The sequence below is a fragment of the Hermetia illucens genome, chromosome 4 (genome assembly GCF_905115235.1).
Source record: "Hermetia illucens chromosome 4, iHerIll2.2.curated.20191125, whole genome shotgun sequence".
NCBI lineage: Eukaryota > Metazoa > Arthropoda > Insecta > Diptera > Stratiomyidae > Hermetia > Hermetia illucens.
This window is the reverse complement of record NC_051852.1, coordinates 164,746,087-164,890,265: the sequence shown is the minus strand read 5'-3', so window position 1 is coordinate 164,890,265 and position 144,179 is coordinate 164,746,087. Positions and strand designations below refer to the sequence as shown.

The following is a 144,179-nucleotide window of genomic DNA, read 5'->3' as shown; positions in this document are numbered from 1 at the left end:
AAAGGATTTCACCCCCCCCCCCTTTGGTTTGAAGTAGCTGACTCGATTCTTATTGAAGGTATTCCCAATCTCGTTATCTTACCGTCTCGAGTCGCGTCCCTATCCAACCTTTTAATCAAAAACGTGACGACTTACTGATAACTATTGTCCATGCAACTTTGTTGCAGGCAGAAAAGGATTCTAGCCAGGACTCGAGATGTACGACGGAAATACTAAAGATGACACTAAAAATTGTGTCTGGTGAAGTTCACCCCAGCAATGAGACAGCATCTGACTTTGGTATGCAACCAAGGAGCAGCGGGAGCTCGCGGATCCAAAACAAATGTACATTTCGTTGCCAGAAGCCAGCACGCTCCTTCGTGGAGTCAAAGAAGTTAAAACTTGTCGGAGGAGCAGTACGTAGTTGAATTAAAATGGAAATAGATCTCCAGAGGCGGTTGTAGCCTTATTTGTGCACTTATAACAATTGAAGTGTTCGCCTGCAAGTGAATCGCATGTAGCGCCTTACTGGCAGCCGAGCATCCTGCGAGGACGATAAGGGACCGGATGTAGACACGTATTTATGCAAGGAAAGTTGTTCTTGGGCTTTGCCGCTCTCCGAGAAAATGTCTCCTCAACCAGCTTATTTAATGCAAACACTTTACTCGGCTGGAAAATTAGATTTTCACAAAAAAAAGGACTTGGCATCCGAAAATTAGTCTCGCTCGAGTTGTTGGATTCCACATTGTGTTGGAAGCTCACATGGTTTAAGAGGAATGTGTCGAAATGGAATTTCGAAAGGATGAAAGGAAAATGCAGAAATCCTGCAGGCTTGCATACTTTGGTGAAAGACTTGAAAACAACGTAAGCTAACTGAAATAAATGATTAAGATTAAAAAGTGGCTTTCCCTCGTGGGAGCACAACCATGTGAATCTAGGTTTTGTTGGGAATTGGATTACGGTCTGAAAATGGAAGTGAAGCTGGCAAAAAATCATATATTGTCCGGAAAGACTGGCCGACCTACCGTAAAACACATTTGAATAGTTTCCTTTAGGATTTCATCCCTATCTGCTCCTGCAAAAGGTAGAGATCACTACTCGTCCAGAGAAGGTTTCCGACTGGAAGACAGTATCAAAATGCCAATAAAGTAGTAAAAACCTGAGACCCCAGACAAATCTATTTCTGTCCCCTAACATTCAAATGCTCCTCGAGAGGATGGAGAACTATCCGGACAATCCGTCTTGTAGCAACTGTTTGACATGCTCATTGCGGGGGATCTCAATGGTTATGTCTTTAATGGGTGGCCTTTCCACAACTCCATCATGTCATATATATAGAATGTTGGTCCCAAGTCCAAGATAAAGGAGGAGGGTTTGAGGTAGTTCGTTAGTTTAGTTTATAGGGGGAACCGTGGCTCCCAGCACTCACACCTTTGCTAGGCCCATTGTACTATCACCGGAGATCGCCTATTCATCGGCCTCTCCCCGACGGCGTTCACAGGCTTTCACCAATCTGAGAACATTCTTCAGAGACAGAGAATGCGCAAACTCTTCGTTGAAGAAACCTTCCCAAGGTATCTTCGTCTGAGGTCTAAGTAGGCCGGGCGGCTGCATACGAAGTGCAGGGCCGTCTCTTCTTCCTCCTCGTATTGGCTGCATATGGCCGAGACCTCCACTACCATTTTTTCCATGTCGTAACTTAAGGAGCAGTGTCCCATGCCCCACTTCATAAGGGACAACAAAAATGCCGCTCTGGCAAGCCCGGGTTCCTGTACAAAGATTTTCTCCTGCCGGGAGAAGTTCAGATTTCTCCATTTGGGTGTGTAAATCCTTGCAATTTCCCTCTCAGAGCTGACTTGACAGTTGACGGCCGGATGGCAAAAACTGTTCTGCTAGACTTCTTATTACCAGCGATGTTTGAGTGCCTGGCACCCACATCAGGAATGTTTCGTTCACCCAGCCAAGTTTCAGCAGCACCTGATGACAGCTTTACACCAACTGGATTAATATGTCTTTGCTCTTTAGTGCCTATAATGCTGCCCGGCTGTTGGAACAGTTAAGTCCTTGGGTTTTTACGTAGGTACCTGTCGTGGAGACTTAATCCTATGGTCTTCTTAAGACACGGATAGATTTTGGGACCAGAATCAGAGCCCCGCTGTGACAAGCAACAACAGTACCAGTCTATGCATGTACATGGCTTAACAGTCATACTGGTGGATGCAAGACCTACCTAAATATCTACCGAACTAAGGAGTACGGCACCCGTGTTGAAACGCAACACCACGCCGAGGCCCGAAGGTCTCTTCTCGCTTGAGCATCACCAACAGCCCCCATGAAGCTCCCACTAGGGGGCCAACCGCAAACAACCGAGCTGTACTCATGTACGACAGGAATTCTCCCGAAGTATAAGAGTCCAGGGGCTACCCCGGATCCCATGGTACCAGTATACCCCTGGTAAGGTTTCGTGACCGAAGCCACTTCAGATGAGTCCCCGTGCACACTCGGCTCTGATTGTCCTAATTAGGCCTTGGAACATTCGTCTACTGCATCACGGCCGGCAAGCCAATGCGATACAGCGTTTCCCGGTGCCACTACGTGGAGGTTCTCCTCGGCCACTTGGTTTTAGTTCAGCCGACAAGGTTGCCGCCGACATTCTTCTATTGCCAATAAAATGACATATCTCTCTCATCTGAAATATGGCCGTCATTTTACCGAAAGGTCGAGCCACCTCCATAATCGGATTTCCCGAGAACACCCCCAAAATGAATTGGTTGTAAATTTAGAATAGCTTCGAGTGCCATTGTCGATATACTATTCATTGCTCTAGTAATACTTAGGTAACCGAACCTCCAAATTTGCGTCCCAGGTCTTACCTATCGCAGTCCTACCGCACCAGAGCAATCTGCAGAATTTTTGGTATTTATCCTGGATATGGTGCTTCTACGTTAACTCTGAGCAGAGATGTACTCTTAAATATTTAACTGTTGGTACCAGATGGATTTCCGCCCTTGCTAAGGTGGTTAACAAGTAGCTGCCTCACCCGATGTTCCTAGTCTAGTCTTCCTAGCGTTCACCGTGAGTCTATTATGGAGGCACCAATAGTGGATTATATGCAGTGTACCCGCAAACTTGCAGATAATTATTGGGCTGTATGCTGCGACCATAGCCAGCAAAACATCCGAAAAACGGCTCCACGTGTCCAACCCCAACACGAAGATACGGTTCCTAGTCGACTCAGGCTCTGCTTTCTCTATCGTCCCGAAACGGTACGCAGCCAAACACCTTACAAAGCAGACCCTGACATTGCAAGCTGCCAAAGGGACACATTTTGACCTTCGACACCAAGCATTTCACCCTGGATATTTGGCTATGCTGGCCCACCAGCTTTCCCACGGCTTGCACTATCGGCCCGCTTCCGTAGCCACACCATTGCTCCCCAACGGCTCCCTTGGTGATGCATATTCCGATATTCTCTCCAAATTCATCAAGGCTACTATCCTATCTGGGAAGCTGGCCTCGAACGCTGACCTGCCGATCCATCATCAGATTGTCCCCACGGGACCACCGGCATTTTCACGACCGCCCCGCTTCGCTGGAGAACGCCTTAAAGCTGGAAAGAAGGGGTTCGACCTCCTTCTTGGGCGCGCCGTCATCCAACCATCGTTAAGTCCATAGACCAGCCCCTTTCATCTAGGACCCAAGGGCCCCGGCACGTAGCTGCACGCAGGTAACTACCGTCAACTCAACCCGCATAGTCAACCCAATCGTTACCCGCTGCCCATCACCGAAGACCTCCTCCATGACGTCAGTGGTTCGGTTTTCACGTTTATCGACCTGGGAAAGCTTTTCATCAGATCCCGATGACCCCGGACAACATCTGCAAGACCACAGCAATTATGCTCTTCGGCCCTTTTGAGTCGTTTGGCCTGAAGAACGCCGCATAGACTATGCAACGCACCATGAGCCACCTCCTCAGAAAGCTCCCTTGCGTTCTGGCCTACCGAGCACCAACATGAACATCACCTGGGTCAGCTCTTCGGAATGCTACGCCAAGCCAAGCTACGGATCAAATGGAGTAAGTGCCAAGTCGGTCTCCCAGAGGTCCTTCTCGCTGCTGGTAACAGCAGCAAACCGAGTAGCAAGACTCAATGTACGACCGTGAGCTTTTAACAGTCTTCATGACTTACTTGGGTACTTCGAGCGCATTCTTGAAGGACGGAATTTCGTCATTCACATCGATCACCGTCACCTCACCTTCGCACCAGCGCAACGTTTTGACAAGACTTCGCCCAGGTAAAACGGGCAGCTGGATTTCATCAGCCAGTTCGACGCGTGCCTGCAATACACGCCAGGCGCGAACGAGACCGTATCTATGGCCACAGCGATATCTGCGAAGAACACCAATGAGACCCAGGCCAAGGACATTCAGCTTCCTCACCTCCTGGTCAGTCCTCGTCTCAAATTGCACCAGCTTGATCTCGACGGAGTTCAATGGGAACATCAAACTGTACCTGCCGCCTTCCCTTCGTCGTCAAGCTTTCGATACGACAGAACAATTTTCCCACCCGAGTGGACCCGCCAATGCCAAGAGGGAAGCGCTTAAGGTCCTCTGGCCCAGTCTCCATAAGGACGTCTTCCGCTGGGCCGAACAATGCTTTCCGTGTCAGCTCTCGAAGGAGGTTCATCGCTTGCAACCGCGCCGAGTTGGGTAATTTTTGAATTCCAGAAGGGCGCTTTGACCACATCCATCTAGACCTGATTAAGATGCCACTTTTTGAAGGCTACGAGAATCCCCTCACGATCATCGACTGCTACACTCGTTGACCTCAAGCGGTTCCGGTACGAGACGCTAAGGCCCCCACGGTCACCAGAGCCCTCTTCAATCACTGGACTTCTATCTTTGGTACACCACTGGAGATTACAGCGGATCAAGGCTGTCAACAAACAACGCCATACCATCCACAGGCATGGTCGAGCGGATGCATAGAACACTCAAAGCGGCCCTGAAGTGCACACCATAGGCGCCTTGGCTTCGCGCTTCCGACAGTACTTCTGGGTGTCCGCACAACCTATAAGGAAGACTTGCAATCATCACCAGTCGAGATGGTGTTCGGCACATTGCCATGAATACGGGGCAAGTTCAACGCGCCACAGAGTTCCACCAAGCCTATCCCACACTGCTTCGCCTCGGAACTCCGGTGGCTCTTCAACGCCATCCGTCTACTACCCCCGGCTAGACAGACATCTCTTTCATGGTTTGAATTATGAGGTAATTTGTTAGCCGAAGTCTTAAAATGAAGGTTGCCTTCGAAGATATTTCCCCTACTCGGGTCGGACGCAGAACATCAAAAGGTGACTACATAAAGGTATTATATATTTCGGGTCACCTCGACCAACAGACGATACCTACTTAGGACCCGGTTACAATCAGTCAATGATACAAAGGGGTGTACGGAAAAAAGGGGCAGTCTGTGACAAAATTTACGTAGGGCAAACAAAACGGCTAGTCCCCACTAGGCTGTTAGAACATATAAAGGAGGCCGAATCCGCTAAAAATAAAAAAAAAACCCACACATAAACTCCGCGCTTGCCAGACATATAATAGTGTAGGGATACCATTTATCGTTGGACAACGCCAATATTTTGAAGGAAGTGAATGACGTTGGGAAACTAGACTCCTATGAGAGTCTCCACATCTCGAAAATTCGCCACCTGCGAATACATCTTCCGCTGCATCGATGCTTTCAAGAAACTGTTGGAACAGCCTTATACAGGCCAGCATCGGATGGTCCGAAGATTCAACGACCGAACCTTCCTCATGGATGTTAACGCTGTCGAGAAAATACACTAGACAGACCAGAGGCGCAAGAGCCATCCACGACGTCGAACCGGGAACCTCCGAAGACTACGGCGCCTTCTAAACCGCCGGACCCGTCTCGGTTTATTTCATCAGCCCAGTGGTCGTCACTTTGGCAGCGCCACCAGCCTTTCATCAACACCAGGCAGAGGGTTACTTTTTCACTCCCTTTACACAACGCGAGGGTCATGGGGGAGAAAGTGACTGTGGTACCTCGACTGCTTCCGGCGTCCTCATGGCATGCTTGGTGCAAACAAACATGGCTTCCAACGATGTGCTGGTCCCGCGAATTATAATGATTGTCCTAAGAAAACCAGCAGGACTTCCTAGCAGGCATACAAGGATTTCTCAAGGAAAGAAACAACCATTAAATAGTCCTTAAAACCATATATTGCCATCAAAAATTTGCCCCAGAGGCGACGCCACCAACTTTACATGATGAAAGGTCCTCATTAGACGTTGGACGCTTGCTTTTTCTTGTCATTCTTTAATGACCACGACCGTTAAAATTTACATCGGATTTTTCTATTGTCAACCACGAAGGCAGATTATCAAACCAACCAGAAAAGGAGCGAGTTTAACAGTTAAAATCAGCCAACAATTAAGTGCAGCCACACTGTAACGTTTCGTGCTTCCATGCACTTCAATGAATCTAATTCTTAAACCGGAAGCGTGCAGGGTATGTGGCTCCATCTATACTATAGCATTTAAGTTTTCAATAGGGTCCAGAATTTTTTCATTTTATATCGCATTTTCAGGTTCTGGCACTTCCCTTGCAAAGAGCAAATACTTTCATCTCAACCCTTAATTTTCAGCGAACTACCTCCAACTTTTCATTCAAAACTTTCACCTTTTCCTCTGCCACGCATTGACAGCGCATCCACACTTCATGCGCTTCAGGTGCCGCGTAGCCAAAAATTTCGCGAAGCAGAGAAAGTCTCGCCGTCAACACACGTCAACTGACAGGTGTCAGACGTTTGCTTTCGTCGACGTTTCTTGAGCTCGCGCGGAGCGTTCGAGACGAGTGTGTCGTGTCGTAGGTGCGGGAAGTATTTCGCTTCTTTCACTAGTTGCGGTTCTTAATCCGGTCGCTGGCCGAGAAAGTTGTTACGGTCACCAGTCGGTGAATGAAAGTGCAATCGAGCCCATTTGGAGGTGTTGAGCGTGGAACTGAAAGTAGCGGAATCGCAAGGAAGTCGGTGGTCGCGAGCAGGTTTCTCGTATTTTAGTTTCGTTTCGTTGGAAATTTGAGGAGTTTCCAGGCAGGATGGCAATCAAACCAGGAATCGGACGCAAGTCCAACAAAAACCCACCGATTTTAAGTCACGAATTCGTGATACAGAATCATGCCGACATCGTATCCTGTGTGGCGATGGTTTTTGTTGTCGGCTTGATGTTGCAGGTGAGTCCTTGACCCTGAGACCCTGCAGGTGCTAAGAAACCACCCGCAGATCGCTTATTTACATAACTTCATACATAGGCACGTAGGCACCATCGCCGGTAATCCGTGCGATTAGCTTGTGAGCTGCCACGTATAGACCCCTTAACCTCAACCCTGACCTGCTCCAGATCGAATTTCAGCTTTAAAGTGCTTCCATACTAACATTCAACATCTGCCTCCTCTTTCAGGCCACGAGTTCAATTGCCAGCGTTTTCATTTCCCTCCACCACAACGTCAGTGGGGCTGACCCCAGTCATGAAAACCCCAGGTAAGGTGCCCTAACTTTCACATATCACGGCTCAGATTCACACATTTTTCTCTGTTCCCTTTCAGAGGGGAGCCCTACTTCTACCAGCAAGGCATCAAGGACTATTGTGCAATTTTCTTCTACACGCTCATCTGCATTATTATGCATGCCATATTGCAGGAGTACGTTTTGGACGTAAGTAAATGTTCCTAGTTTGATAAGACAGTAACGATGCATCTAGCCTTCCTCAGTTTCTCAAACATTGGAACTGACCAAAAGCTTTGATTATGATATAGCTACAATCTGGACAAATATGCAGGTTATGTAGGCTCTCTTACGGCTTTGGATGAGATTTTATCGCGATTCCAGCAACGTTTCTTCGTCGGTTTGAAGATTTTTGAGATTATTGCGGTACCGGTTAATGAATTCTTCATCCATCTAATTCCGATTTAAAATGTGAAATGGAATCGTGACCGTTTACTTGCAAATTTGGAGTTAATTTTCATTCGGATCAAGTGCTTTAGGGTTTATTCAAGGCAAGCTACAGCTTGCTAGAAGCTTAGATGCAGTATGATGGACTCTGCGGTGACTTTCGAAAATTATAATTGAATTGTCTAAGTAGGGAACATCTTTCCTTGACCCTCCGTGCGGGGATTGAAGCAGCGATAAAGGGGGAAAAGTCAACAAGGCATCGTGAGTCGACGACATACCTCGCGGAGCTATTGTAGGAGAACTATAATGCTTTATAACGACCATCTACATACCTATCCAGCAAATGTGGAATGAGAACGAAACCCCCACATCCCACAAAGACATAAAAACGCCAGCTTTCCAAGTAATAAGAACAGCAACAAGTTGTCCTGCCAGAAGACAATTACAGAGACAGAAAGGAACCTACATTCCTTGAAAAAGATTTCCAATCGGCCTCGTGGTAAGTTGCCCTCCGTATCGCTCCGCCACAGCATTCCAGCCCAAGCTGAAACCTAGAGATTTCGGCGAGAGAACCCGGGGCGAGGCTACTCAACCACGGTCGACCGGTGGACTTCAAAACGAAAGCAGCGCTATGTTTCCAGCGCATTCTGGAAGAAAGGCTTTAGCCTGTCCAAAACTATCGTCCAGACTAAACAAGTGCTTTCCACGCTCGAGGATCTTATAGGGGCCCTAGTATGGTGGTAGCAGCGGGTTCCGGAGTCCTCACCAAAACATGGGTGCAAACTTCAATTTCTTCAGGGGCATGGACCGCCGGCTGGGTGTAACGAGATAGTGGATGTGGCTTTAATTTAGGAACGGGCTATCATAGTTAGCACAATAATCCCGTCTCTCCAAGGCCATCTCTCCGTGGAGTCGAAGGTTCTCCCAAACTCTTCGCGGACGGCTGTACGCAAAGAAGCAAGACATGCGGGCTAGACGACTCGCCGCGCCCCATAATGGCTAGCATCCCATGAGACTGCTGATATGCAGTTGTCCGCTGACGTTTAAATCCCAGAAACTTTTCGAGCTCCGAGAAGAGAGTAGATTTAAATTGCATCCCCTGGTCTGTGGTAATGACGGCGGGAAAACCAAATCGCGGAATCCACTCTCCACAAAGAACCTCTATTGTTATATCCTTCGAAGGTATTGTCTCACGCCACCGCGTAAACCGATCAATGATCGTGAAGCAATACTTGTAGTGCGAGCCTCGCAAAGAGCCTATAAAGTCGAAGTGTATAGTGTGGAAGCGCCTTGTCCTAGCGTGTCTAGTGACTTTAAAGCTTTGGCATGCGATGCACTCACTGGCCCAAGACTTCACGTCCTTGTTCATAGAAGGCCAGAAATACTTGCTGGAGACTAGTCGATTTGTTATCCGAATGCCAAGATGCGCGAGATCGTGCACGGAACGAAACACTTACTTACGAAAAGCGGCCGGAATATATGGCCTGGGTCCCACATCAGAGATCTCGCAGTGAATAAAGGAATGTGAGCCGAAGATAGGGAGCTCCTTGAACTTGTATTTGAAGTCCTATTGCAAGCTCTGAAAAATTGCGTGATTCTTCTGGGCTACAGCGGTTACCGAAAAATCAAGCGATGTTGATCTCGGAAATCCGGGACAAAGCGTCATCGGCTAAGTTGTCGTTACCGGACACATGTTGAATGTCCGATGTGAACTAGCTTATGTAGGCTAAGTTTTTAAAGGGAGGGAGGGGATATGGTAAGTGAAAAAGCCGGCTTGCCTTCAACGGAATATCGAAAATGCCTGTTACTCAGGTACGCGACTAATAATTCACGATTATAGGCGCTGTAATTCGTCGTGCTATCTCCGGACGCCTGGTAGCACTCCACCCCCTGCTGAAACCTAGAGATTTTGGCGAAAGAGGCTACTCGGCTACGGACGTCAAAGCGAACGCGGCGCTCTTGCTAGCTTCCAGTGCCAACTACTTCCTAAAAGAAAGACATCAGACTGTCCAAGGAGATCCTCTTGGGCTTGCCACCAACGTCCAGATTGAACTAGTGTTCCCCACGCTCGAAGACCTTATAGGGACCCTCATATAGTGGCGGCAGCTATTCTCAGATGGCACCAGTCCACACCAGAACGCGGGTACAAAATTCCGAGTTTCCTAGGTTTGTGTTGCGTGTGACGAGATGGCGGAAATGGCTTTAGTCTGGAAACGTCTTCTCGTAGTAGACACAACAATTCGCTCTCTCCACGGGTATCTCTCTTATCGAGGACCAGGTCGCCAGGGAGAGAAGAATGTGAGCCAAAGACAGTGAGCTCCTTGAACTTGTATTTGGAGTCCGAATGCAGGCTATGATGAACTATGTCATTCTTCTAGGCCACAGCAATTGCCGAAAATTGATTGCGAGCGGGATGATGATCTCGGAGATCCGGGATAAAACATCGGCGACTAAGTTGTCTTTACAGGACACCTGTTGTGTCAGAGGCTTATGGGCCGTGAATATCGGAAGTTCTTAATACTCAGATACGCGGCTAATAATTCACAATTATTTTTTTTTTTTTTTCTTCAGCCATTGTCCCGTTCACAAGCGGGGTCGGCTCGTCGTGATCGGCTTCGCCATTTGGCTCTATCGGATGCCTGATCTGGGTGCAATCTCGAGGCTTTCAAATCTCCATCCAGCGTATCAAGCCACCGTTGCTTAGGTCTGCCTTTTGGTCGTTTACCATCGACTTCGATGTTCAGACCAATCTTGGCAAGTGAATTCTCGTTTGCACGAATTGCGTGACCATACCATCGAAGACGCCTCTCTCGCAACTTTTCCACGATCGGTGCAACCCCATAACGATCGCGGATATCCTCATTTCGGATGTGATCTAAACGTGTGACGCCACTAGTCCAACGTAGCATCTTCGTCTCCATTACCGCAAGACGCCGTTCATTGTCTTTTATGGTCGGCCAACACTCAGAACCATAGAGAGCGACTGGACGGACGACATTGCGGTAAATTTTAGATTTGAGACGTTCGTTGATACGTCGATCACAAAGGACACCAGTTGTGGAACGCCACTTCATCCAGGTTGCGTTAATGCGTGAAGCTATTTCATAACGCAGCTCTCCATTGGCTGATAGCGTTGACCCGAGGTATTTAAATCGCTCAGTTCTGGGCAGATCACTGAGCGAAATTCAAGTGTTTTGAGAAAAAAACCCAACGTTTGTCAGCTTTTGTGGGCTCATTGGTGAAGAGTAGCGCCTATTGCGGTGTCTGAAGCATCTACGAACACGACTAGAGGGGCATTTTGTCGAGGGAATGCCAAAGGAGTAGCGTCTACCAACTGTTGCTTGGCGGTTCTAAACGCTTGGATGATTTCTAGAGGCCACACCTCCCGCGAATCTTAGGACCAAACAGGAAGGCATTAAGTAAAGCCTGATGATGAGCAATTTTGGGCAGGAAATGACGATGGAAGTCTGCCATGACCAAGACCGTTCTAAGGTCTTGGACCGCCTTTCGCATCGGAAAGCTCGCGATAGCTTGGACCTTATTTGGGCCGGGTTTAATGCCGTCCGAAATAGAAATCCAGGTCATCTGTGTGAACTTAAAGAGTCCAAAAGGTATGTAAATTGCTGTCTTTGAAATATTCTCGAAAGCTACAGGGATTCGATGGCAGACCTTGGCGAGATCTAAGGTCGAGAAAACACGATAATCTTCTAAATAACGTGGATAGTCTAGAATGAGTGGAATGGGATACCGGTCCTAAAATCTTCACAAGGTCGCCATTGGGCTTTGGGATCAAATGGAGTGGAGATGACTAACTACTGTCTGGAGGTCTGCATATAATCTCTTTAAGTAGCTATTCAAACTCCGCGTAACAGTGAGCTTCTGGTGTTGTCGGAGGGCGCACCTTTGAGAAGATTGGGGGACAGGCAGTGTTGATGTGGTGCTGCAAATTATGGTTAACCGGCTAAGAGAGACTACATTTGGTAATAATGATGCAGTAGCGTCCTCAAAAATGGAAGAAAGGGTATTGTTGCTAAAACAGGTTAAATTTCCCTGACGACCGAGATAGGTTGTAGGGTCTATAAGGGACCTATGCTGCATATCTACCAACAGCCCAAAGTGACACAAGAAGTCTGCGCCTAATTTGGGGACGATGATGTCAGTCAAACTGAAGCGCCACGAAAAGGTGCAACGCGAGTCTGTGTTTGCCAGATAATTGCGCCTACTAAGGCAGTAGAGTAAGTTTTTTTGCAATATAAAGTGCGGAATTAGGTTGGTAGATTTCTTTTGCCTTTTTTTCGTTAACAAAACACAGCTAACTTTGTCGAGTTTTTGACCATTTCCCGACAACTTACATATTATATTTCAGGGGATGTATTTATTTATTTTGGTACACTTATAAATATCGCCATTTTCAAAACTAGTTGTTTTGTCTTTTAAAATTAGAATTTTCAAATCGATGACCCCTCAATTTAGCGCAATTCACACTTTGGTAAAGAGCAGCGCCTTCTGCTCTGTCTTAGGCATCGGCGAACACGGCTAGAAACACATCTTGTTGAGGGAGTACCAAAAGAGTAGCGTCTACCAGTTGTTGTTTGGAAGTTTCAAACACTTGGACGGTTTCTGGAGACCACACAACCACTAGCAAATCCTTGGTCTTCAGACTAGACAGAAAGCCGCTAAGTAATATCTAGTAGTGACCGGCTTTTGGCAAGAAACAACGGTAGAAGTTTACCATGTTCAAAAACCTTCTAGGGTCTTTGGCCGTCTTTCGCGATCGCTTACACCCTGTCTGGGTCGAGTTGAATCCCGTCAGGGGTGATGAAATTGCCTAGAAATTTCACCTGTAGTTGGAGAAATTTGCATTTGTCAATGTTGAGAGTTAGGCCATTCTCAAGGAGACGTTGGAAAATGCACTCGAGTTGTGCCAAATGTTCGGACTCAGTGGAAGATGCGACCAGAACGTCATTAAAGTAGACAAAACAGAAATCCAAGTTTTGTGAAAAAGTCATCTGTGAGTCCAAAAGTTGTGCGAATTGCTGTTTTTGGAATATCTTATTTTTTTTTTAAGAAAAAATAGCTTTAATTAATTCGTGTTCTGTTTCATGTCCCAGTCAAAGGTATATTGTATGCGCAATTCCAACTCTAGCCAAACGTTTCCTCCATTTCCCTCTTTGTCTGTTTATTTAAAATTAATTTTTGTTTTAGAGGTAAAACTTCCCAATTAAATTCGCAACTTTGTGGTGATCAAAGAGCTATCCATTTACCTTCGGATTAACGTTGTTCTCGAGGACTCATGCCTTGACAACCACCTCACTTGATCAATTTTTCTCCGTCTTTGCGACGCCCCAAAATCTGAAATACTTACAGTTTGCTTGCCCGACTTGTTTTACGTAAATTCAACTGAACGGCGCCCGGCAGATAAATTCCAAAAACCCCAAGTTGCCTCTCATTGCGCAGAGTTGAACTTCAAATTGTCGCTGATATTGTTTTCTGAATCGATACCACCAACCAATGACTGGATAAATTGGAATCCTTGTAGATAATCACAGGATCTGCATCCACTATAGAATCAACTAATTCAGCACCTTCTGTGTCGTGTCCTTTGTTCCAGTTATTACTAGCGCCGGATTGCAGAAATACGAAATTATCTGGTTGGAATATTTGATCGAATGGTCCGTTATATCGGTTTCGAAATCACCCAATACGGCACCTAGCCCATATTTACCGCCGGATGCCTCATTATAATAGACATTGATGCGTTTCATCCTTTGACTCACGGATTTATTTTCACCTTACTCTTTTTTTACAAATTACCACTATTTAACCCGCACACTCTTCCTTTAAGAACACATCTTCACTATTTGAGACTCGCTTAAAACGTGAAAATTACCGGTCCAGCTGTGAATCGATCAACCAGTTTTGGTCCCACTCATTTCGTTCCAAATGCATTTTTAATCGCCTCAACCAGAACAACCGTTAGGCATGCATTTCACAATGTCACACAACACACACAACGTCCAGCGGCAGATACGGACAACTATGTCCAAATTCCGAATGCATCATCCAAACTCTGCCGGGGAGTGGATGAACCTGCCTCGTGACATCGGAGGTAGGGGCATGGTTGACGTGACAGCACAACATCATCGCCAAGTCGACTCGCTGCGTGCTTATTTTTACAGCAAAGAGCAGGCGAGTCCCTTGCATGCGGCTATCTGTAAGGCAGATTGTGGACTGACTCCACTTAACTTGAAGGATCGATCTTACAATCCTCTGAGTGAGGTGAAATCGGACCAAGAGCGGATCGATGAATGGAAGTCGAAGGCAATGCACGGTAAACACGTGAATTGTCTTTGGCAGGAGGAGTTCATGTGTGCCATTCAGCAAAAAGCTCATAATGAAAAAACGGGTGGAGAACGACCAGTGCAGAATGTCTGGTTCGGCGTTAGAGACCATCTCATTTTTGGCTACACTGTAATGGCACCGGTACAATACACCACCAGGCATAATGCTATACGTAAGTTAATCCACCGAAAACTTGCATACAAGCATGGGCTGATCACGGGAACATTTCCGGTTTACCGATATGAGCTGCAAGCTATACTTGATAGTTCTGCTTGCAGCATGTATTGGGACCGGCAAGTTCTAACTGATCGGCACATTCCACACAACAAGCCTGATGTGCTATTAGTTGGCAAGATGGGTCGCTTCGTGCGCTTCCGTTCGATGTCGCTGTTATGGGGAATAACAGCAACATCGAACGGAAACACGTGGAGAAGAAGGTGAACTATGAGCCACTGGCTCGGGAAATCAAAGAAATTTGACATCTCGAACAGGTGGTTGTGGTTCCCATAATATTGTCAGCTACAGGTATTGTACGTAAATCCCTCACAGCTTCCCTTGATGTCTTGGGACTCTCACGCAGTCTGGCTCAAACCATGCAGACGTACATAATTCTGTATACGTGCTGGATGTTGCGGGGAGGTCTCGACGGATTCTCCCATTGATCTACCACCGGCCACCACCATCAGCGTCCCTTTATAATTTAAGTGGGTAGGATCGTCTGAGCCTAAATGCTTGGCACATAGTGCTAGTATTAGGTAAAATCCGACATCTCATTCCTAAGAATATTTGAATTATTGAAGATGTAATACTTTAAAATTAAAACCAGTCCGTATTGACCAAGGTGATCTTCAAAATTAATTATTTTTCACGTTTTTTCTTTCATTACAGAAAATCTCCAAAAAGCTCCACCTCTCCAAATTCAAGCTGAATCGTTTCAACGAATCCGGACAACTGGTCGTCTTCTACGCCATGTCATTCTTGTGGGGCATTCAAGTGATCATCCGTGAAGCGTACATTCCTCACTATTCCAGTCTTTGGGAAGGATTCCCCGACCATCCGATGAGCTTCCTGCACAAAATGTTCTACATTGTCCAGCTCTCCTACTATCTGCACATGCTTCCCGAGTTGTATTTCCAGAGGGTGAAACAGGAAGATCAACAGCCAAAGATCATCCATGCTATCGTCGGTTTCTCCCTTGTTGCGGCTGCCTATTTCTTGAGGTATTTATGAAAATTCCCAACTTAGTTAAGATAAAGACTAACCAGTCATGTATGATTGCAGCTTCCAACGCATCGCTCTCATCCTCCTCACCGTGCACTACTTGGGTGAATTTATCTCGCACACCTTCCAATTGATTGGAATCTTCGACAAGGACGAGAAATACTCAAAATTGAACTTGCTCAACAGCGCAGTGTTCATCTCTGTGCGCGGCGCATCTGTGGCTCTTGCCGTTTTCACCCTCTACTATGGCCTAACCATTTCTGCAAAATCCGCTCGGGGACTCATTGCTCTCGCTGGTTTCGGTGCCGTGCAAGCTGCCTTGGTGTTTGCATTCTTCGCAGAGGCCATCCGTGCCCGACGTGAACGTGCGCCTGAAACCAAGCAACCAAGTCAGAAGAAGGTGAAACCTGCAAAGTCGGAAAAGCCGAAGAAGAAGAAGGAAAGCGACTTACCCGAAGCTGACCAGTCCCCCAAGCCAGTCCAAGGAAAATTGAAATCGAAATAGGTCACACGAAAAATGTTGATGTTGGTTTCATAATGTATTGATGTTTTTAATTTTTGTATAAGTTTATCGAAACGACTCGATTTAGGTGTTCCGGTTCTGATTTGACTTCACGATTTGTGTTTGTCGAGAAGTTACACAAAATACTAAGACTGAAGTGGCATAGAATTCTCTTTTAACTTTCGAAAGTAAACCAAGAAAACCATATCCGTTCCAGCATCAATTTAGGTGTAATCCGCATAAAACAAAACATGGAACCAAATCAGTTCGCATCTATCCAACATTCAGGAATAATGATGAGAAGGTGTAAGGTAGGGTAAAGAAATTTACACTCACAAACAGTTAGTTATTGTACACCTCGTTGACGGACTCTTCTCAATCGCAATTCATGATTTCAATTTTGTCCATCAAATGGACGCCGCAATGCAACTACTATTCATTAAGCTGCCTTGTTTTTACATGTAGAAAGTGACAGATATATTTTTTTATGCAAACAATACTTTATTTTCGTTTTCAAGGGCTTGGGTTATATTTAGACTCGCCCCAAGCCTCGAAAAGAGGATTTTCATTTGATGGTGATTGACGACATTATCCCAGGCGTCTTTTTTGTTTTTATCTGATTGCAACTAAGTTTTCCGTTCTGCAACTGTATGAGAGGAACGTAAAGTTTAAAATTATATAATTCACGAATTTTTGTACAAATAAGAGCTTTTTGTAAAATATATACTAAAAGATTATAAAGTTGAATTCTAAGTGTTGTGTCTGGATGATTTTTAGGGTCCCAAGTACCATGTAAACGCAGAATTGCTGGGATCGGATTGGAATAATTTTCGCTACATCAAAAGGTCTATCCCTACCACGCAAACTTGTAGGTAGTTGACGATGTGCTCTGATTAATTCATTAATTCTCTCCATAGCTGTTTGAGTGCGTTCTTCATGTAAACAGCACTCCACCCCCTGCAGCGCATAGCGAATTCGACGAGGAAACAGGCGTATAGTTTGCTCAACTCGGCTGCCGCAAGTGAAAATGGATGCGTTGCACCCCTCTTGAGCGTGGCTCCGACTCTGAGGCTGAAATAATGTGGGCCGCGCTCGAGAACCTCGTAACATGGCTGCAGCGGTGTCCGAGAAGTATGGAAGAGTCGACATCTCTAGGTAGGTCGATCACGTTTTTCGCGTGGTTGGCCGGTTTTTTCGGGAGTAGAGAGAGAGTATTGCGCTCCCGCGAAAAAACGTCGTCGGACTATCAACAAAACGCCTCCCTTTCATCAGAAAGGCTGAAGCCTGAAACCGTTTGATACATTACTTTGAGCTAGCTCTCCCGATTTTGGGAACTTTCAAGTCCGGACATTCCTTTCAAAAACAAGAGAAGGAGAGGGGAGGAAGGTAGTTGTTAGTTTAGGGAACTCCTTGCTATCCGGTCCCTCGACCGGTCGAGTTTAATCTTCCTCGCAATAAGAAGAGCCTAAACATAAGGTGCAATACGACTAAAGCTGCTCACTCCCGCGATCACCACCACGGCCGGTTCTGAGGTAGTGCGATAAACAGACGCCACTCGCAATGCTTCCCTCTGCACTTGGGCAAGGCATTTCTCCGGACTGTGTTGCTCCCATAAGAAGGTGTTTTCCAGTAGATATAGATTCCCCAACATTCGCCATTACCTGATTCAAGGTCGAGACACTAGCTGCAGGACTGTCCGCTGGTGCTTTAAATTGCTTGCCGATCGATATGGAACGCAAGATTGGGATTCTCTTTTGTGGCTAAGATAATACTTTGGTCTTTTTTCCAGCGCAGAGCTAAAACTTTGAGCAGCCATCCATCCGCAACAATATGCCAAGTCTGCTTTGCACCTGTTCAACACTTTCCCGGGCGTGTCAAGCATACACAGCGGTCGGTATGCAGACGGTAGCTCCGGGTCTCCTTTTACCTTGCTGATCAGCGCGAGTTTCACTACCTTCCACCGACAAGCAAGTCTGGCCGTTAGTAGAACACCAGTTTATAGACTTCTTGTTTTTCATGGTGAAAAGGGCTTCTTCGAGCTCTCTCATTGTGAGAGGAAATCCTCCATGCTTTTTGCGCTATTGACATCAACCCATACGAGATGTCTGAGGAATAACGCCCGCACAATGCGGTCCACATCGTCGGTAGTTAGTATGCAGGGCTTCTGAAAAGCTCCGATTTTCCGGGTGACAGGCTTCTAGTCCCCACGGATCCTCATTCACCTCGCTGACCAGGTTCTGTCAACTGCGAAATTTGCTTTTATTTATCGCACTGCGGAGTCTTTTTGCTGATCTATACTCTGCCTTTATGGCGCATGCCTCCTTGCTAGCGTGTAAATGTTGCATCAACCCCTTCAAACGCGATGTACTGGTGATTACTTGCCGAGGAGTTTTTCAGGACCACCCGTCCACCGATGATGCCAGATATTCCAATGCAAAAGTAATGTCGGAGATGCTTCCTTTACAGCCTGAACGTCTAAACGTTGGCATGGATCCGGTATTTCAAAGTAAGAGCCCGGTTCCCGCCGCCATTTCCAGGATCCGTTTTCCTCTGAAATCTGGCTGATAAGGACGCATCCATGTGCCCTAGCATTAAAATCACTGTCTACCAGGATTCACGCCTCCGTGCATGAAACGGCGTCCTCTGGAGCATCAAGCCGGCGCCGAAAGTCTGGCATCGTTTCATTCGGCGCCAGGCAAACGCTAAAAACGTTATCCCGAAACACCGAATTCAGACAAACCTATTCCATCGGCCTTGGGCAAGAACACGAAGTCGAAGTCGTCCTGAGCCCAGATGGCAGCGGTACTCGTTAAGTTGAGATGCTATGAAGTTGGGTCCTTGTTTTGGTATTGCTCGCTGGTTAGCACTAGAGTAGTTTTTACCTCCGCAGCGAACTGCGCTAGCAGATGGTGAGGGGTTGCACTCCGGTACATGTTCCTTTATAGAATGTGGATCATGCTATTCGCATCCTAGCCAGTTCTAGTAGATAAAGTCCCCTTCAGGCATGTCGTCCTCTTTCCGCTTTTTCCCCAGTTCGTTTTTCAGTGGACTATTTGCCATTCGTTTGGCGCTAGCAGTATTCTCAACGGGATATGCGGCTGTTCCTGCCCTGTCCTGCGGTCCAGTGGTTACTCCAGTTCCATCAACTCGTTTTTGACGCGTTTGCCGACGTCCCTTTGGAGGAACGTTACCAGCCGAATACGATTCACCACTGTCACGCATTTCCCGATGAGCCTTTCCTTTTCGGCTCTAGCTAGGACTGCACTTCGACTGCACTTCTATTTGGTTCGTGTCTGAATTCACTTGCTCAGGACTAGCGATTCTGACTAGGCTTTTTTCCGGAACAGGGACACTACAAGGTATTGGAGTTGCCGTCCTCGTACCGTCAATCAGGCCACTTGGTAAGGCTTCCTCTTTATTTCGGCGCCTCGGTATTGTATCGGGTATTTCAGCCCTCCCTGCCTCATTCGCTGGCCACTGCGGTGAGCGATGCATTTTTGTGCTGCGCCCAAACGCAGTTATCTCTTCCTCCTTCCAGCTACTTCGTCGATTTTTTTCTGTATAATTAGATTTATTCTCGGTGGAAATTTCACCAGCCCATCGTGTGCAACGGAGTGGGTCGCAATAGTCAGGAACGGGTGGACACAGCCTCTATCACAGCTCCCTGAATCTTGACCTACGACTAGCTGATCCCGGAACTCACGGACGGATTAGCGCTTGCTTGGGGCAACCCGGTCTACTAACAACGGTTCAATGCACACTACCTGCCAGGGTCCCGAAGGGGCTGGCTCCTGATACACGTTACAATTATCACCTTGACAGAATTAGGCTTACATCACTCCATCGACGTCGACAGAACGCTCTGGGGACTCCCACTGTGTCCCGATGTGTACCGGTTACTCGCGGTTCGCTCTTCATCGAAAGGCTTTCTCAAAACTATTACCTAGGACGCAGGTATACAGGCAGGTAGGAAATCAGAACTACTTGCTCGAGCACCTCGGGGACGTCACACCCTGTATCGTAAGCGAACCCTTAAAAGTCGCTGACGACCCCTGAGAATTGGGGGTTACCCGCCCCTCAGCATGCTGAGTGGATCATCGCCAAAGTCACTCACCATGCCAATATGCCTGGCATGAATTTTGCGGATGTTACCAAGAAGTTCGACGAGCCATAAACAGCTCGAAGAACTGGAGGGGCCCAGGTCTAGATCAGGTGTAGAACTTCTGGTACACACAACATAAATCAGCTCATTAGTCGGCTAGAGGAAGTTCCACCCTTGTTACTATGGGGATTACCTACCTTATCCCGAAGAAGGACGCGAAAGCGCCCCGCATACCTGGCTGAAGTTTTTGGCGACAGTCATAGAAGGGTGGCATACCACCTTATCAGTACGTACATCTGAGGGTGCTTATACCTGCCTTTCGCCCTTTTGAGTGACATATTCATGGAAAAGATTGAGAATGATCTGCATTCCAAAACCTGCTCCCAAAAATCTGGTCAAGGTATGTTGATGACATTTTCACGATTGTCCACGAAGACAGAGTGGAGGAGATGCTGGAGGTCCTGAATAAAGTACATCGAAACCTTTGATTCACAATAGGGGTCGAGAGCTAACCGGCAAGAAATAGGGGCATTGACACTCATCGTTAATAACTTCGGTTTGGTAATGAGCGTGTTAAGCGCACGAACCGAAACGGGTTTGAGGGCTTTGTGAGCGCTTAACAGTTAAAACGGAATTTTGAGGGGGTAATTATTTAGGAAATACATTTGTATCTATTTTGTATGTCATTTAATGTCATGTAATTTAAATGTTACGACAATCTCAACAATCTCGCCCTTTTGGGTATCGAAAGAATTAATTCCTAGTTTGACATTTCGTCTCAATGTTTTTGAACTAATGAGCCACCAACGGACATGGGTCGTCGCGAGCGAAAATCGACGTTTGCGAATAATGCTCGCGGTTTGCCGTAAACCTCAAACATTACGATTTGCGAGGCTTGCGAGCATTGTGAACTCCAAACGGCACTCAGCTATAGAACAAACTAAAAGATTGGTTTCGGTACGCCGGCGAGAGCTCGAGAGAGAAGCGGAAATGGGCAGGAGAGAGAATAAGAAGAGCACAACGCTGAAATTAACGATAGCACAGCACATGATTGAAGAGAGACTTAGTATCACATGGGGCAGCGTAGAAATCATCAAGGAATGCGGTAACATGAGGAAGTTGGCCGCGCAAGAGAGCTTGGCGATTTTAAGGGAACCAAGTGAGGCAAATCTCTGGTTCAACAAGGGACGGTAAGATGCTGTACCCACCCCCGCCGTTATTTTGAAGTAGGAGTGGATGATGAAGAGATCCATTTCTTAAGTCCACTTCATCCGCTGCCTACGCGAACCTCCTGAAATGGTCAGGTTGTGGCGACACAACTGTAGCAGGCAGAGCAACGCTCCTGGTCACTACTAGCGGTTTCGACGCCGTGCTGTCCATTTAGGGAGCCCGACCCAGTCACCAAGTCAGACAGCTCCCTCCGGTTATCCGTAACGGACCTCAAATTTCTCCTTCTTTTTATTAGATGGATTTGCATTTTACACCTAACTGCAAGGTGTGGGGATAACTTCCTTCGTGAGTAATCTGCAAGACTGCAAATTTCCTGCACTTTCTCCACCAATCCCCTGAGACGTGGCGGTGGCGTACAGCTATTCAGACTGAAGCTATTCATCCCAATAACCATCTGAGGCAGGAGAAGCAAGGATCGAGACCGTGATCCGTCGTGGATCTTTCTTCTCGATCGCGGCGCTTGGGTCGGGAGAATTACGGCCCCAAACGGGCGGTCGAGTAATTTTTTTTTTATTTTCCAGGTTTAGCTCGCATTCTCATCTATTTCGTTAAGCCGTTGCGAATTTCTTTGTTCGTTGTCTCATTTTTAGATCCGGTGCGGACCCACGCATCATTATATACAGTTAAGTTCTTGAAGGTTTTACGTGAGCACCTGTCTTGCAACTTAATCCCCTCCTTAATTTTGTGACCACAATCAGAGCACCGCTGAGACAAGCAACAATGGCTTAGCATTCATACTGGTGGATGCAAGACATACCTAAATCTCTACCGAACTAAGGAGTACGGCATCCGTGTTGAAACGCAACACCACGCCGGGGCCCGAAGGTCTCTTCTCGCTTGAGCATAACCACAACCCCCATGAAACTCCCACAAGGGGTCTACCGCAAATAACCGAGCTGTACTCACATACAACCGGAGTTCACCCGAAGTATGAGAGTCCAGGAGCTATCCCAGTTCCCATGGTATCAGTATACCCCTGATAAGGTTTCGTGGCCAATTACCACTTCAGATGAGTCCCCGTGCAGACTCGGGTCTGATCGCCCTAATTAGGCCTTTGGAGCATTCGCCTACTGCATCACGGCCGGCAAACCAAAGTGAGTACAGCGTCTCCCGGTACCACCACTATGGAGGTTCTCCTCGGCCACTTAGTTTTGGTTTGGCCAACAGGGTGGCCGCCCCGTCTTCCTCACCGCCACCTCTGAGCACCGCATCAGTGTAGACACGTTAATTAATTAATAAATAAATGACACGTGAGGGATCAAAGCGCTCAAAGGACCAAAGGGACAAGTAAAGGGGGGGGGGGGGGGAGGTCGTTAATAAAAAATAAAAATAACAAAGGACTCAGAATAGATCCCTGTGGGACGCCAGAGGAGTGTGAGAAGGAGCGGGAAGTACAGCCGTCAAAAGAGACGCGGCAGGATCGTTTGGAAAGGTACGAGGCAAGCCATAAAACAAGTGGCATGGGAACGTTTAGAGACGAGAGTTTGGATAAAAATATCTTGTCATTTACTGCGCCGAAGGCTTTAGCGAAGTCAGTGTAAATGGTTTGCACTTCTTGCCGTGAATTTAGATATTTGGCGACAAAGTTGGTAAAGTCAAGCAGGTTGGAGGCAGTGGACCTACGTTTAACGAAGTCGTGTTGCTCTTCCACTATGTGGTAGCCAAAGTGGACGGACAACCAGTCGCTGACATATCTTTCCAGGATTTTGGAGAGGAGGGAAATGGGATGGTAATTCTCGGCAAGCGTAAGATCGCCACTTTTGCGTATGGGGATGATGAGAACCTCTTTCCACAAGCCGGGAAAATGATTCTCTTCAAGCCTTTTGTTGAAAATAAGAGATAGGGGATGATGGACTTACCAGTTTTGAGCAAAAAGAGGTTTGGAAGACCATGGTAGCCAAGTCCGTCATTGGCATCAAGTTTGCCAATGAGATATTTGACAAGGATAGGGGTAAGTAGGGGAATGGTAGGCAATGCGGGGCAGGCTACATCCACTATCGGGAGGAATTCGGAGGAAGGAGGGCATAGGACGCCGTATGCCGCTGGAATGGCCTAAGACCACCCTTCTTGATTGCAGATCCTGCCCCTCGTTCTACTTGGCCTCCGAACAGCCAATCGCAAAGAATTTACTTCAAATTCCGCGGAGTTGGTATGCGGAGAAACCCTGAGACTACTCATTGATACTGTACTCGACATTTGATCGCGACTCAACACCCGCGGTTGATTGCGTCTGCTTAAGGACGCAATGCTGACACTGAAGCCGCCACCACCCGGCAACTATGCAAAACCTGTGGCTGACGTGCCCGGGGATCTCGAACTGTACGCGCATGTCCTAATTAGGGCGGACACCTCCTGGAAGTAGCTGCATTCCACCTTACAAGGGTCCTTTCAAAGTTCTCGAGCGAGGGTCACACCATCATAGCTTGAAAGATGATGATATAAAAAGAACCCACTTTGAGAGGTCATAACTTTTTAAGGGGGTGATTAACACGAGTTTTCATCGAGGTTGAACAGAGCGGTGCAGAATCACACCTACCCCTTCCGTAGACTTCCCACTCGCTACGGGGCTGGGGTTGAAAATTCAACTTTTACGGAGAGACCGGACGTGAGCACCTCCTTGTAACTTGTTCGTTTAAGTAGCACGATTTTAACCATGGCTTACTTGAGCCCAATTTAGTATTTGAAGACTCATTTTGAAAGAAAATTCCTCGCTGGAGAGTGTAATGCAATATACAAAGGTCAAAGGTTTCGATCAGGTTAAGAATTTATTCCAATTGCTTGCATTGCTCATTACCCTGCCGTCCAATAATATTCGACCGGCTTATTACAATGAAGACATTCAAAGGTAACAAGGGGAAAGTTTGCATATTCCATTAACTCTTTTTTGCGGAAAACTGGACAGCGTACGTGCAAAATATAAGTGGCAAAGTTGATCTTTATTGTAAACTACTTCACTACTGAAATTAACATTTATTTTAACCTTCTTTTTAGCCATATCTCTCAACCAGTTTCACAATGCCTGCATATACTCGTCTGAAACTATGTTACTCATTTGAATCGAACAAAAAAACAAATCTGTATCTGTATCTTCTCCTGCGGGAGTTCTATCTGCTCTTGTGATATAGAAAGCTCGAAGATGACGGGAGTCTTGTGGTAATTCTTGGGAAAGATCAAACCGAAGAAGTCACTGAAGAAAGAAGCAAAAAACAACAGGAACATTGGAGTATCATTAGCAGCAACAACAAAGTTGCTACTAGTACTCACTGAATCCAACTTGACCAAAAGCTAAAGTTAGTTTGGAGGTGGGAGGCGTCCATCTGGCTCCATCTTCTTCCCAGGTACATTGTCTATTGTATAAAAGCTTAAAATATTTATAGAAGAGAACATTTGCCAGTTGAACGCGAATAAATACGCAACACGGACAGGTTTTCATACAATTGTTGTGCGTGGTCAATACGAAAGTATCTTTTATCTTTTCTTGGATTCTCCGTGGAAAGTGGTCATTACCAAGCAGTTTTCCAGTAAAATTTTTGATTTTCGGTTACAATGAAAGTTATTTGTGTCGCCGTTTTCGTGGCTCTTGCCGTAGCTGAAATCTCAGCAGGTAATTAGCGTGTATACAATTTTTGGTGATAATTAGATTGGTACATAGTACGTAAGAAGATTCGCCATCGCCTAGTGGGGATTAGTCACTAACACGCAATAGTGTTTTTGGGCAGATCTCGGTTTCCCAAAATGCAACCTTCACTGTAGACTTGGACGCTAGATTTAAGTATGCGGCACTTGTAGATAGCTAGCAACCGACTCATGACCAATATCCATAAATATCTTAAATCACCATAAAAATTGATTAGAATCAGAGGAGTGACATCAGCACTTTCTCAGGAATTCATATTCTAACGTCTAACGCTATAAATATCTGAGCACCGCAACGCTTGTTTTCTCATTTCGCCGGCAGTCAATGCACTTTTTGCACTCGTGCTGGAACGTTACCCAAGCAACGCAACAATGCAGTTCTACATTCAGATACAACTAACGATATTCCAAGCGGACCTGAAGTAGTTATGCAACAATTTTTCAAGTCCGAGATCATGGTAAAACCCTGACTTACTCGCCTCCGCTTCACCTCAATGGCCAAGTCTAGCGCCAGGTCAGTGCGTACTAATGCGCATCAAGATAGTGTTAATCTCAGCACCATTAGATGGATATCTTGAGATTGAGGCTTTTTTCTTCGTTTGTGGTCACTATGAGGAGTTTGATGGCACGATAGATGGTGGCTTTTGTTCTTTTGTAGGATAAAGGGGTTCGGAAGTGCTCTTCAGTAAGTTTTGTGATAAAAGATGTTTGTGTCACTGGAAGATACTCAACCCTTCAAAGCACATACCTCTTTAGTCCGAACCCTGATTTTAAGGATCTTGGAAGAGCCTTATTTATTATCCAACGTGGAAAACCCTCAGCTCGAGCGCAACACAGACTATCGACCTCATCGCCCCTCGCTTTTTGTCCTGGTAAGATACCTCCGACACCTAGACCAGGACCCCTGTTAATCCAGGTCATGCAAGTCCACAGTTTCGAGGGCGATAACCGTCAGCCTCCAAACAATTACAATCAGAATTTTCACGATCAAAATTACTCCATGTATGACCCTCTCCTAGCATAAAATCTTTTATAAAATTTCTGAACAAAACACAGGAACGTGTTGAATTTTTCTCCGCTTCAAGACTCAATTATTGTTAATTTCATTCCCACAACCACAAACCAGTTCTTGTTGATGATGATGCTGTGACTCTGACTACGTAGACGAATATAGACGTTTGATGAAATCTTTTATATAAAAAAAATATCTCTCATCATCAGCATTAGCGGCTAAACTAAATTTGACCCGTAGATTCACGTTCCCATTTTAAAGATACTTCCAAGATGATCTGCCAGATTCATTTTAATATTCAATGCAAAATTAGGGGATTTTCTGGTTTAAATTAAATTTGTCGATATTTTCTTGTGTATCTTAGATTGTTTTCTGCTAATCAAATTCTAGATTCCGCTTCGTACCGTTTTCATGGATGTTACGGTTCTCTTTCATAAAAGGCGTCTTCTTAGAATATCTTCAATGAAGTGGGTTTTATTTTTATGATGGAAATACTGTTCAGAATGACTTTGCAAATACAGAACGGCTAAATAGTACTAATCGAAGTACACAGAAACGTGATTGAGGGGAACTTCTCGGGGTATTGACGTGGAAGTTAATGGATCGAATCGGTAGTTCTTAGAAAGATAGGGGATTAGCTTCGCTAAATTATACAGTCTTACGGATGTAAAGTAGCCGCGGATTCAAATAATAAATACAAATCATATTTGCTTTTCATTAGCGTGGGGTCTTACAGCTTGAGTAGGCTTCCTGGTCAGTTTCATAGCTAGCGCAGTTCCATTGAAGCACTCTTAGGTTGTATGCTTTCCGCTTCCCCCGCTTTTTTATCTAATTAAACACTTCCTTTTGTATAAATTTAATGGTCCACTCTTAGTTCCAAGCCAAATTTAAATCCATAAATCATTCCTTTTCCGTTGGGTAGTCAAGAGAAAATTTGGATGCGGGCTCTCTGTTACCCTTATCACTTATGCGTCTCTATACTGGACCCACCAAAAAACTCGGTACCCAGAAGTGACCCACCTTCTACAGTCCTTTTCTTGGGCCTCAAAGCTCACCTCCTACGCTCCCCTCATCCTTACCTGGGTCCTAAGTTCGCTGAATATTTTGTAAAAAGTCTTTCCTCCAAGTATGTTATCACCATCATCATCGTCAACGGCGCAACAACCGGTATCCGGTCGAGGCCTGCTTTAATAAGGAACTCCTGACATCCCGCTTTTCCCCCAAGGTCCACCAATTCGATATCCCTAAAAGCTGCTTAGCGTCCTGGCCTATACCATCGTATCATCTCAGGCAGGGTCTGCCTCATTTCCCTTTTCCACCATAGACATTGTCCTTATGGACTTTTCCGGCTGGATCATCCTCATCCAACCTATTGAGTCGAATTCTATCCAGAACCTGACGGTCGTGGTATCGCTCATAGATTTCGTCGTTGTGTAGACTACGGAATTGTCCACCCTTGTGTAGGGTGCCAAACATTTTTCGGAAGATTCTTCTCCCGAACGCTAAGAACCCAGGCCTCCGAGGAATATACAAGGACTGGTAAAATCCTTGTCTTGTACAGTAAGAGCTTTGCCCTTGAGCTTAGTATTCACTTCCATCCGATTGTCAAAGAGGATTGTAGGTGGTGCCACCGAGATAGTGATCCGAGTTTATATTGACCCCCAATATGTTCTGACATTCATCAAGGCTGAGAGGTGGCGGCATTCGATCAACACGTGGTCAATTTGGTTGAAAGTGGTCCCATCTGGAGAAGCCCACGTATGTTTGTGGACCGCTTTTCGCCCAATGCAGATACTTCCAACAACCGAGTAATCCGCAGTCCGTTATCATTTGTCCGTTGTAAGTAACGGAAGCAGGTTTCATTTTTTGGCTGACTAAGAAACCTACTCCGAACACATAGTTTACTGGATGGCCGCTATAATATATGGTGTACTGACTCTTCTCTAGAAAACCGGTCCCTGTGCAACGCATCTCCTGTAACGCTGCTACATCAGCCCTATATTGGGACAGGGTATCGGCTAGCTGCTCAGCGGCTTCTTCTCTGTACAGCGAGCGCACATTCCATGAGAAAATGCGCAAATCGTTATTCCTTTGTCCTTACCGGGTTCGCCGTTGTGTAATCCGTCCAGTCCGAGGCTCCTGTTGTGGCTTCATAACTTCAGTTTTCCGTATAGGGTTGTCAGCCCTACTCAACCCCCAACCTGGAGGACCAGTTGATACACTTTGTACCGTTTTTAGGCGCGGGAGACTCACCTTCATTCTTCTCCGTCTGCAGCTTTCTGTTAAGAAAGAGCTCCCAGCGGTCACCACGTGGAGGTGGAGTTAGGGTTTGGTAGTAGACCTGTTGGTGTTGGTTCAGCAGGTGTTTCCCAGGTTTTAGGCTCCACGTTTCGCCCTGGAACCTATACTACCCTTTGACCACTAGTAGTTTGCATGCTTTCCGCCAAATATTTTTTACCTAAGTAACAATTTCCTTTTGTATAAATTTAATTGTCCCCTCTTAATTCGAATTACTTCGTGGGAAAGTTTTTACGAATCTAAATTACGACCTAAGTTGCCATCCACTGGAGCCAAAGGAAACAGTCCAGTGTCCGCAGATATTGCCAGTTTCCCCAGGTGATAATTTAGTCTGCAATGACCAGTGAGTATTCCTATTATGATGCCATGCCTCTCCTTGCTAACATTTAAACAATCCTTTGAGCGCTGAAGGTCATTTCCCTCACCCTGAATTGGTACCCTGGATTGTTGCATTCCTGTTAAGTTCACCCAATAGCCTGAGCAGTTTCCCTTCGTTTTTCAGCGTCGTAGCCATGGACAGATTTTCTATTCCAAAGAAGGTTTTTTCTGGTCCGTGTAGTAGCGTCCTTGCTTCATTGCTGACCAGCTCATCCGTTGCCTTATTGCCTTCTAACCCAATCGCTTGGAATCGACGGTGTTTAAACTTAAATAGATTTTATTGTACGAGCCGAGGCTATTCAATTTGTTAAGGCATTCTAATACCAGTTTAAGGTTCACCTGGTTACACTTAAGTGGCTCAATAGTCGCTTGGTTGGCGGTCATAGTATCAGTTTTCTATCCTCTGTAGCTCCTTTTACGGTTGAAGGAAACACATTTATCTAAGGCATATGTTTCCGTCTGAAATATACTCATGTGCTTACTCATTGGTCCAAAGGAAGAATGTCTGTCGTGTGCCTGTTGCCTCTATTGTGTTGGATCCGTCAGTGCACTCAGTTGCTTTTTTAGAACGTGGACCACCGCCATGCTATCCCATAGTATCAGAAATGCAGGATATTGTCTGGAAAGAATGGTATTCTTCCTATGATTTAGGCTGCTCTCCGTCTCGCCAATACTACCGGATATTCCCTTCATTATCTGCTGGCTCGTATGTCAAGGTCGAAAGGAGTCAATTCCAGAAGGATCTCAAGGGATGCCGTTGCACTTGTCTCTATGGCCCAAGTGATACACACGGAAGCTAGTCTTCAAAGTTTGTATAACTAGCTGGCTGTTGTACTGCCACTAGGCCCCATTGACCTTGTTATTGCTGAGTTGTTATATATAAAGTAAAGTGGTGCAGCACCTGTGTTTAGGGGTAACGTTTTTCAGTGTCGACCTTACGCCGAATGAGACAGTCTTGGACTTTCGACGCAGATTTGATACTCTGGAGGACGATATCTTGGATACACAGGTATGCGGATCCTAGTCGAGGGTGCCTTCAATGCCAGGGCACTTGAATAGGGCATGCCTTACCCAGACTCTAGAGGGAAACGAATTCTCGAAATGGCATCGAGAAAAGGACTGGCAGTTTTAAAACTCTTGGAACAGGTTAGGCCGCGCTGGAGGGTACTCCTGGGGGTGGTGGCGCTGCAGCGGACACTATCCTAAAACCAGTTATGAACCTGATAACGATGGCCTGCGGAGCTTCCATGCCAGGACATTGAAACGTGGCACACCTTCTATATATTGGTGCACGGCGGAAATTGCAGAACTCTGGAGAGAGTGTCACAGGCTCCGCCGCTTCACACCACGTCTAAACGGCCGGGAGGGGGCATGTACCATACTGACAGAGTACAGATCAGCCAAACGCAGACTTCGCAGCGCAATAGATAAGTGAGGACTCGGTTACAAACTGGTAACTCGAAAAATCGCATCCCGTACGGGATGATGATGTCGGCGCGGAGAACGCCGAGGGCTGTCCACTTTTTCTAAAAAAGAGTTGGAAGAGAGGACTGCCTGCTCTATGAAAAGCGAGAAGGCGTCAGTTTCCGATGGAATTCTAGCAGAGGTATACAAACTGGTATTCCAACATCGGCCAGACTTACTGCTCGGCGCATTCAATGCTTGCCCGAAAGAGGGCATTTACCCTGCTCGTTGAAAGGTGACGAGGTTTCGCTGATCAGCGAAGAGAAAGGCGACCCCAGGGAGCCATCTTCATACCGCCCATTTAGCATGCTTGACACTGCTGGAAAAGTGCTCGCAAAGCTCATCAGAGATAGACTCGCTGAATCGATATGCGTTGCCGGAGACTTATCTCCACGGCACCTTGATTTTAGAGTAGGGAGATCCACAATTGATGCTGTCATGCAAGTTATGGATACCATTCGTTGAGCCGCCGCATTCGACGGGTAGTGCTCCTCGTAACAGCCTGTTGCTGGACGCACTGTCGGTGGCGTCTGCGACATTTGAGTGATCCCCGTAGCCTGAAGAACAGCAACGCACCCTAGATGAATGGCAACTCTCTTGGCAAAATGAGACTAGAGGGCGATGGATTGCACGGCTCGTTGGCAACTTAGGTGCGTGACTGATTCGGAAAGATAGTAAGACTGATTATTTCCTTACGCAGTTCTCAAGTGAACATGGAGGTTTCCAGTCTTACCTGCATACGATTGGAACGGCACGATCTCCGAATTTTGTGTTTTGCAATAGAGTTGTGAACGACGCCCAGCACACATCTTTTTCTTCAGAAGCTAATAAATACAAATACAATGGGTCTTATAGCTTGAATAAGCTTCCTGCTCAGTTTCATAGTTAGCGCAGTTCCATTGGAGCACTCTTAGTTTGTATGCTTTCCGACGAAATTTTTTTTATCTAATTAGACACTTCCTTTTGTATAAATTTAATTGTCGACTCTTAATTCAAAGCCAAATTTAAAACCATAAATCATTCCTTTTCCTTTGGGTAGTCAAGAGAAAATTTGGGTGCGGGCTCTCTGTTACCCGTATCACTTATGCGTCTCCAAACTGGACCCACCAGAAAACTCGGTACCCAGAAGTGACCCACCTTCTAAATTCCTTTTCTTGTGCCTCAACGCTCACCTCTTATGCTTGGCGTCGCCCTTACTTGGGCCATAAGTCCGCTGAATGTTTAGTAGATAGTCTTTCCTGGAGGTATGTTAGCTGCCGAATAAAACAAAGGGATAACTGCATCTAGTTGACCGAATTTTATATATTAATCACAGCCAAACCTGCATCGAATTTTATGGTTTCCATAATGAGACCATAATGAAAGCATGACCAAACTTTATCACTTTTCTCATAGCTGATCGGACAGCAGGTACCTAGAGTAACCCGCCTGAAAATATCGAAACATGCTCTTTTCTAGGATGTTAGGCAGGTGGTCGAGCACGTCCCGAAGGGTCTCCTTGCAGAGCCTTTGACGGTTTCTGCTGATCTACTACCTCCATTTATATGCAAATGCGAGTCCTTTTCCAGAGAGTGGAAAAAGTGGACGATCCTTAAGATTCCAAAAAAGAGCACCCGCCTTGTATCTCTCAGGTGTATCCTGGAACCCATCAAGGGATATCTCTGAAGTTTGATCGACAGAAAAAACGGGCATTTTCGTTCTGAATCCTTCTGAATCTTGGCGCAATAGCTTTGGATAACAATAAAATCAAGGTTCCCAAACTTCAGGGATATTCATTGATGGACTGATCATCGAAGGCTTTGATCAATTTGCGGGGTTTTCGCCGACTGTGGCGTCGAACTGAGTATCGCTGGAAGGATTAATCGCATTTGATCCGCTTTCACTGTCTTGCCTAAAATTTAGATATACACTTATCTCAACACTGAGATCAACTTTAGAATGTTCTGTGCTAATGCTCTTTCTGTGCTGCTATATCGGAGAAGGTCATTGATAGTGACCCAATTTGTTACTCGACAGCTTCAAGTTTTTGTAAACATTTGTCTGCGATATGTCATTAGCGTACGCTGGTCTGGTTGGTCGTCACACAGGTCAGTTACCTGTGGACGAGTTGAGCAGAATGCGGAAGTGGCAATGGATAGTTCGTCCATTGAGAAGTGGTGAGAATCGCATTTTCGACTACGTCATACTGTGATACCCACTCTTTGACGATAACCGGCTAATGAATCGCCTCAAGAGTACTGGGGGCAGAACAGTGGAGGAGGAGTATAGGTATCTCGGAAGGTCCTGAAAGGAGTTACAGCACATTTTAACGAGCCGTAGAACAAATTCAACTGTTTGTCTACCTTCGAGTACTTTGAAGCCAAACCTCTATTTCAGGGTTGATGTAACGTACATGGTTTTCGATCTAAGGAAAATCAGCAGGTTGGTGGAAGCACGTTTTAAGTACTCTAGGTTGATTCGCACTACCTTGAATATTGTCCGTCGTTGTGGAAGCGGGCGGGACCATCTCGAATGTTACAGCGTATTTTATAGTTGGGCTTTTTCAATGACTTCAAGCATTTCCTATTTATGAATATCCATCCATCCATCCATAGCATCAGATCTTCCATAAGGATCCTGAAAGCGTAGATTTTGAACATATTTGCTCCGGTCAACGCGGAACGTTACTAATAATAATCAAATAGCTGAGCTCATTAGAATCTCAACAGCTGAGGTTAGCTGGATCACTGGTCGTAGTGATGCCTAAGCTGACAATCGTGGTGAATTGGTCCTTGTATGTCCGCCGTGGTACCTGCGAACCACATGAGGGGCCTAAAAACATAGGTTAAGGATTTCCTGGTCCAAAGTCTAACTTTTCGGTTGAGATTTTTGAGAGAAACCGAAGAAAACTGCACACTTAGCCCTACCCTATGTTGTTTCATCTCGACATATGGTTCTGTTAGAACTTTTTACCGTGCAGGCAGAACAAATCTGTTCGACTTGGCCATAACCAATAATCACATGAATTTTTGCCTACTTGACGGGAGCTTTCCAAGCCTGGTTCAATACATTTCTAGATCGTTTGAAACGCCTGGGAAACAATTATGATGAACTTTCCGGTTTAGTATACATAACGTGAGGGGTCAAGCAGTGCCCTTCTTCCCCCCTCCGTTTATACACGGTGGTGTGAAAATATTAAAGTACTAGAGTCACCCCCCCCCCTCTGGCCACCCAAGTATCTCTTATTCCAGCCCTCCGGCACCATTATTTTTTCTTATGGCTGGAGATGGAAATCTTAATAAGACACCAGGTTGCAGCAGTATGTGGGATTCTCACCTACTAAAACCACTCCCACTTCTTTGCTCATGTCCCCGCGGGACCACCGTGAAGTATTACTTCGCGAGGAAGGCTCTGGTTGACACCAGCACAACTAAGTCATGCGTTCGTCGCGCTTTCTGGGCTGCAGTTCCTGTAACTTTCCCTGTAACGCAGTTACTGTTGCGTTTATCGCACTCCAATTTGCTGCGGACCTCAGCATCTCTTCTACAATTTGTGGGGTCCGATAGCTGCATTGAGTGCATCGTTTAACCTCCTTCTTTCATTGGTGAATCTCGGACAGTGGAGCATAACATGCCCCGAGTCCTCGGGTGTAGCGCGGTACATTCGGAACAATCTGCAGACTCATCCAATTCGAAGCGCGGAACTGCGTAAGGTGGTACCAGGTGGACCCATCTCTCAATACACCGGATCTGTGTATGGTTCAAGCCCCCTTTTTCGGAATTATCCCACCGTTGGGAAGCCAACAGTCACTTCGGCCGTATTTGCCCTCCTTCTCCGATAGAGAGAGAGAGAGTGTGTGCCTCATTCGCTAGAAGATCTAAGGGAATCATCTCCGCGATGACACACACTGCCTCACCAGATACCGTCCTACGTGCGCAGTGTGCAGTGGACGCACTCAGCACAATTGGCCGGTATGCCGAACTTACCTTTCCCAGTGTTATCCAGTGCGCACGCCTATACAGGAGCCGCGTATAGCAGGATGGATTTCACCACCCCTGCGAGAAGCAGCCGGCGACTAGATTTTGGTCCTCCAATATTAGGCATCATCTAGGTACCCCTTGAAGCTCTGAAGCTCAATTTGGCATCGATCATTATCCCCAGATATCTAATGATCGATTTTGAAACGACGTCGTGATTACCAACTCGGATTTTGACAGTGTTGTTTTTCCTGCGATTGGTAATAAGGACCGCTTCCGTCTTACCTTCCGCGAGCTCCAAATTCACAATTTTTCACTTGCATACAGTTCCACGTCCTCGTGCTGCTGCGCAACTACTACCACTGCCAGATTGTCTGCAAAACCAATCAATGTTGCTTCCTTTAGCATGCGAAAGTCGAGCACTCTGTTATACATTATGTTCCACAGCAGGGGCCCAGTACGGAGCCTTGGGAAACACCTGCTGTCATAACATATTCCTTCGGTCCTTCCTTCGACAGTTTGTTCTGTAATTTTATCTTTGCGGAGAAAATCATAAGAGAGATTTCCTTCGACCTCAGCATCGCAACTATAATCTCCGGTCGTACGCTCTTTCACAGAGCTTTATTGAGGGTCCTTCTCTCCATCGCGAACCTCTTGGGCAGTGAAAGCTCACATGCCCTAGATACTCAGCATTCAGGACAATTCAGCGAGTTGTCCAATCCAAAGCAATATAAATACCGCCCGTAGGAACTAGGTAATGCGGCAGTTGGTCTTCCCGGGTTTCTGCTCGGCAGAGCAGCCGCTATAACTCGGCGTTACCATGCTTATTGCAACCACCACAAACTTCGCGCGTCAGAACTCATTCTGGCGGCCCGATCAACCAATTGCTACTTTCGACGATGAGTGGACGACTGTCTGCTTCATCTTCCCCATTGCATCCAACATGCCCGCGGACGGTATGATGCTGGATCTCTAGGGGGATCCAACACCAACTTTTACTTGTTCCTCTGAGCAGGAAATATTCTTTCTTTTAGGCACGCCTTGAAGGTGTTAGCGAAAAAGTCCAAACTAGTCTTCATTGCCAGTTTCAAGACTCTATTATGTTGTCCAATTTTTTTTTTTAAATTATATAAATATTTCCTGCAGCTCCTCCAGTTACTGAAAGTATTATGCACTCGTTGAGCGATACCACCGTTTACGTTCAGCTGTTTTGATGGTAAGGAAACTGAGTGGAAACAATCTCTTTCAGAAGGTGCGGGTGTTTATATCGTCATAGTCGCACAGCTGTTTGAAGCAGCTCTTTCTAGTCCTGCAAATTGCCTATGTTAAGCTGCCCCGTAGTTGTGCGTCTTCTCCCGATCAACGTCACTGAGTTTCCCTCCAAGCCTCTAATAAAGCCCCCTTGCAAGGAAATATGCGGCTCGAAAAGTTGCTATTTCGTTATTCGCCTTCTCGGCATAGTAGCATCGCATCAGTTGATTTGGGTGATTTTTTCCCTGATCGTAATATCCAGAGATATGTCGAGCTTAAGTACTGCTCAAAACGTGTCCCTCTCGAAAGATATCTCCATTTCCCTAGGCAAACCACTCAACATTCAACGAGAACTCTTTTTCGAGCTCCATTGCCTAGTGATCACTATGAGTATAGTCCTCACCGCCTTATCAAGCAAGTGTACTGACAAAAGCGGCAACCACGTATGACGTCTATTTCTCTGAAAGTGTATGAAGTCCCGAAATTCACGAGCATTACGTCTAGCTCCGCGAATACTTCGAGCAACATTCGTGACCCGGTTCTGGCATTAAAATCCCCTGCTCAATATCTCCTCATATTCAACAAGTGTAGGACTGGGTGGAGCATAACAGCTAAATATTATCCCTTTCACTTTTGCTGTGAAGAATCCATTCTTCCATGCCCCATTATTTCTTGGAAGGCCTGTTCTCCGCAATCTCATTGCACTGCTTGTGCCGTTTTGCCTTTGACCCCCAAAGTGCAGATATCAATGCGCCTTTTCCGAAGGACTCTTGCGAGTTCCTCGGTCTTTCCAGTTAGGGTGCCTATATTTAGCGTGCAAGGCACGTATTTGCTTTGCTCGGACTAACTCACTTACGTCCTGATGCCATTCACGAACCAAGAAACCTTGTCCATTTCTCGACAGGACCGGGGGCTGTCCTACCGGATTGACTGAGGTGGACGCCCTAGCATTTTTCCGAGGCTTATTACTCGATCCGATCATCTTGTTTCTAACGACATTGAGTACGTTTTCTTGGCCGGCCTGTCGCGGGATCTGTCACCAAGAGAGATCAGGTAGAATTTACCATAATAAAATAACTCAGACTATATTTTATTTATCTCTTTTCCTGATCTCAGCATTTTATTTCTTAACTTGATATATGAAGAGTTCGTTGCTGTGATTACTGCGCTGTCTTTTTTCGAGATATTTAAAAGGCATTTGATTCTGGACATGGAGGGGTTTAGTTCTGACAATTTTCAGAGAGGGAGAGAATCCTTCGAAGCGTTCTTTTCTGATTTCATATAGCTCACCCTCCTCTAACTCCTTTTTAACTTGATTATCGTATTCTTCATTTTTCATGGACAATTTTCTGCTATTTTTTATGGGGACTAATTGCTTGGGTCCTCGAAATGTTTTAATGTATCTTGAAAATGGTCAGGCCAACTTCTTTCCCCTTTGTTTGATGTCATATTTTACTATATTACCTTCGGTGAGTATCCGAATAATGACAATATAGTTGGACGACAGACTCCAAAGTTAAGGTTTTTGGTTTTTTCACGAGATTAGTTTGAAGTTTGGGAAGATCGAGTATTGGTGCTTTCTGTCTTGAATATTAAGGGGGCCGCTCGATTAGGAACTCGAATTTTGAGCGTATTTTTAAGGATGGTTTGCAGAAAAATTAAACAAGATATTGAGATGCGGTTTTTATTATGTTCCTACAGCTTTGTTCTTCATATTTAGGAATTGAAAAATTTTTTTTTTGAAAATTGTGATCTTGAAGGGACCTTAACTGCGCCAAGGTAAAAAAGTCACACCCGACTTTTTGGCACGTTTTCTCAGGTTCTCTGTACTTCAACAAGTTCTCTCTCTCTCTACCTGCTCCTCTTTCTGCTGGATCCTCGCGTTTTTCACTGCGCCTTTAAACCCCCCGCTTCGAGCCCCCGTATACTCGAGCGGCATATTCCTCCTCCAGCTCCCCACAGTGATTCCCAAGTCGTTCATCGTCTTCAGAATTCCTGAGTATCCCTAGTTGAAAATGATGATGAGACGAGTCCCAGTTTCGATCACCTCTTTCCCCGAATGAAGGTATTTAGGCGTCAACATCCAGCTACAGCTGCTGAAGGACTCGTTACTGTTTTGGGTGCGTGCAAAGGACAGAAAGTGGCTATGAATGGCGACCCATGTCTTGTGAATGGGCATGTTTTGAATTAAATCCTTTATAGGGTACATTTCTAGCAACATATAGATTCGAAATATGTAAAAAAAAGGGATATTTTGAAAAGGCGTGACCGGACGACCCCCTTAAGAGAGGTCGGATTCAATGTATTATATATGCCACTCACCGGCTATAGGCCCATATTTTGATTGAGGATCTTAGAAACGTAAAAAGTAGCAGAGTGACTGCTCCTCTCATCCTATGAAGGAAAAAAAGACTTTTTATGACTTCATCCTAAAAAGTATATACAAAATTATAGAAATAAAACTTTAGTGTCATCTCTAATTTGTTAAGAAAAGAAATGATTGACAATGGATTATTCTGGTGTGATTAGTCATCCTATTAGCTACGCTAATAATAAGAAGGCAAGAAACCTTTGTTATTTTCATCAACCTAAATGGCAAAAGGTATTCACTTTTATATTAGACAAACGTTTTATTAATCGTTGGTTCAGATAAAAACCAAAAGAAAATAAACAAAACAATTGCCAACAAAAACCATCAACAAATGACTAACTCAAACTTCTATTAATTTTTTTCAACAACAACTTGAATTACTTGAATCATGAAAATTCCCAAAACCTCAAAGACCAAATTATACTAATTGAAATCCTTGACGAGAAATTGGGGAAGAACAAGTGCCTATTCATGAAGCACTTCCAAGACATCACACGCCTCTGACTAATAGTTCTTTGCGATCACCCGCAAATGCAAAACAAAAGAGTTAAGCCAGAAACTTGATTTTGGATAAAGATTATTGGCTTTAGCTCGGAGTTACCTAACAGATGAAAGATGTTTTTAGTAAATATAATTATTTATAAATTTTTACTGGTTATGCAAATGAATGTTGTGAACTTGTGGAAAAATTATTTTTACTTGAATTTGTTTTGGAAAAAAATTCATTGGAATCTCGCGGAAGTATTTCACGTGTTAATTCGATGGAACTGTGTAATTTCAATTTTCTGTCTTTGAAGTAATTAATTTTCTGTCTTTGAAGTAATTGTATTTGGTTTGTGGTATGCAAAATTTTATACGTGACTCGGTCAATGAATACTTTTCTAATAAATTTAGCTTGAAGGTTAGGGAAACATTTAGAAAAAAAAACAACTGAAAGTGTGAATCTCTTGCATGGTCGCCTCGCCACCGAAACAGCTGTTCGTGTCAAGGCTAGCGTACTCCACCACGCCCGACGAAATTTTGGCCTATATCAGAAGCAAAACCAACTCAACTTTGTCACCTCTTTCCTGTGTGAAGCTGACGAAGGATGGCTCTTCTGACCGAGTGATGGCTTCCTTCAAAGTGACATATCCCCATGACTTCGATGCTATCGTCCAATCTTCCTTTTGGCCACAGGGGGTCTTTGTCAAGCCTTATCAGAGGTCTAAGGTTCGTGAAAATTTCCGGCCTGCCCGCCTGCCTCGCCGAACTTGAATGATTCCAATAACTATACGCTATTTTTTCAAAATGGAAGGGGTCTAAGGACCAAACTGTCGGATTTCAAACTGTCTGCCTTAGCATTCCAACATCATGTCATCTGCATTTCTGAAACCTGGCTGGATGACAGGATTTTAGATTCTGAGCTCCTCGAAGGTTACTCTGTCTTTCGTTGTGACAGAGACTGCGTTGCGCTTGGCAAGACAACTGGCGGAGGTGCCCTAATAGCTGTTAAGTCCCCTCTCCGTGCCGAAATTATCTTTTCCTCCTCCTCCTCCTCCTACGATTCTGTTACCATACGTGTCCTTCCGCCAAATGTATGTCCCTTTATCATATCGTGTGTATATTTTCCCTGCCTAAGCCCGCCTTCTCTGTAGGATTTCTTCCACAGATTATCAGAGGCCCTAATCGTTTTGTTTCCCTCACTTCCTTTCATCCTCTGTGGCGACTTTAATCTTCCTATGCTCTCCTGGCCCATTACTCCTGGCCTTCCCTCCCTCCCTAACAACTCGACCTACCCTTCCCTTCCTCTATCCACTTTCATGTACACCTGTGGTGCCCTCCAGTTTAACCTTTCTAGAAACCACTTAGATCCCACTCTTGACCTTGTACTCTCTAACCTTCCAGTGCGTTGACTTTCCCAATCCCTTCATGCTCTGTCTTACGTTGCCCCTGACGCCCATCATCCAGCTCTCGAGTTCGATGTTCACATGTTCCGAGTCCACTCTCTTGTCGCTCGGAAGCCTACCAAGTTCAACTTTCGTAAGGCGAACTTCGAAGGTTTGAACTCAGCCCTGGAGGCAATCAACTGGGTCCCCCTCCTCTCTCCATTTACGTGTGACCAAGCACTCAACACTTTCTATACCATTTTATCTGATCTTCTTCCTTGTTACGTTCCTTCCTCTCCTAAGTGCTTACGCTCTTACCCCGTCTGGTTCTCCCCTCACAAAAAACTACTTCAAAAACAGACTGCGATAATGAAGTTCCTGTCTTCTAGAAACGATGTTGACTTAGTTTTTTTCAAATCTCTTCGTTCCTCGGTCAAATCATTAATACGTAAGTCCAGAAACGAATATTTGTCCAGCGTGGAAGACTCACTAAAACGCGGCAGCCTGAAACCTTTCTGGTCCCATATTCGCAACTCCCGCTGCCCTACCCAGTTATCTCCTCCGTCCATTAAATTCTCTGCTTTCTCAGCTAACTCCCTCCAACTATTTTGTGATTTACTCTGCCGCTACTTTTCGTCAGTCTATGTTCCCCTTCCTTCCACAAAATCCCTCCCGATAGTGGATGTAGCCTACCCCGCATCGACTACCATTCCCCTTTTTACCCCTATCCTTGTCGAATATCTCATTGACAAACTTGATCCCAATGTCGGACCTGGCTACAATGGTCTTCCAAACCTCTTTTTGCTCAAAGCTGGTAAGTCCATCTCCCTTCCCCTATCTCTTGTTTTCAATAAAAGCGGTTCTATACTACAGAGACATGGATCTTAAATGGAAGACAGTACGAATCAAGACTGAAACCCAGATTGTTACCGGACAGGACTCTTCGGACAATAGCACAGGTTGCAAGGATAACCGCTTTTTGCAACTCCATGTATAGTCTAGCCCTAAGATCGAGCGTATTCAGCGCTTTATTTAAGTTCTGTGGTACTAATCCCGTCGCTGAAATTACCACTGGGACTACTTCGATCTTTTGTAGTCTCCAAGTCTGCTTCATATTGTCTGCCAAGAGGCCGTAGTTCAGGATTTTTTTCGTGCTGTTTTTCAACAGTGTTCCGGCCCAACGGTTCGGCTATATCGATTATGAAGCAGGCTCGTTCTTCCTTCAGAAGCAGAACTAGATCAGGTCTGTTGTGATTAACACTGTGGTGGGGGCAATCGTGTGATCCCACAGTAGTTTGACTCGGTTATTTTCCAAGATTCTCTGCGGGGTATACTTATAATAAGGATGGTAGGTTGCCACTAAGTTATACTTCAACGTAAGGTTTTGATAGAGAATCTTGCAGGCAGAGTTATGACGTATAGTGTACTCGGTACTGTTCGACTGGATGGTCTCGTCTTCACAGTTGCATTTTAAGGACAAGATCCAGACGCCGTTCAAATTCCCTCAGCAACTTAGATTTAATTATTATAGACCATTGGAGAGATGGTAATTTCCAATGATGTTCGCAACGCACCTGTGCACTATTGGTGATGGATTACCAAGAAGTGTTTGCGTGACACTGCATTGAGCCGAAATACCCAGAACGGTAAAGTCCTCCTGGGTATACCCCTGTTATTCGCTCCAAGATGTTGATTATGGAGACGAATAACCGTGGCGGCTGCAACGTAGATCAGGCTGTGAAACTCTGTGGCAGTTATCTCGCTAGCCAAATGATCAGCCAAAATTCTATCAACGGCAGCAATGATGTTAGTAGTTGCCGAAGTAAACTTCAGTTTTGGGATCTTTGGCCTAGCGTCTGGGAGAATCTAAGCATACTCTGTGAATGCGACCTGGAATGGGGCCAAAGCCTCATTATAAATTGGGCGACATCCTGAGCTTCTCCTGACCACTGGGTTTATGGAATGCCTTACAGGTGGAGTACTTGTGTTGCGCCTTTGACTAGTCCGGTAATTTGATGACTCCAGACCAAGCTCAGGTGAAACCTCTTGGAAGATTTGTTGCCTAGTTGGTAGGACAACTCGGTTGGTATTCGGCACCGATTGATGACGTTCTGTTCCGGAACATGACTTAGTTCCGACAATCAGGTTATGAACGCGTCATGTAGTCGGTGTCTGTACCCTGATGGATTCCAGTCCAAATCCGTGACATGGTAATACGCGCGGACGATACATTCATTGAGTTGGTTCGTCCAAACTATACGACGCCTAGGTCTTCCGCTCCTGGTGGTTGACGGCATAACCGCCAAAACATCCAAAGAGGAAGAGCCGCTCTGATGTTGTTGAGCGACTCTTAACCGTGTTGGGTACTCTCTTCGTGTCCCTGGGGTCCCATCAAAAGAATTTGAAATTTTTTCCCCAATGTTGTTCCCACGAGTGTTGGGGAGGCAGTCAACCCTGCAACAGAGCCCCAGTGTTACCTCCAAAGGTAGGAAAGGTATTTGGAGCGGAACCGCTGAAATACAGTGTAACGTCAATGCAATTCATCCGATAGGCACGTCAATTCCTTCACCCCGGATTACGGATTTGTTAAGGAGGTTTACTCCCTCTAAAAGGGAAGAATAGGTAAGGTAAGACGAACATAAACGGAACCGTTCTGCTTGCCCGGGGTTACTTATTTACAAGATTAACTTGCGATACCTACCGGGTCAGCTACGAACCCGGTAGGCTATGTCATGATCCGCAACCTATGACACGAGCCTGGTCGCATGCAACTCTGCGTTTGCCACTCCGGTCGGGATTAACTTGGTACGCCAGGTGGTGGCCCATAGGACCCCCTCCCCCCAATATATATGTGAAAATTAAAATGCTTCCTTCATGCTTATCGTGAATCTCATCTGAATTAATATATTTAATTTCAGGTACCGGATACTATGTACCAAAGGCTTTCTACACCATTGACCAAGAAGGTCAAGCTTCACCAGTGTTCCAAATCAGTGACGCCCATGTAAGTCATTTAATTTAATTTCTACTTTTATTTTTTAATATACGTTCAATGGTTAATATCTAATGAATCCCTTTTTGCAGAACGAAGCCTTAAGACGGTTCAGAAGATCACCACAAGGGTCATCTTCTTCATCATCGTCATCAAGCTCTTCATCATACAGCAGCGATGGTGGTCCAGTGTACTTTAGTCAACATACAGCAGTTCATTCCTCAGGACCAGGAGGAGTAGGGTTAGTTAACAAATATAACTAATTTCGATAATTTAGGCTTACTTTAAAAGTAGACTGAATATCTTTTTCTTTTTTGGTAATTTTTTAAGAGAGTAGATGTAATAAGCAGAGAGGGTTCTAAAGTATTGCCTTAAAAAAAACAAGGCACTGTATATATACTTCCGTGGTTACATTGGAAGAGATAACCACTTTTCGCAAGCCTAAAAAATATTCCTTTTCCTAAAAAACACAATCACATGAAATAATACGTCGTCGTCTTCGTCGGGGCTCGAAAGTCCACGTCCGACTTTCACCTTCAGGATGCCCTTGCAACCATCTCGATTCATCGATTATATATGGCTGCCATTCACCCCTTGATGAGATATGGGGTATCACTTACTCGCCATCGCTCTCAGTTATTTGAAATGCACTTCAGCGCCCCCCACGCCTTCCCGAGATGCTGACACTCTCGCTCTACTGTTCTGTGCCAAGTGCCCATGAGGCTACACAATCGTCGGCGAGCGTGGGAGAGTGGATTCTACTGCATAGCGTAGCCCGAAATGCAATTGTCGCACTAAGATAGTGTCAGGCTAGCGCACTCCGATGACACGACGCAGACATGTATTGACGAAAGCTTGGAGCTTTTGGGTAACAGTAGAGTTCACTTTCAATGTGCTACTCCTCTATAGCATCACCGAGAGAAAGAACACTAGCACAGAACAATCTCAACTTGATCTTAGTGTTGAGATTTTAGATTTTAGACAATCAGCGAAAGCGGATCCAGCCCTGTTAATGCGTCAGGCAACATCCAGTTCGGTGTCACCGTCAGTAGAAACCATGCTTCCTTGATATACAAATTGATTGACGCTTTCGATGCTCTGCCTATTAGTGCAGATAGGGAGAGTGCGTCGATCCGTCAGACTGTGAACCTTGGTTTTGTTGGTTGTTTTGTATCTTCAGTTCAATTCTATTTACTTCTATTTCCATATCCAGAGCCATTTAGCTAAGGTCCATGGCCTGGTGACTGAGGTAAGAGAGCAAACAATGTAGTCAAAATGTTTGAGGAAAGATGTCATTGTCCATTGAATTCCTCCACATCCTCCGGACAAGGCAGGATGAAGAACATCACCGATAACAAGAAGAAATAATATTGGTGACAGGACAGCAACCTGGGCGAACTCCGGTTTGGACCTTAAAATTCTCCGAGATTTTACCTCGGTGCTGCATATGACATTTTGCGCCATCATAAGTCGCTTTGATAATAGCTATTAGTTTCTCCGGAATGTCCCTCCTCCTGAATAGATTTTATCTGCTGCTGCTATCGAAAGCTTTTCCGAAATTGATGAAGAGCAGGTGCAGCGAAGATCTAAACTCCACGCCCTATTCCAAAATTATCCGTAGGGTGTTGATGTCGTCAATGTACGAGGATCCGGAGCGGAAATCAGCTTGCTTTGTGTCAACCATGCTTTGGAGATGTTCTTTGTTGTGTCCCAGAATTATTTTAGTTATTATCTTTGCGACGGCAGGGAGCACGTAGATATCCTTCAAATTGTCACACTCAAAACGGGTCCCCTTCTTTGGAATCTTGACGATCATCCCCTTCTTCTACTCCACGGCAAAGATTTCGAATTCCCAAGATTTCCGTGCGAGTGGAAGCAGGAGATCTGCAGTAATTCCAGGTGCAGTGATAAATAACTCTGCGCGGAGACCGTCAAGCCCACCGGCTTAACTCTGTTTGAGAACATTGATGGTCGAAATGATTTCTCTTCTTCTTGGAAGAACAATCCGCATCCGCATGCTATGGTGACTGGCCATTTCATCTACAAGAGGAGGAACTTCACCGAATATGCTACGGTTAAGAACCGTGGTGAAGTGTTCTTTCCATCTCTTCAATTGTTCATCATCATGGATAAGAATTCGACCGTTGACGTCCTTCACAGAACCATCAAAAGATTTGCGACCACATGCAAACTCTTTCGTGATACGGCACACATTCCTGAAATCATTACAATATGCGGCATCTTCTGCTTCCTTGACCAGCACAATAGAAAATTCTTTCTTAGCATGGCGTACACTACGATGGACTTCTCGGGATTTCGCTTGGTATCGGAGTTCGAACGCATCACGCCTGTCATCACTCGCTGTGGCCAGTAGAATCTTCAACCCCTTCGTTCATCCCTCCTCTTCCACGATTCCGCAGTAAACCAGATCTTATGAAGCCCTTCAGGACTTGGCCAACGACCTGTATAGTACCCGAGAAAAGAGCATTTTTGATAGTGGCCCAGTGCTCATCGATATTCTGAGGCGGCTTGCTCAGTTTATCTGTTGTTCGATCAGCAGCTCTTCCATTGTCAAGCGACAGCTGTGTTATACAAGCAGTCGATGTTCAGCTTAGGGAGTCGCAGCTCTCCAACCCTGTAGAAAGTGGCGGACGTAACACGTAAGTGAACATAAGCGACTATCAGATGGTGATCCCTTTCGAGGCCGATGTCAACGCTTCTTCTTCCGCACATTCTACAGACAACTCCTGAATCTACTGCTGATCGCGAAGTGGTTGATGCAATTGCTCATATGACGTCGGTCAGCTGAAACACAGCTGATCTTATGGCATGCTCTGTGCTCGAACAATGTACCACCATTGACGAGGCCGTAGAAGTTGAAGAAATCCACGAACCTTCCACCATTAACGTTGCCGGTCGCCAAGAGCGTGTTTCCTCATCACATGTCGGAACAAGATGTTAGAGGTGTTAGAGTCCACCTTGGCATTTAGATCACCCATCATGATCACAATGTCACCTTTAGGAAACCGCCCCCTGAACTCCACCATATCGGAAGTCTCCGTTGGTGCGTAACATTCTACAATTATGATTCTCCTTAAGCTGGACCAGAATCTTGCAGTTCTCTCAGAGACTGGCTCCCAAGTCGAGAGAGTGGACCTTCTCGTCTGCTACCACTTGGTTTTCCAGAGTACAAAAGCACATCGCCGAAAGAGAACTCTCCCGGGTTCCGCCATCGTATTTCGCTTAGGCTCAGTATGTAAAGATTATTTTGCTGTAATTCCTGCTCAAGTTGGAGAAAGCGAGCATTCTGAGAACCCTCGCAACCGTTATCGGTAGCGTGAGCAGTGCGAGCGTGCGCACCAGAAAGCAATCATAATCTGTTTTCGATAGCCAAAGGTCGTTGCCATGAGGTCAGTTCCTAGTCCCTATCCGAGGCGTTGTGGACGTTTCTGTAGCAGTAAAATTTCAAAATTTACAGTTTGATAGCTCACAGATTTCTATACCTTTTAACGGCCTCTTACGACAAGCAGAGAAGACTTGGAGTGTATTCTTAAGCCTCAACTCACAGGGCATCGATTGCGTTCTTCAATTTCGAAATTTGAGCAATATTGCGCTGGCTTCATCATCATTCAGCACTTTCGGAGTTTTCCCACTGTTTTTCGTCTTTTTGTTCTATCCTTCAAATACTCTTTTAGGCACCAGAGTATCACCCATATGTTGAACGTGACCCTCCTACTGCAGTTTCCGACGCTTGATTGTTTTCGAGGATTCATGGTTGTCAAATATTTGATATAACTCATGATGGTATCTGATTTGCTATTGGTCGTCCTCTCGTTTAGCTCATATTATCCTCATGATCACGCCCCTCTCGAAGGTGTTAACCAGTTTTCCGCAAGCCGTATCTTGCGGCCCGCAGGCACACCTTTCGCAACGCTTCTTCCATGATGTCGATGTGATGGAAACATCCCTGATACTAATAGGACGACTTGGTGTCAGCATACGCCGCTACCTTCACCCCGCTGCTCTCCAATATTCGTGGGTGGGACTTAGAGAGAGGCGTTCTCTCCATAATCGCTCTTAAGTTGATGTGCAGAACGCCCTCCAGGGTTTTCAACACGAAAGAGGTGAGGCTGATTGGTCGAAAGTCCTTTACGGACTCATGACCGCGTCTGCCCGCTATCGGTATGAAAACCACTCGTGCGCGTCTCCAGGATTGTCGAACGTATTCTAAAGAGATGCAGCTCCAGTAAATCTCAACAATCCACGGCATAACCCTTTCCTGCTTCTTCTGTAACATGACTGGCATTATGCCATCTGGGCCCGGAGATTTATATGCGGGGAAGCTGTTTTTAGCCCAGTCGATTTTATCCTTGGTAATGACCGATTTGATAGTCTCGCTCGGATAGGGTCGCCGCAAAACCTCCAAGGCAGGAAAGTGCATCTGAACCAACAGCTCCTAGGTTTCACCAGGAGATTCCGTCCAGGAGCCTTCCGACTTTTTAAAAAACGATAGGTTTCTATGTCTTTTGAGCTGAGTCCCGCGGATTCTCTGGTGTTTTCGATATTCTGACAATACTCCAACCAAGACCGCCTCTTGATGGCCGACTTGTACTTCTTCTGGCAGTCCTTTTATGACCAATATTTATGCCTGTAGAAGATGTTGAAGATGTCCCTGGTCAGCTTCCTGAGGGTGGAGAGGTCTTCATTCCACCACGGTGGCAGTTTCTCCTTGCTATATTTAGCAGGGCACGAGGGGCCTTCTTTGTTGCTATGGTGCTCGTTGAATGTAAATGTATGGTCATGTAAGCCGAGGAAATATACACGTTCTCCACCCCCGCCTGTTCCAGTTTGATTACGACTCGGTCGATGGAATTTAGGTCCAGACACAGAAAAACGTGCAGACTCTTCTTCGCGAATATGCATGCTCTAGGTCTGTCCTGATCAGCACCTTCTGCGCTGTGGAATAAATTTAAATATTGGCTTCGGAACCCTTTGATGATTCGGTCGCCTTTGAGCCAAGGCTCCTATGTTAGTGCGATATAGATATTCTAGGAGGAAGACAAGAAGATTAACCGAGGCACACTTCGAATGCTACAGATTTATCTGCGTTACCCTCAGCATGATCTGCTTGCGTGGGGAGTTCGTCAGTGCCACTCGGATCATCACTCCTCATGTCCTCCAATAGATCGTAGGCGGCGTCAATTGGATCCAAGTCGTCGTCCGGTTTTGCAAAGCGGATCACTTTCACCTTCAAGTTCCTGACTCCGAACCGCACTTTATAGTCGAGCTTTTCCAGTGCCTCCAGACACTCTCTGTTTCTACGAAGCACAAAAGGTTGACTATTTGTCTGGGGTTCCTCCTCCTTGATAACAACCTAGTCGTCCATGTGTATCCTTGGGTTTCGAAGGCACAGGGATTGGACGAGCTTGTCCTTATCCATGCGATTATTCGGCAAGCAGTTGCGAGCGACCGGTCTCCTGGGAATCTCGTAGTAGGAGATGACTTTGAGCTTTGCGCCCTCTCAGGTGTCGCTGATCTTAGCGACGGACGAACTGAGAAAGAATTGGTCCTTGTAAGCTATAACGTAGAACCCACGGACTACCTGAGAGGAATCAAAGCAGGAGATGGATCTCGTGTGTTTGCCTCTGGCGTCAAGTAAATGCTCAATGACCATCTCCAACAGCCTGGCCTCAACACTTGGCTACACATCCGGCGTTAGTTTACCGCCAGCAGAACTACCATCCGATAGCGTCACACGTAAGTCGCTCCTGGCCACGTCGCTAAAGGAGTTCGCAGTTCGTGGCTCGTCGGCTGGGTACTTTTCGCCAGATGTTGCTTAGCGTCGGAGCTCTTACCCATTCTGCTCTGCTTGTGATCTTGCTCGACGACGTCTTGATATCGATTGTGTTTAAGAGCGGTGGGCTTCGCCTTCTGCTCGTGCTGCGCCAGGCATTTGCAGCTGTATTCATCAACTATTGCCAGCTAGTTAGTGAGGTCTTTTTCATCCCGCTTGTCGACAGTACCGGCCTCCTTACTTTTAGCAATCTTGCTGAGAATATGGATAGCCTTCTGATAGTGGCTCTTGTGTGGACCTTCGTTTCTTAAATGGTTTCCGGTGATCGACGTTCTTGCCGGTCTTTATTGTCAAGAGTTCCGCCAACGTCGAGGGTTCCAGGTTAGGAGTACTATGTTTGGTACTCGCGACACGTAGTGAATTCCAGACTGGAAACCACTAGTCCATTTGCTGCCTCGCTCCAGGAGGTCCCTGCGCTTGATTTCATCACAGCGGTTCTACGGCTGACTCCTAGTGTGCTGCTCTACTTTTTCCGGGCTGGATGCGTCTGGCATCGCCATCTCTTCTTCTGTCGCCGGTTAGTTTGTTTTTTTGAATAATTGAGTCCATGTCTTAGTCTACGAGTAGTCCGAGAAGAATGTCCACCTTGGCTAGCCCGGCCACCAGGGTAAGGCTCTTGTATGAAATTCAAAGTGCCCAAGGTATTCAGAGATCGCATACAAAAAATCAAGCACCCTATTGACCACGCAGGTCTCGACGTATGCTGTTCCATCTTGGCTTGGCGTCCTATAAGCCCCTTTTCCAGTGCAGAGAGGACAATCCCCGGACCCGGCCCGCAACACATGACCAGCAGATAAGCAGATCCTCGTCAGTTAGATGAGCCTACTCCCAGCCGGACCCTACACACTCTTGGCTCGTCCGAAGACGGTTTCCAGCGGCCATTGTGAGGAGGTCGTGCGAGGACAGACCAGGTCGCTGCCTCTGATTCAATTTCTCGAGAATCGTTCCTGTTTCTTGCCATTTGACGATTGCCAGGGCCCGCGAGTGCATTCTCCAGGTTTTAAATGAATATTTCGCATAACAGCGGTGAAAGAGGGTTGCCCATTGCTGCGGAAGTTGTTTTGTAAAATTAATTTCTGAATGTAAAGCAGGATTTATTTTTACGTTGAAGGCCAGTTTTCTGTGCAGTTTGACTTTCTTTCTCCATTCAGCTATTTGATTTCTTACTTACTTCCTGCTTACTGAATTGTTATTTCCGGAACGCGACTGAGCGGCTGTTTCACCTTCTGATTCTATCTGGAGGAAAGTGAAGGTTCTTTATCTCAAGAAATAAAATAGGTTGGAAGCTCAATAATCACAATTTCCGCCCCATACTCTCTCAAACGACCCGTATTATTTTCACCCATGGCCCAAAATCTCTCCCTATGATCCTGTAGATATCTAAGAGCAAGTTAGAAATCGGAAGCTTGATGCTTCAGATATGAAAGGCTTCGTGTAATTCATATATGAGGATATTTTATTACAAGACGACTATACAGTAAGTTCCTACGAAATAGGCAACTTTAACCTATTAACACTTTCTTAATAATGATGCGATTCTCTTCAAACTTTCCAGTATTATGCCTTATATTTTACTTTACATTTCTTTCTATAGCTAGGATGAATTTAAGGGAGTCTCCCAGTCAAACTCGAAAATATAGTGTGATATTAATAACTTAAGAAGGAAAGACCTAAATCCCTACCAAGAAGCTTCTTTGAAATTTTAATATATTTTGGTCCGGTTGCTAAAACTTATTACTGGGATTGTATGTTGGAGCCACTTTAAGGTAGCCTTATCAGCGCATTCCAAATAGAAATGTTATCCGTGAAAACCTTAACTTCGGTCTAGACTACACCACTTTTTTCAATAGGCACTGCCCAATAAAGGTGTATCCATTCAGGGAGTTCGATACTACCAAGCCACTGTTCTGCGCTCAAAAACCTACATGATATGGGATACTAACCAAACAATAATCGATTAAAACGCAGAAACGTTAGAAGAAGGCGAAGATCGAGAGAGCATATTGCCGGAGGCAGTCAATTCTTCACCATAGAAAAGGGCTTGACTTGTCTGTCAAGATAAGGTGCATTTTTGAATGAACGGATAGGAAAATTTGTTATTTTGTCCTTGAAATGTTCTTGTATCCGTGACCCAAATTTTTGAACTTTGTAGTTTGGTTAATTGCATACCAGGGTCAACCACGAGGGCAGAGCTATGTAGGTTCACCAAAATCTAAGTACTGAAGTGTCCCTTTGATCCTTGCTCACTGCTGCGCTACCTAGGCTCGGGGAATTATAAGGGGGGGGGGGGGGGGTCCTTTTGGTTCTTTAAACATTTCAGTCTCTTTCATGTCGTTTCCAAATTTCCGTGTCATGTATTTGCCGTATTGAATCCGCACCAGAAAACAATATCGCAGGACATTCCCATACTTTCTAGCTTATTGAAATGTTTTGAAAAATTACCTTAAGTAACTATCTTATAACTATGTATTTTCAGTTTGGGAAGTCGTTTCGGCGGAGATGATGAACCCGTCAGCGGAGGACATTATACTCAAACCTCAGGAGTTATCGATAACAACGGCAAGGTTTACTACAACACTCGCAGTGGACGCTTCTAAATTTCGAATAGCAACAAAATAAGTACCAGTACTGGTTCCATGTGAAATAAGACATTTTGAAATGAATCAGATAAATCAAAATATATAAATACAATATTTTTCTAAGAATTGTTTTGAAACTTTTTTTAAGTGATCAACGAATAACAACTACTAGGCTGGTCAATAAGTTTTGAGATTCGATAAGAGAGAGCGTTGCCACTAGCCTACATTTTTTTTGTTATGTTGGTACACTCTTTATATGAACGTATGTAAAATTTCATTTCAATCTGTCAATTCATTCTTTGTTTACAAGCCACTTAGTATCGACGTGTCAAAGATTTTTTTTACACTGGAAATCGTATCGTGAAGTGATTGAATTTTTATTTTTGCAAGGTTTAAAAGCAAAGGAAATTTATGAACGAATGTTGAAAGTGTATAAGGACTCTTCGCATTCAATTAGTACAGTAGAAAGATGGACTGCTGAATTTAGATGTGGTCGTACAAGCTTTGAAGACGTTCCACGTCAAAGACGTCCAAAAACAGCAACAACACCAGAAATTGTATAAAATATGCAGGATATCGTATCGGAAAGATCATTATATTTGCTACCATTATACATCTCTCGATTTTGTTGCCCTTATTTAATAAAGCGGATCTGCAAACGCCAATATTTTTTCAGTGCATGGCTTGGCTCCGTCAAAGATTTGATCTGGATAAAGTCGCGAGGCTATTTTCTACTCCTTTACTTAATAAGACAGTACGACTCGGTACCTTTCCAGAGGAGGAATGGGTAGAAACCCGTTGTAACTACGCGCTTCCTGCAAAGGGGTTTATGCTAGAATCCACAATTTCAGTTGAGAGGGCTAGAAAATGTGAAGTACTGTCGCTTCGTTTGAAAATTTCGCCGATTGCCAGTCTTGTCATTGGAATTATTGTTCGTATTTTTTAGAAAGTGCCGTCGCTTTAGATAATACGCCAGCATGGAGGTCCTCCAGGGGCTGTGAGGAATCATTAATGAAAGTTTGGGTTCTGAGCCAGAATCAGACATTTGTCAGGTATCCGTGAGGTTTATACACCAACCCTAAAAAGCCTAGTTCTCCTTTAAGTTTGTCCCTTTGGGGAGTGGGTCGGCTGGCCTTAGAAAACCTAGTTGGTCCTCTATAATTCACATATGAATGAATAAAGACAGCCCCTTACTCTCATGTAGGATAATATCACTTTCGCACCAAAAACAACCCTGAAGCCCAGTTATATTGGAATAAACCAGATTTCTAGGGCAAATTTAGATAAATTTATTGAATCTTGCATACTAATCACTTAAAACTAAATAATTCTAGATTGTCCATTACTTCAGACGATATCTGGCTGTAGCGTCAGGAAATGATTGATCAGTAGTGGTGGAGCTTTGTGGGGGTGGGTATGTCATTGGATTAACTGGTTTCGGATATTTATAGCCACCATTGTCCAAATTTCCAGTTTCAAATGGGATTTCCGGTTTTTTGTATGTGTATCCAGATTCTGGATACATATTCACGTTAAACTCTTCCTCGGCCTGTTGACGTGTATGACGGGAACCTGGTTGTTGTTGGAGAGTATCATTGCCTATATTCGCGATGTCGCGATCAGTTTCGTTGGTTTCTGATGAAGTTAAGTTCAAATGAGCCACATCTGCAACGGAAAAGTTGGTAAAAATATTTAGATATGATTACGAATTGATTTCTCATGAATTTTAACCTGAACCTTCGAACTTCTAATTTATAGAATCAAAACTTATTCATGTAATACAAAGCTGTGAAAAGTTAGGTGACTAATTTTCTTCCAGTTTCTGACTTGTTCTTCAAACTGTTAGTATCACAATATGCCCATGCCTACATGTATTTAAGTGCATTACTGCCTACGGATCGATGCTGGCTATGAAGTAGCATTTCAGTTTAAAAAATTGTCGTGCCTTGCTGTGCTGGTTTCTTGTTTCAGTTGATTGGTAGTCGAAACAAAGGGTAGCGGGTTGGTTATCTGCTTCGACGACCTTGCCCGAGCAACGCAAACGGTATTTGGCGCATAAGTAAGAACATGAAATGATTGTGTAACAAAAACAAATGCTGAATTTACAATTCACTGAGCAATTACGGAACGAGCAACAAAACTAGGTGAAAGCAGGATATTTAGTGCATTTCTCTAGAAAGTTAGCAAACCCTTGTCATACAAAATGGATATAAGTTCAATTTGCCGAGATGCTAATATAGCCTGCCGATTTTGGTTGACCACTGTTTATTGGATTTAGCACATAAGAGACGGGATGTTGGGATATAAGAGAGCCTTTCGGCTATGAAATTGGTAAATATTTTTGCTTTACCACCATTCCAGCCCAGCTAATGGTCACTCACATACCAGGTGCTCACGCACGTGAGGTCGACGATACAGCCCAGACCTTTCCCTCTGAATGGAAATAAGCTTCTTAACATTGGCAAGTACAACATGTAACTCTCCAAATGCCTCGAGCAGAACACATCCCCTCTTGTTTGTCCTTCGGCTACCCCGCTCACAGGCCCAGGAATTGCAATCACCAGCTACGATTTTCGGGGTATGAGTCCTTGCGTCCAACACTAAATGGTACAGCATCTCCTCGTACTGTGCACGTGATGCGCTAGGAGGAGCGTCGACATGGACTCCGCCCAAAATTGCCCTCACGGAACCAGCTTCCGGAAATTGAATAACTTTCTGAATTACGCACGCCCATATTGCTGCTTTATCGGTCTGGTTCCAGGCTCAGGCACCACCACCGTAGTTGCGATAGAGTTCGCAAATAATGGCAATGTCAATTCCCTTCTCTCGGATGATCTGTGATAGGAGGTCTTGCGCTGCCTCACAGTTGTTGAGATTGATTTGGATCAATCTCATTTGGGCCTTGTATTTAGCGCTCTCCATAACACTGGACATCTCCTACTGCCTGTAATGTCGCTTGTTGATGCACTCCTTTCCTTAGTACAGGAATCATTTTGGGTCAGCTGTGCACTCCTTGGCGATATGTCCGTTTCCTCCCCACTTTCTGCACCGCTTTGATCTATCATGGACGCTTATACATGCTGCGGCTATGTGCCCAAGGTCGAGGCACCTGAAGCATCTCTTCACTCGCTCTCTGAGCCGACAGCCTCTCTTCACCTTGCCTGCCGCTGTCTCTGCTGTCAGGCTAATAACTGCAGTCTACGTCCCCATAAATCTTTCGCATCGGTTTGACTGCCGACTCCTGTAGTCCCGGATGCTCGAACATCTTTTCCAGAGCTGCACGGCCATCCTCCTTTGTGGTAATATACTTGCACTCGATAGTTACCTTCTGCCGTCTAGCCCTTACTTCAGCCTGCTGGCCAAGGGATTTTTCCACCTGACCGAGGAATTTCTCCGCTATTTTGTCATTAGACTTCTTTAGATCTAGCATGAGGTCTCCCTTCTGTGACCGCCTAATTCGGTTGACGCGGTTCCCTAGATCCCTAAGCTTCGGGTCCGACTTAACTTGCATAAAGATGTCGGTATAAGTTGCTTCCCCCTTTTTGGAAATGACGATTACTTCCGGCGGTATCTTTCTCTTCTCCTTCCTCTTCTTGGAAATAAACTTGCTTGCTCCAAACACTTCACCAGAAGTCTTCTGCCTAATCCAGATCGAGGTTACTTCCACGACTTGAGTTAGTGAGATTTAAAAAAAACCCCAACCAAACTTCAGTTTTGGAAATTTTGGCCTAACATCTGGGAGAATCTCAGCATATTTTGTGAATACGACCTGGAATGTGGTCAAAGCCTCACTATAAATTGGGTCGAGATCCCTAAGCTTCTCCCGACTACTGGGTTTATGGAATGCCTTACAGGTGGAGTACTTGTGTTACTCCTTTGACTGGTCCGGTCAGTTAATGACTCCACATCGAGCTGAATTGAAACTATTGGAAGATTTGTTGTCTAGTTGGTAGGACAACTTGGCTATTATTCACTGTCACTCGGTACTGGCTGATGACGTTCTGTTCCGAACCCGAAGTACCCATGCTGAAGCAGAGGTCCGCTTACACAGCCTATGAGCTGCGGGAACTTGTTTTATTTTTACCTCTTTATGTTTGTTCCAACGAAGCTTCTTATCTAAAGTGACTCCCAGATATTTCCATATTCTGCAACTCTGGAAAGCAAATATCATTCCGTTTCCTTCTTTTTGTAAATAGTGATTTAGTGAAAGTCCATGCTTGAGACACCAACTGCCAATCAAATCAACGGTTCATGGTATACTTCTACACAGCATTCCAAGCTTAGGAAGATTTTGCAGTTTCAATGGCAGGAAATCTACCAGCATGCTTCACAAAAATGGCGATAGCCAGGTCCTTTGTGGCAGCCTTTCGTTGCTCCTAGTGATCAACATGAACTTTAACACATAGCAATCTCTGCATTAGCATAGCATAGATCCACTTAATTAAAGCATTATCAATACCATACTCTTTAGCAGCATCACACAATTGTTGGAAAACCACATAGTCGAAGGCCCCTGCATTGTTCCCGAACATCCCCATCGCGTGCTCCTCTTTCATAGTTGCATCTTCTTCTTCTTTAAAACTAAAAAGTGAAGAGCGGACTCACAAGATTTTCCGTGCTGGTAAGCATGTTGATTTCCACTTTGTGAGGGCGAGCTTTGCTTATTCTCGTGAATATGACGATCAGCCAGTCACTCCAGACATTTCAGTAAGAATGATATCCCCAACTTTGGTGTGAAGCCTACCTTAACCTTCTGGTGATTACCAACCACCATTCTGGCAGTGTTCCTATTCCTTTCGTCCGAAAGGGTTGCAAAAACCGTCAACTTTCTCCCTTCCATTTCAATCTGCTGTAATCCCAGTTGGTGTACATCCACGGGGATCTATACTGACTCAACTCTCGAATTTGTGAAAGTTCCATCCGGTTTACTAAGAAAGTCTAACTAGGCCAATTCATCCCTTTTAAGGACCCTGCGCCAATTCCAAGTCTGTATTTCACCTTCGTCTTCCAGTTCCTCACATATTTGGAATCTAGGACACGCATACCGAACTCTTAATGACTAAAGCCCCCCATATTTTCTTCACACTCTCCACGTGGGACCACTGTTCTGGTACTGCTTAGCGGGGCTGTTCAGTTCTTAGCTGTTCACTCTAAACGAGCTGCCACCGCTTTGCGTGGCGTTAATTATAGTAGCTTCCCTTCTATGTCTCCGCCGCCCGTCTGCTGCTTTTAGCTGCTGGTGGATCCGTTTCACTATTGCAACTACCGCGTCCCATGCTGTATTTGATTGCATCATGTACCTTATCAGCTCTGTTTCAAAGTTTCTTGCGTTTTTAAATCTTAGGCGAAGAAGACGTGTTCTGCATTTCCGGCTGCACCTTCGCACGTAGGAAAATCGGCCGATTCATGGAGACCGAACCTATAGAGGTACTTCCTACATCCACCGCGTCCGGTTAAGAACTGAGTCAAATCGTAATTCGTCTCACCGTGTTTCCGCATAGTCCACATACTTATTTCTGGGATAAGCCTGTATGTGCACCGGCCATTCTCAGCCTGGTCCCATGCTGTTTGTCATGCAGCTAATGACCGCATATGCTCACTTTGCTTGTTTAGACTCGCTTCCTGATTCTCGTATAGACCACTTGTCTCATCGGTTAGAATACACTGGGATCATCCCCACAATCGCACATGCTGCTTCGTAAAATATTGTTCGGTAGGCGCAACATGTTCGCAGAACGCTTAACTGATATCGCTGTCTGCGATTTTCTCCGATTTTTATCTCCGAAGCACACACTGGTGCCCGGTATAAAAGGACAGAGCTGACGACTCGCGATAAAAGTAATCGTGGACTGTGTTTCGGGCCGCCTACATTTGGAAGCATCCTTTCCAGTATTGAACCGATAGTCATCACATTCTGCCCAGTAAGCTTTAAGTGGGGTTTAAAGCTCAGCTTAGGGTCGAATGTTACTCCCAGGTATTTCAGCGATGGCTCAGAGCTAACAACATGCGCACCGATGCAAATTTCAACAGTCTTCTGTTTCCGACACTTTGTGAAGAGCACCAACTCCGTCTTGTGTTCGACAAGCCCCAGACCGTGGTCTTTAAGCCAAGACTTGATCCTCCGTATAGTCTCGTTGGCATATATCTGTACTTCGTCGGGGTGATTTGATGTTATGACCACTCCAACGTCATCTGCGACTCCGAAGACAACAGCTTGCTAAGCTACCGGGAGCCATACATTTTTTTCTCACCAAATATAGTCATAAGGGGTATCAAACGAAAGGTCTCAGTTAGTACTTTCCGAATGCAGTCTTAGTTTTGACATTTCTTAGAAACGCGGAGAGTGAGTCGAAGTTGATCATTTCTTTTACGGACCCGTTCTCCGAAACTAGCCAACCGAAAAATCTGAAAAAAAATCAAAAAGCTGCCACTATATGGTACCTAGGCCCAGAAATACACTTCATACCGAAATCTGTTCTAATAAAGTTAATAATAGTATATTCGCTTCTTATCCAGAATGACTCCCAGATATTTCACCTCTATGGAGAGTTGAACCCCATGTACACCATGCCCTCTGGTAGCATCACAAAGTTTTTGGGAAGCAACGCAGTTGAAAGCCCCTTCAATGTCTACAAACATCCCAATCCCATTTTTCCTTTCTGAGCTGCGTAATTTATATTCGAAACCAGGGAATGAAGAGCAGGCTCACAGGACTTTCCATGCTGGTAAGAATGTTGGTTTCCATTTGGTGAGGGAAACCTTTCTCCTATTCCTCCTATCTAGGGTCGAAAATCACAACCGATAACAGCTATGATGATGAAATCCGCGCACGATTGAGCCTATCTCTGCTTGCAAAAACTTTTTGCTCGAAACGTCTCAACGTCTCTTACTGTACAAGACAATGGTCCTGCCAATCCTTGGAGAGCTGGGTTCTTAGCAAAAAAAAAAAAAAAATTGCGAACTCTTGGCCGCGTTCGAGAGAAGAATCCTCCGAAGAATTTTTGGCCCTCTACATGAGGATGGACGATTCCGTAGCCTACATAATGACGAAATCTATGAACGATACCATGACCATCCGGTTTAGGATAAAATCCGGCTCAATAGGTTATGGTGGGCGGGTCACTTAATCCGTATAGATGAGGATGATCCCACCCGGAAAATCTATAAGGGCAATATCTATGGTAGGAAAAGAAGACCCTGCCTAAGATGGAGCGATGGCGTAGGTCAAGACGCCAGACAGTTTTTAGGGATATCGAATTGGTGGACCTCGGCGCAAAACGAGGGTGTGTGGAGTTCCTTATTAAGGCAGACCTAGAGCGAATACCGGTTATTGCGCCGTTGATAATGATAATGATGATGAGGGAAACCTTAGCACGTTCTCCCGAATCCGACTGTCAACCTGCCTCTTCAGAGATTTCTGTGAGAATGATGTCCCCAACTTTTGTATTAAGACTACCTTAACTTTCTACCCAGAGGATCATAGAGTAGAGGCAACTATGGCAATTGTAAAATGATCGCCTATAGGTCCTGGGTGCAGAATTGTCAAAACATGGTTGCTTCTAATAAATTTGAAGTCGGGGTGTTCGTGAGGAAATCTCATCCTAGGCTCCTCTACTGATCAAATACTAAAGATTTTATTGAACCGAACTCATTTTTATATCAGGGCAGCTTTGTCAGTTTTGCTGTCAATAGAAAGGAATATGCTTTGACAGGTTGCATGAGTGTAGTCTAATATGAAAACTGCTGCATCCAGTGTGGCTCGCATTGGGTCACCAACTTGCCTCCACCTTCCCCCGGAAGTTCTGTTTCCTTGCGTTGAATTTCTATGGGTATTGTATCACATAGTGGTGCAGCAACGCCCAGATCCTTATTCCCAAGAAGCTGCGCTCCAGTTGGCCCGAAACCATCTCTGGTTAACCGTTTTCGGTCTGCATGGATCTGTTTCCATACACCGTTATTAGACTAGTTGGGTACCCATCATCAGGTTCCCTTTTCTCCGTTTTTCCTGGTGGCGATGGTAGAGAAGGTTCTCACAAGCAGACCGACGGTAGTCGGGTTTCCCCTTCTTCTCATTATGGGAGTTGTTATACTCTCCTTTCTGGCTGACCGCACCGGAGACACTAAGTTAAAGCTTTGCACTGAAATGGGGACCGTGTCTTCCATAGAGTTCGCCACAGGAGAACATGAATCTGATGAGGCCCCTCAAATCTGTGCCTCAACGGTGGTTAGCTGCTTGTTTTATGTGAACAACAAAACCTGCTTAGATGGCCTTGCAAGGTTTTGAGATAATAAACGCCCACGATGCTTGTCTAATACAAGCAAATAACATGCTTTTCGATCAGCTCTGCCGGAGATATGGACCCAGAACCATTCACGAGTCCACATTGTCAATTGCAAGGATCGGCCATCGATATTCACCAGATTAATCAGGGAAACGGCCAAATTGTTGACCTGAAGGAAAGCACGGCCAACTTGGTCACCACATAACACAAATCTCCGGAGACATGTCAATGATCCTTGGGGACTCCAGTTTGCCGGTTTCAAAATCCAAAATTCAGTAAAATAACTCAGACAATGGCGGCATGAGGTAGTTCTGTGCAACCTGGCGAAGGAATTCCACTGCAAGACTTGATCGGGCCAAAACGCAAACAACCGAGCTGAACTCACATACAATGGGAGTTCACCCAAAGTATGAGAGTCCAGGGGCTATCCCGGTTCCCATGGTGCCAGTATACCCCTGGTAAGGTTTTGTGACCAATTTGCCACTTCAGATGAGTCCCCGTGCAGACTCGGGTCTGATCGCCCTAATTAGGCCTTTGGAGCATTCGCCTAATGCATCACGGCTGGCAAACCAGAGTGAGTACAGCGTCTCCCGGTGCCACCACTATGGAGGATCTCCTCGGCCACTTGGTTTTGGTTTGGCCGACAGGGTTGCCGCCCCGTTTTCCTCACCGCCACCTCTGAGCACGAGAACGACAGGCAATAAACCGTGTTTGAATTGGTCGACCCTATCTCTCTATGTGTTCTTCCTGTGAGTGGATTGTCGTGAATGAACAGACAGGGCCAAGCTGAAGGATTCTCTGAATACTCGGCGGTGGTGAGGCTACAGTTCACAATATCGTAAATTCCCTCAACAGACTGTCCTCTCTTTAAAAAATAAGAAGACGCCAGGATTCAACAGTATCCCGGGAGAAGTACACAAACGGGTATTTCACCATCGGCTGGAACTGGAATGAGAGCATTTTTCCCAGCCGCTGGAAGGTAGTGAGACCGTCTGCATACCGATCATTCTGTATGCGTGATACAGTCGGGAAAGTGCTAAAAAAGCGATCAGGAGTAGACTACCGAAACGAGATATGGTACCACCGCCAATTTCAATGGGTAGTGCCCCTAGTAACGCTTGATACCAGAAATGTTAGGCACGCTAGTAAATCCTTTCCATTGGAATACCTCTTGCGGCAGTGATAGCACAGTGATCCATGAACGGAAAAGAATCCTAATTGGCATCACATACACGGGAAAATTACTCACCGCCAAACACAAAACAAAAGTTGATGAGCCCAATAACAATTAACACTTTCACTGCCATTTTAACTTCAACTTAATTTCAGTCCGAATAAATTGTGACCTCCTCAACAATTAACAATTAACTGACTTTTCATTCAAATTTTCAATAAACAATTGTTGGAACGTACTAAGTAACTGAGTTGATTGTAGACTGATCCTCGTAATTTATACCTCACAAAGGGTATCTTTTCTGAAACTGTGGCGGGCTAACTGCTGGCTCGTCCATTCATAAGTTTCAGACTATCGTATATGAATGGGGGACTTTTCCGCAAAATCTGTAAGTGCGGAAAATTGCCATCTTCTTACTAGATAAACTGCACTTGGTACTCTACTTGGCTCGCTGGCTAAGAAGAGAAGGAATCGATACCCATTCATGTTGCGTATTGAAGCAATTTACCATGTCTACCAAGGGAGCGTGTAGACTATTCAAAAAATCTCACTTTTTAAGCTCCATGCCAGGTTAGTGATACTCAACTTGGAGGATGTCCATCACCATCGGCCTATACTCACCTTAAGTCCCGTCAAAACCGCCGGCCTCACCTTGTTCAAACTTCCACGCAAGTTCGCACACACAAACTTGTAAATATATTTATTATTATTGTTTGCGGATAAACTTTATGATGTTTGCTCCTCGTCGAAAAGTATGGATTTTGAGGTCAGTAAACAAAAGATCTTAAAAAGCATCTTAAAGAGTCTTTCATGAAAATCTCACTTATGCAACCTTCTGGTCTGGCGGAATGCAATCGGTTCGCTGGCAAACCGAAATTGCAACCTTCCAGAGGCCAAGAAGGTTTTTTTTCCGGCAGAATGTTATCTGTGACGGAATGATTCAATCTTTTGGATTACTCCCCAGAAAGGGGCGAAAAACTTTTAAACTTTTCAATTTAAAATCAATTTCCCGGAAACGTTGTGCGTCTTAAATGCTAGCTCATCGCTATTATGCTAGGTCATCCGCAGCTCGCAAATGGAATTAGTCCAAGTAATGGAGAGCTAACGAACCACTAGTGATTTATTAATGGCATGGCTAATTAGCTTCAGGAAATAAACGCTTAGTCCTTCATTCTCTTTCATTTATTATTTATGGTCAATTTGAAGTCCTTCGCTTAGCGTAGCTTCCATTAAGGGAGATTTAAAACTGAAAGGGTATGTGTGACCATAAATTCCATTTTCATCTAGCAAAATTCACGTATTGAATTACGAAAAAGTTGGAACTATGTCTACAGTGACCATCCCTTTTAAGGGGGTAGAGATCTTCAAAAGACTCGGGCCAGGACATATCAGAATGTGGTATCTTTATACACAACAACCCCCGATTCCAACCCGCCTCCCTGCCCATGGAACTACCATTAAGTATTACATCACGGGGCCAAGTTAGCTCACTAGGTAAGGCTCCTTTCTTCTATCCCCGTTCGTAACCTCGCCTTCCTATATTTCACAGTTTACCCTAGATTGCTACATTCATGGAGTTGATCGTATCCCAATTTTCCTGGCAAACTAGCATTCTCCGGACAACATTTTCCGGTGATAGCACTTTACCTAAAGTTTCCACCAGGTTCCTCCTTTCTTCCACGAACCTTAGACATTGGAAGAATATATGCGCTGTATCCTCTGGGAGCCATCGCAGTTTGGACATACAGATGAGGTGTCCAATTTAAATCCATTATTATTATTCTGTTAAGGGATCGTCCTTGGACAGCTATTGTGCCCCTTTTACTGGTTATAGTGTACCTATTGATCATAGTATCTCAAGCAGGCCTATAACCCTTACGAACTTTAGTATGTTCCCTACTTCTAGATCTTTCAGCCTTGTATCTGGTAGTAAGTGTTCTCCCAGATGTCTCGACCTACTTTGCACAAGTGCCAGACACTGTCCCAGGACGTGTATAGAAGTTTCATCCTCCTCCTCACAAAACCTGCAGGTAGTGTCCGTAGATATCCCTAGCTTCCCTAGGTGATAGTTCAGCCGACAATAAACAGCGAGAATTCCCAATATGATTCAGTGATTCTTTTTGGTGAGGTTTAAGCAATCCTTTGTGCGTATGGGTTCGTATCCCCCAATAAGCACCCTGGACTGCTCCATCCCCGATAGGCCCGCCCAGTATAGTGCCCTCAACCGTTTCTCTTCATTTCTTAGATTCATAGCCATGAAACCGTTTCCGATTCCACAGAAGGGTTCTGGCCCGTAAGGCGTCCCTGCTCCCTTCTTGGCTAGTTCGTCCGCTGCCGCGGTGCCTTCCAACCCAGCATGGCCTGGCCTCCAGACCTTGTTGGACGAGCCGAGTGTATTCAGTCTCTCAAGGCATTCCCATACTAGTTAAGAGTTCACCTGGTTGGACCTAAGTACCTTGATCGCTGCTTGGCTATCGGTGAGAATAGCTATGTTCTTCCCCTTATAGCTCCTTTGCAGATTAAAGGAGGCACATTTGTCTATGGCGTATATTTCCGCCTGGAATATGCTAGTGTACCTGCCCATAGACCCAAAGTACATTTTTCTTGGACCAATGACACCGGCACCCGCTCCCTCTGCTGTGAGGGATCCGTCAGTGTACCAAGTAATTAGTTGCTGGTTTAAACCGTATGTCGCAGCCACGCTCTCCCAGTTTGCTTTGTTACTCCAACGTGTTTCAAACTTCTTATCGAAGTGAAACCTCGTTGTCATGTTGTCCCTCGGTATCAGTAATTCGGGATACCGCCTGGAAAGGATACAAATCTTCCTTCGATTTAGGCAGCTCCCCGCCTCACTCATACTACCGGCCATCCTGAATATTGATCTCCTTGCCTGCATCTGTATGTGCAGATGGAGAGGGGTTAATCCCAGAAGGACCTCCAGGGATGCCGTTGGGCATGTCCTCATTGCCCCACTGATACACACGCAAGCCAGCCTTTGGAGCTTATGTAATTCCCTGGCTTGTGTGCTGAGTTCGGTTCTATCTGCCCAGATTCCCGCTCCATAGGTAATCATTGGCCTTACTATTGCAGTATATATCCAAAGTAGTATCTTCGGGCTGCAACCCCATTTTTTTCCTGCTATGGATCTGCAAGTCATCAGAGCCTTCGTGGCTTTCGGACAAGTGTTTTCGACATTTAAATCCATACAGGTATTGACGGTATCCTCCATGGCCGGTGAGAAACTAAGTGAGATTATAAATGATCTCCCCATGCCTTCTCTCCTACCACTTCCTGAAGGAAGGGCCTAACCTCTAAGTCCAACGACTTACTAATTTCTCACTGGTCCCATTGCTATTGCCTCCTGCTTTTTTCACCAACGATAAATGAGGAACTAATGTTATATACGTTCACCATCTCGTCTGCTAGGATGCCAATTCAGATCATTCCCAAGATATTGAACACTGTGTCGTCTAAGACAGTCCTGAAGGCAGAGCACACCCTTAAGGATGTTCTTTTGTAGACCGCATTTAGTTTATGTGCATTGCCAAAAACATGTTGTGCCATTGCCCAAACTGGCACTGCATACAGCAAGATAGAACCTACTAACCTGGTTATAACCAGCCTGCCTGGGACCTCCTACGTTCGGCATCATTTTTGCTAAAGCCATATTCCTGACGACTGCTTTTTCGCAAGAATCCTCCATGTGTTGCTCAAATTGAGTTTTCCGTCTATCATCACTCCCAAGTATTTGATGGCGGGCTTGGAAGTGATGACATGAGACAGACGAAATTTATCTTGCCATGTCAAGTGATGAGGATCGCTTCCCTTTTTTCCTCCGCGAGTCCCAGTCCAGTGTTCCCTAACCAAGTATTAACAGCACTGAATGCTTTACGACACTGTGGCTTCCTTCGGAAACGGAAGGGTAAGTACATCATTGTGCATGATGTTCCACAGTAGTGAGCCGGGTACGAAGCCCTGTGGTACACCCGCGGAGACAACGTATTCTTTGGGTCCAACATCAGTGTTATATTACAGCTCCCGCTCTCGTAATCAGCTAAAGTAGCTGCAAGACAGGTGGGAACCCTAATTGTCGCTGGAGACTTTCGTATAAGGTTCCAATTGGTCGAATTGAATCCATTCCCTCGTGTCCAGGCTCACCACCACGCAACATTTACTTGTACAACCCCTTCGGTGAATTGCATTTTAGGTCAAGCCAGTAACCATTTTAATGAAATCAATGATTAATCTGGCTTAACGGAATCCATACTGCCAACCGACAACCGGGAGTAATCTATTATAAATTGCCCTCTCCCGCATTTTCCCCATAGTGTCTAAAAGACATATGGATCTATAGGAGTATGGTTCACCAGGAAGTTTACCAGCCATAGGCAGCAGTACTAGGTTCTGCCGCTTCCATGATGCAAGAAAGATACCTCGGGCATCCACACTTGGAACAACTTAGTGAACATATTCAGTCTACATTTCACGGTAAGCCTATTCGACCGCAGATCTCCAGAAACTCGTCTCTAGTAACTGCCGGTATACGCATCATATTCAAGGGTCGCTGGGAGGTGTCAGCACCCCCTCCCCCCTCATGCTTGGGAAATAATCTCTGGATGATTTAATAAGAGGGTAGGGCGCGTGATCTGTGGAGATAAACAGCCTCTGAATCGTTGCATCCAACTCTATAGGCAACAGAGCTCCTTAAAACATCCCCTTTTACTCTGCTGGATGGCAAGCTTGGTGTTTTTGTGGGCTTTCTTTTAGGCATCCGGCGTGCGGGTCTCTTGCCTCCTGATTGCCTGGTGGTCGCTGTACGTGAAGTCCTCACTAACTTGCCAGGACATATTACGTGCCAGTCCAGGGCTGACAAAAACTAGATCTGCAATTGAACTGGGGTATATCACCTTCGTTGGGTAGATCTATATCTAACTGGGCGAATGGTTGTAATAGGCACCGCCCCTTGGGTTAATCTCCCTGCTGCTCCACTCGATAACTCACGCATTATAATCACCGGTTATCACCTTTACACTTCGTCCTCTTGCGTTGAGAGGGAACAAGATCCTCTAACAGAGCTCTAAATTTAGACAGTGTGAGGCTGGGTGGGGACTAGCAGCTGTATATGAATATACTGCTTACTTTTGCCCCACAAAGCCACTCGTCGCCTGACCTGTGCTATATTGGATCGCTTGACGACCGCATACCCATGTCGCCTACGATTGACCGTCTATACATCGTATTTGAAGTGGTTGACTCTATCTTTCAGCGTACATCAACACGGCGCCCTCAATGTGCATAGCCCGCCACGAAGGTGAACATTGTACGTTTTTGCAGCTCTTGGGACGGACAAAGCTATGCTGGACGTTACTTCGGGAAGTGGAGAGGGTGCAGTTGAAACTGTCGAAATGGAGAGGATGCAGTTGAAACTGTCGTAAATTCAGTTATAAACCTATTAACGACAAACTACAGAGCTTCCGTTCGCTGGAGGACATCCAGCTGTAACAACATAGAAGTCGTATCATAGGGCATGCACCAGAATGAGAAAATTACATGCAGGTCAGTTAAAAGAAGATTTCCTAACGCGATAAAAAAGGTTGGGAATGGGCACTTAGTTATAGACTAGTAAAAATTAATGTCAAACTTGTAGGCCACATTGAGCAGCCATTATTATGTGTCCATTTCACTTGGGTAGGCGTGGCCCACTTTTTACGCCGAAAAAGCTGGAACAAGCAGTCCTTTGAAAAATAAGAAGGCGCCAAGATCCAGTGGTACCCCAGCAGAGGTACAGAAACTGGTGTACTAGCATTGAATGGAACTACTGCTCTTGGTGCATTCAACGTTTGCGTAAAGTGGAAGGTGGCGAGGCTCGCGCTGATCAGCAAAGGCGAAGAAGATTATGACATGCCTTCTGCATACCGGATATGTGTCACGATGGCTCAAGTGGTTAAACCACTGGGTTGTCGTAGCGGAAGGTTGTGGTTCAAATCTCACTGGTGGCAAAGGGATCCGTTATCGTGACTGGATGCCATGTGAAGGAATACCTGAGTCAAATCAGGGTAAAAACCTCGGGCGATCCACAGTGGATCCTCTCATAGCAGTTGTGGATGCTCTCATAAGTGTTGTGGATACGTCAGTCCCAACCAATAGTGCTCCTCGTAACGCTTGATGCCAGAAATGCTAGGCAAACTAGAATTTTTTTTTTCATGGACTAGGCTACCTATTAGGTCGGGAGTAGCACACGGATCCTAGGGCCAGATCTCTGCAATGCTTCGTATGATAGTCAACCATACATGCCAAAAAATTTAGCTTGTTCAGCTATGCAGATTATGTTTCAACATTTGTTCTCAGATAAATTGTTGAACAAGCGCGAAGCAAACTTGGCATATTGATGCAACAGGTAAATGGACAGACGATTGCTTTTGGGGTCCCTTTCTTTAGCAAGAGACATGTCCTCTTGAATGCGAAGCAGATCTTTATGCTCTATTGTACTGAGGTATGGGTTGATGTTTCTAACAAGAAGAGCCTTGCGCAAATGCAGAGATTAGGAGCGGGGTGACGTCTGCCTACCGTACTGCTCAGAACCGGTTGTGAAGGAATGCAAGACATCTACAAGCGCAAGGGAGAAGATTCAATAGAGGTAGTTGCTGATAGTGAACGGCAACATACACTTAATGAGAGCCAATTTCCTTGGGCAAACAAATCAAAGTAGATGGATTACGCGACGATTATTTCCTTATTCAATTTCTAAACGGCCAGGAAGGTTGTCAGCCCTACGCTTTAAAGATAAGGAAGACAGGATCCCCCGACTGTATGTTTTCCAATATGGTGATCGTTCTTTTTTTATGGAAAGTTGAATGGTATTCGCCAACAATCATATGCAAGCATTATAGAGCTCTCTTCGGACAAGATTGTCAGAGAGATGTTGAGAAGTGCCAATTGATGGAACCGTGTTGTGCATTACGTTCAGATTCTTCTTCCTTCCAATATTGTTAAGGTCAATCGATTGAGGGACCAAATAGCGGAGTTCTTTTAATTAACAATTTTTCTTCCTGTTCTCTAAGACGGGAGAGCGAGAGGGCTAGCCTGAAGTAATTTTCTAAACGGTTCCAGGCTAGTTTTCTAGTGACGGGAAGGTACCAAATTACTAGTCCGATGGCTTACTGTTGCGGAAATAGAACACTCGGTGCGTGAACTCATTTATCCATTCTACCCACCCAACCAGCTAAAGCCTATTTCCAACCACAAGGGCTGAGTTACCCCAAAACCTAAAGAAAATGATGAAATTGATCATGAAGGGCTGCCCACACCTCTTAGTTTAGTTTAGTTAACTGGGGGGAACCGCAGCTCCGACCACTTAGGCCATTGTTAGGCCCATTGTACTATTCCCGTAAGTTGCCTATTCAATGGCTTCCCGCCTACGATGTTCGCAGGCTTTAGCGAATCTTAGAACATTCTCCAGAGGCAGAGAGTGTGCAGATTCTTCATTGAAGAAAACCTTGCCAAGGTATCTTCGTCTGAGATTTAAGGATGCCGGGCAGCTGCATAAAAAGTGCAGGGCCGTCTCTTCCTCCTCCTCACATTGGCTGCACATAGCCGAAACCACTACCCCAGTCTTTTCCATATGGTAGTTTAAGGAGCAGTGTCCCGTCAAAAGCCCTACTTGGGTTTTCATGTCCCACTTCTTAAGAGACAACAAAAATGCCACTCTAGTGGTCCTAAGCTCTTTCACAAGGATTTTCGCTTGCCGGCAAGAGTCCAAATTTCCCAACTCGGTTGCGTGAATCCTTGCAATTTCACCCTTCAGAGTAGACTTGACAGTAGATGGTCGGATTCCAAGAGCTGGTTCTGGCCCAACCATTGTGGATCCAGACCCTCGGCGAACCAGTCTATCAGCCCCCTCATTACCGGCGATGTTAGACTGCCCCGGCACCCACATCAGGAATGTTTCGTTCAGTCGGCCAAGCTTCAGCAGCACCTGATGACAACTCCACACCAACTGGCTTGATATGTTGTTGCCATTTAGTGCCGATAATACCGCCCGACTGTCGGAACAGATTCGAATGGTGCGACCCCTCCACTTTCGTCGCAGCCACTCCTCTGCTGTCAATGAAATGGCATATATCTCCGCCTGGAATATGGTCGTCAATTTTCCGAAACGTCGGGCCAGTTCTATAATCGGATTCTCCGAGAACACCCCTGCGCCCGACCCATCCTCCATGACTGACCCGTCGGTGAAGATTATTAGGTCTGTAATCTGAAAAGACTCATGGCCACTTGTCGACCATTCTTCTCTTTCGGTGATTACGACAGTGTATGTCTTTTCAAAGACGAATCTGGAAACCATATGATCGGTCGGCGTCAGGGCTACCGGATGATTTTCAAGGAATTTCCAGATAGACGCATGCCCGTTGGATTGGCCGCCTTTCCACGCCCCAATGGTATCGAGCCTATATGCGTCGTTGGCCGCTTTCCGTTTCACCTCCAAGTGAATGGGGGGTAAATTTAGGATAGCTTCAAGTGCCGCAGTCGGCGTAGAACTCATTGCTCCGGTAATACTTAGGCGACCAAGTCTCTGAATCTGCGTTAGCAGCTTCTTGCTGTTAGGAAAGTCCAGTTTTGGCCACCAGACGATGCATGCATACATCAAAATGGGTTTTATTATGGATGTATACATCCAATATATCCGTTCAGGTGAAATTCCCCAGGTCGTATCTATCGCATTCCTTCAGCACCAGAGCAATCTGCAAGATTTCTGGTATTGTTCCTGGATATGATGCTTCCACGTTAACTTGGAGTCGAAATGTACTCCTAAGTACTTGACTGTTTGTGCCAGCTGGATTTCCGCCCCTGCTAAGGTGGGTAGCGTATAGCTACCCCACCTGACGTTCCTAGTGAACATAACTAGTCCAGTCTTCCTAGCGTTCACCGTGAGTCCATCGCGGAGGCACCAGCTGTGGATTACATGCAGAGTTGCATTCAAGCGGTCACATACTGTGTCCGCAAACTTGCCGGTAATTATTACGGCTATGTCGTCCGCAAATGCTTGCGCGAAGACTTTTTTGTCCTCCAGGAGCCACAGCAGGGTATCCATCACCAAGAGCCATAACAGTGGAGAGAGAAACCCTCCCTGTGGGCAGCCCCTGAGACATCCTGCTTCAATAGACTTCTGGCCGACCGATATGTGGATTTTTCTCCACTCTAGCATGTGAAGGATCCAACTGATTAGCAGTGGTTCGATTCCATGCTGTCTTGCCGCAAATGAGGCATAATTTAAGGCACCTTCGATGTCCATGAATGCGCCTAAGGCGTATTCTTTTTCGGACATCGCCATTTCAATTTTTGCCGTAAGTTCATGGAGTGCTGTCTCCGTGGATTTGCCTTTCTGGTAGGCGTGTTGCTTATGGTGAAGTGACCATTTAGGAATGTGTGTATCCCTTATGAACCGATCTACTAATCTTTCTAGTCCTTTTAGCAGAAAGGAAGTTAGGCTGATCGGTCGAAAGCTTTTTGCGTCTGTGTAGGTGGGTTTTCCTGGTTTGGGAATGAACAACACCTTCACATCCCGCCATTTAATTGGAATATAAGCGTGTGCTAGGCATGCACGATATATATTCCGAATGTGTCGACCCAGGGCATCCATTCCTTCTATTACTAGCGCAGGAATGATGCCATCCGGACCTGCAGACTTGTATCTATGGAACGAGTTAAATGCCCATTTCACTCGCTCCAGCGATACTAGCTTGCATGCCAGATTCCAGTCTCTCGGTTGAGGACTGTATGCACCTGCTGACCCCGAAATTAGATTTTGGATGCTGCCTGGGAAGTGTACTTCAAGCAAATGATTTGCCGTTTCTTCATCGCTTTCTGTAAACGTAAATAACCCAGTTTCTGGCTACGTTCTTTGACTAGAATCCGCTTCAGCTTTGAGGTTGCCTCAAGAGAGTTAGTCTCTTCGCAAAAGCGTCTCCAAGATGATCGTTTAGCCGATCTTATGCTTTTCTTTAGAGCCTTCTGTGCCTTTTTTTAGCGATTCCAGCTAATGCTTGATTCATTCTTCAGGGCACGATTAAGGAGCATCCTTGTCGTTCTCCTCTGTTTTGCCAAACCCGAGTTCCACCATGGTGTTTTACCCTTCTTTTGCATCTTGAGTGGACAGCTTTCTTCGAAAGCTTTTCTCATGTTAGTTGTGATCATCTGGATTGTGTTCTCAATTCCAGCAATGGATTTGATGCGCTTCCCAGGGATCATGACTCGGGCGCTCAATTCTATTTGATACATCACCCAATCTGTCTTCCTCGGATTCCGAAATGGAGTGGGTGGAGGTGGATCCATGCCCATAACGAAATCAATGCGTCTGTGATCCGAGAGTGTGATATCGTTTGATACTCTCCACTCTCCGATCAGAGCCGCGATGTCAGGAGATGCCACCGTGAGTCGATGACCTCTCGCCCGACCACGTTGAAGAAAGTAGGTTCATTACCCACATTTAGGATCTGCAAATCGGTTCCTACTAGATACTCCAGTAGTCTCGATCCACTTGCATTGATGTTCGAACTTCCCCAGCATATGTGGTGAGCGTTGACATCACATCCTGCTATTACCTCCATGCCTCTACTTTTGGCATATTGGATAGCTCTGATGAATGTTCCACTGGGAACGTCTTCTGCGTCGTAGGGGAAATATGCAGAGCACCATAGTATCTCTTTATCTCCCTGTTGACTTGTTATGATTAGCTTAGCCGATGTGGTGTCACCATCACATAGGTCGTTAACCAGGTTAGCCTGGAAGTCTTTGGAGACTACCATGCAAGTGCGGGGTCGATCGCTTCCATTGGCATACAATAGGTCAGCATGTTGGAAGTTTAGGCCCTTGACTGCCCCACCAACAACCCACGGTTCTTATATGAGATATATAAATGTCTTGCAGCTATTGATCCGACGACTGATAAGTGCAATCGCCGCTTTACAATGCTGCAAATTTACTTGGGAAATGTGGCACCTCATCTACGTTTCAGATGTAGATGCTGGGGGCTACATGTCCCCTTCAATGGTTTTAGGAGCCGACACTTGTATCGTGACGGTCCCCAGCCCATAGTAGAACCGGCAACCCGATTTTTCCCGAACCTTCTTAACAACAGGTTCGGGAATGCCGATAGTGAGAAAAGATCCCGGCCTATCGGTTCTCTCTCCTGTTTTGCTGCCTAGCAGCAACCAGGTGCAAGTGTTAAGGTTGTTCTGTACACCAAGTTGTTCCAGAACCCCGACACCATTTCGCTCTTCTTCTGGAAGCCAGAGAAAGCACTTTTTGATCGATGGAAGCTGAGAGACCCTTTTCAAGGTTAGTCGCGCACCCTCCCACACATTGTTAAGGGAGGAGCAGTACTGTCTGAGCCACTCGTTCATGTCTTCGTCGGCAAAGTTCAGCCGTAACATTTTACGGTATACACCTACCGACTCAAAGCAAAGCTTAATGCCTTGCGCGGACGCAGTCCTTACAGCTAGGTGGAGTTTCCTCTTAAGCTGTTCGCACTGCTCAGTATCGTAGCCGGATGGATTAGAGTCGTCATACAGGACCCATCCATCGGCTTCGATAGGCTTGACTGCAAATGAAGGCCTAGCCGTTGTCGGCTGAGCCCTCTTTGCTGCCTTTTGTGTCGAAAAGTTAGGATCGTCCGAGGACCGCTGCCGCTTCGGTTTCCCCTTAGCCGCAGGTGCCCCGAACGCTCCTTTCCCCTCAACCGAAAAAACTGAAAAAACTGGAACACAAAATCGAAAGTTTGGTGGAAATCCTACTACTATTAACAAAGCTATGGTAAGCCAAAGCCGTCTCTTTCTGGTAGACATATTGCACCCTAAGTCATCATGAATGTCAGCATTACATTAAAGTAATTAATTTGATATGCTAAATATATATATACACGTAAAAATCCACTCAAACATTTTTACAGAGGGAATTTATAAACCCATCCATTTCTGAAGAGCCAATCTTTCGACTCGAGGTTCCACTTGAAAATGGTGTTGCATTCACTCAGATGTTGTGGACTGTTAAAGAAGAAACTTGTCTCAAACCGTGATATCCAAGAGATCAAGATTAAGAATAAATTAATTTGGCAACAAATGGAATTTTTAATATTATATATCATTCGTAATCCAACTTTTTCTTACGAGGATCGTGTAGAACGTTATTTCCGAAAACGTGCTTAAGCTTTTAAAAATAATGTTCTACACGTTCCTCCAGAAAAAAACGAGGTATCAAGAAATTAAATTTTAATTTCAAATGGATCTTGCGTTTCTGATTCGTGAGTTTGCAATAAAACGACATGTTTAGTGGTTAATTGAATTTTTTGGAGGGATTGCATGAATAATTACTAATGCATGGAGTATTTTTGTTTGCTAATATTCTAAGCCTGAGAAAAAAAAACACTTTTTTGACTGAAAGGTTTCGTTTCTCTACAGCTTGCGAAATATTGTAGTGAACTAACTGGATTACAATGATCAAACCATCATCTTGAGTAGGCGGAAACGACCTAGAGGGAAAAGCTATCCCAAAACCTAAAAGAAATTGGCTAAGTTGACCATCAAAGTCTGCTGGTAAATACTGAAGCTCCATCAAAACATTCTGTTGACACACGCTTGCACGCCTCTGTGCTAGCCAGGCTCGGGAATTTGGGAGGCTCCTTTGAGCACTTCGCCCCCCCCCCCTCGTTACGTGCCATTCTACAAAATTCATGCGTGGATCCGCACCGGATCTTGCAAATATTCAAACAAACCAAAAGGGATTCGCGTAAGTCTGGCGAGATAAACCAAAACGCGAGCTAAAATCTACAAAAATACGAGGGCTCGACTGCACGGGCGGGGAGATGTCACTTAACCTTGATTGAACTTGAGGTAAGCGTATTGTCTAAATTCTTCTCGCAACAATTTTTTTTTTTTGGGGGGTAGGGTAGGTGAATGCATTTACGCACACAGTGTTGGACTCCCGATTCGGTACGTCATCGGACTACCAACTAAACACCTCCCCATCGTCAGAGAGCTAGCCTGGAACCGTTTGTCACATTACTTCGGGCCAGCCCCCGAACTCTCCCTCCTTGCGGAACCTTCAAATCAGGGAATTCCTTTCACCAACGGGAGGGGAGAGGAGGAAGGGAACTGTCAGTTCAAGGAACCCCCTGCCATCCGGCTCCTCCACCGATCGAGTTCTATCTTCTTAGCAACGAGAAGGACCCGAACGTAATGGGCAACATGGTTCCAGCTGTCAGCAGTCCTCAGCATCTCTTCCACAATGTAGTCTGGAGAGAGATCCCCTGTGTTTAAATAGAGCTGCTGACGAACCCCATCCCACCTTACACAAGAAAAAAAAGTGTGGTGGGCATCGTCCACAACTCCATTGCAAAACACACAATCCTGAGAACCCTTTCCAATCTTGTGCAGGTAAGACTGAAAATTTCCATGCCCACTTAAAAATTGGGTAAGGAAATAGTCTAAGTTGCCGATGAGCCGCGCAGTCCATCTGCCTCTAGTTTCATTTTGCCAAGAGAGCTGCCACTCGTTTAGAGTGTGTTGCCGTTTTTCGCGAGCAACCACCTCCCTTGGCTCATCTCCCTTGCGCTTGTATATGGCCTGACGCTCCCTAGCAAGAAGGGCAACGGGGATAACTCCCGCGATCACCATCACGGCCGGTTCAGAGACTGTGCGGTACGCAGACACCACCCGTAAAGCTCCCCGTCTCTGTACTTACGCGAGGCGTTTACGATATACCTCCTTTTTAAAAGCGCCAGCCTATACCTCTGCGCCGTAGAGCAGGACAGACTGCGTTGAGCTCATCAGGAGACGTCGCCTACTAGACGTAGGATCCCCAATGTTTGCCATTAGCCTACTTAACGTCGAAACTCCACCCGCAGCCTTGTACGCTGCTGCTTGGATTTGCTCAGAAAAGCTCATTTTTGAGTCGAGAGTCAACCCGAGGTACTTTACCGCTGATTTTGACTCGATGATCGACTCGTCGAACGATATGGGACGCAGGGTCGGAATTCTCGTTTTAGTCAGGATGACTACTTCGGTTTTTTCCAGTGCGAGGTTGAAACCATGAGTAGTCATCCATCCGCTTACCCGTTGCATCAATATGCCGAGTCTGCTTTGCGCCTGTTCGACAGTGCGTCCAGCAACAAGCGCTGCGACATCATCTGCGTAGCCGACCAGGCGCGGCTCATCTGGCATGTCGAGTTTAAGCAGACTGTCATAGGTAGGGTTCCAGAGGTCCGGCCCTAGGATGGATCCCTGTGCTACCCCCGACGTGACCTCCATCTACCTTTGACCCTCTAGTGTTTCATAGAGCAGGGAGCGGTTCCTCAGATAGTCCCTCAAAATCCGTAAGAGATAGTTCGGCACGTTGAAGGTATTGTCTAGTGTGCCTAGAATATCTTTCCATCTTACGGAATTGAAGACGTTTCTGACGTCAAGCGTTACGAGGAGCACCACCCGTCGAGTTCGGCGGCTATGTGCCTCTGCTCGTCGAACGGCGTCCACGACCTGCATGACAGCATCAATTGTCGATCTCCCTGCCCTAAAACCAAACTGCCGGGGAGATAAATCTCCGGCAGCGCGTATCGCTTAAGCGAGTCTACTTCTGATGAGCTTTTCGAGCACTTTCCCAGCAGTATCAAGCATACACAGTGGGCGGTATGAAGACGGCAGTTCGGGATCGCCTTTCCCTTTAGGGATCAGCGCAAGCCTCGCAATTTTCCAACGAGCAGGGAAAATGCCCTCTTTCAGGCAAGCGTTGAATGCGCCGAGCAGTAGGTCTGGCCGGTGTTGGAATACCAGTTTGTACACCTCTGCTGGAATACCATCGGGTCCTGGCGCCTTCTTGTTTTTCATTGAGAGGACTGCCTGTTCCAACTATTTTACAGAGAAAAGTGGACAGTCCTCTGCACTCTCCGCGCCGACGTCACCATCCCATACGGGGTGTGCAGGGAAGAGTCCCCTCACAATGCGGTCCATCTGCTCGGCCTTAAGTGAACGGTGTTTCCGCAGAACCCCGGTTTTTCGGGTTACAAGTTTGTAACCGAGTCCCCACGGATCCCATTCACCTCGTCGATCAGCTCTTGCCAGCAGCGAGCTTTCCTCTTGTTTATTGCGCTGCGGAGTCTCCTTTTGGCTGATTTGTACTCCATCATTATGGTACATGCCTCCTCCCGGTCGCCTAGACGTTGTGTTAAGCGGCGGAGCCTGTGACATTCCTTCCGGAGCTCTGCGATTTCCACTGTCCACCAATACATGGAAGGTTTGCCGCACCTCGATGTCTTCCTGGGCATGGAGGCTCCACAGACCGTCGTTATCAGGTTCATAACTGAATTTGCGATAGTGTCAGCACCGGCGCCACCGCCCCCAGGAGTACCCTTCAGCGTGGCCCCACCTGTTCCCAGAGTTTCGACAAACTTCCCGGTGTTCACTTTCGCGACGTTCCATACACAGAAAGATCGCTGGGGTGGCGCACACCGAGAGTTTGTGTCCACCACTTCGAAAGCAATGTATTGGTGGTCACTTGCTGAAAAGTCTTCCAGAACTCGCCACCCGTCCACCAGCGACACCAGTGATTCCAATGCGAAGGTTACATCTGGAATGCTTCCTTCGCAGCCCGGGCGCCGGAACGTTGGGGTGGATCCGGTGTTTAGAACTACCAGTCCTGTTCTCGCTGCCATTTCCAGAATTCGTTTTCCTCTGGAGTCTGTGTGAGGCATGTCCCATTCAAGTGCCCTAGCATTGAAGTCACCCCCGACCAGGATCCGCCCATCCGTGCTTAAGATAGCGTCCTCCAAAGCATCAAGCCTCCGACGAAAGTCCGGCATCGTCTCATTCGGCGTAACACTAAAAAACGTTATCCCTGAACACCGAATCCAGACAAAGCCGGCCCCTCGGCCTTGGGCAAGAACCCCCAGGAAGGTGCCGTCCCGAACCCAGATGGCAGCAGTACCTGATATGTCTGGATGCCTTGAAACTGGGCCCTTGTTTCGGTACTGCTCACTGATGAGTACTAAATCAGCTTTGGTCTCCGCAGCGAACTGCGCTAGCAACTTGTGAGCGGTTGCACTCCGGTGCATATTGATTTGTAGGATGCGAATCATGTTGACCGTATCCTAGCTCTTTCCAGTTCTGCTCTGAAAACTGGACACCGCCCCGATCCCGCAGTGTGCGCAATGCTCTCATCAGTCGCGCCACGGTCCCTGCATAGGACGCAGCTTTCCTTTTCATTGCAGCTGTTCGCTTTATGGCCTGCCTGACCGCATTTACGGCATGTTGCCCTTCTGTCAGGTCCCCGACAGTCTGCAGATGTGTGCCCATAATCCAAATATCTGTAACATTTGGTTGGGGCGGCCCGAATTCGTATCCTACACACTACCCAACCAATTCTTATTTTCCCGCTGTTTAGAAGCTTCCTCGCGTATTGCTCGGCAACTTCCACCACAGCGAGTTTTTGCCCTCGGGAGTTTGCGGAGGTGATACCAATCCGGACATTGGTTACCTCCGGGCATTCGCGTTTGATGGCCTCTTCTACCTCGTTCTTTTCCGTGAGACAGTCAAGGTCTCGGATTTCTAAAGTACACGTGGGTTCCAGGCTAGAAACCAAAGCTTTTTCTCCTAGAAGCCCCTTGACTGCTTCACAGAACGTGACTTTATTTATAGTCTTCGGGCCTAGTTCGACTAAGACTCCACCACCCTTCGTTTTACGTATGGAAAACACCTCCGCTCCGTTGTCTTCGGGTTTGATTTTGTAACGGATTTCGCTGAGGACTTCCGCAAAAGTCTTGCCTTCCGTCGGCTTAATAAGCTGGCTCCTTTGTCTCCCCCCCTTTTCTTTTGGCACTCCGTCCTTCGTGTCCGCCTTAGTTTTAGGCAGAGGTTTTTCTGATGGCGCGACGTGTTGTTGTCTTTTGATCCTCTTCGCCTTCTTCTTTTCAGCCCTGGAGAGTACTTGAGTGAAGTCTGCTTCAGATGTCCCTTCCTCCTTTCGTTTTTTACCAAGTTCGCTCTGCAATGGGCTGTCAGCGATCCGTTTGGTACTCGTGGTGTTCTCCTCGGGAAGTGCGGTTGTTTCTGCTTCCTGCGGGTTTTGCCTTACTTTCCATGTTCGCATATAGTATGAAATTCTGTCCAGGACTTCTTCCAGTTCCATTAGCCCGTTTTTCACCCCCTTACCGACGTTTTTCTGAAGGCACGTCGAAGATCGCATGTGCTTCACAACTGCCGTGCATTTTTTAATAAGTCTTTCCTCTTCCGCTTGCGCCAGAGTAATCGACAGTCCTCCCAATCGGCTTATATTCGAAACCTTTTTATTAGTTTCGGCAGTTTCCACTGTGCCTCTTTCCCCAATTACAGCACTGTGCTGTATGGTCTGCGTTCCTATCTGTGTTGCAGGTGCCGCATCACTTTCCGAGTCTTTTTCTCCGTCTGCGCGTCCCGATGTCTCGTCGGGTATTTCAGCCCTTGTTGCTTCCTTCGCTGGGCGCTGGGGCGAACGGCGCATTTTCGTGCTGCGAATAAGCGAAGCCAGCTCACTCTCCATTTACACTATCTTCTCGTTTCGTTCGTTTTTATTCTCCATTTGAGTTGTTTACCAGCGCATCGTGTGCAAGGGAGCGGGCTGCAATAGTCAGGAACGGGTATACCCTCGGGGACACAGCCCCTACCCCAGTTCCCTGACGCCTGACCTACGCTTAGCTGATCCCGGAATTCACGGACGGATCAGTGCTCGCTCGGGGCAACGCGGTCTACTAACACCGGTTCAATGCACACTACCCGACCAGGGTCCCGAAGGGGCTGGCTCCTGATACACGCCACAACTACCACCTTGGCAGAGCTAGGCTCACATCACCCCATCGACAACTCCCCGTCGACGGCTCCGGGGACTCCCAGTGTGTCCCGGCGTGTATCGGTCATTAGCAGTTCGCTCTTCACCGAGAAACTTTCTCGAGGCTACTACCTAGGACGCAAGTATTATGCCAGCTAGGAGGTGAGAACTACTTGCTCGGGTACCTCGGGGACGCCACTCCCCGTATCGTAAACGACCCATGAAGGATCGTTGACGATCCCTCTCAACAATGGACACTAACTTAACACCCGAGCTCAGAAGTTCCTCAGCTGCTCCATATCGTCAGTTTTCTCACGGACAGCAATTTTCATAACTCTTTTCATAATTGCACATTATGGAATGCATTATTTGATCAAATTAATCCCGAAAGACGCAAATGAAATCCCACTACCGTGGCGAAACCGCGGCCACTACAATATATAATTTATGAAAATTATAAGGTGGGGTTTACGAGAGAGTGGAAAAGAGAGATGATTGTTAAGATTTCAAAAAAGAGCACCCATTTTGAGTGTGACAATTCCAGGGGTATCTGCTTGCCCCATGCCGTCGCAAATATGATATAATAGCTAAAATAATTCTGGGACGCATCAAAGAACTTCTGGAAAGCTTGATCGACAGAGACCAGGCTGGTCTCTGCTCAGGATCCTCCTGCATTGACCACATCAACACCATATGGAACATTTTGGAACAGTGCGCGGAATATAGATTTTCGTTGCAACTGCTCTTCTTCGATTTCGAGAAAGCTTTCGACAGAGTGAACAGGGAGTGTATCTGGAGTGCTCTACACAGGAGGGGCATTCTGGAAAAACTAATAGCTATTATCAGTATCACATATAATAATAATAATAACCGTTGGCCCAACAATCCATGTTGGATCAGGGCCTTGAAGTGTGTTAGAGCACTTCATTCAAGACCGTAACGGTACACTAGGAGGCAATGTAGTCAGCATTGCGCCCGAGTGTCACCTATAATGGCGCAAAATGTCATGTGTTGTACCGACCGAGGTGAAATCTCGGAGGATTTTGAGATCCGCCTGAGTTGAATCCTTTCATCGATATTATTTCTTCTTGTAATCGGTGACGTTCTTCATGCTGCCTTGTCCGGAGGACGTGGAAGAATTCAATGACATTTTTTCTCAAACATTTCGACTAAACTGATGACATTTGCTTGCTCTCTCACTGGGTCACGGACCTTTGCCAAATGGCGCTGGATTTAGAAAGAGAGGAAAGCAAATTTAGACTAAAGGTAAACACCACCAAAACCAAGATTCTCAGTATGACGGGTCATCGCACTCTTCCTATCTGCATTAATAGTCACTGCATTGAAGGCGATGATTAATTTGTATATCTAGGAAGTGTGGTTTCTGCCGATTTACTGTTACTCAAAGGCTTCAAGGTTCCGTCGACATCTGGCGGCGTCGTATTATCGAAATACGCTGGCGTGACACTATTTTAAATTAAGAACTTGTTCGGCGCACAGATCTGGCACTCGTACGCAATGTGATCGAAACGCGGAAGTGGCAGTGGATAGGTCACACATTAAGCATTAAGGACGAGCGAAAATTGCATTGCTGACTACGCCAGGCACTCTCCTAAGACGCCTACGAGTTGGTCATCCCAATGGCACTTGTTGCAGACAGGAAAGGAGGAGTGCTAACGTCGAAGTGTATCAAGGAGGGAGTTGAAGGGCATTTCTAGTAACCACGAATGATGTCGTGGAGGTTTGGTTGATGCGCTATACCCCACCCAAGGATAAATGGCAACCATATATATATATTTTCAGGGAAGGGAAACATCTTCTGCGATTCTTTATACTAAGCAGAGTCTCAGAGTGGTCAGACGTATATCGCTAACCGTAATGGATTTGGGGTTTGGTTCTGGGAATACCACCGAAAAAAGGGTTTCCAACTAAAGCGGCACACGTGAAACACCAACGCTAGTCATATATACGTCAGCACATAATGTAATCCAAGAATCCGGGAACACCGTCTGGGGGCACTTACAAAGTTTCTCTAGACAAATCAAACAAAAAAATGTACAGAATACAACAACAACAATTTCGAACGGCGTCAATTAGTTAAATTCTAACACTACCCCCTCTCAGAACTGAGTTTGGCAATGGAGCGATAGTGTGGTGTAGGCGGATATATTTTGGTAGCTTTCGAAGGACGCGAGCTGACAGGAATCTAGACGACGCTGAGTGTAGGCTAGATTATATCGTGACGTTGTTGCTAGAAGACTACATGCAGAAAATTCCTCTGCCGCCAAATTGCTTTAATTTGCATGGGAGAAGAAAATCATTGCATATGTTGCGCGTGCAGAGCTCTGCACAGTGTTTAATGGTGTTGATGTCATGCTTTAGACTGTTGCTCGGTAGTTGGCGATGACGATGTATGTATCGTCTTTTCAAGTTCTTCCGGGGCTACAAATACAGGTTTCGATTTCTTTGTTAACCAGGATCAGGGACAATTGCGCTATAGCTTGGTGCGGTCCTGGATATCGTTGGTATTACGAGCCCGTAACGCCGTCAACTTAAACAAGAGCCTGTGACCGGGTTGTCAAGTTTTTAAAAATGAACAGCGGATGCGGATGCTTTGCATGTGCTCCCAGAACTTGGTTAGAAAATCGTGAGATTGAACTGATACGTTGCTGTTCTGCAAGCATTCGCCAGATAGCTTCAATGTTGTTCCAAAGAGAAGTTTTACACATCTCACACCAGTACTGTGTTTAATGGCGATTCACAGTCCTAGCAAAACTGCGGGCAAGATTTCGGCCCACTTGTCTTTGTCCTTTTGGTATATAATGGCAGTTTTCCAGGAACAACGCCTTCGTTCGGCCATTCCATTTGTTGCCGGATGATGTGGAGATGGTTGCGTATGTTTGCACCCTAGTAACTTATAGATTCAACCTGCCTCTCCGTGACCTGATGTCACTATCTCTGAAACTTCATCCAGTTGATGTAGGAAGCGCTCCCCATGGTTTCTCCCATATGATGGGGCAAAGAAATGGCTTCCGGTAAATGAGAAAACCTATCAATCATGATGACGTAGTATGCATGGCCTTGCGAAGGCGCAAGATGGTGCACGGTGGACTTTCTAACTAGTTTCAAAAATATCGAGCCCTGGAAATGGCTAGTAACCTATAGTCATATGCACTATATTTGACCTAGGATGATGTTAATTTGCTCTGATAAAAGGCAAGTGATGTCATCAACGGTTTTGGAGCGGCTTCACCACTGCTCTAGCAGCAATATCTGATCCATCTGTTGTTAGCATCAGTGGCAGCTGACGCTGATAATGCACTAGTAGTATAGTTTGGGGTAGGCACCGTTTGCATTTGGGTGAGTTGACATCTCAGCAGATTACAAATTTATAAAGTGGTGCCTGAAACAATGCTGCGTTTTCGAAAGAACGCCGGATAGTTCTTACACAAGTTTGCGGAGACGACAATCCTTGTGCATTGATAGTATGTCCTAAGTACTCGATACTGTTGACGCCGAAGACACAATTCGTTGGGTTGATCACGACACCGTAATCTGTTAGCCTCTTGAAAATATCCTGAGGTATCCTTCATGCTATTCAACATAATACGAAGCTACTAGGAAGTTGCCGACGTAGCACGAGCAGAAATTAAGGCTTCTAAGAACTTTGTCCATGGATCGTTGGAACCATTGCACTGCGTTCCTAAAGCCGAACGTTATCACAGTAATTTGTACAGGACGAAGGTTGGTGTGATCCCAGCCTTTGAGATATCTTCTTGTGCCACTGGTATTTGGGAAAAGTCTCTCTACAAGTCAACTTTTGAAAAAACTATCTTTCCTTCTGAGGTTGGCTACAATATATAGAGTGTACCGCATCAGATATCGGTCCTGCTTCATGGCCGCATTCAGTTGGCGATAGTCACCACAGGGAGTCCACGTACCTCCTTTTGTAGGTACTAGATGGAACAGGGTTTGCCCATGGGTGCGACGATGGATGGTAGGATCCTCTCTTGAAGAAGTATTCAAATTATTCAAGATATTCTCGAGCTGATGGTCAAGGATGTTCTGGGGGAACTGTTCATCAAAATTTACTGAGTTACGGATTGAAGAATGGATTCGCAATGTTGGGCAGTTCGCGAAGTACATGCTGAAATGGAATATTTCGTGCATGATTCATCTGGTTGATTGAATGACTAGCGCCGTATCCGGAATTGATGCGATTGTGAGCAAAGGACGACTGGAACCATGAAGCAAACGCAGTTGGTCAGTTTGTTACTGACGTCGTGGTCACCAATTGTAGGTATTTGATTCGGCCACCCACTGTCGATATTCATTTCCATTTGATTTCATTGCTGGAAAAACCGCGAACATTTAGTTGGATAGTTTTCAAGTATTTAGAATATTGAATATCAAAGACCCCTAAAATCAAATGGAGAATTATAATATTTCTATGAGCAATTCACCGGTATTTTTGTTAGTCAGGTTTCCTAAAGAATGCACATAAAATATGCAAAAAAATACTAAATAATCTACAAAGCTATACATTTTTCAGGGTCTGGTAGTTCTAAATATTCAAATTTGTGTTACTAAACTATTTTTGAAACCCAAATTGGTTCAATCAAGACATTTAATTTTAAATATATTTTAATTTAAACATAACGGAGAGCAAATATATTATCTGTTCCTGCATTCTTTATTTAGCATTTCTATTTTTGTGAAGTGAATGAAACTAATATAGATACAAAAATAAAATGTTGAAACGAATGCCAGAGTCAATTTAAAAATACTAAAAAAAGCGAGGAAAAATATCTATAGATAGATTCTGTGTTGTAAAATTGATATGAATTTCTTACACCTAGAACCTTTGATCATCCATAGCAAAACGTAGGAACCTACCACGACCTTTTCTAGAGGTACACAGTGACGTTATCCAGGCCATCTCAGAGGTCGTCTAACCTTTTTAACGGGTGGGTCGCAATAAAAGGAACGGCGTCCCTGAGGAGCCCGAGTAAATAATACTGACCCCCAAGCTTCTCGGTGAAGTGTCAACTTCGAGTGACCCGTGAACGTCGGAACACACTGGAAGTCTCCAGAACCAATATTAGACCGCATCGTTCTGATAGAGCACGCCCATAAGTTGCGAGCTCAGCTAAACATAGGTTAGATCTTGATAGTCAGAATTTGAGGACCTTTGTTTCCAAGGGCGGCCGACGGCGGAAATTGTGCTTCCCACTGAAGACACTGCAATCGCCAAATGGACTGCTAATAGTCAGTTCCATAACAATTTGGGGGTAAATCCAAAAGAGGAAGGTGCGTCTGGAGAAGACTGAATTCTGGTAGTCCTCAGGATACAAAAAAGGGATGAATGACAAGAGGAAACATTCGCTACGCCAATAGAAAACCGTCGCCTAAAATCAAGGCGGATTCGAATAGTGAAGCAATCAAGGAAAGGCGACAAGGCGAAGTAGACCACTAAAGTCAGTGAAACGAAGTACCTTTCATACGCAAAAGGGAGGATGAACAAGATCGTAGGACAGCCGATAGAGGTAAGTTCTTTGGGACGATCATGGTGCTACTGGAGAGAACACTCTGCTTTCTAGCCTAGAACCTATATCCTTGTTGGAAATCGGAGAACTTACAGAAAAGATCAAAGTGAAAAGGACCATCAAGTTCGAATGCCTAGAGGAAACTAATACCCGGATTGACATCACTTCTGAGAACTCTCGAGGCTAAAAACTCGATGTAGTGGAATTTGCTGAGAATTCACGAGAAAACAGCAAGGAAAGTCAGGACTGGTTGGCTAGTATGAAGGATACCAATACCATACGAACGTGCATCGGAATGAAACCTCTTGTGGTGCGGCAGGATTCGCGGCATTTGAAATTTATTTCGAATGTCGCGAATACCAGCGGACAGATGACGTCACCGGCGCTCTACTCAGTTCAGAACTCGCTACAAGAGTGAAGAACAGAGTAGGTGATGAAAAACGTCAGATAGGAAAAATAATAGTTGGTTGGCAGTCACGGTGAAAGGAAAGATTTTCGTGCAGAAAGAAAACAGTTACATACGGGAATCAGTATTATTTCTAATATCTCGGAGTTATAATAAGAGTAATTTATAATAAGAGTAATTTCTTGAAATTGTGTATTGAACTTTGCAACATACGAAAAATATGTCAAAAACCTATTTCAAATAATAAAAGAATAAAAGGTTAAATACAAGCTCCTAAATTTGACTGAGAACTCTTATATTGGTGACCCCGACGTGATCATCGCCGCATTAAAATACATTTAGAACCAAACTGTCCCAGATTCCACCGAAGAACAAAGCGCAGAATAAATTCTCAAATGGAAAGTCTATCGAAGATGGAGGAAGAAGTGCAGCTTTAAGAGGAAACGGTGCCAGCAAAATTCCAAAGTGCGTGAAAAGCCACCGTAGTCCCCGCCCTCAAGACCAGCGTCATCGCCGCAGGATTCGGACCCGCTTTGATTTGCTAGCTAATCTAGTGGTGATCACTGGTTAGTGCCGGAAACAAGGAATCAGCTTCTTGGCACCTCAACTTCTCGATAAGTGGTTAAAGTGGTGGACACTTCCTCTCGGCGTACATTAACCAAGCACTTTCCACGTGTTTGGCGCGTTGCGCATGTAAACATTGGAAAATTCGTTGTAGAAATTGAACCAGATGGAGCGTTGGAAGACATATCGGGGGACTGCACCTGACTGTCCTAAATTTAGTTAAAGCCTTATAACAACAGCCTGTAGAGTTTTCATCCCACCGATAATCGTGCTCTAAGGTGACGGGGAGCAGCAACAGTGTCGCTCGAATTAGCACCAAGTGGCCAGGGAGAATCGCCACATGGTGGCACTGCGAAACACTGTATTCACATTGATTTGCTAGTTGTGATGCAGTAGGCAAATGCTCCAAGGCTTAGAGCGATCAGATCCGAGTTTGCATGGGGACTCAGCTGAAGTGGCTTCGGCCACGAAGCCTTACATAAGGTTATTTAGTACTCAAATCGAAAATTTACCGCAATGTCGTCCGTCCTGTCGCTCTCTATTGTTCTGAGTGTTCGTCGACTATAAAAAATAATGAACGACGTCTTGCGGTAATGGAGACGAAGATGTAGCGTTGAACTAGTGGCGTCACACGTTTCGATCACATCCGAAATGAGGATATCCGCGGAGTTGCACCGATCGTGGAAAAGTTATGAGAGAGGCGTCTTCGATGGTATGGTCACGCAATTCGTGCTAACGAGAATTCACTTACCAGCGTGAAAGGAGTCGAGAGTTGCCTACTTTTCACTATGAAGAAACTAAAATAGGCAGCCCTCTCTACCACAAATAAGGAAGAACCAGGATTCGGTGGCAAAGGTACATAACTGATGTTACAACTTCGGTTGGGTCTACAGTTTGGCGCATTTAGACGCTTACCCAAAAGGGGTATTTTTCCTTGTCGTTGGAAGATGGCAAGCTTTACACTGATCATCAGAGGCAAAATCGATCCTACACTGCCATGAAAGCATTTCAATTTTAGAGCAGGAAGGTTAACAGTTTCTACTTTCATGAAGATTGCCAGTCATCACGCTAAGCCGTACAGCTGGCGATCTTGACAGATAAAACTTCTCGCAACACCTCATAGTTAAAATAAGCTCCATATGCTGGGCAGATTCGTTTTCCATTTCTTTCCATGCGAAGCGCAGCTCCCTGCTCTATGAGGCGAGGACCATAAGAGAACAGAGATCACATTGAAGATAGGGCAGGCATGCATCCTAGGGCGTTTCAACGGAATGCTTCCTATAATAGTGTGCTAAGATTTGACACGCCAAAAAGGTCGCGCTTGATAGGTTATACAGACGATATTGTAACACCTTTTGCCAGACGCACTGTGGAACAAACGCAACGAGATGGACGAACGGATGGATGGCTTCCAACGGTTAAGTACCTTTGATTGACGGTCGACTCGCAGTAGATCAAAATAGCGTAAGACAAGGTTGCAATAGCATTTTCAAGCTTAAGTTGGCTAATGGCAAATATTAGGAGTCCTATCTCTAGTAGGGACCAATCTCTCATGAGTGGAAAGCAGTCCATTTCGCGTTAGGCCATTTGGGTAGCTGTTGCTCTTAACAAGAAGATTTATTACGGAAGTGATTCCGCCGCCCTCTTTACTAAAGAATACAAGAATATCTACAAGCGTAAGAAGGAAGACTTTAGGGAGGTAGTTGCCAACGAAGAACGGCAACACATACTCTTGGAAACAACTCAAGATGTGGGTCACGCTCAAGTAAAAACGTTTATCATATGTGGCGATGCAACAAATCAATCCCAAACAATTTTTTTCCAGAGAACTTTGAGCTATTATGCATTGTTAAAAATGATGGTATTTCCCGAAAACTCTTCGATATTGAGTCCTATATTATGATCCCAAGCCAAGCTTTAAATGGATGGGGAATGCGATGTATTTTTGGTTTAGGTTCATATATGGTAGATGATTGACCGCAATTTGATAATTTTCCGCTAGATAAGTTCTGAGAATGGATTTACACCCCGTTCGCGAGGAGCCCTCCCCTTCACGACTCAACTTTGGGTTGAATCCACTTGCTAAATGTAAATACTCCATGTTCTTATTGAATTTTATAATAAGAGGTTCAACAATAAGGAGACAATAATATTTTAATAAGGTTTTATTTTCAACAAAGTCTTGAGAACACTCCTTTCAGTGGTGGACCATCTAAATATGGTAGAATTTGTTGTTGTATCTTTTGTATCTTTAAGATGAACAAAGAAGGCTTTCTCATAGAAGCATCCATAATTAGTATCAAATCAACATATAATTGAATTGTTTACCAAACACTTGCATTGTTTGCATAAATGCCGCGGCATATCAACTCGCGTGAGGTCAATATTATTATATGATAAAAAGTTTCCAATATGCGCCCATTAGCGGAGAAGTTGCAACCATCTTTCTGCAGGCGCAGCCGCTATTAGCGACTGCTTTCCTCCAATAATGCAACATAATGCGAATTACAATAAAAAACTGGTAACTGCGTAGCTTCCATTGCTTTGCAATCAGAGAAGTGTTTAGAAACTCCACTGGGTGGTAATACATTATTAATAACAGTCATTATCGCACTCGTGGCTGCACCCAGTATTACCTTCCACAGCGATACCAAGAAGCAACACTTATCATCTCTCGGCATTTTTGAAGTAGAACTGTAACCTTATCGATTTCCCCAATGCCGGAAGGTTTCAAATGTTATTGACGCATTGTTTCATCAGAAAGCATCTATGCATCATATAATATGAAATAGATACAATTGACATAACGCATACGACTAACTTCTCACAATATACGATACATTTGTCGAGCTTGGGTTGAGGACCGATAAGAAGAGTACCTACTACAAGACTGTCCAAGGCATTCTAGGCGCGAAAACCATGTGCACCCTTCAAATAGGGGATCTGGATTGTCTCATTGACACGGAAGAGGTGGAGGAAGCGCTAAAAAGGATCATCTAGATGTGAACAATCTTAAGATGGGAGTTACGTCTATCATCTCCAAAGGAAAACAAGTCAGGAAAACGGAAGCTGGACACTTCAAGTACGAAAGGTTTTATGTATTTCTTTGTATTATACGTAGCACGTAATATATAGCTTCGAAAAGTACTAACTGAGACCTTTAATTTGATACCCCACATGACTGTATTTGATGGAAAAAAAATTTACACCCCCCTTTTGCATGTATGGGGACCCCCCCCTTAAATTCGACATAAAAGGATATAACATACTGTATGCGTGAGCGTTCACGTTTCCCAGCTTTCTACCAAATTTCGTGTCAATTGCTGTAACCGTCTCCGAGAAAAATGCTTGTGATGGACAGACAGACACACAGAGAGTACACAAACCCTTAAAAATGGTCACTGTCACTGTCCCTGAGAATACAGCAAGCCAAATTCGCCATTGCGAGAAAATAAACATCGTGCGGATTAGTTACAGAATAAGGCGAAGGGCAGTGCCAACCGCTGTTTTAAAGGCTGGGCATACGGACATATACCACGCGTTTACCAAAGGGAGGACAGAAGCACTTTGTGTTATAAGTGTGGCGAACCCTGCCACAAAGTGACGACATGTAAGTCGACAAAGAGCTGTGTCCTTAGCAAGGACGTGGTGGTGCAAGAAAAAAGAGCTGACTAGCTATTTCTCAGCGAACAGTACCGAAATAGGAGCTCATCATCGTCGTATGCCGACATATCAGGCACTGCTGTCATTTGGGTGAGGGTTTCAACTTGCAAGTGCGGGTCCATGGTCGAAGACCTGGCTTCGTTTGGATTCATTGTGTGTAAGTGACGTTTCTCAGCTTTTTTCTCATAACGAACCAACCTGTGCCCGCTTTTCGGAATAAGCTGGTCACTTTAGAGGAGGAGATTAGAAAAGCGGAAGGGAGAGTTCTAGTCGGAAGAGACTTTTAGGCCAGAGCCTCGAATGGGTATGCCTCAGCCATATTCTTGATGTTCACAGATTTTGGCGATGGCTGCCAGGACAGAACTTATTGTCCTAAATACCGGTAGCTTGTATGAGGGTGATGTCCCTGACGTAACCCTCATTACAGAGGTCTTAGGGTCAGTGGTCCAAAATGCAAAAGCAGATAGGAAGAGGCTTTGGCATGCAATAGGTTAATTTGACTAACTCTTATGTCTGTAGCCATCAGTGTAGTCTAATATGGAAACCGCCGCTAACTGAAAAGCCAGCTGCGTTCAGTGTCGATCTCACCGGGGTTATCAGCTTATGCTTACTTTCCACCGAAAGTTCCGCTTTCTTGCGTCCGATTTCTCTGGATATCCCCACACTGTGATGTGGCAACGTCCGTGTCCTCATTTCCGGGAAGCTTTGCCTTCTTTCACAGTGCCTTCCGTTGTCGTCGGCTACTTTACGGTGTCCGGTCTGGCCGTTGTCAGATCTCCAGTTCCTCTCATTAAAGCAGTTGATGTACTATCCTTTCTGGCTGACCGCGCCGCAGACACTGGGTGTAGGTTTTTCTCTGAAGTGGAGAGCATGTCTTCCACATATTTCTCCGTGGGGGAGCCTGAATCTGGCGAAGCCTCCAAAATCCGTGCCTCGGCCATGACCTGATTTCTCAAAGTCGCAGGTGGATTTGAAATCTATGACTTCTTAACACTTGGAGAGTTACAACCCTTTGTTTCCATCTTCATGTCTTTTTGGACACCCTTTGTGTGATAGTAAACTACCACAGGTTCCCCCACCGCGACGCGTGGCGTCCGAGGGGGAGTTGCTTTCATGTACGTATTCCTATGGGAAGAACCAGCTTCGTTGAGATAACTCACGCAGTCTTCCCCACCTTCCGCTTGTTTGCGTCCGATTTCTCTGGACATTACTACAAATGACAGCGCAACCACGTCCATGTCTCCTCCCCAAGAGCTTCAGCTTCTTCCACAATGCCATCTTCTGCTTCGGGTTACGAACTTTCGAAGGTTCACGGCAGAGTTTAGCTTTATGTACTGCCTCCTTAGTGGCTGAAGTTTGCTTCTGCCAAACCTTCGTCTTCCGCTTGCCGGTCGCTTCAGACACCGTAGATGGTCCAGCGTAGTCGCTTTTCCAGTTTCTGCCAGTCTGAGAGTTGCTGTACTTCCCCTGGTTGCGAAACGTAAGCACTAAATGAAAGGTTTCCATAAAATTGGAAACCATGGCTTCTACAAATTTCTCCGTGGGAAACATAAATTTGGTGATACCTCCAAAATCCGTGCCTCGGCTGCGATTTTATTGCTGTTAATTGTGTGTGGATTTGATATCTGTGACTTCTTACCACTTGGAGAGGTCAAATCCAAAGATTCCATGTTCATATTTTAGACATTCTTAGCGTAGTGTAAATACCAGGCAATTGGTGAGGAATACAACAGCAAACGCCTGGCAGACGAGCAGAAGGCCAAACCCATCGCTCTGAAACGCAATCGATCTCAAGACGAGGTCCAGTAAGATCACAAGCGGTGCAGAGTGGGCAAGAGCTCAGACGCTAAGCAACATCTGAAGAAAAGTACGCAGCAACAGTCAGTCGACGGGACACGAACTACGAAACCCTTCAGCGGTGGCCAGGAACCCTTAACGTGTGGCGATGGCGGATAATAATTCCGCTAGCGGCAAACTAGCGCCAGTGGACCAGTGTTGAGGCCAGGCTATCGGAGATGGTCATTGAGCATCTCCTGGATGCCGAAGGCAAACCCAACGGGTTCATCCGGTGGTTCGTGAGTTCCACGTTATAGCTTGCGAGGACCAACTCTCTAGGGACTTTCGCTAAAATCAGCGACGCCTGGGAGGGCGTAAAGCTCCATATTGTCCCTTTCCATGAGATTCCGAGGAGACGGGTCGCTTGCATCTGGTTACCAAAGATCCGCATGGATAAGGACAAATTCGTTCAATCTCTGCACCTTCAAAACCGCAGGATTCCCATGGACGACTGTGCTGTTATTAAGGAGGAGGGATCCCAGAGAAACAGCTAACTTTTTTTTTGGAAAAGGTCGACTATAAAGTGCTATTCGGAGTCAGAAACGCAAAGGTAAAAGTGTTCCGCTTTGCAAAATCGGGCAACAACATATATCCAATCGACGCCGCCAACGAGCTGTTGGAGGAGATGAAGATCTACGGTCAGACAGGGACTGACGAACCCCCACGCAAGCAGATCATGCTGAAGATAACGCAGATAGATCTGCAGCGCTCGAAGTGCGCCTCGGCTAATCTGCTTGCCTTCCTCCTAAAGAAAGACATCGACATCACACTAGCACAGGAAGCTTAGGTCGGAGGCATCGAACCGTCAAAGGGCTCCAAAGCAAAAATTTTAATTTATTCCACAGCATAGAAGACGCTGATCAGGACAGACTTAGAACATGTATTCTTGCAAGGAAGAGTCTGCGCATTTTCATGTGTTGAGTTCCTGAGTTCCTGTGGCTGAGTTCCAGCCACCTAAGCGTGATCAAGCTGGAGCAGGCGGGGGGAGTGAAACTGTATATTTTCTCAGCTTACATGGCTCACGGTCGATCAGCTCCGCCAGAAAAAATACAACATCTGACGGGCACCATAGCAACAAAGTAGGCCTGTTGATAGGCTGCGACGCCAATGCAAAGTATAAGTTCTGGGGTAGCTCGGAAATCAACGAGCGAGGTGAGTCATTCTTTGATTTTAATATTACCTCAAACCTATCGGTGTGTAACAGGGGCAGTACACCAACCTTCCACTTCCTCAGCTAGGAGAACTATGACGGTTTGGAGGAGGTCCTTGATATCACCCTACTAACCGACAATGGGATTCTTAGGGTAGAGGACTGGAAAGTGTCTGACCAGAGATCCTTCTCAGTTCACATTTGGATACTTTCAGTCTAGATCTCGCCCTTCAGAGACCCCAGTAGGATTGGCTGGAGAAACTTTGGTCAAGTAATTAAGAACAAACTCTCCGGTGTGCAAGTTGGTAAGATTGGCACGACAAACGAACTGCAGTGAAAGTTCGGGGCTCCGGAAAAGGCATTCGAACCGCCTTTAAAATCTCGTGCCCTGCTAAGTACAGTAAGAAGACACTGCCACCGTGGTGGAATGAAGATCTCCCCAGCCTCTGGAAGCTCACCAGAGAAATTTTCAACATCTGCTACAGGCATAAATATTGGCAGCCATACAAGGACTGCCTGAAGAAGTACAAGTCGGCCATCAGAACGACCAAGAGGCGGTCCTGGTTTGATTATTGCCAGAACATCGAAAGCACCAATGAATCCACGAGGTTCAGTAAGATTTTGTCCGAGGAACATAAAAGCCCATCCTTTCTTAAAAAGTCGGAAGGGTCCTGGACGGAATCTTCTAGTGAAACCTTGGAGCTGCTGGTTCAAACGCTCTTTCGCGCCAGCAAGGGGGACTGTGAGTTAGAACTTTGCTTGGAGGGTGTGCAGTCTCCCCAGCAGTGCGAGATTGTCAAATCGGTATTTACCGAGGATAAGATCGGCTGGACTATAAACGGCTTCATAAATCGTACATAAATCTCCCGGTCCAAATGGTATAATACTAGTCATGCTACAGAAGCAGCAGGAAAGGGTTATGCCGTGGCTTGTTGAGATTTACTGGAGCTGCAACTCTTTAGGATACGTACAACGGTCCTGGAGTCGCGCACGAGCGGTTTTCATACCAAAAGCGGGCAAGCGCGGTCATAAGTTTGCGAAGGACTTTCGACCAATCAGCCTGACGTCTTTCGTATTAAAGACCCTAAAGCGCGTCCTGGACATCCACTTAAGGACAATTATGGAGAGAACACCGTTCTCTAAGCCCCAGCATGCCTACCACAAAATAAAATCCACAGAAACCGCCCTCCATGAGGTAATTGGCGCGGTTGAGCGGTCGCTGTAGTACAAGTAGTATACCCTGGCTGCCTTGTTGGATATAGAGGCAGCTTTCAACAACGTTAGTTCCAAGGCCATCAAGGAAGCCTCGAACAGTATTGGATTGTAGGGGTATCTTACGCAATGGATTATATTCATGCTAAGTACCGGGATAATCTAGTCGGATCTGGAAGGCAACCACTTGACCAGAGCTGTGAACAGAAGCACGCCCCAGGGTGGTACTACCAGTCCGGTGCTCTGGTTAATGATGGAGGACGAAATTTTACGAACATTGGACAACAACGGGGTGGAGGTAGTCGCGTATGCCGACGACCTGGTGATATTGGTGTCAGAGATGTTTCCGTCCATTATGAGCTTGCGAGAGGTCTGCCTGTGGGCCGCAAGATGCGAACTCAGCATAAACCCAACCAAAACGCAACTGATGCTGTTCACCACCAAGACAAGGATACCTGAATTCTATCTACCACGGCTGAATGAACAAAGATTGGCTCCTTCCTCCAATGTAAAGTATCTAGGTGTAATCTTGGATCCTAAGCCAAATTGGAGGTTGAACATAGAACTGAGGGCTAAGAGAACCTTTGCAAAGAAATTGGGTCTCCGGCCAAGGATGATTCTCTGAATGTACATCGCTGTAGTGTATGGTGGTAGACTTTGAGCAAAAAATGAAATAGGAGGAAGCTTAATAGGATGGGGCTCTGCAGTCCTGCCCGACAGATGCTCCCGATGTACTCCTGCATCTCCTCCCCCTAGACCTCCATATTAAATACGTTGTAGCGTGCAGTGCCGTCAGACTACGAGAGTCCGGATGCTGGGCAGCGAAACCCTACGGCGGCCACAGTAACATCCTAGACGAAGTACCTCGGCAAATCTGGGTATTCCCCACGGACTATGCCACACGCAAGCTGAACTTCACGAGAAACTTTGCTGTGGACTTTCCAACCAAGGCGAAGTGGAAGACCGGTGGCGTGTTGCAAGGTTATGACTTAGTATTCTTCACCGATGGATCAAAGATGGTCTGCAAAGTCGGTGTAGGGGTTTTCTCGAATACACATAATGTATCTGAGTTGTATGGTCTCCCAGGTTTCGCCAGTGTATACCAGGCGGAAGTACTGACGATATTGGAAGCTTGTCGGTGACTGGAGTGAGATCCGAGCCTCAAGCGTAACATAGCCATTCTGGCCAAGAGCCAAGCGGCCATCAAGGCCTTGTACTCAACGACGATCCTGTAGGCTGGAGGGGCAGTACAGAGACGCGCTGAACCGTCTGGGTGGCACGCTCAAGGTCACCATCCTCTGGATTCCCGGGCATAGAAACATAGAAGGGAATGAGCGGGCTGACGGATTAGCCAAGCCAGGTGAATACAGTCGGTGTTTAGCTGGCGGCTGTCAGGGGCGGAGTCTACTCGCACTACTTAGCAGCCGTGGGGATTAGATGGCGAAGGCTTACAAGCTGTGCCAAGTCAAGGAGGATTTAGCCCGATCACGAGAGCTTCTGTGCCAGACGGGTGCAAATGCATTCAAGATTACTCTAGCTAGAGCCAGGCTACGGACACTGGGTAAACGATTCTTTTGGACCTCAGAGATGAGGTCCTGATTTCAAGCTGCAGGGTGGGAGAGCTGCTTTCCTTCGTGAATGCTACGGGCGGACTCTGAAGTTCCGAATCGGCTAGACTCTGCCTCCCTGCTCTCATAACAGCAGCCACTGTCTTAGGAGTTTGTGACATCAAAACGGCGCACCACAGCGTTTATTGGGCTCCTCGGAGCGGCCACGGATACCTACCTACCTGCCTAGGGTATTAGTAAACTACTTAAAGGGAGGTGATCAGTGATACTTCTCCTATTAAGAAGCTCTTGCTATGGATCAGGAGATACCCTCTCTTCGGCCTTCTGCGACTCGCGTAGGCTTGAATTCAGCTGCAAACGATGTCAGCATTAATCTCACATGCAATCTAAACCATCTGCTAGGAATACTGTGCCGAATAATGTATTTAGTTCGTTTCATTATTCTGCACCTCGTATCTTACTAGGGAAATAAGATGCAGCTAGTTCAAGCAACGTTCTAGTTTCCAGCTAACCAGCAGAACGTCTCCAGGAAATCCTAACTAATAAAAAGCATGAGCAATCTACCTATTACCAGTAACTTTTCCATGCAGAGTATCTCGTTCCCAAAGCGGAGACAACTTTGGCTCAAGATATCTTCAGGTGATAAGATGAACTTGTACAGAAATCCCGCAAGCTGTCGCCAACTTTGGAAAACATGTTTTATCACCCGCCACCGGTAAGACAAGAAGATTCACAAGAAATTCAGTTTGTGGTCTTTCTACTGTTGCAGCCTAATCGCTATCCATTTTGGAAGTAGCTGAAGTGGTAACCAGTCGACTCATGAGCTCAGTAGTATCGCAGATGACCAACTATTCGTCACCATAGATACGTGTACGAGTACAGATACTTCAACACTTAGCATCGACCGTTTGGAACTTTAAAAAGATTTGTTGACCAGTGATCTTAGGTAAAGTGCAAGATTGCTCCGACGCGAGAAGACTAAACTGCTTAAGCCACGAGTTGGTGGTAACCGCGATCGTGATTCTGAAGATTGTTCTATTCGTCGATGCAGTACGTTTTCAGCTGAGATACGGTCAAGAACTCTGATTCGACCTGTGAAGTTCTGGTGAAGTGTTACTCAGAGTCATCTTAAAAGATTGAAAATGACTCGTTGGATGGATTTATTGCTGGTGCTCGGGACTTTGAATGTTCTAAGTGGAGTGAGTCAGGCTGGTCCATTGCCTGCGGATACAGGTGCGGTTCTACATGATATATCTTTTAATATATTTAATTCAATCTGTGGATATAGCGTATTCGTAGACCATAAGTTATTGACAGTGCCCTCGATGTGAGTCACATGCCACCTTCAGAGTCTGTCCATGGCGTGGGTGTTGTTGATAGATCTTTCTGAAATTCGCAATGTACGCGTCGGTAATGCTCAACTCCTCATGCATAATGTACACATTCAGTGTTTAATCATTCAGAAATTAGCGGAGCCATAAAACGAAATGAGCTAGAAACTGACTCGTAGACCTTGTGTCTGCCAATTTGGGCGAAACTTGGCTTACATCCATGCCATCAATCCAACACGCTGAGGTGTCGAGTTACTCCGTGAAAAAAAAAAATGAGTATCCTTGATTCATTCAAAAGTAGCCTTTCTGAAAGAAAAGATATTCAAATCCGAACATGAATACTTAAATACATCGATGTGCGATAAAAGATACAGATACAATGGGACGCCTGTGATGGAATTCATTAGCGAAATATTAAGTGATGTAAATAGGCTGACGCAGGCACCTTTTTGTTGATTTTGACTAATTTTGCTAATGAATCCGAGTTTTTAGAAATCTGCTTAGAAAGATAAATCATGCTAATAACATTTAGGTTTCCGGTATAATAAAATAGACAGACTGGCTGCGATTTGGTCTTGAAATCTCAATTGAATAACTCTGGTTCCAGCATAGATTTCTTCACATTTATGAGACAATGAAAGGAATTAGAGGTTCCAGTTAGGGCCATAAATGTTAGCACTTAACCCGTCTTTAAATTAACATTCACTGAGATCAAGATTGATACAGAATATCTAGATACTCTTAACAGTTTTTTCTAGAAAATGCTTGAGGATCGTGCCGACTTCTATGTTTGCATTTTATTCTTGCATAAAAGTAGGATTTATTGCGCATAAAAAAGCTCGTCAAGTGATTTTTTATTGTATCTTTTTTTTGTTTTCTATTAATTTTAACTGCATACTATTCGGACGTTACCTTTTCGCATTTGCATTTGTCTTCTTCACTTCATGAATAAATTTATAATACACGTTTTTTGAAAACAGGTCCAACCAGCTTTTTTCGAAATTGTTTATTGCAAAAATAAGTGCAATCTTATGGAATAGGAGAGGAGCTTACTGCGTATGAAACTTTTTAGGTTTTTAAATAGATTTCTGGTTGCCGCTCTCCTTTTTAAGCAAAATCTAAGAAGGAAGCGGTACCTGTATGGAAGCTTCCTAGAAAAAACCCATCGACTGTGTGAGGGACGATTAATTACGTCGAAAAAAGATATAAAAATTAGATATAAATTACTGCGGAATAAACAAAGGAAAACTGGTTCCCACTGTTACAATCCACCAAACGTGTCAACCGATTCCTCGAGCCAGTCGTTGACTGTCCGCCCCCCAGGTTTAGCCCATTTTTTCAGTTCGCTGATCGACTTAATTCGTCCTAAAGCTGCAATGCCATAGTATGGCAGCGCAGTTCGTCCCCACTGTTGTACCGTGTGTATCTTCTTCTTTTTCTTCAGCCTCTGTCCCGTTCACAAGCGGGGTCGGCTCGTCGTGATCGGCTTCGCCATGTGGCTCTATCGAATGCCTGATCTGGGTGCAACCTCGAGGCTTTCAAATCCCCATCTAGCGTATCAAGCCACCGTTGTTTAGGTCTGCCTTTTGGTCGTTTACCATCGACTTCGATGCTCAGACCAATCTTGGCAAGTGAATTCTCGTTTGCACGAATTGCGTGACCATACCATCGAAGACGGCTCTCTCGCAACTTTTCCACGATCGGTGCAACCCCATAACGATCGCGGATATCCTCATTTCGGATGTGATCTAAACGTGTGACGCCACTAGTCCAACGTAGCATCTTCGTTTCCACTACCGCGAGACGTCGTTCATTGTCTTTTATGGTCGGCCAACACTCAGAACCATAGAGAGCGACTGGACGGACGACATTGCGGTAAATTTTAGATTTGAGACGTTCGTTGATACGTCGATCACAAAGGACACCAGTTGTGGAACGCCACTTCATCCAGGTTGCGTTAATGCGTGAAGCAATTTCATAACGCAGCTCTCCATTGGCTGATAGCGTTGACCCGAGGTATTTAAATCGCTCAGTTCTGGGCAGATGACTGCCGCTGACAGTGATTGTGTCTGTTTCATGGGGATCGGTCGTCAAAAATTCAGTGTTGTTTAAATTCAATCTGAGACCGTGTTGCATGAGGCGATCATTCCATTTTTGAACAAGTTGCTCGAGATCATTTTTGCTATCAGATGCTAGGAAAACATCATCTGCATAAAGCAGTGTGTAGGGCGCTGGACGTTGGATATCCCGTGTGACGGTGTCCATAACAAGGACAAAGAGGAGTGGTGAGAGGGCACTTCCTTGATGAACTCCAACAGAGACACGAAGCGGTTTTGATACACCCGCCATACTTCGAACTTTACTTTTCGGATCGTGGTAGAGCAATTGAACCCAGCGCACGAGTTCTTCTGGCACGAGGTGTTGTCGTAAAGCATACCAGATGAGTTCGTGTAGTATACGATCAAACGCTTTCTCTAGATCCAGAAAGGCAATGTAAAGAGGGCGATGCTTCTCACGGTGTTTCTCCATGAGTAACCGCGCAGCGTGTATTGCGTCAGTAGTTCCGCAGTTCTTGACAAATCCGGCTTGATTCACGGTTATTTCAACGATTTCGCGAATACGGTTGTCAAGAATGCATTCAAAAATCTTCATGGTATGGGAAAGTAACCGGATCGGACGGTAATTTGAACATTCTGCTGGACTACCTTTCTTTTTCCATATTGGAACAGTGGTACTTTCTTGCCAGTCAGATGGTGTTCTTCCTTCCTGAATAACCCGGTTAAAGAATTCACTGAGCCACAGTTTTGGGTCCCAGCCCTTCGCTTTCCAGAGCTCAGATGCGATGTCGTCAGGTCTTGTTGCTTTCCCCGATTTCATGTGTTTTATTGCCTCCTCGACTTCAGTTGCGCTGGCTGGTGGAACTGCTCCAAATGTCGGCAATGATTGTGGAAGTGAAGGATGAGCAAATTCTTCAGTTGAAATCTGCTCGAAGTATTCTCGCCATCTATCAGTTGCGGCTCGACGGTTGGTAAGCAAAGTACCGTTCTTGTCATTAACACAACAGAAGTGTTCGATATCCTGTGTGTGTTCATCACGGCTTTTAGCAAGTCGGTACAGATCTCTCTCGCCATCCCGAGTGTCCAGTTTATCGTAAAGATTTTTGAAATGGTTCGCTCGGGTGACAGCGACCGTTTTCTTTGCTTCCCGGTTGGCATTCTTATAAATTTGCCAATTAGCAGGGGTTTTATCGTCGAGAAATTTGTGGTAGAGGCGTTTCTTTTCACGGACCTTCATTTCAACATCATCATTCCAAAGCCAAGTATCTCGGTTGATGTACCGCTTACCCGGCTTGGTGACCCCGAGGGTTGCAGAGGCCGCTTTGTGGATCGTGTCTTTCGTTTGGTTCCATGATTCTTCCATATTCGTAATGATTGGCAATCGTATGAGTGAGGCCGTTTCTTCTTTCTTCTCAACAAATCGCCACCATTTAATGCGCGGCGGGCCAGTGCGTTCCTCACGCCGTTTTATCGGTGGCTTAATTCACAGGACGGCAATCAACGGCCGATGCTGAGGTGCGATGGCCTCATAGGAAACGACTTTGCAAGCAGTGACAGTGGTAAAATTTTGGCGTCTTATGAGAATATAGTCGATTTGCGTTTTATTGTTCCCACTATAAAATGTGGGAAGATGAGACAATCGTTTGATGAACCATGTATTCATAAGTACAAGGTCATGGGTGTCTGCAAAATCGATTATACGCTCGCCACCTTCATTGCGCGCTCCGAACCCCTTTCCCCCATGGCACCTGTTACGGTCTGCCTTTTCACCCACATGACCATTAAGGTCGCCGGCAATGATTATGTAATCGTCAGCAGGCACGTGACAAGTCTTTTCATCGAGAAGTTGCCAGAAGGCATCTTTCTCGGCATCAGGTCGACCTGTCTGTGGTGCATACGCGGTGAAGAAGTGAATAGTGCGATCAGCTGATATAATGGTGAGCTTCATCAGCCGATCATCAAATCGTTCGACTTCTTTAATGGCATCACGGAAACCCTCTGAGATGGCATGTCTTTCTACCAAGAAAATTGCTTTTCCAAAGAGCTAATTCCTAACAGCCACGCCCACAAAGTTTCGGCAATCACAGGAAGCCAATGAAATCTACAAAGATTCCAAGGACGTAGTTACTAGCAAAAATCGACACTAACTTTTTTCACATGTATGAAGGCATCATCGGTGGACTTGTCAGCTTGGAAACCATGCCATGTCAGACAAGCAGACATGAGATGGAATGTTTTCATCCTCAGTCTCACTGCACAGTAATGGCTAAAACACAATGACTGTGTGCGTGCATGCGTGTGACTTGAGAGAGCTGCCAAATGAACTCCATTACACACAATTATATACGACAATCCACAATGACTACGTCTTGCAATGTCGCACGCAGAAAAGTTGAGAAAATCGAACTTTCGCGTTATGACACGGATGATACTTTGTTAACACTTCATTCGCAATTTGGCCGACCTTTCCGTTTTCGACAGTTGGAGTTGCGTAAGAATCGAACCTTGCGACGTGCATGCGTGCTCATTGTGCTTTAGACATATTTCTCTCCAGGGGATCAACACCTACTTTTATATTCCTACTGAACATCGTAACCTTAATAGGTGTGTAGTCATTTATAGTAGATCCATCAAACTTTATCTGTGACTGCACAATCGTCTTTGCTGCTGTAACTTTCGAACGTGTGAATATTCCAGGGATAATTCAAACAGGATAAAACGGAAAGCACAATTAAGATGCGTGCGTAATGCGCGCGAGAGAAGCTCCGATCCGCACGAAGTTTCAGTGTAAAACCAAAATTTCAGGTCAGCAAAATTTCCTCCACGTTGGCAAGGTTCAATGTGACAATCGGATTGATAATTCGCGCGGGATTAGCATATTGAGCTTCTTCACCGCTCTCCAAAGGGAGTAATTCGTGGACGGAAAAGGTGTTAGATTTTCAAGGAAGCACTTCATAGCTTTATAATAATCGTTGGCGCAACAATCTATATTGGATCAGGGTCTTGAAGTTTGTTAAAGCACTTCATTTAAGCCCGTAACGGTACCCTACAGTAACACTGTAGGAGGCAATGCGGTCAGTATTACGCTCGCCCGAGATTATTAGCCTGATTTGACTCAGATACTCATTCGAAGCGGAGTCGACTGGTACCCGACATGCAGGCACGATAACAAATCCCATCCCTCTGCCACCAGTGAGATTTGAACCGCGACCTGCCACTATGACAGCCCAGCACTCTTAAACACTTGAGCCATCCGGACACTGCAAATCTTTATATTTCTCCTTTTTCAATGCTTCTTGTAGCTTCTTATTTTATTTTTGGGTAGAGCGACCTTCCTTGTCTAATGGACGTTTAGCTGTGGCCCCATATGTTGAATGCACTTAGAAGTGCACAGTATGACTTGGTGGGTCCAAACTCTTGACAATTAAGAAATTGTGTGTCCAAACTCTTGACAATTTCTTAATTGTCAACAGTTTGGACACAACCATTGTATAGGCCCTTTTGGTTTCATTGCTTCCTCAACTCTTATCCTCCGATGTAAAAGGGAACGCAAGTTATAACCATGTTATTTTTATGATTTTTAGAAGAGGGGATGAACGGTGACTTGCCGGCCGAAGTAGCTGTAACGTGCAGCTGTGGGTAGGATATCAGGGGGTCCTGTTTCAGAATTTCACGAAGCCAGGTGTCGGTTGCGAAGATAGGTGCACTTTTCTATAAAAGGCCATAGAATTTGTTTTATTGTGACCAGATGTATGAGCTTTTTCTTTGATTGATTCCTCATTTGCGAAGGAGACCCTTCTAATTTGAGTATTCCATTCATCTTCAGTCCAAGATGCGCCGAATCTTGAAGTTGGTGGTAAAGCTGATTTTACGTGTGAAGACAGCGTTTTTAGGTACTCGCACGAGGCGGTTCTTTTCTTTTCTATACTGTTATTTGCTCAGAAGACAAAATGCTGCCCCCTTGCCTCCTCGGTACCTTTTAGCACCCCCTTTCATATACAGCGAGGAATTGAACCTTAGAGAACTATCAAGTATTAGGCCAGTTGCAAACTTATAACCGTCAGAACTTTATTCTCCCAGATGGCTCGACCTATTTTGCACAAGCGCCAGAAATTAGCCCGGAGCGTGTATGGAGGTAGTGTCCGTAGATATCTCTCGCTTTCCCATATGGTAGTTTAGTGGGCAGTGACCAGTGAGGATTCCCGCTATAATCCGGAGGTTCTTCTTAGGGAGGTTTATAAAATTCTTTGTGCGTTTGGGTTCGTATCCCCCAATAAGCTCCTACTGCTCCATACCCGCTGTGCTCGCCCAGTATAGTTCCTATTCTGTGAGCCGAACGTAATCAGCCTCTCAAGGCATTTCCATACCAGGTAAGAGTTCGCCAGATAGGACCTAAGTGTCATGATCGCCGCTTTTCTGCCGTTCAGAATAGCAATGTACTACCCCCTGTAATTCCTTTGTAGATTAAAGGAGGAACATCTGTCTATGGCGTATATTTCTGTCGGGAATATGCTAGTGTGCTTACCCATTTGCTCCATACATATATCCAAAGTAGTATCTTCGGGGAGCAACCACATTTTTCCAGCTGCAGGTCAATGCAAGTCAGCAGAGCCCTTGCAGCTTCCGACAAGTGTTTCCGAGTAATTTTTTATTTAGTGTATTACCCCCTATCGCATGGTGCAGGTTTATCTGGGCTATTTTAGTGCTGGCCATTGGCTCCGTTATTCTTTGGAGTTCTTCTCCACTGTCGCAGTATCCCCCCTCCCTCCTCCAACATGACGCTTTTTTACTCGTCACTATCCACTAGTCACTAAGCTCTAGAATATTTAGGTCTAGATCGTCCAGCCTCTCCTCTTCACTGGGCAGCAGGTCTACTTCTCTTCTTGATCCACTTCTTTCAGCGTGTATAGACTCCAAAATTCCTTCGGTGACCTCGATAGGTTCTTCACCCGATGTCTCTCCTCCGAAGTGTCTTTCTTCGGCTTTTTCTTATGCACGTGCCCAGGTATGTTATCGAATTTATAGTTGAAATGGCAACTTCGACGTTTGATCGCCTCCAGGGTCGGTCATCTACCCCGATCGTGAGGAGTCCACCCTTGCCCTCCACCTTGCTTCTGAAGACTCTCTATAATCGCGTAAGGGGATCCTCATTTTAAGCAATTAAAAGACCTTATAAGATCTTCGCTCTCTATTGCTGGAGCTTTAGGAAGAAACATTGTCACCATGTGTGCTCATGGTATATCATCCCTAGCACGTGTCGACAGTTCTGCTCCTTCCCAATATAGTAATTTAGGGACTGTAGTCCTAAGCCACTCCGCAGTGTCCTCCGTCGGGCAGTACACCAGTATGTGACCTGGTCGAAAGTGTATCTCGGTGAACACAAACTTCGCAGTCCATTCCTTGCAAATCTGCCTGACGACAAGGAAACGTTTTTGGCCGTATGGCTAGTCGAAAACCCTTGATCGTACTAGCAAAGCTAATGGCGGGCTTCCTGATTTCTACCTTCACCCCTGACCTACGCTGGTTTTCTCCCCTCTTGGATTCAGGTTTGGGTTTTTGGGTGCATTTTCCTCGTGTGGGCTAATTTCCGCTGCTCTCCGCATTCTTGGCTGCGATGGCTTAGGTCTGTCCTAAGCCTTCTTTAAGGTCTCTTCTGGTTGCAGGCATCCCTTAGGTAACGCAAGTACCATTTAATACCTGCGCCATTGAGGCGTGTCTTCTTCCTGACGTCTGATATATTGATCTTAGACGTATGCCAAAGTTGACCTTGACTCGGCCACTCATCACCCTAGAAGAGAGACAGCTCACTTTCAGAGAGAGATAGGTTGATCCCAGTGAGCTATATTCCGCGTCAGTCTATCCTGTAGTGCATTGCTTGACCCCAGGTGTTGAGGTTATTCTGGAGCCCAAGTTGTTCCAGATCCTCAGCAGTATTAAGCACTTTTCGGACGACGGCAACTCAGAGAACTCAGATGGTTAACCCCGCACCCTCTCACACATCAATAAGGGAGGAGCAATAATTCCTGATCCACTAGTGCCTGCCTTCGTTAAATATTCTCACCAAATTGGGTAGCCGAGATTTTCGAGCCTCATTTTGTAGAAATAACTTCAAAGTCAAACTAAGATACTCTACCTTTTTGCTTAAATCAACTTTTCGTACTTTATAAATCTGAAAAGCGTTGCAAGTTAGAATTATTAACAATTGCAATCAAAATGAAGCCAGGGCATGACTAGGTGCCGGATATTGGAAGTGCGAATATAATCAAAACAACGCTCGATAACAAACCCGGAAGAGAGTATTCGATACTTCCTATTTCCCGTATTATATCACAATCCAACTAAACAGAATAAAGCCTAGAGTCAAGACAATAGTTGGATATTACAACCCAAGATCACTTCTCACTGCAACGGAACTAGCTCGATTTCTAAAGGACGTAGACGTTACTCACGCGATCTAGTCAGCAATTCACCTCTGAGTCCAAGTGGTTTGCAGTTCCCAATGGCTTGATGTGTTGTCTTGCAGAAAAGCTGCTCAAGTACCCATTCATTAGCAGGTGATATAGTGACCTTATTTCAGGCCAATATCTGAAGTCAGTGTCGCCCAATACCAAAACCCAACCGCGACTTCCCAGCATTGAGTTCCTGGCTCTGAAGAACAGTCATCACCCTTGCTGGCATTACACATGTACCCAACTCTCCATTCCGAATATGACCTTGTCAATTTTTTTGGAGGTTCCAGCAATAACAACGGTGTAAAATACGAAAATAACCACCCAATTGTCTCTGGCGGATTTTTATCACGAATCGCAAATTTACTGCCAATTTTTGAGTGACTATATCCTAAGCGTTCCGTGATTATCTCCAATAAATCAGCGAATAATAGTCGAAAACCAGTTGGAATTCATTACTGCGGTCATGTATAATTTAGATACTAGATGTATCTGACTACAGGCCTCCAGTCCAAGCAGTTCCGACTGAAGCTTTCAAGATGACCAAAACCGACACTGGGGACGGGTTTTACCTATGATCCACGCAGTAATTCGAGGTATCGTGACCAGCGAGTGAGGCTGCGCCACACGATTTTAGATAAATCGGATATTAAGGCGGATGAAAGACGGAAATTGAGATAAACAGGTATGAAGTGTAGTATTATTAGCTATTTTGCATATAGTCATATCGGAATTTTAAGCTGTTTAAGGTTTTTTTTGTGGAAGATCCACTGAGTGTGCTTGTAAGGTGGAACTGGTTTTTTAGAAAAAAAGATAGCTACAAGCTTACGTTTTGGGCGGTATTGACGAAAGATGAAATGATGGTTTGACAAATTAGACTAATATAGATCCATTCACCTATGAAACTCTAAAAATAGAAAAAGATACAAATCTACTATGATAGCCTTAACAGGAAGCAATCAGTTCGATACTGGACTTCAACTGGACTCCTTTCTTCTATTCTTTCTTAATTTTGGTATAACTTCATCATTTTATAGCTGAAATAGCTTTTACATTGTCCCTAGGCTTAAAAATCAACCTAACAACCTTTACCCAAAAGATAGCCACAGACTCCCGGAACCATCAGATACTTTACACCCTATTTACGTAAATCTTATCCCCAAGCAAGATTTCGTGTTCTAATCTCAAGATATTATCTTGAATCAATTATACATACAATGTTTCCCGTGCCATCTATCTCTATTGATTAATCTAATTAGGAGACCTCGATTTTACATGCGAAAGATCCTGGTTTGAAAAGGGGAATCCCCGTTTTTTCGACACAATTCAAATGATTAGTTTTGCGTCATAAATAATCATGAAAGTTACTAGTTCCGTTTAGCTAATTCGTTTCATTTTACGGCAAAAAGATAATTTATTCCAATTATTTATTTAGTCCTTCGTTTGCCTTTTGTCGTAATATAATTTCCATTGGGGAGAAATGATGGCTACAAATATATACCAGATGTATGCATGAGTTTTTACCGGTTTGACTAAAAGATGACGCTAGCGAAAAGTACTGTCCGAACGCGCCAGCGATCTCCACAACATCTAAGAGGGAGGGAAGTCATGCCGATCCATACAAGGGATTATTTCAGACAGAAGACACATGGACTCTTGACATATCTATCGTGTCTCATTTCCACTTCTCGCGTAGCGTACGAAGCCGTCGGCGAATAAAGGTGTCCAAATCAAGCCCCAGTGTTTTAATTTGATGGGAATCGAAGTACCCATTATTATTATTCTGTTAAGGGAAAGTCGCACCGCGTCCTTGAAGAACTATTGTGCCCCTTTTACTGGTTATAGTGTACCTATTGATCATAGTATCTCAAGTAGGCCTGTAACCGTTAGGAACTTTAGTATGTTCTTCACTTCCAGAAGTTTCAGCTTTGCATCTGGTATTATTTGTATTACTTTGCACAAGTGCCGAACATTGTCCCAGGACGTGCATAGAGGTTTCGCCCTCCTCCTCACAAAACCTTCAGGCAGTGTCCGTAGATATCCCTAGCTTCCCTAGGTGATAGCTCAGCCGACAATGAACAGTGAGAATTCCCACTATGATTCGGATGTTCTTTTTGCTGAGGTTTAAGCAATCCTTTGTACGCATGGGTTCGTATCCCCCAATAAGCACCCGGGACTGCTCCATCCCTGGTAGCTCCCTCAACCGTTTCTCTTCGTTTCTTAGATTCATAGCCATGAAACCGTTTCCGATTCCACAGAAGGGTTCTGGCCCGTGTAAAGGCATCCCTGCTCCCTTCTTGGCTAGTTCATCCGCTGCCTCATTGCCTTCCAACCCAGCATGGCCTGGAACCCAAAGTATCCAGACCTTGTTGGACGAGCCGAGTGTATTCAGTCTCTCAAGGCATTCTCATACCAGTTTAGAGTTCACCTGGTTGGACCTAAATGCCTTGATCGCTGCTTGGCTATCGGTGAGATTAACTATGTTCTGCCCCCTGTAGTTCCTTTGCAGATTAAAGGAGGCACATTTGTCTATGGCGTAAATTTCCGCCTGGAATATGCTAGTGTACCTGCCCATTGGCTCAAAGTACATTTTCCTTGGACCAATGACACCGGCACCCGCTCCCTCTGCTGTGAGGGATCCGTCAGTGTACCAAGTAATCAGTTGCTGGTTTAAGCCGTATGTCGCAGCCACGCTCTCCCAGTTTGCCTTGTTACTCTAACGTGTTTCAAACTTCTTATCGAAGTGAAACCTCGTTGTCATGTTGTCCCTCGGTATCAGTAATTCGGGATACCGCCTAGAAAGGATATCAATCTTCCTTCGATTTAGGCAGCTCACCGCCTCACTCATACTACCGGCCAGCCTGAATATTGATCTCCTTGCCTGCATCTGTATGTGCAGATGGAGAGGGGTTAATCCGAGAAGAACCTCCAGGGATGCCGTTGGGCATGTCCTCATTGCCCCACTGATACACACGCAAGCCAGCCTTTGGAGCTTGTGTAATTCCCTGGCTTGTATGCTGAGTTGGGTTCTTTCTGCCCAGATTACCGCTCCATAGGTAATCATTGGCCTTACTATTGCAGTATATATCCAAAGTAGTATGTTCGGGCTGCAACCCCATTTTTTTCCTGCTATGGGTCTGCAAGTCATCAGAGCCCTCGTGGCTTTCCGACAAGTGTTTCCGACATGTGTCTTCCAGAGTAATTTTTGGTCTAGCGTGATTCCCAAATATTTGACCTCTGTTTCTCGTTTCACCTCCATATCATGTAATGTTATGGCTTTAGGTGATCCAGCTTACGCCTCCTAGTGAATGGTACTATGGTGGTTTTGGTTGGGTTGATCCGCAGTCCCACCTTCCTGCACCTTCCTGTTTATGATAATAGAATTTGTACCTGTTTGTACCTCTATTTGTCTGCTTTCTAGCATTTTGCCAATCCAGAGTGCCAGGGTGTTTCCCACTCCCATGCGGCTCAGGGCATCCTGTATCTCTGTGTGCGGTGTGTTGTCGAATGCTCCTTCGATATCCAAAAACGCGCACGGTGCAATTTCTTTTGTTTCTATGGCGTCCCGTAGTACCTCTGTCAGCTGATACAGAGCAGTTTCAGTTGACCGTCCTGCCCGGTAAGCGTGTTGACAGTGATGTAGGTGATTACGCTTTAGAATATAGTTCTCTATGACCTTCTCCACCGTTTTGAGTACGAACGATGTTAGGCAGATTGGTCTGAACGATTTAGGGTGAAAAGGATCCTTTTTACCCGCTTTCGGAATAAAGACCACTTTTGCCCGTCTCCATGCACTTGGTATGTAACCCAGTGCTATGCTCCCCCTTACCACCCTCAGAAGAGACTCTAAGATAATTCCTAGGCCTCTCCTGGATAATCCAAGTACCCATAGTGGTGACCCCGATAGTTCCGTTTTTTTTTCGCGCACCCAACGCGGGCAGTAGAACATCGCACATCGCACGTCGCATCGTGGTGACAATCAGACGGTGCGTCAGCGAGTTCACGACATCCAGCAGCAACGGAGTATCGATCCACGTTTTCCGACACCGGAAACCTGCATTTTATTGTCATCATAAAACGCAAGCTACGTTTTTTTTTAATTTCTGAGCGTCATGCCTGACGATCCACATTCCCCCGAGCCCACACACGAGGCCGGCGCAAGTGAAACATCGCAGTCCCAATTGGCGGCCATATTGAAAACGCCTATTACACCAACACGCGACAGTCCCGATCTTCAGCCGTATTATCCGCCCGATTATGTCGACTCCGTCCAGGTGAAAATAGTTGCATCTTGGCGGCCACCAAAATTGTGGTTTAGTCACATCGAATCACAATTTGCTAGTAGCCGAATTGAGTCCAACTGCGCCAAATTCCACTCGGTCCTCGCCGCGCTTGACATGTCCGTTCTCGACGAGATAACGGACACCATCGAGAATCCGTCAAAAGACAATAAATACGCTGAGCTAAAAGCAAGCTAATAAATCGTTTCGCGGAATCCCCGAAAGACGCTTTGGCAAAGGCGTTATCCAATCTAGAGTTGGGCGATTCTAGGCCAACACAATTACTACGGCGCATGCGATACCTTGTCGGTAAACATCTAGGCCAAGATACACTTCGCATGTTTTGGCTTAAAAAATTACCCACCCGTGTCCGGGAGATATTAAGCGTTACGGCACACGTCGATGTTGAAGCCCAGGCTAAAATTGCGGACAAGATTCTCCGCGAGAAGGAGGACCTGCCGTACATCGCAGCGATCACGCGGGGCGGTAACGCATCCGAACTTGAGGACCCCAGGGACACCATCATCGTCAACGGCGCAACAACCGTTATTCGGTCTAGGGCTGACTTAATAAGGAACTCCAGACATCCCGGTTTTGCACCGAGCTAACCCATCCCTAAAAGCTGTCTGGCGTCATGACCTACGCCATCGTTCCATCTCAGGCAGAGTCTGCCTCGTCTTCTGCTTGTCTATGTTTTTTTCGCTCCACTTTCTCCGGGGACAAGAGCGCTATCACAATCTCGAGCAGAATATGCGGTAGGTCACTTGCGGTGGTCGCCCTCTCATCTTCTTCATAACCACCCTGTACTCTGTTTCCCAGGGGCTTTGGCCTGCCTCTGCGCAAAGTTCCTTGAACTATTCTCCTTTGCTGGTCCTTGTAGCCTGCTTATGCCTACCTCGAAGGTTCACATATACTTGCCGAAACTGCTTTTCTAAGGCGTCATGGAAGTCCTCCTTGTTCGTGATTGCATCAATGCCCTTACATTGTATCACAATCTCTTACTTTCTGGTCCGTACTTGTCCCTCTTCCCCTAAGGACTTCTCCACCTTACCGAGGAAATTTTCATCCGTTTTGCTCCAAGACTTCTTCAGCTCCAGCATCAATTTCCTTTTTGGGAGCATCTGATTGGGCTGACGCTTTCTCCAAGGTCCATCAGCTCTGGATCAGATTTGACCTTCGTGAGGATATCGACATAACTTATATCATCCTTTTTCGAGATGACAATCAATTCGAGCCGTAATCTTTTTTACGTGTCCAATTTTTGTTTCCTCCAACCTTGGTCGATGCTTCCTTGGTTCCTTTTTGGGGCTTTACTGTCTTTGGGTCGATTGGAGCCGACGTCGCTGTTTCGATGATTTTGATCACTTTCCAGCCTTTTTTCTTTTTCGTGTCCTGCGAGGATCCAAAAGAATCGTTCGCGTCCCCTCTACTCTTCTTTTCAAGCTTACAGCGGTTTGAATTTTGAGGGGGTTGTCACTTGTGTTGCCTGAGTGACGCTTGATTTCTTCGAGGCTCCCCGTAGGGCAAACGATGATTTGTCCGTCTGCTTGGTTTTCCCACTGGGCACTTTCGGATTTATTAGCTTTCCGAGAACTTCCTTAATTTCCTACCTTCACCAACGTTAACTTCGTGGTGATCGCAGGATCGTCAAATCAAACATTAATTCTGCGGCTTCTCCGGATCAGGTGCAGTCACCCCACTATGGGCTAATGAATGGTCAGTTTGTGAAGCACTTTTCCGTATTTTTGGAATAGGCCTTCTCGGGAATGACGTACTCCTTTAAATGCCTCTTTCTCCAGGCTACTTGTAGTATTCAATGCTACTGTGGCCAAGCAATCCACCACGGAAGCATTGCAGCCATGGGACATCGACGGCTGGAAGCCTGATTGACCACTCCCAAAAGCCGGCGGTACTGGGGTTCCGAGTCTCTGCATCGTAAGTTTCTCTCTCCTTTCTTCTTCTATATTGCTTTCTTGGTCTGAGTGTCCTTCCCATAGCCATTTTTGTCCAGGGGTAGGTGTTTTTCTCCCACCTACCCGACCTGCGCATAAACATACCCATGCACGCTCACCTCCAAATGAGTACAAACTCCTACGCATCCGCTGAGTAATGCATTATAACTCCAACTTAATCTCGAGATCAGGGACTGGAAAAAGACTTCGAGATCCACGAAGGGTACACCAAAAAAGTCAGCGATATCAGCAGAGGCGGAGCAGTCTATTAGGCCGGTAAAGAGTTTGAAGAGGGTGTAAAGATCGAGGAAGATTCTACATTGTTGAAGGTAAGGGAGACAAAAGGTACGGAAGCATTATGGAGGGTTGGACCGAAAAGAAACCAATACAGGAACGTAGTTTGAGACCTGACATTTTCGAAGCACGGTTGGTGATATCGAAGTAGTGGCTGTCAAAATGGGGTTTTTCGTTGAAGGCGAGAATAGAGTTGAGATAAGACAAAGAGCAACCATCAAGAGAGTAGAGAGGGGTGGGAGAGCGAGAACACACCGAGTCGCATTTGCTGACATTAAGAGCCAACTTTTTAACTGTGCACCAATGGACCAAAGTATCCAGATTCTCCTGCAGGGAAGCACAGTCCATTGGGGACGAAACAGCGGAAAACAGCTAGACGTCATCGGCGTATAACAAATAAGGACAAGTAAGGATAGAGGGGAGGTAGTTAATAAAGAATAAAAGTAAAAGAGGTCCTAGAATGGATCCTTCTGCCACCCAAGAGGAAGGGGAAAAGGACTAGAAGTGCAACCATCAAAAGAAGCGTTTCCTTTGATGATTGTACTTCTTCTTCACTTCTTCTTCAAGATCGGATGGAGAGGTGGGAGGCAAGCCATGTAATAAGTGATGGAGGAATGTTGAGAGAGGCTAGTTTGGACAATAGATTCTCGTGATTAACGGAATCGAAGGCCTTAGAAAAGTCCGTGTAAATGATGTGGACTTCCTGCCGAGAGTTGAGGGATTTGGCCACAAAGTTGGTGAAGATTGGTAACAGTGGACCGACGTTTTATGAAGCCGTGCTCCTCCTTAGCGATAAGGTAGCAATGTCGGTGGTTAACCAGTCATTGACATACCACTCGAGGATCTTGGAAGAGGATGAGAGGAGCAGAGCAAGAGTATGGCTACCGCCTTTGTGAATGGGAAAAATAAGGGCTTCTTTCCACTGACTGGGAAAATGAGACTCTTATTGAAAATAATGCAGAGCGGAAGGAAAATGAACTTAGAGGTTTTAATCAAAAAGAGTTTAGGAAGATCATCGGGGCCGGGTCCGACATCGGCATCAAGGTTGTCGATGAGGTACTCCACCAAAGAGGGAGTAAAGAGGGAAATGGCTGAATATGCGGAGGAAGCTGTACTCAGAAGGGGGAGAGAGGAAGAAGAGGAAGAGGGAGTTATGCACCGAGGAGAAGTAACTGCAAAGTAAATCACAGTATAGCTGAGGAGTGGAGTGGAGCAGAGAATTTGATGAAAGTGGGAAGGAACTGGGAGGCATTTCAGGCGTTACGGATGTGAGACCAGAAATACTTCAAGTTACCACGCGCCAATTCGACTATCCAAATAATCCTTCTTAAACTTACCTATCAGCGATGTAACTGAAGTTCGCAGAGCGCTGAAATGGTCAAAGTCTGCACGGCTTCCGATAGATAAAAACTTTCTCTTCGCAGTTTGCTTCAAACGAAGTTTTTTATAGATTTCGGTGGTGAACCATCGGGGGTAGGAGTTCAGGAATTTGGGAGGGGATGGAATGTAATTAGGATGGAGGTCAGACAAAATGGAATAAAAGGAGAGGAAGGTTGGTCGCAGGTTAATCGTGAGAGAATGGGAGCCCAGTTGATTGACGCCACGGCTAAATTCAAACCCTAAACGTTACCCTTACGAAAGTTGAGTTTAGAGGGCTTGTGCATAGTATGGGAGTTGAAGCGTGACAGTTGTACCTGAAACTCAAGAGCTGGATGATGGGCATCAGGAGCAACATAGGAAAGAGCAAGAGAAAATTGAGAAAAGAGCCGCTCTAGCATGTTGGAGAGGACTGGATCGAGAGTGCGATTTAGATGATTTGTGGTATGGTTGAACTGAAGAGCAGCACAGGTGTTCATGAAAGTGAGAGACGGATGAGAGGGACAAATTGGAAATTGTGGTGGGCCGGGAATGTTAGGCCAGGACAGCAAATGGAGGTTAAAGTCACCACAGGCAATGAAGGGAAGAGAGAGGAAAGTTACAGTACGGACTTCTGAAAAACTGTCAAAGAATTCATCGTGCAGATAAGATGGGCTGAGGCAAGGGATGTATAGTATACAATAAAAGGACCGACGTTAGGAGGGAAATCACGTAAGGTGATACAATCATTGGGCGTAGTAGATGACGAAAAGATGGATTCGGGTCGCAAGGGGGACTTAACCGCGATCAAGGCACCTCCACCAGCTGACTTGTCTGAAGCTACTCGGCCTTTGTCGGGGCGAAAGGTAGAGACCTTCACGAGGAGCTCAGAGCTGAAAATCCTATCATCTAACGTCGGTACAGTGATGCAGATTAGATGGTGTTGGAAAGCCAGAAAGTTTGAAACACGACAGCTTGGTACATAGGCCTCTCACATTTTGATAAAAAAGACTTAAGCTGCTTGACAAGTTGTTTATGTTAGCCGGAAAAGGCAGGCGGCCGTCACGGAAGTTTGTTCTTAATGGAACAAATCGACACTCACATGTCTTTATAAAAGAAATACATAAAACCTTTCATACCTGAAGCGTCCAGCAGGGCAATTCCTGCGAGCCAGACTTTTCTTAAGAATTTGAAATAGAAAAATTTTACTAGTTTTGAGGCAGGCATCATTTTTACCCTGGGATCGGTCTATATCAGCTTACAAAAACTATTTCGCTCGAAACGTCTCACCATAAGGTCAAAGCTCTTACTGTACAAGACTATGACCTTGCCAGTCCTCATGTATTCCTCGGAGGCTTGGGTTCTTAGCGAAAAAAAAACTGTGAATTCTTGGCCGCGTTCCAGAGAATAATCCTCCGAAGAATTTTTTTTTGCCCCCTACATGAGGATGAACGATTCAGTAGCCTACATAACGACGAAATCTATGAGCGATACCATGACTGTCTGGTAGTGGATAAAATTCGGCTCAACAGGTTGCGGTGGCCGGGTCACTTACTCCGTATGGATGAGGATGATCCAGCCCCGAGAGTTTATAAGGGCAATATCTATGGTAGAAAAAGAAGACGAGGTAGAACCTGCCTGAGATGGAGCGTGGCGTAGGTCAGGACGCCAGACAGCTTTTAGGGATATCGATTTGGTGGACCTCGGTGCAAAACCGGGATGTCTGGAGTTCCTTATTAAGGCAGGCCTAGACTGGATACCGGTTGTTTCGCCGTTGATGATGATGATGCATACACATGTGGAAGATCTAGCCATAATAATTATCGTCAATTTAGCGGAGAGTGTATGAGACCGTTTGAGTGTAACTTTGGAGGTAATTCACAGTTGGTGCCTTCGTAACGGTTTCACGATGAACGTTATTGAGACTGGGCTATTTATGTTCACCAGGGACATTAGGTGGGGCAACAATACGCTACCCGCTTCTCAGGGGCAGAAATCCAGCTGTGCCAACAATCAAGTATTTAGGAGTACATTTCGACTGCAATCTAACGTGGAAGCACCGTGTCCAGGAACATTATCCTGCAGATTGCCCTGACACTGTAGGACTATGATCGGTAAGACCCCGGGGGTTTCACCACAATGGATCTATTGGATGTATATAACATAATAAAATCCATTTTGATATATGCATGCATCGTTTGGCAGCAGGGACTGAACTTGACAGTAGGAAGGTTGCCTGAGCATTACTACAACAGTGAGTGCACTCGAAGCTATCCGAAATCTAGACCCTAATCATTTGGTGAAAGGAAAAGCAGCTAACGACGCATATTGGCTCGATTCCGATCCCATTCGTGCGTGGAAAGACGGTCAATCATACGGTCATAGGTACATCTGGATCTGATGCTGACCGACCATATGGTTTCCAGATTAGCCTTTGAAACGACATACTCCGTCGTTATCACCTAAAGTGGAGAATGGCCGACAAATAGTTACGAGTGTTTTGGAATTACAGACTAATCATCGTCACCGACGAGTCAGCCATGGAACTATCCCGACCTTTTGGAAGATGGTAACCATATCTTAGGTGAAGATAGGGAGGCCATTTTATTGACAGCACAAGAATATTTGCCATAAAAATGATGAGGTTGCATCATTCGAATCTGTTCCGACAGTTGGGCAGTATTATCACCACTAAATAGAAACAATATATCAAGCCAGCTGGTGTTGAATTGCCCCAGTTGTTTGTTTTGTTGGAACTTGGTCGAAGGAACGCAATATTCCTTATTTGGGTGGGAGGGCACTCGAATATCACCGACAGACTGACCTGCCAAAGGTCTGGGTCCGCAACGGTAGGATCGGTAGGATATCCGGCCATCCACTGTCGAGTCTACTCTGAAAGTTGAAATTCCAAGGGTCAGTGTTTTCTCGAGGGCTTGGAGTGGAGAAATTTTACTAGTTACAGGGAAGATATCAGTTTTACCCTGGGATTGGTTTTTCCTCCACACGACCCAGTCTTACATATTAAATACCAGGTGTACTCCTAATTAATTTCCATTTTTTTCTGTGAATAAAACACATAATTCCAAGGGAACCGTAACAGTTATTTTATTCGAAATATTTTCCATCGCTTTCTACACATTTTTCCCACCTTTCTGGTAATTTGTGAATACCACGCCACCAAGACAATCCACTTTTCGTCGCCCGTAACAATACGATGGAGAAAAGACTTTCTTTTGTCCCGTTAAAGCAGCATTTCACACGTCACTTTACGGACCTCCATTTGCCTCTCTGTCAGTTCATGCGGTACCCACTTTCCACACTTCTGAATTTTTTCCATGGCTCGCAGACGTTTCGAAATTGTTGAACTCCCAACGTATCTGCAAGCTGTCGTTGTGTTTGTGTGTTGTCTTCATCCAATAATGCTTGCAATTCGGCGTCATCAAACGATTTTCGCTTACCAGAGCGTGCGGCATCGTTCAGGTTAGAATCTCCATTTTTGAATTGTCAAAACCACATTTCACATGTTCAAAGTATTAATGCACGATCGCCATAAACTTCCACAAGTGCACAGTGGCTCTCGGACCCTTTTTTTTCCTTGATTGAACATGAAAAGCTATGCATGACGCATATGCTAGAAATTCGGTACCTACACCGACATATTTGACGCCCGATAAAAACTTGCTGGAGGAACTTTTTGGGGAAACGTCTACGCAATTTAGACACGCGACAATAACTAAACAAAATGACAGGTATGTGCGACCAACAGCGACACAAAACATAGAACGTTATCTATTGAAAAGAACCAGAAAGGAAGGAAGGAGTACACCTGGTACATACTATATCCACCACAAGATTATTCCTGTTTGCGGTAAACTATTGGAAAAGCTTGGTTTTTTTTCAATCTGCATGAACACGTATCCATAAAAACACATTCTGTTAAGGATAATTGAAAAAAAATATAAACTTGACTCGATAAGGTGATTGAAAATACGAGACTCATCCAGTCACCGAGGTTAAGCGTTGCTCAAGAAGCTAGTGTTTGGGTGGGGGACCAAATGACGTAAAGTAGTTCTTTCAACTTCTGGGATGTTTATGGTGGAGGAGATAAATCAAAAGCACTTATTTCTTTTCGAATTACAACCATGGTACTCCCCATTTCGTCTCAATGGCTTATTGTAGTACAGTACGCCAATTCAAATCCCCAAAGTAAACACTAAAACACTAGAAATCCGTTAGCTTGTGTTCAACAGATTATACTCTAGCACTTTTTGCGTAGATGCACATCTTCGTTTTTAAGAGGTCAGGGCTTCACCCCCCATATATCGTCTAGTGTTGGCGTTTTCTTCCATTACCTTACTCTTACTCAAGACTAACACTTAAAGCATTTCATTTTAGTGCGAATTTGTTTCAATAAAATAACCGTATATTGACTGGCTATTACTATTGCTTAAGTGTTGCTTCAGCCTGTGGGCAAAAACCAGAATAAATTTATCTCTACCTCCAGCACCATTCGAAAACTATTAAAATTCAATCACGCTCTGAATTTTTGCTCCTAAGTCTGTTGCTAGATTGAAATGCCAAATCTGAACCCATCCAACAATCCGTTTGATTCCATCTGAGCGCTACTTTCATTCAATAAAAAACCAATCGCAGGCAATTATTCTTTCACTGCCAGACACAAAGAGGACAATAGGCACCACTTATTATGCATTTTCTTGCTACTTTCTGCAGTGTGGTGACATTGAAACTGACTATTTTGGGCACAATTGTCTCCCGTGTTACAACCAAAAAAGAAACATATAAAAGATTCATAAAAATCGTCATATCTTTCAGATAAATCGGACGAGGCTGAAGAGTTTATCTTTTTACTCGGTAGAGAAAAAGCGGGTCGCAGTTTATGTAAGTACCGTCGTCGCGTACAGGTGGGATTCATGTTGAATTAAGTAAGAGAAGAGCCATTATCGCTCCATTACCAGATTGTAGATTTTGCATAGTTGTGTACATATTGCAGATACTGTAGACATTTCAGATACGTGCATCCATGGCATTGTGTGGGATTCCGTTGCATCAGGTCGATTTTACCGAGCGAATACCACTCTCAGCCCACTGGGTCACAGTAGTCTGGTCTCGGATTCCAGAGCAACGTCTCCTCCTGCACTCCTTTCCTTCTGTCTCCTCATTACCAGTAATTTACATTCCTTTTAATCAAGTTCTTTATATTCTATTCATGTCATAGTAAACAGCACGTTTCTACCTCTTAATACCACATTCTTACATACGTAAAACCACTATCCGCATTTCACGTTCGCGTCTCTGATGTTTTCAGATTTTCTCTTCTGTGTATCTTTTTGCTTGCATCTGACTCGACTAGAACTCCTTAGAACTCTTCCATTACTATAACATTGTGCTTACTCAGATGGGAATCATGGAAACTCCATTGTATCTATTCATAAAGCAAAAATCTAGTCCCATATTATTCCTAGATTAATTCAAGCCGGCCTTGGGCCAACTAGCATTGAACTATTGCGTTCTACCGAGAAAGAGTTGGTTAAACAATTGGAAAAATATCAAACGTACAAAGACCAACACGGAAGATACTATTGGGCATTCGAAAAAACGGAAAATAATTAATTAAGCAATATTTACAGAGGTGTTCAGGTGTAATCAAGCCCATCATCTTTTTTTCTATCTAATTTGTAAATTATTCGCCGATTATACTCGTATGTACATTTTAGATTCTTTTGATGAATATCATAGATAAATGGCGCTTGAAGGAGGAAGCCTTGCTGGAAGAGTGATTGATTGCAACACGATTTATCTGAAAGCTGCATATTCCGCCCGTAATACACGAGATGCAAACGAGTCGCTGCATACAATGTTATCTCAATTATTTCTAAATAAATCATTATTGATAGGTTTGAAGGCTGATATTAGTGCCGGTTGTTCCAGTAGCTTGCTTTAGTCATATAAGGAAAGTAGAAAGATATTACCTTAGGCGTTTTCATTGTAATGAGGGAACGAAGGGGTAGATATTTCCTATAATAAGCTCCCCGCCTTATATTCACTAACGGCGAGAATCATTTCTATGGTACAATCTAACAAGACTCTCAAAGACCCTTTTCGAAAAACATTGCATTTTATAAATTATCAACATTTTAAATTTCAACCAAATTCAAACAGACTGAAAAGCCGACGCCATATTGTGTAATGTCACAAATCGCGTCAAGAAACTTGAGTAGATTGCCAAATGGCAGTTGCTCATTAAAACGTCAAAATCTCAAAGCTAATTTCGCGGATGAAATTCGAATAAGGACGGTGAAATATTGTTTCGTGCCTTTCTGCACAAATGGGTCCGTAAAAACCCGCGCTTAACCGTCTCAAAAGAAAGCATTCGTAAGAAGTGGATCGCCATCGTCCGAATAAATTCAGTTTCTTTGTGACTACAAATTTTGAGGATCATTTCAATGAGAGTTAACATTTTTTTTAAATTTAGACTCCAATCTTAATTGTTAATATATGACTGCGTTAGAATTTTGTATCATTATTATTCAAATTCAAATCAAGTTACAAAAGAAGAGATACGCAGAATATTCAACCGGCGCTAGGTTCGAATCCCGCTCAGGGCAAAACCCTGTTGTGTGAAACAAAACCTTATTAAATTCGGTTCAATGTCTGTCTGTCTGTCTTTTTTTTCCGGCGTTGGAAGGACTTCTACTCACTAAAACCACCTCCTTCTCATTCCACTCTCCCCACGGAACGTATTGTATTGCGTTGCGGGGCTAAAGTAAAGTATTGCGTTGCGGGGCTGGACCAGCTTTTAACTGCGGCTCATTATGGTTCCCTCCCCCTTTCTTGTTTCCGGCGTAGTTCTTCCTGCCTAAGTTGTTGGTTAATAGCTTGCATTTCCTTTACAACCTGGTTCCAAGCATCCGTTGACTCCAACATGAACTCCACAATATTTTCTGGTGTTAAACCCCTGTATGCAACCGCTTCCATTCTTGTCCGGTGCGCGGTAAACCTGGGGCAATCAAAATGACATGTTTCGCATTCTCAGCCACGTTACCACATCTTGGGCAGCAAGGTAACTCGCCATGACCAAATCGATGTAAATATGCATGTCAGCAAAGAGGTGAAAAACGGACTAATGGAGCTGGAGAAACTCCTGGGCAGAATTTCATATTATAGGTGGACATGCAGTAAGAGCGTTACAAGTGCCAAAAGGATCGCAGACAGCCCATTGCAGAGCGAACTGGGGAGAAAACGAAAGCAGGAGGGGGTATCTGTAGGAGACTTCCCTCAGGTACTCTCCAGCGCTCAAAAGAAGAAGGCGAAGAGGGACAGTGAAGCCCATGGTGTTTTACGTAGGCACCTGTCGTGAGACTTAATCCTACGGTCCTCTTCAGACACGGATTGATTTTGTGACCACAATCAGAGCCCCGCTGAGACAAGCAGCAACGGTACCAGTCTATACCAAGTGCATGGCTTAGCATCCATACTGGTGGATGCAAGAATTACCTAAATCTCTACCGAACTAAGGAGTACGGCACCCGTGTTGATACGCAACACCACGTCGAGGCCCGAAGGTCTCTTCTCGCTTGAGCATAACCACAACCACCATGAAACTCCCACTATTGGGGCCAACCGAAAATAACCGAGCTGTCCTCACATACAACAGGAGTTCACCCGAAGTATGTGAGTCCAGGGGCTTTCCCGGTTCCCATGGTACCAGTATACCCCTGGTAAGGTTTCGTGACCAATTTGCCACTTTAGATGAGTCCCCGTGCAGACTCGGGTCTGATCGCCCTGATTAGGCCTTTGGAATATTCGCCTACTGAATCACGGCCAGCAAACCAAAGTGATTACAGCGTCTCCCGGTGCCACCACTATGGAGGTTCTCCTCGGCCACTTGGTTTTGGTTAGGGGGGGCCGCCCCATCTTCGTCGCCGCCACCTCTGAGCACCGGCGAAGAGGGACAAGAGACAACAACAAGCCGCGTCATCAGAAAACCTCTGCTTAAAATTAAAGCGGACATGAAGGACGCAGCACCAAAAGAAAAGGTGGCCTCCGGTTATTAAGCTGCCAGAAGGGAAGGCTTTTGCGGAAGTCCTCCGTGAAATCCGTTACAAAATCAAACCCGAAGCTAGGAGAACAAAAGTGCCTTCTATTCGTGAAACGAAGGATGGTGGAATCCTAATCGAACTAGGCCCGAGGACAACAAATAAAGTTACATTCTATGAAGCACTCATGGGGCTTCTGGGAGAGAAAGCTTTGGTTTCTTGTCTGGAATCCACGTATTCTCTGGAAATCCGAGACCTTGACTGCCTCACAGAAGAGAACGAGGTGTAAGAAACCATCAAACGCGAATGCCCGGAGGTAACCAACATCCGGATTGGTATCACCTCTACGAACTCCCGAGGCCAAAAACTCGCTGTGGTAAAAGTTGTCGAGCAATACGCGAAGACGCTTCTAAACAGCGGGAAAATCAGAATCTGTTGAATAGTGTGTAGGATACGAATCCGGGCCGCCCCAACCAAATGTTCCAGATGTTTGGATTATGGGCACAGGTTTGCAACCTGTCGGGGACCTGACAGAAGGGCAACATGTCGTAAATACGGTCAGTCAGCACCCTCCTTAGGGTTCTTTCCCAAGGCTGAGGGGCAGCTTTGTCTAAATTCGGTGTTCAGGGATAACGTTTTTCAGTGTCTATCTTACGCCGAATGAGAGGATGGCGAACTTTCGGCGCAGGCTTGATGCTTTGGAGGACCCTATCTTAGCCACGGATGGGCGGACTCTGATCGGGGGTGACGTCAAAGCCAAGGCACTAGAATGGGGCATGCCTCACTCAGACTCCAGAGGAAAACGAATTCTCGGAATAGCGGCAAGAACAAGATTGGTAGTTCGAAACGCCGGATCCACCCCAACGTTTCGACGCCAGAGCTGCGAGGGAAGCGGACGTAACTGGTGTCTCTGGTGGATGAGTAGCGAGTTCTGGAAGACTTCTTGGCGGGCAACCACCAATACGTTGCCTTCGAAGTGGTTGAGACAAACTCTCGGTGTATGGCGCTCTTTCTGGGCGTTGTGAAAGTGAACACGGGGAGGTTTGCCGAAACTCTTTGAACAGATGGGCCGCGTTGGAGGGTGTCTCCTGGGGGAGGTGAAGCAGCAGCTGACACTGTCGTAAATTCAGTTATGAACCTGATAACGGCGGCTTACGGAGCCTCTATGCCCAGGAGGGCATCGAGACGTGCAAACCTTGTATATATTGGTGGACGGTGGCTCCGCTGCTTAACATAACGTTTAAGCGACCGGGAGCAAGCATGTAGCAGCCAGCCAAACGGGGACTCCGCAGCGCAATAAACAGTAGCAAAGCTTGTTGCTGGCTGGATCTGGTCGACGAATTGAGTGAGGACCCGTGGGGACTCGGCTACAAACTGGTAACCCGAAAAATGGGGGCTTTGCGGAAACCCTGTTCATTTAAGGCTGAGCAGATGGACGGCTCTATTCCCTGCGCACCCCATATGGGATGATGACGTCGGCGCGGAAAACTGTCCACTTTTCTATATAAGAGAGTTAGAACAGCCAATCCTCTCTATGAAAACCAAGAAAGCGCCAGGACCCGATTGTATTCCTGCACATTCAACGCCGGCCTGAAAGAGGGCATTTTCCCTTCTCGTTGAAAGGTGGCGAGGCTTGCGCTGATCAGCAAAGGGAAAGGCGACCCTGAGTTGCCGTCTGCTTACCGCCCACTTTGAATGCTTGACACTGCCAGAAAAAATACTCGAAAAGCTCATCAGAAGTAGACTTGCTGAAGCGATACGCGCTGCCGGAAATTTATCTCCATGGCAGTTTGGTTTTAAAGCGGGGTGATCGACAATTGATGCTGTCATGTGAGTCGTGGATGCCGTTCGACGAGTGGAGGCACATAGCCACCTAACTCGGCGCGTGGTGCTCCTCGTAACGCTTGACGCCAGAAACGCCTTTAATTCCATAAGATGGGAAGACGTTCTAGGCACACTAGACAACACTTTCCACATGTCAAACTATCTCCTACGGATATTGAAAGACTACCTGAGGAACCACTCCCTGCGCTATGAAACGCTTGAGGGTCAGAGGAGGATGGAGGTCACGTCGGGGGTAGCACAGAGATCCATCCAAGGCCGGAATTCTGGAACGCTACCTATGACAGTCTACTTAAACTCGGCATACCAGAAGAGTCGCGCCTGGTCGGCTACGCAGATGATGTCGCGGCGTTTGTTGCTGGACGCGCTGTCGAACAAGCGCAAAGCAGACTCGGCATATTGATGCGACGGGTAAGCGGATGGATGACCGCTTAGGTTTCAACCTTGCACTGGAGAAAACGGAAGTAGTCATCCTGACTAAAAACAGAATTCCGAGCCTGCATCCCATATCGTTCGGCGAGTCGATAGCGGTAAAGTACCTCGGGCTGACTCTTGACTGAAAGATAAGCTTTCTTGAGCAAATCATAGCAACAGCAAACAAGGCGGCAGTTAGAGTTTCGGCGTTAAATAGGCTAATAGCAAATATTAGGGGCCCTATGTCTAGCAAGCGACATCTCCTGATGAATTCAACGTAGTCTGTCCTGCTCTACGGTGCAAGTACAGAGACGCGGAGCTTTACGGGTGGTGTCTCTGTACCGCATTGTCCCGGAACCGGACGTGATCGCGGGGGTGATCCCCGTTACCTTTCTTGCTAAGGAGCGTCAGGCCATATACAAGGGCAAGTGAGAAGAGCCAATACGAGTAGTAACTCTCTTGGCAAAATGAAACTAGAAGCAGATGGACTACGCGGGTCATTGGCATCTAAGGTGCGTGGCTGGATCGGAAACATGGTGAGACCGACTACTTCCTTACCCAGTTCTTAATTGGGCATGGAAGTTTTCAGTCTTACCTGTACAAGATTGGAAAGGCATGATCTCCGGATTGTGTGCTTTGCAATGGAGTTGTGGACGACGCCCACCACACTTTTTTTCTTGTGGAAGGTGGGATGGAGTTCGTCAGCAGTTCGATTCAAACACAGGGGATCTCTCTCAAACAACATTGTCGTGGAGATGCTGAGGTGTGCTGACAGGTGGAGCCGTGTTGCCCATTACGTTCGGGTTCTTCTCGTTGCAAAGAAGACAGAGCTCGACCGGTGGAGGAGCCGGATGGCAGGAGGTTCCTCGAACTGACAGCTCCCTTTCTCCTTTCTCATCCCGTTGGTGAAATGAATTCCCTTATTTGAAGGCTCCGCAAGGCCCGGGCGTTCGGGGACTGCCCCAAAGTAATGTGCAAACGGTTCCAGGCTAGCTCTCTGACGATGGGGAGGTGTTCAGTTGGTAGTCGGACAACGTACCGTTGTATGCGGTATTTCCAACGACCCGTTTCTGACTCGTCTCTTCTCTTTTGCCACTTTTCAATAGATTCCCACCGCGCCAGCTGCCGTGGAAATACGCTAGACTCTCCCCCATTCACCAAGATGTCTACGGAGAGCATCTCTGCTAGTACATAAGTTGGTTCTCCTGATGTTGTCCAATACGCACTGCGTACCCAGAGTGCACCTAGCCGATACACCATTAGAAAATTTTCTAAAGTTTTTGTTATCCAGAACAATTGACCAAACTGGAGCTGCGTAGAGTATCACGGAGCTGACTACCCTAGAAAACAGAAAATGTCGACTTCGTCTTGATCCACCCATGTTCGGGAGTATCCTCGAGATCGTTGCAGCCTTGGAAGACGCTTTAGTTGCGGCGCTCTTGATATGTTTTTTGAAGTTGAGCCTTCTGTCAATCATTACTCCCAAGTGTTTGAACGATAGTTGGGAGTAAATTGTTTGTTCGCCAACTTTGATTTTCACAGTTGTGGTCTTTCTTCTCTTGCTAATGAGAACCACTTCTCTTGCTAATGAGAACCACTTCTCTTTTATGTTCAGCAAGTGAAAGTCCAGAGTTTTCTCAACCAGGAATTGATCTCCCATATCGCTACATTTGCATAGATCTCGATCTCGTCTTGGTGCTTTGCAACCACTGTTATTCCGATATCATCGGCGAAGCCAATAATTGTCACTCAAATAGTTTGCCAATGACCAGACATATCGGTTTATATGAGGAGGGATCACCCAATGGTTTACCTACCTTCGGAATGAGTATGAGTTTTTGTAGCTTCCATTGCTCGGTGAATTCTCCTTTCCTAAGGCATACCGTGAAAACTTAGGCAAACTTACCTAGAACTGACCTGACACCTACTTTCAGGGCAATATTAGCGACTCCATCCGGTCCTGGAGTCTTTTTTCCAGTCAATCTTTTCGCTGCGTCTACCAGGTACCACTACCGAAACTTCGTCAGGATTTAAATGTACTGCAGGAAGACTTGTACAGTTCACACAGTCCTGGGAACAGTGTGTTCAGCAACAACTCTGCCCAAGTAATCAGTGGGGTGCGCTTCCCTTTTAGTGATGACATCACCGGGTCAGAGTCAGCTTCAATGCACATCTGTTTGAAATGTTCGGATTTGCTCTTCGTGATAGCTACTTGCGCTGGGAGCGTCTCCTAGCTTTGAGGCATTTTTTCCGGCATTTCTCAATTTCTGAATTCCACCAGAAATTAGGATTTCGTCTTTGGAAAGCGTTATGCTGAGGCAACGAGGCATCGCATGCCCGCTGCAATTTTTCCACGACTTTTTCTTGTGCGCTTCCCGGTAGCAATGTATCTTCCAGAAGTACCTCCTTGAACATTTCTTGGTTACTCAGCTCATCGGTAGCCATTCAGGCTTCATAATATTCCTTTGCGAGGTTTGAAAGATGATAGCCTGACGATCGCTGTGTTTGTACTCTGACACGCTGACACGCCACTGCAAGTCTCTGATTAGAGCACCACTGACGGAGGTGAGGTCTACCACCGATTGAAATTCTCCCCTCCGAAATGTGTTGGCTCCCCCAGAGTTGGCAAGTACCACGTTCAAGCGCGAGAATGTCTCCAGCAAATTTCGTCCTCTTACGTTGGGTTCTCTGCTACCCCATTCTTCTGCCCATGCGTTGAAGTCGCTGTCTATTACTTTGTGATTGTAGTGACTTGCGTTGAAGGATAGTTTCTCCAGTAATGACATGAATTCCTCTAATATGAGGCTCAGTACTGCGAAACAGCTATAGATGTATATCCCTCCTATCTTGGCACGTGTGAACCCGTCCTATGGATATTTTTCGCATCTTCTATAGGTTGACTTCCGTAGCTCCATATCGCCGCCTTACTGTTTGCTATCCATACTCCGCTATGCAGATTCTCATATTATTCGGATACAATAACAACGTCGACGTTGTTTGCCAACACGCTTTGGGAAAGTAGGTCTTAGGCCGCTCGACAGTGGTTCAGATTGAGTTGCATAAACTTCATTTGATCTTATTGATTTACGCCTTTCTGAACACAGGGCATTTACTGCTTCTTCCAATGTAGGCGCTGACGCTATTTTTTGCTTCGACGCTGAATCCGCGCTTGGGCATTCCGTTGCAGTCCTTTGCAAGCTTTCGCTATGTGACCAAACTGCCAGCACTTATAACATTTATGCACTGGGCTTTGTTCCCGTAACCGACAGACCACCCATCCAATACGTACTTTGCCCACTACAATTGTCTTTTTCGCTGCTTCGATAGGAAGACTGATCGACACTATCTGGGTGCCACCGTACGCCTTCCCAAGTCGTAGCTCATTAGACTCATCATTTCATAGGAAGGGATCTGGGGTCTATAGGGGACCTGACATGCGCGAGCGCCGCTTTAGCCAATAGAATTGCTTGGCAAGCCAGTGAGGATAATACTCACAATGACCACCAGGCAACCTGCATGGAAATCAAGGGCGATTCAAGCTCGATTAAGAACTCTTATAGAATGCATGTTGGATTTGCCAGGTAGACGGCGAAAGGTTTTGAGATTCACACATTCTCTACCACTGTTCCACTGCTCCCCAGTAGGCAATCCAACTACTGGTGAAACAACGAAATTCCAACTTTGCAAGCCACATATTTTCGGGCAAGATGGCTTTATCAGAAGTTTAGGGAAAGGCCCGGTAGAAGAGTAAACACACAGGCAACTGCGCAACCTCTTAAAAAATACCATTTGGACGAGCATCAAACTGTATCAAACAGTAGTTCGACCACACCAATATAGACCCCCCCCCCCCCTTAGGGTGGTAATGAGAGGTTTGGATGCCACAGAGATTTAAAGCTGACAATGAGGGTTAGGCCCTACTTTTTCTCTAACTCCTTCGATGCAAACTAAAATTGGTGTTGCTCCCCAAACCAAATAAACCACCGGGAAATCCAGCATCATGTCGCCAGATTTGCCTCTTTTGGTGCAATAGGGGAAATAATGAAGAGAGTCATCTACAACAAAGTGCTTCTCATCGCTAAAAGCGGCAACAGCTTGTAGGTGCCCCAGGGTGTATTTCAGCGCACCCAGGACGCCGCGTTGCATTTAACTCCGCCAACTGGAATCAAATTATAGAGACGTTGGCTGGTATAGATGTCCTTGGATATTTGACGAGTTTGGTCGAGAGCTATCTCTCAGGAAGGATTACCTGGTACGAGGTGGATGAAGGTCCCAAAGAGTACGTCATCACAGCGAGAGCATTACAAGCTTCAATGCTGGGCCGCCTTTTGTGAAATATCGTATCAGGAGGGATGCTTCTTCTTCCTGTCCCAGAAGAGACTATAATTGTCGGCTTTGTGGATGACCTGGTTGTAGTTGTGACAGCAAAATACCCAGAAAATGTGGAGATCAACACGGAGGAGACAGTAAGAGCGGTAAAGTCCTAGTTGGAAAAGGCTGACTGACCTAAACGAATGAAAAACGATACTGCCAAAGTAGAAGTTGATAAACATACGGTCGTCCCGAAGCCGGTTCTCAAATAACTGGGGCTGATAATTGATGCCAAACTAAACTTTAGCCTGTCAAAAAGCAGTTAGTGCCACCGCGCCACTTGCAAAAATATTGTCGAATATTGAGGGGTAAGTTGCTTCTAACCGGAGTGGTGAATCCATTCTGCTTTGCACGTCACCTATGTGGAAGCGCTTAAAAACACCCAAAGAAAGAAGCAGGTGAACTCGGTTTACCGACTGATGGTTCGGAAGAAGAACCACATAAAATGAGACAATACTAGCAGTGATGAGCATGGTCCCAATCGACATTTTGGCAAAAAAAGTGTACCACGCAAGGCGTAGAGAGAGGCAGAAAGGACGCAGGAATGCGTTAAGATCGGAGTCATATGATCGGTAGCAATGCAGATGGGATGAGTCTACGAAGGGTTGCGGAGAGAATAACTACCATGTTACCCAGTTCCTCACAGTACATGGTGGTTGCTGCAGGCAGTATCTTCATCGTTTTGGGTTGTGTGTTTCATTGAATTATCCTGCATGCATTGGCATAGCGAAAGATTCAGAGCATGTGGTGTTCCACTGCCCAAGGGTCGCAATGGATGGAAGGAATCGGAATTAAGCGCTGGGAATGTCTGTGAGCCCGGAGTATAAAGTTGTATAGAAACTGAGTTCAAAAGAGGACTAGCTTACTGTTTCCATTTTGCTCCTCAGCTCTCAATTTATAAACATCAAAATGTTTTTAAATGTACGCCCGGAAAACTGAGAAAACAGATCGGAAAACTCGATCTATTTTGCACAAGAGCCACTGCCCCAGAACGTGTATAAAGGTTTCAACACACTCCGCACAGAACCTACAGGCAGTGTTCGTACATATCCCTAGCTTCCCTACCACCCCCGACTCCCCCACCCCCCCCCACCTTCCCCGTGGAATCACCTTTAGGTATTACATCACGAGGCGGAGTTAGCTTACTTTAGCTAAGTCTCGTTTCGTCTACCCGCGGGGTTCGTAACCGCATCTTCCTCACTTCTTCTGCTTTTCGCAGTTTATCTTGGATTACAGTGATCATGGAATTGATCGAATCCCAGTCTTTCTGATAGGCTACCATTCTCCGGACAAAATTTTCCGGTGATAGCACTTCACCTAGAGTTTCGTCTAGGTTCCTCCTTTCTTCCACGAACTTAGAACACTGGAAGAAAACGTACAAAACGTGCGCTGGGTCCTCTGGGCCCCCGCAGTTTGGACAATTAGGCGAGGTGTCCAATTTAAACCTGTACAGGTATTGACGGTATCCTCCATGGCCAGTGAGAAACTGGGTGAGATTATAATTTATCTCCCCATGCTTTCTCTCCAACCACTCCCCGATGAAAGGGATCAACCTGTAAGTCCAACGACCCTTTTCTGACTGGTCCAATCGCTGTTGTCAGCTGCTTATGGATCTCTCCCTTTCGGTTTTTTTCACCTGAGATAAGATCCCTAGCTTCCCTGGGTGATAGCTTAGTGGACAGTGACCAGTGAGAGTTCCCAATTTGATTCGGAGGTTCTTCTTGGTGAGGTGTACACAGTCCTTTGTACGCTAGGGTTCGTATCCCCCAATAAACACCCTGGACTTCTGCATTCCAGGCAGGCCTCAGCGGTTCCTCTTCATTTTTTAATGTCATAGCCCTGAACCCGTTTCCGATTCCACAGAAGGGTTGTGACCCGTGTAGAGGTATACCTGTTCCTTTCTTGACCAGTTCGTCCACTCCGTCATTGCCTTCCAAACGAACATGGCGTGGAACCTACTGGTCACCTGTTGTTACAGAAATGAACTGAACAGCTCCAATGATATTCGAATTCATCTTAAGAGAGTCCGCTCTGTTGTTGGAAAAATAAATTTCGTGCCATCCATCTTCGAATTCAATAAAAACTGAATACGGTTTTATCACAAACAGTGACGTCTGTTTTTGCATTTTTATTACCACATTCATTAACTATTAATAGTCATCCTCCTGGTCAGCCAGAGGTGGCATTATTAGATGACCTATCGCGGAATGTAGGTATTACATAAATATAAACATCTTTTCACACAACTCACCGTTATAAATTAGTAACACTCGTTAACATTTAATGCTCTTCCCTTTATATGCTAAATTGAATAATTTATAATAAAAAAGATACACCGAAAACACAAAACATTTCTATTTCAAACGCGCACAAAGCGGCCTAATCCCAAATTATTCATTTCTTTATATCTTTTATTCGCGGTGTTGTTTTTGGTACCGGCCAGCGTGAACCAGTGGCCGGTGGGTGACACCACTAACAAGATTCACTTCCCAGTTTCACAAGATGTGAAATATCTTTTTATTGTACATCCGATTGAATAATGAGATAGTAATGCAACTTGTTTTCGGCACAAATAACAAAGTTATGGACAATGGTAAAGCCGCCCTTTAGGCAGTTGTGTCAAAGTTGCGATGGTATTTCAGGTGGTTAAGTGGACGGTTTGGCAGTTTTTATAGAGCGAAAATTAAGCCGAATTGTTCAGAGGTAAACAAAGTTCTCAGACGAGTTCACTCAATCTGGTTGAGACATCCACGGGGAGCAGATGTGCCAATGTGAGCCATTGTAAGAGCTTTTCACTAGGAAGATTATAAATTTGAATATTCAGACAATACCTAGTTACGTCTGAGTTACCTAGTGGACTAATAAATCCATTATGCACTCAAACCAGTGGAGTAACACGGTTAAGTTTAGAAACACTGCACTTGTAAGACCACTCTTGCGTTTTAGATTAATCAACCAACTGTACTAATAGATAAGGAAGCTAAATCTGTTCGTACACGGACAAACACCGGAGCTACAACAGGCACGTGTGGGATTCGCACCTACTAAAAACCACCCCCGGTCTCTTCAGCCCCAGACCCGCAGGACCACCATTTAGGTATTACTTCGTGGGGTCAAACCTGCCCTTAGGCACTCGTCCCGATCCTCCTTTTAACTTTCCTCTTTCCTTGCTCCTTCAGCAACTCCTCCTGTTTTTACACGTTGCGGAGGAAACGGTAAGCCAGTTCTCCTCGGCCCTCAGCATCTTCGCAACTATCTCCGGGCTTACGCTCCTGCAAATCTTGAGCAGTGAAACATCACATGCTCTGCATCCTCCGGTATTCCACCGCATCTAGGACAATTCGGAGAATCATCCAACCCAAAGCGATGCAGATGCTGCCTGTAGCAACCACCGTGTAACGTGAGAAACTGGGTAATGTGGTAGTTGGTCTTCCCATGTTTCCGCTCAAGCGACGTACTAATGTTAGGAATGAGCCTGTGCGTCCACCGACCCTTCGTAGACACGTCCCAACCGCGTTGCCATAGATCATGCGACCCTGACCCTGCCGCATTTGTGCGCTCTGTGTGCACTTCCTTACGTCTTGCATGGTACAGCACACTCATTTCTTTCGCCAAAATGTCGACAGGGATCATGCCTGCCACCTCCAATACTCTCTCATCTGAGGTGGTTCTAAAGGCACTGCAAACTTTCGAAGCCTTCAGCCGGTAAACCAAGTTCACCTGCTTCTATCTCTGAGAATTCGCAAGTGCCTCTGCCCATGGTAGGGTGGGCAGGTATCAGTGGCCGCTCCGAGGAGCCCAATTAGCGCTTTGGTGCGCCGTTTTGATGCCATAAACTCCTAAGACCGTGACTGTTGTAAAGAATACCGTCTCATAGTCTTGCAACACACCGCCGGTCTTCCACTTTGCCCTAGTTGGAAGGTCCACAGCAAAGTTTCTCGTGAAGTTCAGCTTGCGTGTGACATAGTCCGTGGGGGATGCCCAGATTTCTCGAGGTATTTCATCTAGGATGTTGCTGTGGCCGTAGGACTTCGCTGTCAAGCATCCGGACTCCCGTAGTCTGACGGCACTGCACGCTGCTACATATTTGATGTGGAGGTCTAGGGGGAGGAGATGCAAGAGTACATTGAGAGCATCTACCAGGCAGGATTGCGGAGCCCCCGTAGCACCTGCACACGCGGTTCTTTGAATACTATTAAGCTTCGTTCTATTGTATTTCTTCTTCAAAGCCTGCCACCATACAATACGCACTACAGCGGTGTATGGAATTCAGGTATCCTTGTCTTGGTGGTGAATAGCCTCTGCCCACACAGGTGACGAGTAAAGCAAGCAACCTCCGAAAGGGTTCCGGCACTGGCTGGCGTTTGGCATACATATTCTAGGTGCTCCCTAAAGCTCAATCTGGTATCAATTACCACCCCCAAGTATTTGATACCCAACTTTGATACGACTGTATATACACCGACTTCCACTTTCACAGTGTTATTTTTCCTGCGGTTTGTTATTAATACCGCTTCCATTATCGGGTGTGCCAAGGTTAGCCCGGCCCTTTCTACCCAGGACTTTACCGCTATTACTGTTTCCGTCCCGTAGATCTTCACATCTTCTGGGTGTTTTGCTGTAACAACTACAACTAGATCATCATCAAAGGCGACAATCGTAGTCCTCTCTAGGACGGGAAGAGCAAGCACCCCATTATACATGATATTCCACAACAGGGAATCAAGTACCGATCCCTGTGGCAGCTCGTCTGTGGCAATGTACTCTTTGGAGCCGTCATCCGTCCCATACTAGAGAGTCCTCTCTGAGAAATAGTTTTTCACCAAATTCGCTAAATACCCAGGGACACCTATGTCAGCCAATACCCCTTTAATTCTGTTCCAGTTGGCCGAGTTGCATGCGTTTTTGACATCCAGCAACAACACGGCACAGCAGCCACCAAATATCAGTGCGCCTTTTGCCAGGTTTACTACCATGCTAATTGCGTCCACCGTAAAGTAGACATGTCGGAAACAAAACTAGCGTTCCGACAAACCATTGCTGTCTTCGACGATGGGTGGGAGTCTGTTATAGATGACTCTCTCCATCATCTTCCCCATTGTATCCAGCAGACAGATAGGACGATACGATGGTTTCCAAGTGGCTTGCCACATTTCAGAAGCAACACCAACTTTTTTCTTTTTCCACTGGACAGAGAATACTCTTTCCTCTGGCCACGCCTCGAAGGTGTTGGCGAAAAGGTCTAATCTAGTCTTCACTGCCGGTTTCAAAGCTCGGTTGGGGATGCCATCCAAACCTGCGCCCTTGTTGTCAACGACCCTACTACATACTTCCCGCAGCTCCTCAACAATTACTGGAGGTAGAATGCCCCCATTTAGCTGAACAGCTTTTTGCCTTCCCTATTTTCGTGGTGAGGGAACGGAGTGGTAACAATCTATTTCGGCCTTTTCATTACCACTATGTAGGCCTCGCCCCAACGGTCCACATTCCTTACTGATATGGCCCTTCGCTCCCCATCTCCGACATAGCTTCAACCTGTTATCAGCATTGGAACATGCCTTTGCGATATGACAGAAGCCAAGGCACCTAAAGCACCGCTTTAACTCTCTAAGGCGACACATAACCCAGCCTATTTTACTCTCCCTGCTGCCAACAGTTTGCTGCTTCCACTGGTAGACTGATGATGGGTTTTCGTAGCGTCTTTATCGCGGACCCTTCAAGTCCAATAAGGTCGAATTCTTTTTCCAAAGCCTCACGAACCTCATCCTTCCTGGTGACCTCATCTATATCCCTGCAAACTATAGAGATCTCCGGTCTGCTAGCCATGATTTTGGCTTCCTGTACCAAGAACTTTCCAATTTGGCTCAAGAATTTATCCGCCATTATATCCTTGGACTTCTTGAGCTCCAGCATAAAGTCTCCTTTCTGTGACCGTCTAATGCGGCTAACATTATCTCCCAAAGTGGTAAGTTCGGGGTCTGCATTCACTCTTGTGAGAATGTCAGCGTACAACCATTCGCCACTCTTGAAAATTATGATAACCGCCGGTGGTATCCTCCTCCTAACTCACTTTTTCCGAGGAGACACTATTCTCCAGGCTTCCAGATCCTCTTTAGGAAGTTTGCACCCTCTCCTCGAAATTGCGGCTACATGAGGTTCCCCAGCAGCTTGAGCAGTCTTCTTTAGTTGCTCCACTTTTTTGGGAGTTGAGTCCTTCTCTCTCTTAGGGGATTGCCGGTCAGTTGACTCGTTCAACTGTTTGCGATGCGTCTTCCTCGGTTTCGCCTCCCCCGAGTTTTTTGTGAGCGTCACTTGTGTTCCCAATTGTGTGTTGGCAACTCTTTCATCCTGGGCTTTGCCGTACGCCAATCAAATGCCTCGAATCATGGCCCTTATACTTTGATGGATATTCGGCCATTTCTTGATAAATTCGCAAAGCTCTAAGATTTTATTACCTAGTGCGATGAAGGCAACTCTCGATTTCTCGCTGCACCTTACGTCGCTCAAGTAGTTTTCCGGCATTGTTTCCTCCTTCCCGTACTCTGCTACACTCTCCCCCTTGTGCTGTAAGGGTGCAGATCTACGACGAATCGATGTGCTTCTGAACGGGTCCCTTAATAGTTCCAGTTCTACTCCATCCATCGCGTTTATAACATTGGATATCGGCGACCGAAAACCCGCTTGCCTACTCTCAAAAACCGCCGGTACTGGGTTTCCGAAGCCTTACACCGTAACTTTCCCTCTATTCTTCTCCTCCATGGTTGGTTTTATTTCGGGGTATCCTTCCCATAGTCAAGTTGCTTTCCACCTTAGCATCTTCTCTATTCCCACCTACCCGGCCTGCGACTAAGCATGCCCATACACGCGCATCTCTAGGCTGCGTCCATGCATATGCCCATGACACATCCACCGAGCGTTCCCGTATCCGCATGCAAGGGCACGTCTGATGGGTGATTTGGCAACTCCACATAGGGGTTATTAGTTAATATAGATAATGGTATCAAGGGAAGTTGTCCTAAAAGAACTAATTGCATCCCTTTGATGGTTATTATGTACCTGCTAACTGTAGCACGTTGATGAATCCAATAACCAGTTTAGAGATGCCTCCTTTTTCTAAGTGTTTAAGCATTGGGTTTGGTATTATTTTTTCTCTCCGCACTTCAATTTGCTTCCGAACTTAGTATCTCTTCCATGAGATTGTGAATTCTGATAGATTCTTTGAGGACGTCGTCTAACCTCCCTCTTTTATCCACGTATCTCGCGTTTGGAACAGTCGACAGACTCGTCCAATGTGCCTTATCTCGATATCATGTCGCTCCAGCGGGCCCCTGCTAAAAGTTGCCTCACCACCAAAATACCTGAAGCAAGGCCAACTCAATTCCGTCATCTCTTCCGTGTCTAAAGTTGACAAAGGATGACTCTCCAAACCGAATGATTTGTTCAAGGTGAGTATTCCTCCACCGCTTATCTCGCTGGTCTTGTACGATTTTAAGGCCTTTTTACCAAAATGTGAGGAATCTAAGGACCAATCTGTCGACTTTCAAGTTATCTGATTTGGCATTCCAACATCTCATCATCTGCATTACTGAAACCTGGCTGGATTATAGGATTTTATATTCCAAAGTGCTCGAAGATTACTCTGTCTTTCGTTGTGACAGAGAATGCACCGCACTTGGCAAGTCAACCGGCAGAGGTGCCCTGATAGCTGTTAAGTCCCTGTTCTATGCCGAAACCATCTTTCCTGCTCCTGTTTCAAGTACGATTCTGTCATCGTACGGGTCATTCCACCAAACGCATTCCTCCTTATCATATCCTGTATATATTTTCTCTGCCTCAGCCCCCTTTTCTTCGACACGTACGTTACGCGGTCAAATGTTTAATACTTAAGTTTAGAAAAGAGTATCTGACCGGTGTTGAAGACTCATTGAAGTGCGGAAACATCAAACCGTTCTGGACCTACATTTGGAACTAACGCAGTCCGGCCACGCTTTCTTCTCTTTTCATTAAATTCTTTGATCTGATCTTTCTATGCTCCCTCCCCTTCCTCTTCTTCTCTCCCACTGGTGGATTCAGCCTGCCCCGTATTTCTTACCTTCCCCTGTTTATCCCTCCTCATATCGAATACTTCATTGGTCCTCTTAACCTTTTTTTGCTTAAACTGCTCACTTCATTCTCCTTGCCCTCCCCAGTAGAATCAACAGCCGCGGAGCCGCGAAGAGAACCGTTTTCTCAACTTGTGGGAAAAAAGTCTCTTATTGAGAATTACCGTCCCATTTCTTTCCCTTCCTCCATTTCCAAAAATCTTGGAAAGGTATCTCAATGACTGGCTGCCCGACCTTTTTAGCCACCTCATTTTCTAACCGATCCTGGTGCGTCTCTTTTGATGACCTCACACCCCTTTTCTCCTCCCGCTCCTCTGACGCCCCACAGGGCTCTATTCTGGACCTTTTATTATTTTCATTCTTTATCTTTTCTTGCTTTGTACTTGCCTTTTCTTCCTTTTACTTTTTTTCTTTTTACTTGTCCTTTTACTCTCTATGCCTGCGGCGACCTTAAGCTGTTTTCCGATATATCATCGCCTGTGGACGGCGTCCTCTTGGACATTCTGGTTTGCAAGTGCTCTACTAATGGTTGTGATTATCTTACCCTCGAAAAATTGCAATGTATATTCACCCGTTCTCTCTTCTTTAAAAAACTTTCCTGGTGTGGTCTATTCGTCCTGCTCCCACCTTTCTGAACAGTGTAGAACCTATCTGGATTTATGCGCAAACTTTCTTCGATTCTGATGGACTGCTCCGCCCCTTAGGACATCACCTACCGTCCTGAATCTTATAATATACGCAACAGAGATATTTTCAAAGTCCATTTCGCGGAACTTGGAATTTACTCTGTTTATTGTCTAATAAATAAATAAATAAATCCGAAGCGGTGTAAGTACTTCTTGTAACCACCGTGTCCCGTGACGAATTTTGTTAACATGGGTGGTGATTTATTTCTCAGTGTTTTTGCTCGACCCATCACTCAATACACGCGATGAGTGTATGGGTCCAATGACCTTTTTCAGAATGATCCCACCGTTGACGCCATCTCCTTTACAGAAGCTTCCCAGTGGAAGTCCGAAGTCCCATCCGGCAGTTTCGTTCCCCTTCTCTGATTGAAGCAGTTCTCCTCATCCATTAGGAGATCCAAAGGAGTCACTCCCGCGATGACACATACTGCGTAACCCGATACTCTCCTGCATACCCTCAACGCAATTGGCTAGTATGGCCAACACACCCTTCTCTGGTTCACCGCGTTGTCCAGTGCTCGCCCTTAGCAGGGCCCGCGTATGTCAAGATGGATTTCACCACCCCCGTGGTAAGCAGTCGGCGACCCTTCAATATTAGAAATCAGCCTTGTCAGAGATGAACTAATCTTTACTGCCTTTTCTCGAGCATGTCCCAAGTGCCCCTTGAAACTCAACTTGTCATCGATCATTATCCCCTACATTTAATGATCGATTTAAAAGGACCTCATTTTTATCAACGACGACAATATTCTTTTTCGTGCGATTGCTAATAAAGACTGCCCCATATTTTCGTCTGTCAGGTGCAGTTTAACCTTTAGTAACCAGTCTTCCATTGCGTGAATGGTTTCACTTACGTAAATTACCACGTTCCCAGGGTGCTTCGCAATTACCACAACCAGATGGTCTGCAAAGCCAATCAACATTGCCTTTCGGCACGCGAAGATCAACCACTCCATCATACATTATACTCTTCAAGAGGTAACCGACGATTATCCGAGCAGGAAGCAGGGACACAGGGAGTTTAGCCCCAGTTGTGCGAATTGAAGGCATTCCTACCAGCTAACATCACCACTGGGCAGCACTTTTCAATGATCGACATCTCTCGAGCCAGATCCAGGATCATTGATATGATATCGACTATAGAACGGGCTCACTGAAATTTGTACCGCTGCTCCAATAGACTAATCGCTAGCCCGACAGCCTGGTGTATACCACCCTCAATATCTTCCCAGTAGAGTCTAAAAGGCAACTAGGACAATATGAAGAGGGTGTCCCAGTCTTAGGCAGGAAACACTCCTACCACCATTCACGATTTAAATGTGATTATGTACTATGGGGCTCTGATTTTGGCAGCCAACTTCAATACTTTGTTCAGAATCCTGTTTCATCCCCAGTTCCCCAGATCTCTTGCGGACCAGGTGTTAGCTTCTTTCCTATATGCCGGACACCTTCCACCACCTGCAACGTGGCGGTCGTCCACTTCCTCTTTCCCTTTGCATAACATGCGTCATGGATCTCCAGTGCAATCTTTGAAGAAATGGCCGTTGGCTCCCCTCTCCCTGCACCTTTTCGATCTAGCCCACATAAGGATTCTGGCCAGTTCAACTACTACCTTATTGACTCATAACACGGGATAGCAAACAACCTAGAGTTTCTACACCCTATTGTGCGAACCAGTCGAACTCTATCAAGGCATTCCCATGTCAATTTAGAGTTTACCTCGTTGGCTCTAAGTGCCTTTATACTCGCCACGCTGTTGATTAGGATCGCAAAATTTTGCAATTCGAAACGCCTTTGGAGGTTTGACACACCTATCTATGACATATATTTCCCCTTGAAATGCGAACTAGTATACTTACCCACTGTATCGAAATACGTAGCTTGCTGAAACTGTAGGAATACCAGTCGCTCCATCAGTATGCTCTTCATTATCGGTTGCAGCTTGGTATCAATAATTGGCGATATGGCCAAGAAAGAGTGTTAATCTTCTTTTGATTTAAGCAGAACTTGAAACCCGAGTGCCGCGATTAAGGAGAAATATCCACGACGAATCACATCTCCAATCGCTACTTCCGCCAGAACTCCGAGGGTCACCATTGAAATCAAAAGGCAAAACGCGAAAAACCGCTCCCCTTTGTCTGGAAATCGCCAAAGGGACTGCACCATTGGGGACGTATGTATCCAAATGCTGAACGCCAATCCACTCCTTCTTTAGAAGATGAATATGAAAACGAAGTTTGAAGTCCCAAAGTTGACAACCTCATGCTACGTACCTCTGTTCCCAACCTAATACTCGCCACCAACTAACATCTTCCTCCCCGGAACGAAGAAAAGAGCTCTCTTCGATTCATCATGAGGATAGGAGCGCAAACGCTACAGTCCTTCGTTTCCGAACAAAGATTCGCAAACTAGGAGCCTCTTCGTCGCCGCAGGACAAAGGTGTCGAATTTTAAAAAAATCATCATTCACATAAATGCAGCAGTAGGGATAGTTCCCACAAGCGTAGTGCAACCTTTCAGGCCCCAGCCGAAAAGGGCTATATTCCAAAGACTTAAGGGATCTTCCCTTGCGCAACCTAAAGCGCCAACACAACATGAGTCTCCACCGACTCCTGCCAAGACTTGCGAAGTCTACATCTGAGCCATTAAACAAACTAAACATAGTCACGAGAATGATTTTGTGGTATATTATTAAAAAAGGACTCCACTCTTCAAGACGGGATGCGCAAATGTGGCTTAGCAACACTTGCTTCTGTGGGGAAAGGTGTGTAGCCTAAAGGAAATGAAGTCAAGTGCACGTAAAGCCTAGCCGAGAACAAAGTTGAGAAACTCTTGCTTTTCTATTCGACTGACCAAAACAAAGTTGAGATCGAGAATAGGCTATCTTCCAAAGATTTATTGAACTGAAACCTTAAGAACGCTGGGTGCTATTATAAGGACTATTGATTTTTTGCAAGTTCCGGTGCGCACGCTCAAGGTCACCCTCTTCTGGATTCTCGGTCATAGAAACATAGAGGGGAATGAGTGGCCTGACGGTTTGGCCAGGTGGGGCTCTGCTCTTGGCAGTCCATCGGAAGGTACAGTCGGTGTCTCGCTGGTTACTGTCGAGACGGAATCAACTCGCACTATTTAGCCTTAGATCGCGAAGGCTTACTACCTGTACCAAATGAAGGAGGATTCGGCCGACTTATAGCAAAACTCGTTCACGCCCTCCGTACGCCCAAAATTTGTGGGCTAGCACTATTACAAATTTGATCTTGGAAGTTTCCCTTGCAATTACGCCGATGATGTTTGCAACTTTTCTCCAATGTCGAAGTATCAGCCTCCTCTTCTGACGTTCACTTTGATGTAATTCACGGTCCGTGTTGGACTTTAGGACATCCAAATCTTCATCCAGTCCCTTCTCCTCAATAGGGATGAGGTCAATATCCATCCTCCTTCCACCTTCCTCCTTCCTCCTTCCTCCTTCCTCCTTCCTCCTTCCTCCTTCCTCCTTCCTCCTTCCTCTCTTTCCTCTATCCCTCCTTATCAGTTTCCATAATCTCCACCATTCCTTCTTGGTTCTTGATTGATCTTCCACAAACTGTGTCATCCGAAGTATCTTTCTTCGGTTTCTCATTATGTCCGTGCCCCTTGATCTATAATTGATGCGGCACTTGTGGCTGTTGATCACTTCCAAGGACGGTCATCCATTTCAATCCAGAGGATATCATCAGTTTTGTTCGATCCCCGGCAGGCAATTGAGGGACCATTGTCATGAACAATCCTGCAGTGACCTCCGGGGCGCAATCTGCTAGTGCCAACTGTGATCAGAAGCTAACGCTAAGCCCCACGACCATTTCCTGCTCCTGTCGAGTGGATATTTGCTCTGGAAAAGATTTAGGTAGAATGGCCAGTAGAATGCCTTTCACCGTAATAGCATAGCTAATGTCGGGTCTTCTGTCTTCCAGAGGTTTACTTTACTTTACTTTAATTTCCTTTACGGTTTCTTGGGCATTCCCTTCTGGCCTGATCTCTGCTTCTGCTGCTCTCCCCTCTTCTTCGATTCCGCCATTGAAGGCTTCGTTCTATCGCGACCCTTCTTCAGGACCTCTCTCAGCCCCAGGTATTTTTTCAGACAGGGCAAATACCATTTAGTGCCTGCACCTCTAAGGGCTATTTTTTCAATGAAGTCTGATATATTATCCTTAAATATACTTTAGCTAGACTTTGTCCTCTGTTCATGGATTTTTGTTGATTGTAGTCTTCGCAGCAGGCCGATGTTGACCTTGTTTAGGCTACCTGACTCCTACCTAACTATGAGCAGATGTGCCTACGCCTGATATATCAGTTTCTGCATGGTATGGAAACCCGCGTGTTTTTGGTTTTTGCTTAATAAAAAATACCAGTACTCATGTAAACCTCACTAGTAGAGAGAGGGGAGACACGTAAGCCATACCCATAGCCTTCAGTAGTACCGTAAGGCTTACTTAGGCTTACTCATTGAGGTCACTAGATTCAAGGGGCTCCATTCAACTTCCAAGTTTAGAACCGTAAGTTTTGTTAATAGCGGAGAGCCACATGTGAACCACCAAAAACAGATATGTTGACTCCTATAGAGCTATATTCCTCTATCAGTATATCCTACAGTCCACCGCTTGAATCCTAAACAGGCTACATATAGGGCAGAAATTTATTAGGAAAAAACAAGGAAAAATCAAGTTCAATTATAGAAAAGTTCAAAAAAATCTCGAAATAAGGCAAAACGAAAACTTTTAATGGGAATCACTGATATCATCTTAAATCAACTACATTCATCTACATTATGGACAGTCAGCATAAATTTAATTCAAATTATTTATTCTTCAATCATTCTAGTTGACGACAAACAATCTGATCAACCAGTAAAAGTGCCCTTCTCATTGGAACTGGAGCCACCTCTTCCCGATAATGCGAACGGTGCTAGTAAGCCAGTTGTCCTGCCACTACGCGATAGCTATGGAAATCCAATTCCACCAGCAGTGCTTGGAGTCGATCCATCAGGAGCTGATTATGACCTAAGTGGTCCAAATAGCAACCGTAACAGCAACAACAATCCCAAAAAGACAGTTTTCACACAAGGAATCAACTTCCCAATTCCATCATACGCATCCGGCATAACCGAAATTCATCGACCCAGCGATGGATTACTTCCGCCATTTGATAGTGACCACAAACCAGATAAAGATGGTCTACCAACATCATCAAATTTACCGTCAGCATCAGTTCCACTTCCAGTTAATGAACTCTTGCCACCGTTATCTGTCCCACAGACAAAAGACGACGCAATCAATGAGATTTCAGGTACTTTGACAAATAACACACCTATTCCTGACTCACTTTCTTCTCCTGCGCTTATTGCTTCTACTCCTACCGCTTCAACTGCAATTCCCTCTGCAACGATAACCACTACCCCAAAAACAACTACATATGAGCCTGTCACAACTAAAAAACCTTTTATCGGTGGAAAATACACCGGTGGATTTGGTGGGGCTCCTGGTATTCTGGGCGAGCAGAAGAAAATCGGTTTTGATGTGTCAACTACTACCACAACTACTCCTGCTCCAACCATAAGTACTACTCCTCTCCTTACAACAACAACCACTTCAGAACCACCCACCACCCCTGGTACAACCACTACAACTACCCCACTTCCAACTACTCCATACACTACCACTACTACTACGACTCCACCCCCAACTCCCCCAACCATTCCAACTACTACTACTACCCCACCACCACCTACTACCCCTACGACAACCACTACAACTACCACTTTCGTACCTCCAATCACAGAGGTAGTTACCAGAAATTCTGTTGACAATGGTCCCACTAGGATTCCTATTGGAGTTGCTCCTCCAGGTGCAATAAACTTAGGCATTCCAGCCATCAGTAAAGTATTACTTCCGCCTTTCGAAAGTCCCCAACAAAAAGCGCAGGATTCAGAACTTCACAGTTCTACCCCTACTGCCACCACAACTACTACGACCAGAGCACCAAGATCAACCACAACCACTACAACCAGACCTCCAACCACTACAACCAGACCTCCAACAACTACCATAGTCACTACGACCACCAATGTTCCGGTGTCAGAAAATCCTCCCCCTAACCAACCAGACGTTGCACGTATAGACCTAGACAGTATCCCATTCCCCACAACCCCACCTCTAGAAATCCTAATCAAAAGCACCACTTCCCCGCCTAAACCTAATGCAATACCCACGCTAGCGACAATTCTGTTACCCCCACCGTACTCATCCAACTCTCGACCTTTCCAACCACCACCGCCTACTCCTTCAACAACTGTAGCTGCATCGCTACTAATCCCCCCTCCTGAGCTTCCACCGGGTTCTCATGAAGGAGGCTCGTTTCTTTCTCTATCGTTTGGATTTCCAAATACACCAACAAATGAATCACCACAAAAAACTGCCATAGGTAAAGCTCTCCAGGAAAGGTTCGGATCGAATTTCAACGTTCAGCAACTTCCGTCATTCATCAACTCACTCCAACCAGGTCAGTCTAAGCCTGCAGCACCGGCAGTACCAGGATCCCCCGTAAGTGGTACTAAATTTCCGCCTGCACCACCAGTCCAAGGAGCACCTTTAGGTCCCGTTCCAGCAGCTCCAAAGCCAGCAGCAGCATCAGACTCAGGTAAATATACAGGTGGATTTGGTGGAGCCCCTGGCGTTTTAGGAGACCAGAAAGAAGTAGGATTTGGAATTAAACCAGGAAGTGGAACTGCATCCGCTCCTGTTGCACCACCTAAGCCACCAGTTGTGGTTCCTGTTGTCACTCCTGTTGTCGCTCCTGTTGCCGCTCCTGTTGCACCACCTGTATCTCCTACCCAATCCCCGAGTGGTGGAAAATACACAGGTGGCTTTGGAGGACCCCCAGGAATTCTGGTTCCTTATGACCAGAAGAATTCTTAAGGATGAATTGAAACATGTCAGTATACTGTAGATTTAAGATGTCTGTAATTTTAATTTTAAGCAAAAACATTTCCATATATGTAATTTATGCACAGTAAGAGTATCTAAATCTAAAAATAAATCTGATTGAATGAGGTGACGTACTTTTTTTTAAAAAATTAGCTAAGGTTGGATTGATTCAAGCCAGAGGGAAGGGGCGTGTCAACTTTCTTGGATGTCCTTCATATGTTCCATTCTGCCTAGGGTTTTTTTTTAAATTGTGGGTTGGATTGCAATTATCTCCGCGAAAGGTACCTGGGAAGTATCTATACCACTCGTCTTGTAGGACCATTTCCAGTGTGAAATGTCAGCGGTAAGGGAGCTGTCCATAAAGATATTCTGGGATCTCGGAAAAAAAGGGGATTGGTAGTACGTGAGCTGAGGCTCATTTTTAAGCAAAGAGAGCAGTTGAATTTTCGACTCCTGCAACTGAGGGCCGTAGTCAAGGAATGGGGACTAGTTCAGAGAATAATACATGAGAATATAAAGAACTCACTGAATACGCCCTCGAAGGTTGACCAAACTTAATTCGATTTGAAAGTAAGCCACATTAATTAACCTCGTCAAGGAACTTTTGCCCCACAGGATAAACAAAACGAAGTCAATTGGAAGCAAACAAAAGCCAAGCCGTCTCAGTTATGGCTCACAAAGGTAAGTCCGTGCATTCGTGGTGCCTCAAATCTTATATAAGAGTCTTCTCGTGAAACGACTCAAGGATATCCATAACTGGATTCATCATCCAACGGGCGAATTTAGACATCAGGAGATTATCGTCACCACTTAGCACTAGTTTGGAGTGTCGCCAACCATTCATTGTGCCAACAATGCCAAAATATCTGCCGAAGTCTGTCAGACCCACTGTCACTGCGTTATTCCATTGGATGGAATATCCGAGAATCTCACTCTGCTAAGATTGCTGATCACCCGAGAAGACAGTCGACTAGAAAAATAAAATTTATTCTCTGGATCATCCTGAGTCCTGAAACAGTCCAGAAAGCAAAAACCTTAATTACTGACTACTCACAATAGCTGAAGGTACAGAGAATTTCTGGCCTTTTCGTCACGTTGACAGTTCTGGTAGACCCCGGTTCACAACAGAGTTCTCTAACAGAGTCAATTACGCAGCTATTAATATGACGAAGGCGATCCCGATATACGAAGTGGAAGCAAATGTTAAACTACAAACTGGTCAACATGTCAGCATTACCAAGTTGTGTCCAACAGTCACAACATCAATAACACCTCCAGTGACACTGTCCATTGAAAACTTAGCTGACCCCACGTCTGGAAGTCCAGGACAGATGAACATTTTGCTAGGAGCTGATACTGATACAATGACATCATGTGCATGCAGTGAACACCACCCTCGGATGCTTGGCCAGGCTTTTTCGTAAACCATACAAACCACGGAAGACACTACTGTCCAACTGGCCTGTAACGACCGACGAGAAAGCGTCCATGGAATGATATCAACAGATCACCAGATAAGACTATGCTAGGAAGTAAATAGTCTGACTTCCGTTCAAGCAAAATGCTGAACCTGCAAAAGCCTTATCCAACTCTCATAAACGGGCCAATATTGAAATTGCACAGTTGGTGAAGCAGTTGACCAACGACGAAGCCTTGGGGAGCCAGTACGTGGTGCCTTGCTCATCAGTCCAAGTTTCTACAACAGTGATCGATAAGTAATGGCAACTGATATAGAGAAGATGTTCCGACAAATGCTGGTACATCAGGATTAGG

At 45.5% G+C, this 144,179-nt stretch overlaps 4 protein-coding genes across 4 annotated transcripts; 3 read left to right on the top strand and 1 right to left on the bottom strand.

The window, feature by feature from the left end:
• Positions 1 to 6,792: 6,792 nt before the first annotated feature.
• On the top strand, positions 6,793 to 16,294 carry LOC119654555 (translocating chain-associated membrane protein 1). Its single transcript, XM_038060003.1, has 5 exons — positions 6,793 to 7,238; positions 7,466 to 7,545; positions 7,611 to 7,719; positions 15,187 to 15,518; positions 15,580 to 16,294. Exons 1-5 carry the CDS (start codon positions 7,104 to 7,106, stop codon positions 16,022 to 16,024), a joined length of 1,101 nt encoding a protein of 366 aa, XP_037915931.1. The 5' UTR covers positions 6,793 to 7,103; the 3' UTR covers positions 16,025 to 16,294.
• An 8,425-nt stretch (positions 16,295 to 24,719) lies between these two features.
• On the top strand, positions 24,720 to 51,138 carry LOC119656130. Its single transcript, XM_038062462.1, has 4 exons — positions 24,720 to 24,957; positions 42,503 to 42,588; positions 42,669 to 42,817; positions 50,907 to 51,138. Exons 1-4 carry the CDS (start codon positions 24,900 to 24,902, stop codon positions 51,025 to 51,027), a joined length of 414 nt encoding a protein of 137 aa, XP_037918390.1. The 5' UTR covers positions 24,720 to 24,899; the 3' UTR covers positions 51,028 to 51,138.
• A 1,164-nt stretch (positions 51,139 to 52,302) lies between these two features.
• On the bottom strand, positions 52,303 to 60,658 carry LOC119655437. The gene is made up of 2 exons (XM_038061330.1): positions 60,541 to 60,658; positions 52,303 to 52,674 (listed from the first exon to the last, which is right to left on the bottom strand). The coding sequence occupies exons 1-2, from the start codon at positions 60,596 to 60,598 to the stop codon at positions 52,352 to 52,354; spliced, it is 381 nt and encodes a 126-aa protein (XP_037917258.1). The 5' UTR covers positions 60,599 to 60,658; the 3' UTR covers positions 52,303 to 52,351.
• A 34,365-nt stretch (positions 60,659 to 95,023) lies between these two features.
• LOC119655215 (flocculation protein FLO11-like) lies at positions 95,024 to 142,536 on the top strand. The gene is made up of 3 exons (XM_038060991.1): positions 95,024 to 95,490; positions 116,810 to 116,875; positions 140,305 to 142,536. Exons 1-3 carry the CDS (start codon positions 95,400 to 95,402, stop codon positions 142,395 to 142,397), a joined length of 2,250 nt encoding a protein of 749 aa, XP_037916919.1. The 5' UTR covers positions 95,024 to 95,399; the 3' UTR covers positions 142,398 to 142,536.
• The last annotated feature ends 1,643 nt before the right edge of the window (positions 142,537 to 144,179 follow it).

Bases quoted from the DNA above. Each gene is read 5' to 3' on its own strand.
- LOC119654555 (XM_038060003.1), top strand. From the start codon at position 7,104: ATGGCAATCAAACCAGGAATCGGACGCAAGTCCAACAAAAACCCACCG. The intron at 7,239-7,465 runs GTGAGTCCTTGA...CTCCTCTTTCAG, and splicing joins TTGTCGGCTTGATGTTGCAG to GCCACGAGTTCAATTGCCAG. The intron at 15,519-15,579 runs GTATTTATGAAA...GTATGATTGCAG, and splicing joins GCGGCTGCCTATTTCTTGAG to CTTCCAACGCATCGCTCTCA.
- LOC119656130 (XM_038062462.1), top strand. From the start codon at position 24,900: ATGAAAGTTATTTGTGTCGCCGTTTTCGTGGCTCTTGCCGTAGCTGAA. The intron at 24,958-42,502 runs GTAATTAGCGTG...ATTTAATTTCAG, and splicing joins CGTAGCTGAAATCTCAGCAG to GTACCGGATACTATGTACCA. The intron at 42,818-50,906 runs GTTAGTTAACAA...ATGTATTTTCAG, and splicing joins TCAGGACCAGGAGGAGTAGG to TTTGGGAAGTCGTTTCGGCG.
- LOC119655437 (XM_038061330.1), bottom strand. From the start codon at position 60,598: ATGGCAGTGAAAGTGTTAATTGTTATTGGGCTCATCAACTTTTGTTTT. The intron at 52,675-60,540 runs GTGAGTAATTTT...TTTCCGTTGCAG, and splicing joins CTTTTGTTTTGTGTTTGGCG to ATGTGGCTCATTTGAACTTA.
- LOC119655215 (XM_038060991.1), top strand. From the start codon at position 95,400: ATGACTCGTTGGATGGATTTATTGCTGGTGCTCGGGACTTTGAATGTT. The intron at 95,491-116,809 runs GTGCGGTTCTAC...CATATCTTTCAG, and splicing joins TCCATTGCCTGCGGATACAG to ATAAATCGGACGAGGCTGAA. The intron at 116,876-140,304 runs GTAAGTACCGTC...CAATCATTCTAG, and splicing joins AAAAGCGGGTCGCAGTTTAT to TTGACGACAAACAATCTGAT.